This window comes from Dermacentor variabilis, chromosome 4 (assembly GCF_050947875.1).
Source record: "Dermacentor variabilis isolate Ectoservices chromosome 4, ASM5094787v1, whole genome shotgun sequence".
Lineage (NCBI taxonomy): Eukaryota > Metazoa > Arthropoda > Arachnida > Ixodida > Ixodidae > Dermacentor > Dermacentor variabilis.
In genome coordinates this window covers 225,443,142-225,587,320 of record NC_134571.1, presented here as the reverse complement: position 1 = coordinate 225,587,320, position 144,179 = coordinate 225,443,142, and the positions used below count along the sequence as shown (strand labels likewise).

The window sequence follows — 144,179 nt, the reverse complement described above, 5'->3', positions numbered from 1 at the left end:
AATCTTCAGCCCCACTCTTACACTTTCCCTGTTAAGGTCCTCAATCATTTGTTGTAACTCGTCTGCATTGTTGCTGAATAGAACAATGTCATCGGCAAACCGGAAGTTGTTGAGGTATTCGCCGTCGATCTTTACTCCTAAGACTTCCCAGTTTAATAGCTTAAATACTTATTCTAAGCACGCAGTGAATAGCATTCGAGAGATTGTGTCTCCTTGTCTGACTCCTTTCTTTATAGGTATCTTCCTACTTTTCTTGTGTAGAATTAAGGTGGCTGTGGAATCCCTGTAGATATTTTCTAGGGAACTTACGTAAGCGGTCTGTACTCCTTGATTACTGAATGCCTTTATGACTGCTGGTATGTCTACTGAATCAAATGCTTTTTTGTAATCTATGAAAGCAATATGGACAGGTTTATTGTACTCTGCGGATTTCTCGATAACCTGGTTAAGGACATGGATGTGATCCATTGTAGAGTAACCTTTCCTGAAGCCAGCCTGCTCCCTAGGTTGACTAAATTCCAGTGTCGTCCTTTTTCTGTTGGAGATTATTTTGGTAAATATTTTGTATAATACGGGGAGTAAGCTAATGTGCCTATTATTTTTCAGTTATTTAACGTCGCCCGTTATGTGGATTAGTATAATGTTTGCACTCTTCCAGTTTTCTGGGACACTTCCCAGAAAACTGGAAGACACTTCCTATAGAGAGCCGCCAGTTTTCCTAGCATTATGTCTCCTCCGCATTATGTCCGCATTATGTCACAGCGTGTTTACAGGAGGTATTCAGAGACCTGGATTGGGAAGAATTGGGGATAAAAGTTAATGGAGAATACCTTAGTAACTTGCGATTCGCTGATGATATTGCCTTGCGTAGTAACTCAGGGGACCAATTGCAATGCATGCTCACTGACCTGGAGAGGCAAAGCGGAAGAGTGGGTCTAAAAATTAATCTGCAGAAAACTAAAGTAATGCTTAACAGTCTCGGGAGAGAACAGCAATTTACAATAGGCAGCGAGGCACTGGAAGTCGTAAGGGAATACATCTACTCAGGGCAGGTAGTGACGGCGGATCCGGATCATGAGACGGAAATAATCAGAAGAATAAGAATGGGCTGGGGTGCGTTTGGCAGGCATTCCCAAATCATGAACAGCAGGTTGCCATTATCCCTCAAGAGAAAAGTATATAATAGCTGTGTCTTACCAGTACTCACCTACGGGGCAGAAACCTGGAGGCTTACTAAAAGGGTTCTACTCAAATTGAGGACGACACAACGAGCTATGGAAAGAAGAATGATAGGTGTAACGTTAAGGGATAAGAAAACAGCAGATTGGGTGAGGGAACAAACGCGAGTTAATGACATCTTAGTTGAAATCAAGAAAAAGAAATGGGCATGGGCAGGACATGTAATGAGGAGGGAAGATAACCGATGGTCATTAAGGGTTACGGACTGGATCCCAAGGGAAGGGAAGCGTAGCAGGGGGCGGCAGAAAGTTAGGTGGGCGGATGAGATTAAAAAGTTTGCAGGGACGGCATGGCCACAATTAGTACATGACCGGGGTTGTTGGAGAAGTATGGGAGAGGCCTTTGCCTTGCAGTGGGCGTAACGAGGCTGATGATGATGATGATGATGATGATGATGATGTCTCCTCCATCTTTGATTAAATCGACTGTTATTCCATCCTCCGCTGCCGCTTTTCCCCCTTTCATGCCTTGAAGTTTGAAGTTTATTGAATACTTAGTGCAGATACCAAAATATTGATATTTATTACAGAAAAAGGTCCCATAGTGTAAACACTGTAGGGGGACCTTTTATAATGTTAAAAAAAGCACTAATATACTTGACAGCAAAAGGGCAGCGAGTTATAAAAATACGAAAATCCAAATACAAATGCAAATACATAATGATGAAAAGAATAATAGAATGGAAAATATAAAACGGTAGGGATAAGGCTTAAGCTCAAGTAAGAAACGAAGCAAACACTATTGAAACGACAGAACTGAGGTTGTGTTTTAAAAGACATATTCAATAAACTGAGCTATAGGTTAAACATGAAATTGCGAAGCTGATGTTTTAATGACGATATAGAAAAGGCACATTTAATGTTAAAAGGCAATGAATTCCAAAGTTTCATTAAAACAAATGCTACTCTTTGTGAACCATAGTTCGTACCTTAGGGAGTATAAAATTGTTATTTGAGGAAAAGCGCGTAATATTTGAGTTAGTAAGGTGTCGGATAAGAACAAATTTGAGAAGGTTATGGTCTTTAACTGCTTGATAAGCAAATGTGCGGACATTAAATTTGATTAGAATGTAAATATTCAGTATGTGCAGTTCCCGGTACAGATCAGTAACATGTGAACGTCGGTTACTCCAGGTGAGAATGCGAATGGCTTGATTCCGTACATGTTGGAGGGGAGAAAGGTGGCAATGATATGTTTGACCCCAGGAAGCAATGCAATAATTTAGATGACTGTGAATGAATGCATAATATAAGGTGACCAAAGTAGTCAAGTCAAAGTAACGTCTAGCTTTTAGTAATACCCTAATACCATAGGAAGTTTTCCGCTGTAGCTAATTAATATGCAAATGAAATTTTAGGCGGGAATCAAGTTTGATACCAAAAAAGGAACATTGATCTGATTGATGAATAGGATGTATGTTTATAAAGAGGGCATAACTTGCGCGTTATTTATTGACCTGGAATAGAAAATTAAAAACTTAGTTTTCGAGAGATTTATCAAAAGCTTATTTTTAGCACACCATGCACTATAACGTTAATAAGTTCAGCGTTAAGGGTTGTTTAAATGTTTCTTAGAGAATTACTCGAACATAAGACAGTCGTGTTGTCAGCATATGAGATGCATTCTGATGATGTGGTTAGTCTCTGTGGAAGGTCATTAATGTAGAGTAGAAATAAAAGCGGGCCTAGGATTGAGCCTTGCGGAACGCAGATGCTAATAATTTTTGTAGTGGAATAGATTGCTCACGATCAGATAAGTAACTACGGAAAAGATTGAGAGAGTTGCCAATAATGCCATCAGATGCAAGTTTTGAAAAAAAGAATGTCATGATTTAGTGTATCAAAAGCTTCAGTAAAATCTAGAAAAACAGAACCAACGAAGTTACCATTGTCGATTTCTAGTTTACATTTTTCTGTGAAGTAAATGAGGGCTAGGTTAGTCGAATACCCTTGTCTAAACCCAAATTGTTTCGGATGGTATAGGTTAAATTTCGTTAGGTAGCTAGACAGGCGAACATGTATAATTTTTTCAATTACTTTGCTAAAAAAGGGGAGGATGTATATCGGCCTATAATTAGAAATTAAGCATCTGTCACCTTTTTTAAATACCGGGATAACCCTACTGATCTTTAACTCATAGGGAAATACACTGGTTTCAAAAATCAGATTGATTAGGTAAGTGAGCACATCCGCAATATGATCAGCAATCATTTTCAAGTGGTTAGCAGAAATATTATCGATCCCTGCGCTAGAGGACTTTATACTAATAATTGTTCTTCTTACCTCACCCAGGGTAACAGGAAAAAGAAAAAAAATGAGTGACCACAATGATCAAGTTCGCCAGGCGTACTGGCTGGAACGGGTATGAGAGAGGAGTAGTAGTCACTAAATGCATTGGCGATATCTAGTGGGTTAGATATACCAGATCCTTCATGATTATTTATGGCTATAGGTGGGTTAATGGTTTTATTGAGAAAGGAATTGATCAAGCGCCATTGTTTTTTTATATCTGAACCAGTACAGTTAATTTAGTTTTGATAATGGCGCTTTTTTGCATTCTTCATTAGAGTATTAAGTGTGTTGCAATATTGCTTGTAACGGTCAAGTAGATGCACATTAAATGGCTGTCTTTTTGTTTTTTATATAGGTTATCTTTTTTACGCCGGCTATTAAGTAATCGCTTTGTTAACCATTGGTTTCTAGGGGAAGAATAACGTTTATGGCACTGTACACATGTTGTCGATGAAGATACGCAATTGGATATTGTAGAAATGAAAGCGGTGTATGCTGATTCAACATTATTCATTGAAGTGACACAAGACCACTCAGAATTAGATACCATTTCTATGAATTCGTCGCGATCGAACTTTTTTTAACAAAGTTTACACTATTTGTGCGAGGACTGTTCTCAAAGCAAAGTGCAACTGGGAAATGATCTGTAATATTGCTTTGAAGTTTGAATGCGGAGGCGAGATGACGAAGGTTCGAAAGTGCATGGTCAATAAGTGTTCCTAAACCATTATTAGTGCAACGGGTGGGAAGGGAGAGTAGAGATTCAAGACATAACCTTGGAAATAACCTTGGACATAACCTTGGAAACAGCTGACATACTGAGGCCTTTCTGACCTCATCTCTAGGTATAGGAGGAGTTTCTGTATACTGTTCATTATTGTTTTGAATAGAGCGCTCCTGAGTCGTCTGGGTACTGTAAAGGTCAGTATAGAATTCTTCCACTGCTTTTACTATATGTTCCAGATTGCTGATGATATTACCCTGCTTATCTTTTAGCGCATACATCTTGGCTTGTCCTATGCCAAGTTTCCTTCTCACTGATTTCAGGCTGAGTTCATTTTTTACGGCTTCTTCGGTCTTTCTCACGTTATAGTTCCGAATATCACTTATTTTTGCCTTGTTTATCAGTTTTGATAATTCCGCGAATTCTATTTTATCTCTTGAGTTGGACACTTTCATTCTTTGTCGTTTCTTTATTAGGTCTTTTGTTACTTGGGAGAGCTTGCCTACTGGTTGCCTTGATGCCTTGCATACCACTTCAATCGCTGCCTCTGAAGTCAGCCTCGTTACCGTTTCATTAATTTCCTCTATGTCATCATCATGATCTCTTCGGTCTAAGGCTGCATATTTCTTTGCAAGTACCAGCTTAATTTGTCTGCTTTTGCCCTTACTGCCTCTAAGTTGACCTGTTTTTTCTTGAGCAATTTTACTCTTTCTCTCGTTAAATTCAGGTGGATCCTGTCCCTCACTAACCTATGATGACTACATTTTACCTTACCTATTACTTGAACATCCTGTACTATGCTGGGATCGGCAGAAAGTATGAAATGAATTTCATTTCTTGTTTTACCATTAAGGCTTTTACAGGTCCATTTTCTGGTGCTACGTTTCCTGAAAAAAGTTTTCATTATTCTCGGACTATTCCTTTCTGCGAATTCTCCCAGCATCTCGCCTCTAGTGTTTCTAGAATCGACACCGTAGTTGCGAATCGCCTGTTCACCCGCCTGCTTTCTCCCCACTCTTGCATTGAAATCCCCCATTACTACAGTATACCGCGTTTGCACTTTTCTCATCGCTAATTCAACATCTTCAAAAAACTGATCTACTTCCTCATCGTCGTGACTGGACGTTGGAGCGCAGGTTCCTACTACATTTAATCTATACCTTTTATTGAGCTTGATTACGACTACTGCTACCCTCTCGTTGACGGTGTAAAATGCGTCAATGTTGCCCGCTATGTCTTTATGGATTAGGAATCCCACCCCGTATTGCTTATTATCCCGGAGACCTCTATAGCAGAGGACATGGCCGTTATTCAGCAATGTGTAAGCCTCACCAGGTCTTGTAATCTCACTAAGGCCGATAATATCCCAAACAATGTCTGATAGTTCTTCGAAGTGTCCTGCGAAGCTTGCCTCACTCGAGAGGGTTCGGGTGTTAAACGTTGCAAGGGTCAGTTTACATTGGCGGCCTGTCCGGCCCCAGATATTCTTAGCACCCTCTGCTGCGTTGCAAGTCTTACCGCCGCCTTGGTCAGGTGCTCCGCAGCCACTGGGGAGTGAGGGCGTTTTCTTTGAGGAGATCATTTCATTGGGGAGGTTGAGGCCGAATACTGCACCAGGGAGGCCAATTGCTGTTCTTTCTTTATTGTTTGTTTCACGGATTCTCTCCGTGTAGGGGGCAGAGGTAAAGGCAAAATACCTGACAGAGCCTCTACGCCCAACAGTTCAAGGCAGCAAGACATACATACATTCACATACATAGACATTCACATACATATTTGCCGAACATATCTTTAACACACAGCACACAGCAACGAAAAATTCAATTATTCAGAAAACATGTCTCCAAAGCATACGGGATAGATTTCAAAAAAGCAGAAGATACATATGCAATAAGTATTACATAACAATAAAATTGGCTTACATCAGAAGTCAACAAAGAAAAAAACACCATAGTATCACTTGCTCGAAAATAAATAGCATATACAGTAAGTAGATCAGTACATAGAAACAAGTCTTTGTTCAAGCTTTGTGGGCCTTCCTAATTTATTTATTTATTTCTTTCAAAGTACCTTACAGACCCCAAGGGGAGCATTGAGTAAACGGAGTGTCATTGAACAAATGACAAGATAAAACAGGTATATGAGCGCTAAAAAATGAGAGTTTGGTTGTACCTTGATTAGTATAGCCCCATGCGCTCTCCGCATCTTTCGCCGGTGTCAAGCGCCACTCAAAGCCTGCAGATGTAGTGCACTGGAGCATGTCATACGAAGATACACCATCGTTTAAAAAAAAGAAAAAGAATGAGAAAAAAAGAACAAAAAGAAGAAAAGGCAGAAAAAAATAGGGGGCGGATCTGAACTTCCGACTACCGTAACCGAGCATAACACATAGCTCAGTAAGATAATGCCGCAAGCGGCTAGGCTACCTTGCCGCCGCCAAGCACGGCCCAGAGGGCCCTTCATTCGTAAGAGATCCGATCATTTGTCCGTCCTTTCCAGGCTTTTGCTGAACGGTATAGGTTGCACGACATAGTGTCAATTCTCGGTTGCCCTGGGCTCTTGTTTCCGCATCTAACGCATGCACGCGGACTTGAGCGCGCCTAGGTACACGATACATTTTTGCTAAATTAGAACAGCGCTTAACACTTGTGCGCAAAAATAAAAGGAGATAAGTTCTTTCAGCGCTTACCAAGAGGCCCCGAGTGTCGTATGATCCGCTCGTCGCGTATGCTTGTCTCTTGTTGTCCGAACACTCGCATTCCCGGGTGGCTGTTCAGAATATTCAGTCGCACTATCGCGCAGAGATTCGCACAAAGCAGGCGAACTTGACGGCTCTCGGTGGTGTCTTCATCCTTTCGACAGCTTTGGACAGTGATTATAATAGTGCTAATGAGTAGGACCGAATGTGGGGGGGGGGGGGGGAACTGACCTCGTAGTTTTTCTGGGAACGCAGTGAGCCTAAGCACTAGGAAGCCTCATTTAACCTACAGTGGTGCCTTCTTCGATCAGTCAAGGCCGAGTAATCTGAGCTCGGTTAAACCGCACACATAGTTTATAGTTAAACCACACAAACCGGGTAATTTATAAGCTGCACATTAGTGGCCATAAATAATAGACGAAAAAACTTACAAGTGTTTCAAGAAGAAAATTTAAGAGGATCCCAGTGCGGACGACGTGGCGAAGATATGTAATTCCCTGTTATAATGATAAACTAGAAGAAAAGAGATAAAAAAGGAAAAGAAAACAAAGGAAGAAAATCGGGGATTTGAACTCGTTACGCCTGAATGTTCGCCGTAAAGATGGCTCAGTCAGTTAGTCGGTTGGTCCGCCAGGCCCCAGGTAACATTGGAGCGGCAAAGCTCCTGTCCAGAACTTTGTACTTACGTGGAACGAGCCTGATGTAGTCAGTGATGGTTAATTTTTGGTATTCGCAGTGGTTGGAAGGCATACTTTCTTGGAAAAATGGCTGACCGTCGATGAGAGGGAACTCGAGCGGCTCTAGAGACTATAGGAAAAGCTTAAGGAGGTGCGTGGCGAGCGCCGCACGCTTGGCGCCTTCGCGTGGGAAGTTCGCCCGAGTAACCATCCCAAGGAATGCTGCTCGCGAAAGCGAAATACCTGTCTATTTATGATAACCCTAATATGACTATGTTCCACAAGAGAACGGTCCAGAGGGCTGTACTACGGGTGCTATGACTGATAATTTTATATATATATATACATATATATATATATATATATATATATATATATATATATATATATATACACGCATGTATATAATTACGGGATCGATTGCGAGCGCTGTTCACTTATTTCTGCGTGTAGTCGTTAAGGTAATGAGTTTGAGGGAGAAAAGAAAAGGAAAAAAAAATTACTCAAACGTAATTGCAGCGCCGTGGTTCTTAAGCGTACGCGCGGGAAAGAAGCGGAACGAGATAGAAACGTGCGTGGCGATCGTGCGCATGCGAAAAACTGCCTTAGTAAATTTAGAGACTTCAGAAGAAGTTACGTTGACAACAGATAACGCGACGAACAGCACTCGAATACGACAAGAGACATTATTGAGACATAGAAAATTCCCTTGAGCTAAGTACGGTTTCCGCGAGAAATGCTTATAATTATTGAAAATTTTAGAAGTGGGAATATAGACATTCGCCGCGCATACCGAGAGCACCGCTCCCGCACGAGACTACACCAGGCACCTTATTATTGTTTATTATCTTACAAGTAACTTAATGTATTTTCACATTCATATATATATATATATATATATATATATATATATATATATATATATGTATGTATGTGTGTGTGTGTGTGTGTGTGTGTGTGTGTGTGTGTGTGTGTGTGTGTGTGTGTGTGTGTGTGTGTGTGTGTGTGTGTGTGTGTGTGTGTGTGTGTGTGTGTGTGTGTGTGTGTGTGTGTGTGTGTGTGTGTGTGGATGAGACAGTGAATATGAACCGTACATCGTCGCGTATAGCCACTGAAAATAACAGAATGCACCAACAATCACATCTTTGCAAAAAGTCTCTACATGCGCACAGACGACGGCCCCCCCCCCCCCATATCTTCGGCCGGCGGCTCTGTTCACACCTCATCTTTTTCAGCCACTCTGATAACCTACAGCCTCTACGCTTGAAGTGAGATACGTCGAACGCAGCTCATCGCGATACGAGTTCTAGTTCTCGAACGCTGCGTGCCCTATTCGCTAACTATTAAGCACATACAGACGACTCGTAAACACTACAAGTGCAGACCAATAAGGAGGGGAGAAGGGAGCGTCAACACGCAGGGGTGGGGATGAGTTCTGGTAGCCTAGCAGATAACAAAACTGAATGGTGGAAAACGTTGCTTTAAAGGGCCCCTCACCAGGTCTGGCCATATTGAACTGACAGCCGCAAAGCATACAATGCGCACTAACGATCGTGTTTGCAAAGAATTACATTGCTATGCAACGCGGGAAGGTCTGAAATTTCAATCCGAACGCCGCTTACCCTTTCCCTAGCGCCGACCGCACTCCAAGCAGGACAGTGGCGTAGTCGCGTTCCTGCGCCTACGTAGTCGAGTCCGCCCTGTGACGTAGTTCGTGCGGACACGTGACTTGGAGAAATATTCACAACATTTGGTATTTGTGTGATCTGTTGCTTGAATCGACGAATTGAAGCTTAGAGAAACAATAAAACAAGCAAGCGTAATGATTGCGTGTATTGTTTTACTTCGCGCCGAAGCAAGAGAGTTGTACTTCCGCGTCGTCTGCTTGTTGGCACGGTCATGCAGTCATGTGCGCAAGTACCGAAACTATGCCATTTTCTATCGTATTCCAGCGGCTTGCTCATGGTCCGCGAACCGCTTGCTCTGCCTCAGTATTCGTGTAGCCCTGAATTATACCGCTAGTCATGTGTCCTTGTGCACAGCGCGACAAAATCGTGCACTGAGCAAAACGAGACATCACAACAGCTCGCGCGCGACGCCTCAGGGGAAGTGCGCAGCGCCGCACAAAATAAAGCCAGGAGAAAAAATATGAACGCGGTGCCGGTGACGTATCTGTCACGCGATCCTTAAGGTCATGTATGGGAGGGCGTAGGGAAGGAATGTCGCTTGGTGAGGCTAGACGGGGTGAGTGGACAGAGTGTATTGCGATGCAGTGGAGCTGTTGCTACTAGAACTACTAGAAATGCTACTACTAGAGATGCTACTACTGGAGCTAACCCTCGGAGTATCAACGAATGTCACCACGCACACAGCTTCGCGGTGGATGTCGCACATCCTTTCTGCCGCAGCCGTCACGAGTACGGGATCTATCTGCCTGACGACAATTGCTCAATAGACCCACGCATGCTACCTGAAAGCATCAATGTAGCCGGATTCAGGATCATCGTACTATAATAAACGAGAAAATAGGAAACCGAGGGGCACGATTTTTTTTATTAATCATAACATAAGATGCCAACAACAAGGACACGAAAGACATCAAGTCGCCATGGGAAGAGCGCCTGTGGCATCATGGCCCATTTTCCTTTCGAGCGTCTTTTCTACTTCACTCAGGTTGGTAACACATGTTGCTTGTTCACAAACCGTAGTAGCAACAAATTTGTTTTGTTATCCCCCCCCCCGCACTGTGTACCGCATATTTCGTTTCATATAATATACCCTCAAGCCTATGAATGCTTTACAGAGGGTAGTGGGTTACAGGCAAATTCGAGCAGTAAGTCTTACAAAAGAAAAATTACAACATACAAATACAATTTGACGAATAATTCAGCAGAAATACAATAAGTAAAATATACGAAAAGCTATTACAAAAAGAACAAGAAGATATACAAGTACATTGAACATCATTCTAGTAAGTAATGTTGGTCAAGGCATCACGTAACATGAAATGGTGACCACAGTGACCACAGGATGATGATGATGATGTGTGGTGTTTTGTGGCGCAAGGGCCAGGTTTGGCCATAGAGCGCCATGACAAGTGGTAGTGTTAACGATGTGTTATGGAGGATGTGACTTGGCTGTAAAGTGGCCTAAAAATAGTTGCTGTAAAGTGCGTAAAATCGACGTGCTATAAAATTATGGCGATGACTAATGACGAATGCTATGAACATTAAAATCCATCGTAGAAGAATGATGCAAAATCAAAAATATGTAGGATGTTAAAATTACTTGGAGCACTGCTGCCTCGCCAGAGCCCTTGAAAGACAAGGGCCTAGAGGCATGTGCTATAGTAAAGAGATATCGCAGCGGCATCCTCTGAAGAGAGGACCCGCTACGAACATGTGGGGCTAAAAACATGCAAGACAACATCTTTCAGAAAACTTAGGACGGCGTTGGTGTCAAATAAAGGTTCTGGGCCGAGTAGCATTGCGGGATGAAGGGGGATGTGATGCCGGTATGCTAAGGGAAAATGTTTCTTTCTTTCATATTCGGCTTCCCGACACTCCAGGAGGACGTGGAGGACGGTCAGCCTCTCCCCGCATCTACCGCAGTTTGGAGGATCATTTCCAGTCAGTAAATAGTTATGCGTGCCAAATGTGTGTCCTATTCTGAGACGACAGAATAGGACATCTGTTCGGCGTGATATTGTTACAGAGGGCCAGAATCCTAACTGTGGCTTTATCACGTGGAGCTTATTATTTGTTTCCGCGTCCCATAGGCGTTGCCAGTGATTTCGTAGTTTCCTCCGCAAGAAGGGCTTCAGATCTGTGACAGGAACTGCAGCGGTGGGATTAGCAGAATGCCATGCAACTGACGTGGCCATCTGGTCCGCCAGAACATTACCTTCGATGGCCCTATGTCCTGGCACACAGCATATAATCACATGCTGGTTAGATATATATGCGTTACATAAGATGGAATAGAGTTCAATTATAACAGGATTTTTGTGCTTACAGAACGATATCAAAGCCTTCACAACACTTAGGGAGTCCGTATATATAACTGATTTTTTGAGTTTTGATTTCCTAATATGCTTCACGGTCGACAATACTGCGTAGGCCTCAGCCGTAAAGATACTAGTTTCCGGATGCAGTACGTCGGATTCCGAGAAGGATGAACCGACGGCTGCATAGGACACCCCGTCATGCGACTTCGATGCGTCCACTCCATGCAGGAGTGTTTGTGTTGGAGTTCCTGGAAATGCATTTGGATTTCAATGTCTGAAGCGTGCTTTGTAACTTCAACGAAAGATGTGTCGCATTGTATCAGCTGCCACTCCCAAGGAGGTAGCAGCTTGGCTGGATGCATTAGGCGAAGCTCGAGGAGTGGAACATGCATTTCTTCACTAAGCTCCCTCACACGCAGCGAGAAAGGCTGTCTTACGGAGGGACGATTGCGAAAGAGTGTAGCGTATGTCATCTCGTTAATGGTATTATAACACGGATGTTGCGGATTAGCGTGGACTTTCAAAAAATATGTTTGGCTGATGTATGTTCTCTGGATATGAAGTGACCACTCATTCGATTCTGCATATAAACTTTGTATGGGACTCGTTCTGAAAGCGCCCATGGCTAAGCGGATTCCTAGATGGTGGACCGGATCTAGCATCTTTAGCGCGCTCGGGACGGCAGAATGATAGATCACGGCACCATAATCTAATCGTGACCGAATCAGGCTCTTATAGAGATTCATTAGGCACATCCTGTCCCTACCCGACGTAGTCTGCGATAGAAGTTTCAATAGGTTCATTGTTTTCAGACATTTTTCTTTAAGATGTTTTATGTGTGGGATGAAAGTGAGTCTATTGTCAAGTATAACACGTAGAAATTTGTGTTCTTTGTTTACAGGTATCTGTTGTCCACACAGTTCTAAGCAAGGATCCGGAACCAGGCCTCTCTTTCTTGTATAAAGAACACAAGAACTCTTGTGAGGATTGATTTTAAATCCATTTTTCTCTGCCCACTGTGACACCTTGTTCAAACCATGCTGTACCTGTCTCTCGCAAACTGTGAGGTTGCAGGATTTAAAACCTATTTGTATATCGTCTACGTAGATGGAATAGAAAATAGCTGGTGGTAAAGATGCACGAAGCGTGTTCATCTTTACGACAAAGAGCATGCAGCTGAGTACGCCACCCTGGGGTACCCCAGTTTCCTGTATAAATGTACGCGACTGTGCAGGACCTATTTTCACTCGAAATGTACGGTTCTCTAGGTAGCTCTCTATAGTATTTAGCATATTGCCGCGGATACCTAGCGCGGAAAGATCGCGCAGGATTCCGTACCGCTAGGTTGTGTCGTACGCTTTTTCCATATCCAGAAATACAGATAAGAAAGATTGCTTGTGCACGAAGGCATCGCGAATGCTCACTTCGATGCGCACAAGATGGTCGGTTGTAGATCGCCCTTCCCGAAAACCACATTGAAATGGGTCAAGCATTTTACTGGACTCTAGGAGATGCACGAGACGGCGATTGATCATTTTTTCAAATACCTTACAAAGGCAACTTTTCAGGGCTATCGGGCGGTAACTTGCCACTGAGGAAGGATCTTTGCCTTGTTTCAAAACCGGGATCACAATGGCTTCTTTCCATGTAGTCGGGAAGTATCCCGCAGCCCAAATCGTGTTGAAAATTGTGACTAGTGTAACTTGGGTGTCTTTATGTAAGTTTTTGATCATTTCATACATGAAATGATCATTCGTCCCGGAACAGGACGAATTTTTTCTTCAACTATGAGGCTTTTCCTTTGAGGAACCCGTATGGGTTTCCTTTGTAGCAATTGCTACGAACGCGTGGATGTCTTATTTTTCCTTTATTCATTTCATACATGATTCTGTCAAATCCCGGTGCAGAGCTCTTGCATGCGCTCAAGGCAGCTCTCAACTCGGCAATGCTAAAAGGACAGTTGTATGGTTCATTCTGTTGACATTTTCTCATGAGTGGCTTACATTCTTCTATTTGTTTATGTTTCAGAAAGGATTGCGAGTAATGGTTGGCACTTGACACGCTCTCAAAGTGCTCCCCAAGTGAGTCCACCTGATCTTGTAGGGTATCGCCTTCTGTGTTTACCAAAGGGAGTGCATGTGCTTGTCGCCCTCTTATCCTATTGACCCTGTTCCAGGCTTTCGCCTCATCTCTGAACGAGTTAATACTCGATAAAAACTTCTGCCAACTTTCTCGTCTGGCCTGTCGGCGGGTTCGCCTGCCTTCGGATTTTGCTTTTTTAAAGTTAACTAGATTCTCTGCAGTGGGAGAAGCGCGTAGCAACCCCCACGCCTGTTCTGTTTTTTACGAGCGATCCTACAATCGTCGTTCCACCATGGGACACGCCGTTTGCAGGCCAAGCCTTTTACTTCTGATATGCATTTAAATGCGACATCTATTATGAATGCTGTAAAAAACTCGACTGCAGCGTTAATTCCTAACGAAGACAGGTCAGCCCATGAGATACTAGTTAGAGATCGAAATTTCTCCCAATCAGCTGTCTCAATCTTCCACCTAGGAGCGTATGGTGGATATTCGTTTTCTTTATAGGATCTTAGCAGTATAGGGAAGTGGTCGCTACCGTAAGGGTTGTCGGTAACTTCCCATTCAAGTTCAGGCAGTACAGACGGGGAGACTATACTAAGATCTATTGACGAAAAGGATCGGTTTACAAGAGAGTAATATGTGGGTTCTTTCTTATTGAGAAGGCACGCTCCAGAAGAAAAAAGGAACTGTTCAACAAGGCGACCTCGCGCATCTATACGAGAGTCGCCCCACAGGGAGCTGTGCGCATTGAAATCGCCAAGAACAGCATACGGTTCTGGCAATTGATCGATCAAGGAGTGAAATTCATGTTTGTTCAGTTGGTAATGCGGGGGTAAGTAAAGGGAGCAAATGGTGATGAGTTTGTTTAGTAGGACAACTCGAACCGCCACTGCTTCAAGGGGCGTTTGTAGCTGTAAAGGTTGACACGCAATACTTCTATGAGTAAGAATCGCAACACCACCCGATGATGCGATGGCATCATCGCGATCTTTGCGAAACGTAACATACGTACGGAGAAAGTTTGTGTGTTTAGATTTTAAGTGTGTTTCCTGTAAACACAGCACTTTTGGATTATGTTTGTGGATGAGTTCTTGCAAATCATCAAGGTTTTTAAGGAAACCTCTGATGTTCCATTGAATTATTTGTGTATCCATGTTTAAGGTAAATTGGCGCTGTGTTTACGGAAACGGAGTGGATGCCTTATATTACAGAGCCCTTTCGAGGCCCTGTAATAGGTGTTTTGTTCTTTCTGAAGCGTTCGAGCAATTCTCGACGCTCCTTAGGCGTTTGGTGCGCCTTGGGGACAGGTGTAGTGTCCATTGCCTCCTGTGAGACGCCGGACAAGCGCTCTTGCGAGCGAGAGGTTTTCCGAGAGAGTCCTGCCCCGGAAGGCAAGACCCCTGCGCCCACCAGCCCGGAGGTCGATGGGGCTCCCTGAGGGATTTGGCTGCGCTGGCCGCTGCCAGCGCTGGAAGGGGCCTCGGAGGTTGGGGCAGCCTCGGCTGCACCCACCTTCGGGGTGGATGGTCCCTTCTCCTCGGTTGACGGAGCAGCGCTAGCTGCAACCGCCGCGGGGGCAGATGGCGTAACTGCCGACTCACTGCCTGTGGGTTGGACAGCCGCCGGAGGCCGTTGTGACGCTGCCCCCTTACGCGCCACATCGGCAAAGCTGCTCTTAGACAGGTATGACACCCGCCTACGTGCCTCCTTGAAAGATATATTTTCTTTGACTTTGATTGTCACAATCTCTTTTTCTCTTTTCCAGGACGGGCAGACGCGCGAGTATGCGGCGTGCTCGCCATCACAGTTGACACTATGTGGAGTCTTCTGGCATGTTTCGGAGGAATGTTCAGTGTCACTACACTTGGCACATGTCAGCCGGCCTCGACAGTTCTGTGAACTGTGGCCGAACCTTTGGCACTTAAAGCATCTGAGAGCATTGGGCACGTATGGCCTAACACGAAGTTTGATATACCCGGCCTCGATGGACTCGGGGAGGACACTTGAACCGAAAGTGAGTATCAAGTGCTTCGTATTGATCTCTTTACCGTCTCGCCTGATCTTAATTCGCTTAACATTTATGACATTCTGTTCACTGAAGCCCTCCAAGAGTTCAGCCTCCGTGAGCTCTAGCATGTCATCGTCCGAGACAACGCCGCGGGTGGTGTTCATGGTACGGTGCGGTGTTACTGTTATTTGGGTCTCGCCAAATGAGACAAGTTTCGGCAGTTTCTCGTACTGCTTCTTATCGTGGAGCTCCAAGAGAAGATCGCCACTTGTCATTCTCGACGCCTTATATCCTGTTCCAAAAACTTCAGTTAGACTTTAAAACAAGGAACGGTGAAATGTTACGCACTAGTTTGTCTGGGTTTTCTGAGTGGATCACATGATATCTAGAAAAGTTCTGGACTTGTCGTCCGAAAAACTGACAGAGATCTTCGGTGCGCCCTCGTTTGTGAGGGCGATCAGGGAGTTTAGGAAAAGCGTTTTCCATGAGTACAGTAGGGTTTTCGGCCGCGATGCCGACCACCCACCATGGAGCCCAACAGGGGGACGTGACAGGAGTTCCTGCTAGAGAAACCCTGCCAACGCCAGCCGTACATCGCTGCTATAACCAAATACAGCATAACCAAGGCTGGCTAGCTACACAAGGTTAACCCTTGCCGCCGGGAAACTAGGAAGTGAGGAGAAGTGATGAGAAGACAGGAAAGATGAAAAAGGCGAGAGAGAAAGACGAAGATTGGAGAGGAGGACAGGAAAAGGCGACTGCCGATTTCCCCCGGGTGGGTCAGTCCGGGGGTGCCGTCTATGTGAAGCCGAGGCCGAAGAGGTGTGTTGCCTCCGCCGGGGGGCCTTAAAGGTCCAAACACCCAGCTTCGGCTCAACCCCCAGGATGCCCTTTTCCCCAGGCACGGCTAAGCCGCGCACGGCTACACGCGGGAGGGTCCAACCCTCGTGTGCTCGGGGACGTGGTGTCGCAACACACCAAACGCCTGCTGACGCAGACGCCCCTGCGGGGAGACCACAGGATGGTAAGAACTCGAATTAGCCTAGACCTGAGGAGGGAACGGAAGAAACTGGTACATAAGAAGCCGATTAATCAGTTAGCGGTAAGAGGGAAAATAGAGGAATTCCAGATGAAGCTACAGAACAGGTATTCGGCTTTAACTCAGGAAGGGGACCTTAGTGTTCAAGCAATGAAAGACAATCTTGTGGGCATCATTAAGGAGTGTGCAATGCAAGTCGGTGGTAACTCCGTTAGGCAGGATACCAGCAAACTATCGCAGGAGACGAAAGATCTGATCAAGAAACGCCAATGTATGAAAGCATCTAACCCTACAGCTACAATAGAACTGGCAAAACTTTCGAAGTTAATCAACAAGCGTAAGACAGCTGACATAAGGAAGTAGAATATGGATAGAATTGAACATGCTCTCAGGAACGGAGGAAGCCTAAAAACAGTGAAGAAGAAACTAGGAATTGGCAAGAATCAGATGTATGCGTTAAGAGACAAAGTCGGCAATATCATTACTTATATGGATGAGATAGTTCAAGTGGCTGGGGAGTTCTATAGGGATTTATACAGTGCCAGTGGCACCCACGACGATAATGGCAGAGAAAATACTCTAGAGGAATTCGAAATCCCGAGGGTAACGCCGGAAGAAGTAAAGAAAGCCTTGGGAGATATGCAAAGGGGGAAGGCAGCTGGGGAGGATCAGGTAACAGCAGATTAGTTGAAGGATGGTGGGCAGATTGTTATAGACAAACTGGCCACCCTGTATACGCAATGCCTCATGACCTCGAGAGTACCGGAATCTGGGAAGAACGCTAACATAATCCTAATCCATAAGAAAGGGGACGCCAAGGACTTGAAAAATTATAGACCGATCAGCTTACTGTCCGTTGCCTACAAACTATTTACTAAGGTAATCGCAAATAGAATCAGGAACACCTTAGACTTCTGTCAAGCAAAGGACCAGGCAGGATTCCGTAAAGGCTACTCAACAATAGATCATATTCACACTATCAATCAGGTGATACAGAAATGTGCGGAATATAACCAACCCTTATATATAGCTTTCATTGATTACGAGAAAGCGTTTGATTCTGTCGAAACCTCAGCAGTCATGGAGGCATTACGGAATCAGGGTGTAGACGAGCCATATGTAAAAATACTGAAAGATATCTATAGTGGCTCCACAGCCACCGTAGTCCTCCATAAAGCAAGCAACAGAATCCCAATAAAGAAAGGCGTCAGGCAAGGAGATACGATATCTCCAATGCTATTCACAGCGTTTTTACAGCAGGTATTCAGAGACCTGGATTGGGAAGAATTGGGTATAAAAGTTAATGGAGAATACCTTAGTAACTTGCGATTCGCTGATGATATTGCCTTGCTTAGTAACTCAGGGGACCAATTGCAATGCATGCTCACTGACCTGGAGAGGCAAAGCAGAAGAGTGGGTCTAAAAATTAATCTGCAGAAAACTAAAGTACTGCTTAACAGTCTCGGAAGAGAACAGCAATTTACAATAGGCAGCGAGGCACTGGAAGTCGTAAGGGAATACATCTACTTAGGGCAGGTAGTGACGGCGGATCCGGATCATGAGACGGAAATAATCAGAAGAATAAGAATGGGCTGGGGTGCGTTTGGCAGGCATTCTCAGATCATGAACAGCAGGTTGCCATTATCCCTCAAGAGAAAAGTATATAATAGCTGTGTCTTACCAGTACTCACCTACGGGGCAGAAACCTGGAGGCTTAGGAAAAGGGTTCTACTCAAATTGAGGACGACGCAACGAGCTATGGAAAGAAGAATGATAGGTGTAACGTTAAGGGATAAGAAAAGAGCAGATTGGGTGAGGGAACAAACGCGAGTTAATGACATCTTAGTTGAAATCAAGAAAAAGAAATGGGCATGGGCAGGACATGTAATGAGGAGGGAATATAACCGATGGTCATTAAGGGTTACGGACTGGATCCCAAGGGAAGGGAAGCGTAGCAGGGGGCGGCAGAAAGTTAGGTGGGCGGATGAGATTAAGAAGTTTGCAGGGACGGCATGGCCACAATTAGTACATGACCGGGGCTGTTGGAGAAGTATGGGAGAGGCCTTTGCCCTGCAGTGGGCGTAGCCAGGCTGATGATGATGATGATGAACATGAAATATTCGCTGATGAATTCAATGTTTGCGGGAAAGTGGTTCCACTATAGTGATGTCCAAAGTACGAATGTCTGGGAAAATGTATTTGTGCTGCGAGAAGGGATGTGAACTTTGTAAGAATGATCGATATGACGAAATACGTAGCGTGGAGTATGAACGAATACATTTGAATATTTTCATAACACATCACGCAATGATGTGTGGCGAAACATTTTGTGAACTAATGATGAACGAGAAACTTTACGTCGAGCTGCAAGACATGAAAGAGAAAGGCTAGTTTTCATGGCTGTTACCCTGGCAGTTCTGTTATAATTCGAAAGAACAAAACAAGCGGTGGTATTCGGAACTAATTGTGATGCGTTAAGTTTAGGTTATTAGAGTTCCAGACTGATGTAGCGTGTTCTAATTCCGGGCGTAATGATATTTTATAAAGCAATAATTTCAAAGCGTGTGGAGCCTTAAAAAAGTTTCGACTTAAGAACCCAAGAGCGCGGTTAGCATTGTTAACAATAGTAATAATGTGAAGAGCCCAGGTAAGGTCGTATGTAATATGAATTCCTAAATACTTGCACAAAGTTACGTTTTCTAAAGGAAGGTAATTTAAACAGTATACCTGAGATACGTTAGGTGTCCTAGATACATGCATAGGTTTAGACTTGTTAACATTTAATTCCATTTGCCCTAAACTGCACCAGCACCATCAAGGTCCGATGGAAGACGGTTAGTGTCACAATCTGTAGTTATTTCTATAAAGACAACAAAATCAGCGAAGAGACGAATGTCAGAAGTTACTTGTGAAGTAAGGTCGTTAATATATATTAAGAACAATAAAGGACCGAGGACCGATGCTTGGAGCACTCCGGTAGCGACAGAGCACACAGGTAAATTGTAGCCGTTAGCAGTAACGTATTGTGAGCGATGAACAAGAACACATTCGATCAATTTTAAACGATTAGCATCAATATTCAAACGGGTTAGTTTGTGGACTAGAAGTTTGTGACAGACTTTATGGAATGCTTTTGTGAAGTCTGAAAATGTGCAGTGGACGCATGACGAACGATCGAGAATTCGATGCAACTGATGAGTGAAGGATACGAGTTGAGTCTCGCATAAGTATGACTTCCTAAAGTCATGTTGTGCAGGTGAAACAATGTATTATCTTCAAGAAATTCGATGAGGTTTGTGAATACGATATCTTTTAGCAGTTTGCAACACGTGCTCGTAAGTCAGATGGGGCGGTAGTTGGCTGCTATGTTTTTGTTACCAGATTTGTGGTGCGCAACCTATCTCTACCTTCCACTCATAAGGCAAAGCGCCTGTTTTGAGTGATTGTCGAAAAAATTTTGTTAGTATCATAGAACTGTAAGCGGAACTGTATTTTAGGAACTTAGTGTTAATTGAGTGAAAGCCAGGTGAAGAATTGTAGCCGAGTTTGTCGATAAGTTTAGCAACCCCAGGTGTGTGAAATAATACTCGGAACACGGCTAGATCATCATAGTTACGTAACTATGGAAGTTGCTCATTAAGAGTTCCCGAAAAATTTTTGACAAAGACTTCGATAAGGTGAGCTGCTGCAGCAACATATGTAGGAACAGGCTGCCCAGTAGAGTCGTCTAATAAGATTAAGTTATCAGACAGGGGTCTAATTGTTTTCCTAAATTTTTTAATACTCGTTTTAAGAATTGATGGAAGAGTAACAGCAAGAAAAGTACGCTTAACAAGTTTTCACGCTTGAATATACCTCGTGCTCAGCAGCCCAACACCATAGACACTCAGCAACCACGGCGGGAGAAAAGTGCTTCCTTCACACCAAGCAAGAGCAGGCGGACATTCTTCTCCTCAGGCATATACGGGTCGGCGTGGCGGAAGAGACGGCTCATTTCTTCCATAAATATGGAAACGTTCTCGTTAGGTAGCTGCACTCGGGCGTCCAACATAGCTTCGACCCTTTCCTTGCGCACGACGCTCGTAAATGTGCGCAGGAAGCCGCTACGGAACAGGTCCCATGTTGTCATGGTCGACTCCCGGTTCTCAAACCCCGTTCTGGCGGCGTCTTCTAAGGCGAAGTATACATGCCGCAGCTTGTCGTCGGAGTCCCAGCTGTTGAAAGTCGCGATTCGTTGATAGGTCTCCAGCCAGGATTCCGGGTCTTCAGTAGCCGGTCCATGGAAGGTCGGTGGTTCTCGAGGTTGTTGCAGGATAACGGGGGATCTAAAGAATAGATTGTTGCGCCAAAAAAAGAAAATAAAGACTTAATAAATAACCAACTCGCCCAGTAACAAGTTCTACTCACGTAACGGGGGACTCTGGGACAGCCATTGGGGTTGTCTTGGCCACGAACTTCTTTGCCGTCTTAGGTAGAAGTCCGTGCTCTGGGGGCAGTCCTTGCAGTCTGCGGCTAGCACGCTGGTCTTGGGCGATGTCGGTTTTGTCCTCGGGCTTCGGCCTTGGATCGCGGCTCTGTGGGGGCGTTCGGTACATGAACGCACAAGCACCTCCACCAGATGTCACGTGGTAGTGACTGTGAAGAAAGCGGCCAATCTGAGAAAGACGAAACTAGCGTTTTATTGGGCGAACTTGTGCCCTCAAAAACAGGCTACACTCAAAGAATGGCGACAGTGGCAAACACAGTCGGCGATCGTCGAAAATCTGAGCAGCGGGTCCAGCGCGTCGTCTTTTATACAGCAGTCATCGAATGTTCCAGACCAATTGTTGGGACCCACGTGCCTTGCACAAAGTTCTACACCATTTGCGTCACGCGATGAAATCAGATAACACAAGGTTCGGCGACAACAGACAGCGGATAGAAGCATCGATAACTTTCCAGAAACTTCGGATACATGCAGGTGCGTCCCTCGCTGTGCGTTAACATTTGTTAGGCGGCGAAATGTGGTCGCCCGATAAATATAACTACACATGACAATATTTTACAAGTACATGAGGGCATTCATCATATGCGGTACGCAGTGTGCGGGGCACACTGCGTACCTCATATGATGAATACCTTCATGTACTTTGTAAACTGTTTTGTTGTGCGAATGTCGAAATCAACCCGGGCCCGAATGAGCGGCAAAAAGAAGTGCTAACGACGTAAAAAGAACTAAAAGCTCACACGAGTACGCTGGCCAACGGTCAAGCTGAAAGTTCGACCTATGTCGCTACAGCACAGAAATTATTCCAAGAAAAGTTTGTTTCAGTGAAATCGCGCATGTTGAAAGTTCAGGCACAATGTGTAAAAATTTACGATGTGATCAAAAGGCTTAATCTTGCACACGTGACAGTGAAAGACATTGAGCACAAAGGCGATGTTGTTTGCTCACGCCTTAACGACATCAAGGAAAGGGCTGGTCATGATAACCTTATTTCGCGTCATGTCCCGGACAGCGAAAAATCATGGGAACTGAGACAAAAATTGTAAGCCTAATGATGCAACACATCGACCCGAGTGTAACCGAGGATATAATTCAGCGTGCGCCCCGATTGCGTGGTAGCTACGAAAAAAAAACGAGTGCACACCTGTTATTGTTAAGTTCAGTTCTTTTACTTCCCGGCAACAAGTCCTTTCAAAGCGGTCAGAGTTTAAATGCAGTAATAATATGTTTATTAAGATTTCTCACTGTCCACGAGAATTGCCCCGAAAAAAAAAAAGAACTTGCAAACTTGAAAAGTTAGCAAGTTCATTACCAGAGTCGTCAGCCTTTATGATTCGGCATGATAAATTGTAGGTAGACAATGTCTGTTGCATTTATGACCGCGCAACAAATAGCATGCATATGAGGGAAACACATAAAAATTCACTACCCCCTTCGAATGGTAGTATTGTCCGTGATAAGCCATCTGATTGCGGCAACGGACCCACTACTAGTACTCGCATCACGTTCTCGCAAGTAACAAACAGCAGGGGGCAGGAATAATAACGTTTCTTCCGTTTTCAACCTTCTCGTTCTTTTTTACAACGTAAGAAATGTCCCGAAATACCGGAATCGGTTTAACTGTATTGTTTCGTCAATAAATGCAAATTTAGTAATATTAACCGAGGCATGGCTCAACTCAAATGTGGAAAGTACAGAAATGTTTCAGTCCGATAGCACTTATGACGTGTATCGCTGTGATAGAAAAGTAGGCCGGATTGTGGCGCGTTGATAGCAATATGTGAAATTGTTTCGTTCGTTCAAGTAAAAGTTGCGTCCGCTCTTGAAATGGTATGGGTCAGAATGACAAGTAAACGCACCAAGGCGTAAGCTATCGCCGTCCAAACTATGCGTCGCATTAATCAACGAATTGCATGACCTCGGCTCTGTCGTAACCCGGTACCCTTTGTTTTTCTTTTTGGCGATCTAAATTTTCCTAACATTAGCTGCACACTAGTGCAGCTAATGCAGTTCCTTTGCTCCACCCTTATCCAACACAACATGAACGTTACTTGGATTTGTGTGATTGTTTTAAATTTATGCAGTTTGTAACCAAACCTACGAAAACAGCTAATCAATTAAAAATGCCAAAAAAGGGGTAAGGCGTGCAGACACGGGCACAAGAGAAGTGGACAAGGTGAACGCCGCAAGGGAATTTGACATCACGAATGCCGCAAGTGGACAGCAACAACGCCGTGTTGCATTCTGAATCCTTACGAAGTAGCTCAGCTTACTGTCGTTCAAAAATCACTAATGAATCAGCTAATACATTACACTTGGTTTTCACTTCCGTCTAGCCTCATAGAAAAAGGCAACGTGGTATTAACTAAACTTCACGCTTGGATTGTCGCTAAGTCATTAAACTTTAATGCTGCAAAGACGAAAGCAGTTCTATTTCGCCCTCAACATAAAGCACTCAATATAACCAGCAGTAAAAAAATGGGTCATCAGATATACCAATATCGCGCGAAACTAAAATCTTGGCGTCGTTTTTGAAGAACACACGACGTGGACAGTTCAAGTAAATGAAACATTAAATAAACTCTCAAAAACTGTAGGGGTTTTGTGCAAATATTGCCACATCTTGCCTCGGAATATAAAATTGCTGATTTACAAATCCCTGTTATTATCGTACTGCTATTTAATCTAGGGCACTACAACACAAACTAACACTCAGAAACTACATAAACTTCAAAAGAAACCCTTTAACAACATCGTTAATGCAGCATAAGACACACATACGGAACCAATCTTTAAGGCTCCAAATCTATTACCAGTGAATGAGCTTTACCCTATAATGTTAGATAAACGCTACAAATGGAAGGGAGAAATAACAATTCATTTCTTACTAAATTGTCTGGACTATGCCGGCTTGAGCATACCCGTACATTGAGAATACGTGAGCTTTGGAAGTTGCCTAGAACACGTACAAAGTATGGCACTCAGATGTTAAAATACCAGATACCTGTGCTGCTTAATAATCCGGCGTTCCAAATATAACACAATGCCACACCTAATCGTATTATGTGTTTTGCTGTGACGATATATTTTTCCGTGTTTTTGCTTTCGCAACAGAATGTGAAATCTCATGCAGTATTCATGTTCGCATGTGAACCTGTCGTGTGTTCAGGCGTATTTCTTTTTTATTTTATTATTTCGTTTGACGCAATGATTTGTTGTTACGCTTCTTTTAATAGTATTTATGAAAATAGCAGCAGATTTAACACCGTACAAAAAATACACGTGACTTCTGGATACTGTTTGGTTTATTTCTGTTGGCGTGCTGTATTTGTTATGAACCTTGTCTGCCAGTACTCCCCCGCAGGGGCGTCTGCGTAAGCATGCGTTTGGTGTGTTGCGACACCACGTACCCGAGCACATGAGGGTTGGACCCTCCCGCGTGTAGCCGTGCGCGGCTTAGCCCTGTCTGGGCAAAGGGGGATCCTGAAGGCTGAGCCGATGCTGGGTGTTTGTACCTTTAAGACCCCCCGGCGGAGGCAACACACCTCTTCGGCCTCGGCTTCACATAGACGGCACCTCCAGGCTGACCCACCTGGAGGAAATCGGCAGTCGCCTTTTCCTGTCCTTCTCTCCAATCTTTGTATTTCTAACTTTTGCATCTTTCCTATCTTCTCTTCACTTCTTTTATTTCCGTATTTCCTGGCGGTAAGGGCTAACCTGGTGTAATTATCCAACCTTGGGTATATTATAGTAGGTTATCGTGGCGATGCATGGCTGGCGTCTTCCAATCTTGTAGCGTCCCCTTGTTGGGCTCGGTGGTGGTTGGCCACCATCGCCGCCGAATTTTACCATTTTTTATGGCAGAAGCTTTTCCCCCATTACCTGATCGCTCCCTGAAGAGGGGGCGCACCGATGAACAATTCAACTTTTTTATGCAACCGAAAGTGTCCTTTCCTAAATACCACGTTGTCCACAGTCAGCACGAAACGAAGATAGTCCGAATGATATTACCATTTCTTGTAGCCATATCTATCACTGAAGCAATAGGCCCAGGTTATAAAGTAACGAAAATGGGAAGTGGCGATCTTCTACTCGAAGTTCGCGACCAAGCCACAATATGACAAACTCTCAAAACTTGTAGCATTTGGGGACATTCCCGTTTCTGTAGGCCCACACAGGTCCATGAACACAGTGCGCGGTGTCATCTCGGAAGATGACCTTCTCGAACTTACCGAAGGTGAATTATTAGAAGGGTGGCAAGAGCAGAACGTCGTCAACGTACAAAGGATAAAAAATAAGGCGAGATGACAAAGAAATACCAACTAGGCAAATAATCATCACTTTTGGAACTAGCAGCTTACCAGACTCAATAGAAGCATGATACCGCAAACTCCGTGTGAGGCCATAGATTCCTAGCCCAGGCCGATGCTTCAAGTGTCAGTGGTTCGGGTACGGTTCGCAAAGCTGCCGAGGGCGCACTACTTGTGCAAAATTTGCATCATATGAGCACTCGTCCGACACTTGCAACTCCGCCATCCGTTGCGCTAAATGTGAAGGGGATCACCCCGCATGCTCTCGTTCTTGCCCATCCAGGAAAAAAGAAAAACAAATAATCGAAATCAAAGTAAAAATGAACCTATCCTTCCAAGAGGCGTGCAAACGCTTCTCCATCAATAAATCTATTCCATCCTACACCGATGTGGCACACCGGGGGGCAGCGCTACATCCTTCGGCGGCCGCTCAAGTCACACGGAGTGTAATGGCGGTCACGCCATCATTTCCCCCCCCCCCCCGACACGAACAGCCAGCACTGTACCGGCCCCCACAAAGGAGGACCAGCAGACCCTCGGGCCTGTTGGACCCAAGGCCACTGGGCTTGCAGATAGGCCCACCACCCCCTCGAACATGCCCGCTGCGCCTGCACTATCCATCGCCTCAGACGAGGTGATGAATAGAAATACAAATCCGGCGTCTCAGACGCCGAAGGAACGGCGCAGCTCCCTCGAGCGCGTCGGGAAGATAGAGAGATTTCGTTTCACGGGACCTGGAAAGGTCTCGTGAGATAATCTAATCTATATTTCTTAGACACACAGCACAAAACACATACATTATGGATACACAGATAATGAGTGGGCTTGGCAGCACTCCGACAATGCGGTTCACTGACGCCGGACGCCTTTTCGCATTACAGGTGCTCACAGGCTTCTGCTTCACCGTTGGCACCTGCTGTTCTCCTGGTGCCGCCACGGGGCCTGCGGGCACGCCCGGCTTACGGTGTGTTGGCTTGCGAGATACACTTACCTGGCGGAGCATCCTCTATCGTCTGCCCGGGAATGCCAATGCCGACCGACGCTCAGCGCCGCCTCACGTCTACAGTCAGCTGTATGCCTTCGTGCGTGGTGTAGGCTCGCCCTACCCTCAGCGCGCTGGTGTTACAGACGGGCCAACCTCGTCTACCCTCCAGTGCTCCGAAAACGATGCAAGCGCCGTTGACTACTGCGCCGCACCGCCCCTGAACGGAAATTCATCGCATCTATCGTCTTCATACAACTTTGCCTCAGCCGACGCATCGAAACAGACATCAACCTTCACGCATAAAACACGTCACCCCCTTGCTCTCATCAGTGGGCTTGGCAGCACTCCGACAATGCGGTTCACTGACGCCGGACGCCTTTTCGCATTACAGGTGCTCACAGGCTTCTGCTTCACCGTTGGCACCTGCTGTTCTCCTGGTGCCGCCACGGGGCCTGCGGGCACGCCCGGCTTACGGTGTGTTGGCTTGCGAGATACACTTACCTGGCGGAGCATCCTCTATCGTCTGCCCGGGAATGCCAATGCCGACCGACGCTCAGCGCCGCCTCACGTCTACAGTCAGCTGTATGCCTTCGTGCGTGGTGTAGGCTCGCCCTACCCTCAGCGCGCTGGTGTTACAGACGGGCCAACCTCGTCTACCCTCCAGTGCTCCGAAAACGATGCAAGCGCCGTTGACTACTGCGCCGCACCGCCCCTGAACGGAAATTCATCGCATCTATCGTCTTCATACAACTTTGCCTCAGCCGACGCATCGAAACAGACATCAACCTTCACGCATAAAACACGTCACCCCCTTGCTCTCATCAGTGGGCTTGGCAGCACTCCGACAATGCGGTTCACTGACGCCGGACGCCTTTTCGCATTACAGGTAACAACCAATTACGCTATTTATGCGCGTCGTTCCCGCTATGCCGCTTTGCTAGTGCTGCCAAGCCCAGGCTGCTGCATTACCATTGTTCGCGACTGCACGTCTGTCATCTTACAACTTCTTGCTCTCTCTGGCGACATAGAATTAAATCCCGGCCCTAACACCCGTTCCACTTCAACGCAGGCATCCTGTGACATAATGGCTGCATTGGAGGAAATAAACTCAGGTCAGGCATCTCTTCTAAGTGAAATGAAATCAATTCGAAATAAACTATCTCAGAACGACAAAATTTTTGACGACTTTAAAAGGCGACTAACAAAAATTGAAGGTGATGTTTCCGCCATAACTGCACTAAAAACCGAAGTTAATTGCATCAAGACAGTGGTCGATACAAACACTAAAGCCATTTCCGACATTTCATCAAGACTAAACGATTCAGAAGATAGAGCTCGTCGTTCTAACCTTGTGTTTTTTGGGGTATCTGATACTGAGCGTGAAACATGGCAAGAATCGGAGAAGAAAATTGTGGAACTTTGTGCTTCTAACCTTAATATCAAGTTGGATCCCTTCGATATTGAGCGCGCTCATAGAATTGGCAGATACAGCTCTAATAGAAACAGACCCATAATTATCAAATTAGCTCATTTTAAAGTAAAACAACACATTCTTTCAAATGCTAAACAACTTAGAGGGTCCAGCTACAGCATATCGGAAGACTACTCAGCTAACACTCGGCATGCACGTAAACAACTAATCGAGTTCGGCAAGTCGCAACAGAAACCTTTCAAACTCCGGTACGACAAACTAATCGTGGATAACAGAAGTTACAAGTATGATAACACTACAAACAGAGTTATATCAACTTCATAGCTACCATCACGCACTATCGCAAAACCATATAGCATCCCTGTATCATTCGTTTATACTAACATTAGAAGCTTATTGCCCAAACGCGAAGCACTCTGTAGCCTTATCGATTCTGCTGATTGTAAGCTTCTTGTACTAACAGAAACGTGGCTGAATTCTACCGTCGATAACACAGAGCTTAATTCTTTCCTTCCTGATTTTGACATATTTAGGCGGGATCGTGTAGGCAAACGCGGAGGAGGTGTTCTGATAGCTGCCCATCGCAGCCTTTGTTGCTCCATTATCAATATCACTTCACCTCTAGAAATCTTATTCGTATTGTGCAGTTCTTCATACCTACAAACTATTATCGGTGTATGCTATCGACCCCCCGATGCAGATGCTTCCTTCACTATTCACTTCCACGAGGCACTGCAAACAGTTACGAAGTCATTTAATCATGCGCAACTACTCCTCTTAGGTGACTTTAACTTTCCTGATATAACATGGTCCGAACCAGCCATAACACTGTCTAAAAATAACCTTGAATGTAATTTTCTTAACACATGCCTCACCTTTGGTTTGACGCAGCTAGTGTCTACCCCAACGCGGAAAAACGAACAGTGCTCTAACATACTCGACCTTATCTTAACATCCCATCCCGACAGTGTTTCTTCTATAACACATCTACCAGAACTAAGTGATCACTCGGTACTACATGCAGAATTATCCTGGCAGCTACCTCATTGCAAAAAATCAAAAAAGAAAATAACACTCTACGATAAAGGTGATTACATCAGCATCAACAATGCACTAACCGAGTTTTACAACTGGTTCATTATAGATTTCCCGAAGCGCACAGTAGACGCCAACTGGACGCTTTTTAAAAATAAAATGATCGAACTCACTACGACTTACATACCAACCATCATTTTAACAGAGCGACCTTCGTCCCCATGGTTCAACAACACATTAAAACGACTAAACAATAAAAAGAAAAGATTGTTTCGTAAAGCCAAACGTTCCAATACCGCTCCGGCCTGGGAAAAATATTACGTCACTGAAAAGGAGTTTGATTCCTTAGCCGCAACAGCTAAACGAACCTTCTACTCAACTACACTCCCTAACATGCTGCAAAACAATCCCAAACAATTCTGGAAATACATTAACCCAAATAACCGTAAACCATTACTATTATATGATAACGATAATAACCGTGTTCCAGACCATAAAGTATCTGAAGTACTAAACTCTGTCTTCTCTTCCGTGTTCACTTCTGAACCTAACACTGACCTCCCAGACTGTCCTTACCTCAACAACCCAACGATGCCTGACATAACAATCGAAGCACATGGTATCACCAAGCTAATTGAGTCCCTCAAATTAACTTCCTCAGCCGGCATCGACGGCATCAATTCCAAAATGCTTAAGAACACCGCGCACATCTCTAGTGTATTTTTGTGTCATATCTTTCAGCAATCATTATCATCTGGAGTGGTGCCGCAAGACTGGAAAATAGGTAAGATAATTCCAGTACCAAAAAAAGGATCATCATCATCGTGCCACAATTACCGTCCAATTTCCCTCATCAGTGTTTGTTCTAAACTAATGGAGCATATAATTTATTCTCATATTGTAAACTTCCTAACATCCGCTAATTTCTTTAATCCAAATCAACACGGTTTTCAGAAAGGCATGTCCTGCGAGACTCAACTAGCCCTATTCGTTAATGACATCAGCTCACATCTTGATCAAAACATACCCATAGACGCCCTCTTCCTAGATTTCCAAAAAGCTTTCGACAAGGTTCCTCATGAACGGCTCTTTCTAAAACTATCATGTCTTAATCTTAACCCTTGTGTTCTCCAATGGATACGCAACTTTCTCACTAACCGTCAACAGTTCGTTTACGCTAACCAATGCTCGTCTACCTTATCACCCGTTATCTCTGGCGTGCCACAAGGCACAGTCCTGGGACCTCTACTCTTCTTAATATACATTAACGACTTACCTATAGGCTGTTCTTCCAAAATTCGTTTATTTGCCGATGACTGTGTAATCTATCGTCCTATTACTAACGACACTGATTCTCGCGCCCTCCAGTCCGACCTTAACGTCATTGAAACTTGGTGTAACAATTGGCTAATGTCCCTCAACGTCAAAAAAACATCACTACTTACTTTCCATCGTCGCCAATCATTTATGTCAGCTAATTACACTATCGCCGGTTCGGAAATATGTGCTGTGACTTCATATAAATACCTAGGCGTTAACTTGTCCAATAACCTCAGTTGGTCCTCACACATTTGCAACATTAGCAATGATGCCAATCGTGTACTAAGCTACCTGCGCCGTAATCTACGTCTTGTCCCGCACTCAGTAAAACTACTCGCATACTTAACAATCGTTCGACCCAAACTAGAATACGCATGCTCAGTATGGGACCCACACCAATCTAACCTGGCAACAGCACTAGAATCCATACAAAATCGTGCAGCAAGGTTCATTCATTCTGACTACTCTTACCACACTAGCGTTACTAAACTTAAATCATCTCTGAAACTTCCAACCCTCGAGCAGCGCCGCAAAACAGCAAGACTGTGCCTCTTTTACAAATTTTATCACTCACTACTTCATCAGACCGACATCACGCCTGCGCATCGCACTTCATCCCGTCATGGCCATTCAAAGGCTGTTTATCCCCCTCCAGCTCGCACCTCCGCTCATCTTAACTCTTTCTTCATTCAAACAGCGAAAGACTGGAATCATCTACCTTCTGAAGCGGTGCACCACTCCAGTCATTCATCGTTCAAGGCATTTATTGAAAATATTATGTAAATATGCCCACCCCTCATGTAAAACCCCAAATGGGGTATTTGAGGTACCAATAAATAAATAAATAAATAAATAAATAAATAATACAATGGAATGTTAAGGGTTTACTCCACAACCTAGACGACATTAAAGAACTCTTAAATAAGTACAATCCAAAGTTGTTGTGTGTCCAAGAAACACATCTTTATCCTTCACGCACGAACTTTCTCTGGCAGTATGCCGTTTATCGAAAAGACCGCAACGACGCTCTTGCCCCGTCTGGCGGTGTGGCAATTATTGTAGATAAGGGTGTTGCTTGCCGGCAACTACAGCTTAAAACAACTCTAGAGGCAGTTGCAGTCCGTGCGGTACTGTTTAATGAACTGATCACAATTACCTCTGTATATCTTTCCCCGAACTACCAACTTTCAAAAACACAATTTCACACCTTTATCTATGAACTGCCTGAACCTTACATTGTTGTTGGAGATTTTAATGGACACAACACCCTTTGGGGAAGCCGTCGTTGTGATGCCAAAGGACGCTTAGTGGAAAACTTCCTCTTCTCTACAGATGCTTGCTTGCTAAATGAAAAAGATCCTACATTTTACAGTGTCGCAAACAAAACATTTTGATCTATCGATTTGAGCATCGCATCGAGTTCACTCTTGCCGCATCTGGAGTGGAACGTGATTGAGAATCCGTGCGGGAGTGACCATTTCCCCATTGTCATAAAACTAACAAAAGGTGAGGAGTGCTCTCCACATGTCTCCCGGTGGAAAGTCGATTGTGCCGATTGGACACGATACAGGGAGCTGACACATTTGACTTGGAATGACATCTGTAATCTTTCTATCGAAGATGCAGTGACATATTTCACGGTGTTTATAGTTGATGCGGCGTCAATATGTATCCCCATAACAAATGGATCGCCCTGTAAGTGACGTGTTCCATGGTGGAATGACGACTGCAAGAAAGCGCGTAGAAATCAAAATAATGCTTGGAACAACCTTCGAGACTCTCCAACTACAGAGAATTTGATAATTTGCAAGGAAATAATGTCTGAGGGTAGAAGAACGTGGCGCCGTGCCAAAAGGGAATGCTGGCAGAGATATATTTCTAGCATCAACTCTTATACTGACGAACGAAAAGCCTGGAACAGAGTGAATAAAATCAAAGGTCGGCAAACTCATCCTCTACCATTAGTAAACACCCAAGGAAATACTCTTAAGGACCAAGCTGACTCTCTAGGGGTATATTTTGAAAACATTTCTAGGTCATTGCATTACTCCGATTCATTCCTCAGATACCAGCAACAAGCTGAACGACTGCCTCTGGGTCCAAAAGGCAAGAGCAATGAATTCTACAACAGTCCTTTTATTATGGCGGAATTTCAGGCTGCATTACATAGTTGTAATAAATCGGCCCCTGGAACCGATCGAATAGTCTACCAGATGATTGAACACCTACACCCCGAAGCACACAAAACACTCCTCTCTCTTTTTAACGCCATATTCTCTGCCAGCTATATCCCGTCAGCCTGGAAGCAAGCAGTCATAATCCCTATTCTGAAAGAGGGCAAGGACCCGTCTTCGGCCAGTAGCTATAGGACTATAGCCCTAAGAAGCTGCCTATGTAAGTTTTTTGAGAAAATTACTAAACGTCGCCTGGTGCATTTTCTTGAAAGTAACAAGATACTAGATCCCTTGCAGTGTGGCTTCAGGGAACATCGATCCACAACAGATCAACTTGTTAGTATCGATACAAATATCCGGGAAGCCTTTGTGCACAAACAGTTTTTCTTATCAGTATTTTTAGACACGGAGAAAGCATACAATACTATTTGGCTTTTCGGAATTCTTCGTGATCTAGCTGGAATGGGCATCCGAGGCAACTTGCTAAACGTGATCCAAAGTTATCTGTGCAACCGCACATTTCATGTTCCTATTGGTAACGTTCTATCTCGTCTATTTACTCAGGAGACTGGTGTGCCACAAGGTGGAGTGCTGAACTGTACTTTATTCCTTGTAAAAATGAATTCGCTCCATACTATCATACCCCGTACAATGTTTTGTTCCGTTTACGTGGATGATATCCAAATAGGTTACAAGTCATGTAATCTTAAGTATTTGCGAGCGACAAGTGCAGCTTGGCCTGAATAAGTTGTCTAAGTGGGCAGACGAGAATGGCTTTAAAATAAACCCTGAAAAAAGCACATGCATTCTTTTCTCCAATAAGAGAGGGGTAATACCGAAGCCCGTTATTGATCTTAATGGAGAACGGCTTTCTGTTAGTCATGAACATAAATTTCTAGGCCTCATTTTAGACTCCGAACTAACTTTTATCCCACACTTAAAATATTTGAAAATGAAGTGCTTGAAGACAATGAATCTACTGAAGCTCTTGTCCCGCACAACCTGGGGAAGTGACAGAAGATTCCTCTTGAGCTTGTACAAAAGTCTTATACGGTCACGTCTTGACTACGGAGCCATTGTGTATAACTCTGCGACGCCTAGTGCTTTGAAGATGCCCGATTCCGTCCACCACTTGGGTATCCGTCTTGCTACTGGTGCGTTCAGGACTAGCCCCGTAGAAAGCATGTATGCTGAATCTAACGAATGGTCTCTACACCTTCAAAGAACATATTTAGGTCTCTCTTACGCCCTCAAAGTGAAATCAGATTTCCATCATCCATGTCATTCAGTTATTCACGACCTGTCTACGGTTTGGCTTTTCCGTAACCGCCCAGGCACTAGACCTCCTCTGTCCCTTCGGTTGGAAGCATTATCCGAAGAAGCAGGCGCTTCGATTTTAGAGAATGTCATAATGGCAACTGCGCGGCTTCCACCGCCTTGAGAGTGGAGGACTATCGAAGGTGACGTGTCGTTTGCATAAATATCAAAACGAGGACCTGAGGCACACACACGCTCACATTTTCATCAGCTTCAGGAGAAGTATCCTTGTGCTGAATTATACAAGGATGCCTCTAAGTCTCCTTCTGCTGTTGTTTACGCAGACTGGGACCAGCATTTTTAATATCCGGTACATTGAACCCACATACATGCATTTTTACAGCGGAAGCATATGCAATACTTTCTGCAGTAAAGCACATCAAGCAAAAGAATCTGACTAAGGCTATTGCGTTCACAGACTTATTGAGTGTAGTCCTAGCCCTAATGAATGTATGCAAACATAAAAACCCTGTCTTTAATCAATTGTATACATTGCTATTTATTTATTTATTTATTTATTTATTTTCCATACTGCCAGTCCCCATCAGGGACCATAGCAGGTCGACATATAGAAATGAAAGACATGGTAATAAACGTGCACATACAAATTGCGTGTCGACAAGCCAAACAAGGAACGTAAAGGAAGAAGGTGAGAATACATAAAAAAACAAATATAGATATCACATTTCTAGGAGACATGCGCAGAAATAAAGAGAATAGATTATGAAAAGGATAACAGATGGGAACAAAAATAACAGTAAACACCTTCACGATAATCAGAATGGCTTACAAGAGTTGCAAAGCATATTATGTGAATAAGACTGGGTTACTGATTACTAGATGTGGATTCTAACCGTGATGTGAACTGAGATAATGAGTCTGCAGAAATGACTGACGGATCGAGGCGATTCCATTCCCTTATCACGAGGGGGAAATAAGAGTACATGAATGTGTTAATATGGCATGAATATTCTGTTAAAGCGCGTGCATGTTTATGTCTCGATGATCGTGACTGTGAAAAACATATTTTGTCAGGTCAATCTTATATTAGTTGTGAATCAAGTTAAATAAAAATTTGAGCCGTGCTCGCTTCGCCTTTGATGAGAGCGTCGCTAAACCCGGTATAGCCGCAAGGTTAGTGGGTGAATCTGTGCGCTTACACTTGTTGTGAATAAACCGCAGCGCTTTTCGCTGTACTTTTTCGAGTTTCGTTATGTTAGTTACTGAGTGGGGAAACCCCCCCCCCTCAAACTGCGTTAGCGTACTCCAAGACCGGTCTAACGAAAGTAGCATACGCAAGAAGCTTAGTCGACGTTGGTGCGAGGCGGAGACATCTTCGGAGACAAAATAGCTTGCGTAATGCCTTCGAGGTCACGTTGGCACTGTGCGCGTCCCATCTCAGGTCAGAAGTTAGGGTGATGCCTAAGTATTTATGCTGGCGAACTTTCGTTAGCATTGTGCCGTTAATAAAGTACGGAAAGTCGTAATGTTGTTTTTTTCTTGTTACCGTCATGCAAACTGATTTAGTTGTGTTTATCGTCATTTCCGATTTCTTGCACCATTCATTTAGTTGGTCTAGTGAGTTGCTAAGCGAAACATGATCTTCGTAGGTGTTAATTGTTTGGTAGAGGATGCAGTCATCAGCAAACAGTTTGATGTTACAGTCAATATTTCTGGTTATGTCATTAAGGAAAATTAAAAATAACAGCAGCCCCAACACGGATCCTTGGGGGACGCCTGATGTGACAAGCACTTTCTCAGATTCCACATGCTGAAATAGTACGAATTGTGTCCGGTTTGTTAAGAAATCTGTTACCCAGTCTCAAATTTCCCCGTCCCCAATAAAACCTCGCAATTTTGTTAATAATTTACTGTGGCATACGCGATCAAATGCTTTGGAAAGGTCTAATAATATTATGTCAGTCTGGCTACAGTTATTGATGTTAAATGTGAGGTCATGCACAACTTCCGTAAGCTGCGTGACGGTTGACAATCCATGGCGGAATCCGTGCTGGTGTGGCGTTAATAAGTTGTGAGTGTCAAGAAAGTTTGTTAGGTGTTTAATGATGATATGCTCGAGCATCTTGCAAGCGGTGCTAGTAAGAGATATTGGTCGATAATTAGAGGGCAATGAGGTGTGTCTTGTTTTGTGTATTGGGATGATTTTCGAATTTTCTAGTCGTCGGTTAATGATGAATGTGATAGGGATTTTCGAAATATGAGACCCAAGTATTGCCTGCACCACTCTGCGTATCTCTTTAGAAAAATGGTTTGGAATGTCATCTGGTCCGCATGATTTTTTAGGGTCAAGGTCGAGCAACATGTTAAGGATACACGCGTCAGATATGATTAAAGGATCGATGCGTGACGTTGAACTGCTACTGAAGTCTGACAGGTTACCGTCATCTTTTGTGAAGTTCGAGTAAAATTGTTATTGTACGCATTAGCGTTGTTAGTTTTTTCTTCAGGAGCCAAGTCCGATAACGTGTCTTTAGTAGAGCGGAAGTGGTTCCAGGATCGCTGAGGGCTGTTTGGCAGAAAGTTAGGCAGCGTTACATGAAAATTATGTTCTGTAGCTTCTTTGGCTATCTGTCGAAAATGTGCTACTGCGCATTCTAGTTTGTTAGTTTTGGATGGGTATGATCCATGATTTTTAATAGAGTTACGTATCCTTATTACATGACGTTTTGCGTGGATGACTTCCCGAGTTATCTATGGGCTTGTTCTTTGTGGTCGCTTGTTTTTTAACGGAACATAGTTACACAGTAGCAAACCGTATTCTTAAAATGAAGCCAGGCTGTGTTTACATCGACCGACGGGTCGGAGGTTATTTCAGTGAAGGCCTGAAATTCGTGCGCAAGGTGGGTTAGTATGCTGGCGTCATCCGCCTTCTCGAAGTTGGGTACTATAGACATACTACAACGCATTCTTATCGAGCAGTCCAGAGGCAACAAGCATAGCGGTATATTGTGTTCTGAAATGCCTTGAATAATTTCTCTCTGTTGTTGGTGCCCTGAATAATGATCACTGATTAGTATAAGGTCAAGGATATTGTTTGCTGAACCTTGCTTACGCGTCGGTTCTAGGATTATTTGGTGAAGGTTAAATGATAACATTAGGTCAAACAGAATTTCTGAACAAGATGATGTTTGATGCATGGTTACCCAGTCTACGCCTGGAAGGTTAAAGTCTCCCATAAGGATAATTCTAGAGTTAGCATATCGGTGTAGAAACTCATGAATGGAAGAAATGCTCTCATCAACCGAAGAAGGGCTTCTATAGAAGCAACCCACACAAATAGTAGTATTGTTACAAAGAATCCTGCAAAACACGCTTTCAGCACCTGATACATCTGGCAGTAAAACAAATTGAAGGTTTTTCGGTATCACACGAGCCACGCCACCCCCACGGGAACCCCGATCTTTTCGAATGACTGAATAATTCGGTGGAATGATTTCATGGTTGGAAACATCCGGTTAAAGCCACGTTTCCGTGACGGCGACTATATCAGGTTCGCGATCAGTTAACAGGTTTTCGAAAGATTCAATATTGTTTAGTAAGCTTCTTGCATACACAATTATGATTGTTAGTTGTCTTATCGAGCTCTCCTCCGCGTCACTGGTGGGCTGTTTGTTTTGCTTGATTCCGCTTCGTTTTTTTAAGGGGTACTGTGTCATTGGTTTCGTCGTCCCAAACAAAGGCACGACTGTTAATGTACAGTTTGTCAAAGGCGAGGGAGACTTTGTCGTGTTTGTCGCGATTTTTTTTGGCACTGTTCCAAAGTTTCTTTCTAATGTCCCCGTATTTTAGGAGAAAAATCTTCCCCAATGGCAAATTTTGAGCCTTTAAATTTAAAACCTTTTTTCAATATTGCCAATATTGCTATGCTCAGCTTATAGTACTAAACAAACGATCATCCTATGCTGGATACCTGGCCACTGTGGCATAAAAGGCAACGAAGTTGCTCATGAGAAAGCTGTCAGACACGCATCGTAGGGCGGTGATAAAGGGAATTCCCCGTTTATTCCGATGATGTGCAATATATACAGAAGCGCTAGCCACATGACTTTTGTGATAAGTGCGGGATGACAGCCAAATAAGTGTGCTCGTGTTTTATCTGCAGGCTGACGTCACATCTTTCCCTTTTTGCAAGCTAAGTACATTCACAATAACTCAACAACACAGTTCATAGTTAATCATTAACTCCAAGTCGTTTCGGCGTCTTGATTATGCGACCGCAGCGGGTGGTTCTACTATGTCCGGTGGTTTCGCTGGCGTGACCATCCGACGGCTGCTGCACACCGGCATACTTCACTGGCGTTGTAGCCGGTAGTTTGGCGGGCAGTTCGGGAACTTGTGGCTTCGGTGTTACGTCGATCTCTTCTTGATGGTGATCCCGTTGAACCGCCGTTGGAACACTGTCATCGTCTCCCGTCTCTGGCAGTAGGAGGAGATGGCGTCTGTTCCGGCGAACGGCGCCTTTGTCGGTCCCCACCCAGTAGGACCGTGGCGTTTGGGACGGCCACAGGATAGTTCGGGGAGCACCCTTGTCTTTCAGCCACACTCGATTTCCACACTCGATTTCCACACTCGAGTCTGGGCAAAGACCTGGCAGCATGACGCTTGTCAAAGTATCTTTTCTGCCTGTTTCTGTATTCCTCTTCCATTTTCTGCCACGAAGAGCTAACGACACAGGGTTTTAGCAGAGATTGAACGCAAGGTATTCTTGAGCGCAATCGACGGCTCATCAAAAGTTGTGCTGGACTGTAACCTGTGGGACCCGGCGAGTTCCGGTAGTTCAGCAAAGAAATGTAGGGGTCCTCTGCTTTCTTCAAAAGTAGCTTTATCGTTCTTACCATGCGCTCAGCTTCGCCGTTGGCTTGCGGGAAGAGCGGGCTAGTTGTGACGTGCTTGAACCCGTACACGCTTGAAAAATGCTTGAAAGCAAACGAGACAAATTGTGGTCCGTTATCGGATACCACGGTGTTTGGGATGCCGTGCCTGGCGAAGATGCTCTTCAGATGGTTGATAACCGCTTCTGATGACGTATCGCCTTTCAGCAAGGCCAGCTCTGGATATCTGGAATGATAATCCACAACAACAAGATACACGGCGCGTTTTATTTCAAATAAGTCCACGCCGACTTTTTGCCATGGTAGCTCTGTCGTTTCCGAGGGAATCATTGGTTCCGCGAACTGAACACGTTCACTCGCACACACATGGCAATCAGCTACAGCTTTTGCTATCTCTTTGCTGAGCCCCAGCCACCAAACAGATTCCTTTGCTTTTACTCTGCAGCGAACGATACCTTGGTGCCCTTCGTGTAGTCGTTCGATCATTTCCTTCCGCAGACTTCGAGGAACAATAATGCGAGCATCTTTCAGCAACAGGTTCTTGCAAACTGAAATGTTAGCACGGACGGGCCAAAATTGCCTCAAAACGTCTGGGAGCCTTTCTTTTCTTGGCCACCCGTGGTGGCAGGCTTTCAGCAATAACAAGCATTGCTGGTCTTTTTGTTGCTCAGCTCGTATGAGATTAAGCACGCTTTCTGTAGCCGGTAGGCCCTGAACGATTCCATCGACGAAAGCAGATACGTCTGAGTCTGTCAAGGCGCCTAGAGTATGGTTAGTAGCGTTCGCTCGTACTCTTGATAAGGTGTGGGCTGTCGCAATGCTTTTGCCGGGAACGTGCGTTAGTGTGAAGCAGTACCTCATCAAACGCATTCTGAATCTTTGGATGCGAGGCGGCCTAGCGTCCAGAGGATCACGACCGAGCAACGGAAGTAGAGGCTTGTGATCTGTTTCGAACAAAAATTTCATACCTCTTAAAAATTCGTCAAAACGTTCAGCTGCCCACGTCAGAGCTAACGCCTCCTTCTCTATTTGAGAATATTTTTGTTCCGTCTTTGTCAGCGATCTCGAGGCATAAGCAACCGGTCGTCGTTCCCCGGATGGTTGGATCTGAAATAATACAGCACCAAGACCATACGATGAAGCATCAGCCGAGACTATTGTCTCGTAGAGAGGGTGGTACATGGCGAGGCACCTCTCTGAGCTGATGGTTTCCTTGATTTTGCAAAACGCTTGTTCCTGTAGTGGTCCCCACAACCACTCATTGTCCTTGCACAGAAGGCTGCGTAGAGGCGCGCTCATAGACGCTGCATCTGGAAGAAACCTAGCAAGATGGTTCATCATTCCCAGAAGAGAGCGAACTTCCGTTACCTTCTGCGGCCTCGGAAATTCTGTGATAGCCCGCACTTTTTCAGGATGCGGCCGCACGCCACCAGCGCGAAAGATCATGCCAAGGACGGATACTTCTTGCACTGAAAAACAGCATTTTTCTTTGTTCAGCGTCACTCCTTCCCGCTGTAGTCTTCCGAGCACCTTGTGTAAGCGAGAGTCGTGCTCTGACTTATTTGCGCCGAACACAAGACTATCGTCCATGTAGTTCAAAACACCGTCTAATCCTTCCAAGACTTGCGTGAACTTCCTCTGAAAAACTTCTGGTGCCGAGGTTATACCAAACGGTAGTCTGCGATAGCAGTACCTGCCGTATGGTGTTATGAAAGTGGTGAGTGTTTGGCACGACTCCGCAAGTTGGATTTGGTAAAATCCTGAGCTTGCGTCTAGTTTCGAGAACACAGAGGCTTCCTGAAAGCTTCCCATGATCTGCTCTACGGTTGGCAATTGGAGGCGCTCTCTTCTTACGAAGTTATTTAGTTGAGTGAGGTCGACGCAAATCCTGACTGAGCCGGATGGCTTCAAAACCGGCACAATTGGCGCACACCATTCAGTCGGATCCTCGACCTTCCTAATCATGCCTTCCCGCTCAAGCCTGTCAAGTTCCTCCTTAACCGCTTGCTTCATCGGGATTGGAATCCTGCGCGAGGTTGACACTGCGTAGCGGATTGCATTTTCTGTCAACCGTATCGTGTGCTCTCCTGCTATAGATTCGATTCCTTGAAATAGCCCTGGGTACTGTCTCGCGACCTCGTCGGACGTTTCTTGTTCGTCTAAAAATCGAACTACCCCAAGGGCATTTATTGCAGATAGCCCTAGTAAAGGCATGTGCAAGTTTTTTTCGACATACACTGTCTGCTCGCAGCGATTGTTCTTCCATGCGATTTCGGCTTGAAACTTTCCGCACGTGTCAATGCTTGCGTCACTTGGTCCCCTTAGATTTCCTGCTTTCTCAAGATAGCTTGGCATTCCTGGGAAATTTTCCCCCACGACCGTGACTTCTGCTCCAGTATCGACTTTCATTCTTACTTCATGGCCGTTTATCTGTACCGTCACGAAGTTCGCAGACAACTTGCTTTGTCGCGGTGTAACTGTGCCGAGGAATTGGCGCTCGTTATCTGGGCAGCCGTTATCTGGGCAGCCCGGTGCCGTTACCCCGTCAAGTTTTCTTTCTCTGTTTTTAATTCGACAAGCCATTTCGAACTGCCCTAGCTTCTGGCAGTAAAAGCATTTTTGCTGCTTCGCTGGGCAACTAGTTCGCGGGTGCATCGAACCTGCGCAATAAGTGCAGCTTTTTACAGAAGCGGTCTTCTTGCGACGCGCAAGTGTAGCATTCCATTCTCTCTTCTGTTCTGTTTTCTTGTTCTTTACCGCTGCAACATTTGTTTCGGCGCTCGTACCTTCCCGCTGTTTCAAGTCGGCTTGCTGCTGCTTTATCGTTTCGCTTGTTCGGGCCCTTGCTATTGCGGTGGCCAATGTTAGTTTAGGGTCCATTTGAAGCTCTTCCGACAGCGCTTCGTCTAGAAGGCCAACTACAAAGCGATCCCTTATTAAAGGGTCCTTCATGTTATCGAAGTCGCATCGCTCTGCTAACTTGTGGAGGTCGGTTGCAAATTCGTCTACAGTTTCCCCTGGCTGTTGACGACGTCTGTTAAAACGGGCGCTCTCATACACTGTGTTCTTCGTGTGAACAAAATAGGCTTCAAACTTTGCCTTTAAGACCTTGAAAGTCTTCAGGTCTTCGTCTTTTACCGCTAACGAGCGAAGAATCTCTCTTGCCTTCCGGCCCATTGTGTAAAGAAGGGTTCTTACTTGAATTTCTTCCGTTTTCTCGCTGAGACCGGATACGAAGCTGTAGTCTTCGAATTCCTCAATCCAAGAGGGCCAGTCTGCTGCGTTGTGGAAATCAAATGGCTGCGGAGGCTTCATCCCAGCCATTGTTGCTCGTTGCTGGACGCTTGTTGCTGCCGTGCCTTCCGTGAAGACTTGCACCATTTGCAAGCTACTGCTCCGCTCTGTCGGACTGCATACGCCCCTGACTGTCTATTTGGGGAGCGGCCCACCCCACTTCTGACACCATGTCAGACACGCATCGTAGGGCGGTGATAAAGGGAATTCCCCGTTTATTCCGATGATGTGCAATATATACAGATGCGCTAGTCACATTACTTTTATGATAAGTGCGGGATGACAGCCAAAGAAGTGTGCTCGTGTTTTATCTGCAGGCTGACGTCACAAAGCTACTTCGGTAGCTTTTAGTGACACGGACATAAACATACCCATCCGAGCCACAGATCTTAAAGCATACTTGCGTCACAAGCTGAAAATACACTGGCAGCGACAGTGGAATGCTCAGATATCAAATAAACTGCATTTCATAAAACCCAAATTAGGATATTCGGTATCGGAGAGAACATGATGATATCACGAAGTGCTCCGTTGCCGATTAAGAATAGGACACACTTACGGCACTCACTCTTACCTCTTGACTGGGGGGTATCCTCCGACTCGTAGTAAGTGCGGCCAAAATCTCACAGTCCTGCACGTTTTTATTCAATGCCCTGCAATAGAAGCACAGAAAAAAAGGTATTTCATTTCTGCATATCGCGAAAATCTTCCTCTTCATCCGAATTTTTTTCTTAGCAATGAACCGCTTTTTAATCCGAAACTAGTCTTAGAGTTTTTAGCTGAAACAGACACTCTGGAAATCATTTGGCCAGGTAATATTGAGCGCACGCATAACAGTCCTTGTACTCAAAGAAGTTCTTGAAGCTAAAGTGTCAATGTTATGCTCTACTGCATCATGTTTTAACAAAACCCCATTGCCATAGCCCACAGTACTACTTAGTGTCATTATTTTAGCAACAATATATTTTACGCCATTCACAGCGACAGATTTTAGGCCTTTCAACAGCCATTACACATATATCATGATGAATTCACTGTCTACACCATTCACAATGCACCGTTAACATTACATTTGTCATGGCGCTCTTTGGCCATACCTGTCCCTTGCTTCATAACACGCCACACATCATCATGTACTCGGCGGTGCAGACCTCGTCAAGCCTGATAGATAGTTTTTTGTCTGCGCCCAACAAGTGTCTTTGATACTGAAATAAATGATTGATTGATTGATTGATTCATTGATTGATTCATTGATTGCGTGATTAATTTACCATTTATTCCTACATTTAAACATTACTATGACATTATGGCGTGGAACTAAAGGCAAATATAACCATGGCTATACGTCGGCAGATTTCGTCACCATTAACCAAGAAATGTGTGAATACTTAAGATGCTTGCTGCTCTAATTTTGGTACGTGTAGTGTACAATAAAACTCGCATTTCCTCAGGGACATACTCTCTGCTCCCACAAATGGACATGTGCCCCTTCGGCAACAAAAAGACGCCATGGAATAATTGGAATCGAAGCTTTTGTCTTATAAAAAGAAACGCCTTCTACGCATGGCCAAGGCGCAAAATACTTCAGATCACTGAAAGCGTATGACAATGCAGAAGCTGACTCTAAGGGAGCTGTATATGCTGCTAAGAATCGTTTTCAAACCATACACTGCCTGAGCTTTTATCAAGTAGACAAAGAAATCTTGGAACGTAATCAATTCTACCGAAAGTACCGAACTTTGAATGATGAGTCTGGTGAGCCACTACCAGCATCCTAATGTGCCGTATTATTTAGAAATTTTTTGCCCAATTTCCCAGGAAACATCTTTGTGCCTATTGACGTAGTTGTGTGCCTTGAATATTACCCAATGTTTTCCATTATTTTTAGTCTGCTGGAAATGTGAGGTTATTTACTTCCTTAAAGACATCCTTATAATGTGGTACTGATAACGTTAACTCAAAGTTTATCAAACAGACATGCGCATATTCTTTCTTTTTGCACATGATCGTTCAGCAATATCTTGATCAAGGAATTTTCCCGTTGGAATAGAAAATCGGTAAGGTGCTTCCAATCCGTAAGTCAGGTAATAAACACTTCGCTCTCAACTACTGGCTCTTTTAATTAACGCGCATTCCGTGTAACCTTCAGGAACACATATTGTACTCGCACACACCAGAACTTTTTGAATCTCATTATTTTTCACATCAGCCCAACACGGTTTTAGGCGTACATTTTCTTGTGAAACCCAGTTAGTCCTCTTCACTCATCATCTACCTATACTTCACAAACACACCAATATCGACAGCATTTTTTTGGACTTGGCGATGGCCTTCGAAAAAGTTAATCATGCCTTACTCATGTTCAAACTCTCCTCACTGAATCTCGAGGCTTCCTTCGCTTGAATATTTCCTAACAAATCGCCTCCAGTAAGTCCCAATTAACCGTCATAACTCATCTGAAATACTTGACAAGCACACTATATATGACAAACACACTAAGATCGACCGCATTTTCTTAGGAATTCGCGAAGGCCTTCGAAAAAGTTAATCACGCCTCACTCGTGTGTTAATTCACCTTACTGAATCCCGACTGCAACATACTGTCTTGGCTGGAATGTTTTCTAAAAACCGTATACAGTACGTCACTATTAACGGTCATAACGCACCTGAAAAATTTGACAAGGAGGCTATATACGACAAACACACGAATATCGACTGCATTATTTTTTAGAATGCGTGAAGGCCTTCGAAGAAGTTAACCACATCTTACTCATGTTTAAATGCTGCTCACCAAAACCCGACTCTTACATACTTTCTTGGCCCAAATAGTTTCTTAAAGGGGCCTATAGTATGCCACAATTAACGGTCATAAGTCACCTGAAATAAGCGTAACATTGGGAGCGTCACAGGTTCACTTTTAGGCCCACATTTTTTTAAATATATATATTAACAAGTTGCCCAGCTGCCTTTCTTCTCGGCATTTGTGTGCCGACAACTGCGTAATTTACAGAGAAATACGCAAAGATGACGATAAAAATATCTTGGAGACAGACTTAAATAACATTACAATTTGGTGCAATAATTGCCTCATGAATGTAAGTGCTAAAAATGCGAGCTAATGACTTTTTCTCGGCAGTACAATTGATCTCAACATACAAACTTGGTAACATCAAAATCGACCATGCGTCATCATACCGGTACTTGAAGATTACTCTTACCTACAATATCACTTGGAATACTCATATTATTATGATCAATAACAGTGCCAACCGCATATTGGAATATTTAGGATGTAACTTCAACAAAGCCCCATCTCGCCTCAAAATGCTTCAATACAGAACTCGTGCACGCTCGAAGTTAGAATACGCCACTGAAATCTGCAACGCTCATCATACAAATTTAGATTTGGGGTGCTATGCAGGATGCGCCGAGTTTCTCGTTCACCCGAGTTTTACCCGAGTTTGCTAGACGGCAGTCAGTGAACGGAGATAGCGCGGAACGCGCAAAAGCTACAGGCAACAAATTATGTAGACAAAAAGCCGCGTATGACAACATGAGCGCACCCTGCGCGGCACGCTGCTTCCACGTTTCAAGCGCAGAAGGCTGCACAACGAAACGCGCCAGCGCCGCGTATTGTTATCAACGGATTATCGCAACTTAGCGATTCCGTGACTGTCCCGCTGTCTGTCTGCACACTTGCCGTGAGCCGCTTGCCACGCCTTTCCCGGGCGCGTCAAGGGCGTGCCTCCTCTTTCGGCAAGTATCTGTCTATCCTCCATCGAATGCGAACAGGGTACATGCGGCGCATTCTTGCACCTACGCTTTCGCTCAAACGAATACGTTAAATAAAGTACAGCAAATAAAATAACGAACATTTTTATTTCTTTAAGTGTCTGGTTTTCGTTTTGAATGCTAGAAATTTGTGATGACAAACGGAGATTGAGCAAACTATTAAATTTTGCACTTGATGCCGCGAGTGGCGACAGTGAAGCGAAAGCTTAGAAACGGATACATTGAAGCGGGTCGCACGCACGAGGCAGTTCATACGGTGAGAAGTCGCCTAGGGGCGCTACAGTGCTATTCTCAATGATGTCAGTGATCACCACTCTTTCTCTATTAGGGGAATAGAAACGCAGCGCCGCGGTACGGCTGTTCATCGCAGGCGCCTTAAGGCCTCCACTTTACCAACTAAAAACGTAACACTAGTCATAAATACGGGAGCAACGGCTGTCGATGCAAAATGGCGGTCCGTAGTGCCCGTAGTGACGCAGTTTAGTGAAAATGTACCAGTTTATCGTTGTGCGCGAAGCCTCGGTGATGCATTGCGAAGAAGTGCGTGCTTCCCATCGACACAATTCATCGCTTGTCATCGCTTGCCCAGTGAAAGTGCCTCTGAGCGCATGTACGCAGTATTTGAGTGTTTTGTGCGCACCAAGGTGCTTGCGGATTACTTATGCTGGAGCCAGCAGCGATCGCAGAAGGATATCGTAACGACACCGCAGCAATCGCATTTTGGCAGGTGAGAGCTCTTGTGTGCGGTTATGAAATGAGACTTCGAACTCAGGAGGGTGTTGGAACTGTTGAGTGCGCAGTGCTTGTGATGAAGAAATGCCATTGCACTGGGTCTAGAAGAGCGAGCGATTCAAGTTGTGGCTCCGATACATCACCGATGACAGAGCAGCCATCTCAAACGACTGCTGCGATACGCACTCCTCAGCATCGTCATCACCCTCGGCACATCGACGCCTTGCAAGCACCTACAGTGACGTGCCGATAATTATTTACTGTGCGCTACGTCACCACAATGCAGGCAATGAAGCCGTGCTGTGGGGCCCTCTCAGCCCGAGAAGATATATGCATAAGCCAGCGACAGTCAATGCTTTGTTTTTGATAGTAGTGCGCAGTACATCACCGATGAAGGTGTGTTGTGCGTGTTTTATGTCGGTGGTGAATATTGTTGATGCCTCTCAGCTCGTCACCGCGTCGCTGTTGCCGAAAGATAAGTTGGGCGTGGCCCAACCGTGGTGGGTGCGCGCACATACGTGCCTCGCGCGGGGCGTGACCTCTGGCTTTGATTGACATGCGAACTCGTGCTAAACTCGTACATCGCGAAACCCCCTCCGAGTTCAACTCGGGAACATGGCGGCGGCAGCAGCAGCCTGTGTTATTGCAGCCAGCGGCAGCAAGCGTCAGTATGACCGTCTGGACCCGTTCGCGTACATGACCGCCGTGGAGTTTCAGCGTCATTTTGGCCTGTCGAAGACATCAGTGTGCTGGCTGTGTGATGAGCTAGGCGAAGACTCTCGTCTGTGGAGACAGCGTGGCGGGCTTCATTCGCTCACCGTTGAAGAGCAAGTCCTCTGCGCCCTCCGTTTCTACGGGACTGGGAGTTTTCAGGGAAGCGTCGGCGCCGAGCGTTACATTGGACATCATCAAACTACAGTGAGCCTCTGTGTCAGAGATGTCTGATGTGCTTATTGATGCGGCAGTGCGGAAGCGGTGGCTGGCTTTCCCGAAGACTGCGGCTGAGCGGGCATTTATAAAAGAACGCTTCTTACTTCGCGGAAACATTACGAACGTAGTCGGGTATGTCGACGGAACGTACGTAGGAATTAAGGTGCCTTCAATGTCAGCGTTACTGTAATTAGCATTGAAGCAATGTCTAGACGCACCATATTGCCAAATTTGTCACTTCTGTGTAGCCGACTTAAATTTTGTGTTGCCGACGTCACACATGCGGCAGCCTATGATACTGACTTTTTCGCTGGTTGCTGACTTTTTACCGATTGTTCTACTTGTCTATCAGGGTGCCTTCTATATGGCTCACTTTTTGGGGAAGGAGTTTAATGAAGTATAAATAGATAAATGGATATCACAAATTGTGTGAAGTACCCTGTGAATGCTAATCTCACAAAGAACTTGGGGTTTTTTATGAGATTACTTTGTACGTAGCACAAATTACTTAGTATGCATAATGCTGAATTTTGGTCATGCGTCATGTGTCGGCCGCACTATGAAACAGCAAGGCATTGCACAATTCGTTGCAGTGCGAGATGCGGATGTCGCGCCAAGCCTGTTGTGCCTATGCATTTATGGCAAGATGAAAATGCATTGAGAATCTTAGTGTGCTGGCTTGCATGAAGAAAATACTTCAGAGTGTTTGCTTTGTTCACTGTTGGTGCATGTGCCAGTGGTTCTGTGTATTTTCTTTCTTTTTCTTGGGGGGGGGGGGGGTCAGCGTTATTCTGTATGGACAAATCGTATATTTTCGTCTCATAATGGGGCTCTAATTCTTCAGCAGTAGAACAATGCAGATCCAATGCTCTGCAGAACTCGGTGTGCGTGAAGATGTCATGAACCACCAAGGCAAAATTACGTATCGGGAGAAATGTGGTGCAGATGCCAATGAAAAGTGGGTCTTTAACCCACCATGATAAAAATAAAGATTGCAGAGCGAATAGACCTTTTGTACAGCTTAAGAGCAATGATTACACAAACTGTGACATGCTCAAACGTGTAAAAGCTTGCTGCAATGCCAAAGTACGATGAGCGATATGCAGCATATTTTGGCATTGAACATGTCTTGTAAATGCTATTTTTATTGTAAGCCTCAAGCCTCGCTATCACGCCTTTCTCTCCGGCACTCCCTTTACTGAAACGCAGCACTGTCTTTCTATTGGTGTCATGATGATGATGGTAACGGCAGCAGTAAGGCTGGTTAATGCTTGCCCCTTTGATTCTTGCGAGTTTAGTGGTACAGAATATGGCACGTGCATACACCTGTGCAGCAAAATTTTATGCTTGTGGTGATTTGTTGGAGAGCTAATTCGTGTTGGGACATTTCAAAGATGTGTGCCATTGTGGCTTAATAACTAGATCATTGGTGAGGTTGAAGACTCGTTGTATCGGTATAGAAGCTTGAAGCTGAATTGCACCACAACTCGACGGGACACAAAGAAGAGAAATACACAGACCAGAACGCTCTGCTGTGTATGTTACTCTTCTTTGTGTGCCGTCGAATTGTTGCGCGATCAAACTTCAAATAGAGCATTGGGCCTCTTTGGTGCAGGACCGAGGAAGAGAAATACACACAGCAGAACGCTCTGCTGTGTGTGTTAGTCTTCTTTGCGTGCCGTCAAATTGTCGCGCGATCCAACTTCAAATAGAGTATTGTGCCTCTTTGGTGCAGGACCGAGGAAGTGTGAGCTATTCGACACCATGCCAGTGCCTTACCACACAATTATGGAAGTCTGAAGGTTTGCAAACAAAGCTTTGCTTTCAAATCCACCTGCTCATGTAATAAAAGCACTAATTGATAGAACCAACATACAAAAATAATGGTGAAATGAATGGCCTTTGAAAATTTGTATGTTGACACTAACGACATAATAGGTGCTACAGCGAACTCGGCAATTGTACTGGACAGAGCACTTTGTTTCCCATGTGAAGCACATGCTTTCATTACATGCTGTGCAGATAACGAAGCTCAGTTTGTTTTAATGAGGTACACAACATTCACTGTAATCTGTTTTTGATTCTAAAGTGCCAAACACCACCTCTTTTTCAAGGATGTCATGGGAATATTTGGCGAGAACTGTTTACAGCCCCTCATAATGGAAGTGTGGCCAGCCAGCTTTGCTTGGGTGCCTTTATAGATTTATGTTCCTGATCATTGTGTGCTACCAAGCTGCTAAAGTCTATGCAACCAGTGCAAGGCATTACGTGATTCTATAGTCGGATACAACTTTAGGAGGCCGCAGAATCTGCACTTCAACGGCAGGTGAACACAAGCCTGCACCAATGGGCACACACTCTACACTGACGTCGTGCCGCTGGACGCACTAATACCCGCTCATTGGAGAGGGACTATTTCTTTAGCCGTGGAGGCAATCGGCTGCTGCGCTTTGGTCATCTGGGTGGGGCCTCTCCTGTCTTGTGAAGTTGTATCTGACTAGAGGATGCCGCTTTTCATACAACACAAAAGGACAAAGTGTACAATTATTTGGCCTATGAAATGGATACATCACAAGTGAGCTATGCATGGGCTTAAGCTGTGTGAAAATTAGTACATGCAAATATATGACATTGTTAAAGGGTATGTGGTATCGAACTTGCATGTAATGGCACGTTTAAATCGGGGAGTGTTGCATTCATGTGCACAGTCTATAGGTGATAGCATTATTAAGGTCATGCCGTTTCCTGTCGTTTCATTGCGAAATACACACACCGTTCATCTTGTGGCTAATCAACACCCACTGTATTCTTGCACATAGAAAGAACAAACAGCACAATGACGTATATGCTGCATTAGTGTCTTTTTCATTTACACGGACCAGGTTCTTACGTGTTTGCCCATTTTGAATAAACATGAAGTGCATGTTACAAGTGTCCCAATATGCACAGCACAATGTTTACTGCAATAATTTTATTCATGTTCTTGAATAATAAACAAAATAATAAACTGAAAGCTCCTTTATAAGGTGTGTTCTGGGGGCTCGACTGGAAAGCAGTGAGTGCACTGATTCTACTCTTGCAGAGCAGCCCTCTGGACCTTGCCACACTCTCAAGAGCATGTGCCTGGTGTCTGCCTACTGCCACCAGGCGGTTGAGTGCCTCCAGCAGCAGAATGTTCTGCTGCAAAAAAGTGGATTGTTGGAATGAATCAACCGCATATAAACCATTATTTACAAATAAAAATGCTCATTGCACTATTCGTACTAACTGCCCTTAACTGTGGAGGCCTTTAGTGTATGCATAATAAAACAATTTGTCAGGACCACATTGCTTTATTTTTCATAACGGGTTGTTATTTTCAGAGCCAATTGTAATGTTTATTAGTGTGCCAACAGCTGAGGTGTCCTCGAACCTTCACGAGTCTCTACTGTCAGCACCACAAACCTATTTTTGTTCGCTGCAACATCAATGGCGCTCCCTACAATCCCGTCTTATGCGAGCTGATTGCATCCTATGCATACAAACATCATATTTTTGTCCCATTACGTAATTTTCTACCATCTTCGGCTGCAGTTGTCTCTCCTTGACATCCATTCTGTCACGCTTATGTAATCACCTGTTATAAATTGGCAACAAGTGATTGAAGACGTGCATGGCCTGCCCACCGATTCCATTTTTTTTTCTTAATCCCAAGTAGCATATCAGTTGCCACGGTTTACTACTCCACTGTCTTCCTGCCTTAATGCTATCTCCAACAATTTTTGTTACTTCGCTTTCTGCACAGTCCTCGACTTCTCAAGTTTCTTTGTTAACCTCCAGGTTTATGTCCCATATTGCATAACCAGTAGAATGCAGCGATTCTAAACATTTTTCAAGGATATCGGTAACGTGGCGATCACGATTCGGGAATGCCTCCCATGTGCTGTTCAACCCATGAAATTTTTGCATAAGTTTCCTGCTTTATATCAGTACCTGCTATTGATATTTTACCTGGATAAAGATACTCTTCCATAGATTCTGCGGGCTGAATGTCACTGATGAATTTCTGTTATATCACTAAGTTAGTGAAGGTTACCTTTATCTTTTCCATATTTTCGCGGGGCCACGTACATGTAAAAGCACAAACACCCATTGGCTCTCAATGCCTTTTTTAAACTGCTGGACATTTAGTTCGTTATTACGAAAGTGACTTAATCCGTGCACTATTATTATGCTAAATATGAAACAGTAGAAATATACTTATCTGCAGTTTGTCGATGCCTCCGTCACTGTGTTGGTTGCGAAATCCATCGTCGGCACCACCTCCTTGTCGCATCGTAGCTATATCGGCTGTCTTCCTTTTGCACACACGATGCAATATTCGTGACGCTCGCAGTCACGCAGAGTGGAGGAACTCAGCGCACTCACAGAAGCAGCACCGGATAAGTTGTTTGTTCAGGATTGGGTAACACTGAACTTAGTGTCACACATTACTTCCCCCCTCTCCTTTGGCTTCTGGATTGGATTGGCGCGGCTCGCTACGTGGTTGCGCGCTTTTCCGAGCGCAGATTGATGCGCGCCTGGTGTCTGCATTAGGTATTTACACCATTACTTTTCCGAGCGCAGATTGGTGTGCGTCTGGTTTTTGCACTTGGCTTTTATACGATCGCTTGTCGCTGCTTTCCTTTTCTCTGGTTTGATTCGGCGCGGCTAGGTGCAGGCGCGCATATTTGGTGTGCGCCTGCTTTCTTGCGCTGGTCTTTGAACACATCGCTCGCTGCTCGCGCTTATATATAAGAAAACGCTGCGCCGCTGGCGTACCGTGTACGTAAGCGCGCAGCAATGCCGGGAAACATTCATACAAAAGCAAAGGGTCAGAACACTGCGCTTTGTTTTTCATTACTTTGTCATGTATGTACCTTCACACTGGGTAGCGCCGAGCGATCGCTTCTAACAAACGCAGAAATGAGTCTTTGCAGCGAGTGTGGCCAATAATTGACTACCCAACACAGCCATGTGAGGTGCGACTCCAGGCGGAGAGGAGGTGGCGCTTCACTTTCTGCATGCCAATAACTTTCCATTTTTTGCGTGTGAACGCCCGTGATCGGGTCCACAAATTTCATGCTGTCTGGTTTAGTTTCCCATTGCAGATTGAGGCTCAATCCGTTAGCATCCACTAAGTTCGGGATGCAGTTGTATGCGGCCCATTCATCACTGTGGATGGTGGTCCCCGGTTCAACGTTGGCTGCAATAATGGGGCCTAGCGTCGCCGCGTCTCGTCTGTCGACCTTGAATAGTCGGAACTGCCCGGTGGTCACGCAGGTCATGCCGAATACCCATGGTCCAAGGTCTGCAATGCCGCCGTGATTTTGCCGGCTCGGCGGAACCTTGTCGCCCGTCATCAGGCGGCCTCGATTGTGTTTTCGCTTGCCGCGAAGGAGGCATTCATCAATTTGCACAATCCTTCGGGGCCACCGAGTGGGTGTCGCGCCAGCAGCTCGTCCCGCACGACCTCACGAGCTATCACGGGCGTTCACACGCAAAAACTAGCAAGTTAATAAACTGAAGCGCCACCTCCTCTCCGCCGGCTGCAGGGTAACTGCACCGCTGCTGGAGTCGCACCTCACATGGCTGTGGTGGGAGTCAATTAATGGCCACACGCGCTGCAAAGACTCATTTCTGCGTTTGTTAGAAGCGATCGCGCGGTGCTACCCAGTGGTAAGGTACATGACAAAGTAATGGAAAACAAGGCGCAGTTTTCTGGCGCGCTTACATACACGCTACGCCTGCGGCGCAGCACTTCCTTATAAGCGCGAGCAGCGAGCGATGTGTTCGAAGACCAGCGCAAAAAAAAGCAGGCGCACACCAAGTATGCGCGCCTGCACCAAGCCGCACCGAATCAAGCCAGAGAAAAGGAAAGCAGCGACAAGCGATCGTATAAAAGCGCAGTGCACAAACCAGACGCACATCAATCTGCGCTCGAAAAAGCGACTGTATTAAAGCCTAGTGCAGAAACCAGGCGCACATCAATCTGCGCTCAGAAAAGCGCGCGTAAGCACGTAGCGAGCCGCACCAATCCAATCCAGAAGCCAGAGGAAGGGGGGTAGTAATGTGTGACACTGGGCTTCCTCGATTTTCCACTTCTGGCTACCCGCGGGCTGCCAGAGCCAGCCAGAGCGTCTTCGTTTTTCTCGGGTTGCTCCGCCCACCGCGCTACGCACTTCCGCCGGGCGTTCGTTTTGCTCGCGCTGGACGGTTCTGGCTACCCGCGGGCTGCCAGAACCTGCCAGGACGATTTTGGTCTGGCTGCTCTCTGGAAGTTCTCTGGCTAGCAGACGACTAAAACAGGCGATGGGCGCTCGCCGCCATCTTTGCTGGGACTTCACGGATTGCAACGCGGGCGCTTGAGGACTTACATTTACCTCGCTCAGCCAACTGTATACGGTCATCTTCGGATTTCCTTACTTCTAGCGTTATCTCTTTAGGTGCTAGCGCTCCGTTCCGCATCGCGAAGCGGTGTGATACGAGCCGTGGTGAACCGTTTGAAGCTTTTGTGTGTGTGTGTATATGTGTGTGGGGGGTTGTCCCCTGATTGCTTCTTCGCGGAGGTAAACAGAGCGCCGCGCTCTCATGCGTGCATATTAACTGCATCGTGTTCCACGCAAGTTGTTGGCGCTCATTCACACATTGCGGTACATTTTGGGTTCGTCTTTCACTGGTGGTGTTCCTTTTCACATATCTCGCGTATGTATGCGGAGGTATCTCCTTTTTCTGCAGTTAGCGAAGGCTTTGCAGCTAGCCCGTGTTCGCTCCGTCTCTCCGTCGTATGCTTGGGTGGCAGCTCGAAACCGATATGTGTTCGAATTGCAGGCCGTTTATATAAGAATACACTGATTGCACTCGGTACATTAGACACGTACACGTACATTGGCTTATTGCTCTCATGATTGCGACCAATGTTATTTTTTGTGTGAAACGTTTCGCTGGTCACAGGCGACGTGCATTTTCGCGCGCCAGCCGCGTCCTCAGCTCCATAAATGAGAAGCACCATCAGCGACAACAAACTTTCTGAAATCGAAGCCCAAGCAGGTCGGCGCGAAATTTTATGCGTGTGAGACGTACCCGATAACCTGCTTTCTCATGTCTTGTGATGACACAACGCCAACTCATCAATGTCGCCGGTGGTCGACGTGATCGCTGCGAGCAGGGATCCTCCAGCTATCGCTTTCGAGTATACGATCACGATTTCGCGTCTTGTCATCCGCCTCGTCGGAGGCCATCTGTTGCGCTGCGCAAGGCGAGGTTGGCCGAGTACGCGTCCTGCGCCGAGTCGCGCGAAATCGCGCGAAAGTGATCGTATTCCTGAATGCAACAATATATCTTCAAGCTGGCAACGCATAAATGGGCCGACTACGCCGAGCGCGCGTCGGCCTCGACGGGCGCTGCCATGCTGGTAGCATGTTTACATTTGGCCAGCTGTACCGGCGTTCGATTTTGCAAACTTCGGGCAGGTTCGGGTTGTCTTGAGATCCCAGCCCACGTGACTTCCTGTCAGAACCGGAACTAGCTGGCTGCCGTCTGGCTCCCAGCGGGCTGCCAGAACTCTGAAAATCGAAGAGGCCCACTAAGTTCAGTCGACGCCTCCTATAATATACTATGCCTGGAACGTGAGCCGCAAACGCGCTGCCCTTCCCTCGCCTGTACTCTCCTCCTTTTGGTACGGTGGCGAGCGCCTCTTGCGGCCAGCCCTTGTAAACACGCCGGTGGCGCGGTTACCGGGAGCGACGTCGGCAGCCAAGCGGCTGGCGCGTCGTGAGCTTTCGGCGGCGGCGGCTGTGGTTGTCATGGGGACCGGTACGGTGGCGCGCGCCGTTCTGCGGCGCATGGTCGCAACACTCGGCAGAGAGCTCCCTATGGAAAAGAGAGCGACGTTCCAGGCATATAGTTATAGGAGGCGTTGGCAGGCCCCGCACACTCTCAAGTTCAACAAATGGCCACAGAGGGCGAAAAATCAATCGAGGCGCGTTTCAGCGTAAGCGCGCAAGTGGAGCTACTGTAATTTGGTCGATTACTTTAATTAGTGCTTTCTCTGCTAGGGGCGCTGAACATGCTGATTTTTTTAATTTACACAAACCATTGACATGAACAATCGAGGTGTCTAAGGATGTTTTTTTACCTCAGGCAAATAGGCAGTTGATTTTTTTTAAATTTGATTGTTGAAGCTGCTTTTTAGTCATAGCGTCAAGGTTTTTGTACTTGATTAACCACCGACAGCCGACAGCCTATTGGTATCGATGTGTTTCCTGGCCGTTGGCGTTCGAATACTACGGCGGTAAAACATTTTCGAAAGCATGCTGGTTTCGTCTGCGAGTCATTACACAGACTTGCTGTAAAGAGGTCTACTCTTGGCAAAAAATAGTGCCTCATTTTGTTTAGGCGTTGATTATCATAATGAATGCGGCGGAGGTTGACGGAATACGCTTGAAGGTACGTTTTTATGCCGTTGATCTCCATAACACCGTAAGTACGCAAACCGATGTCACAGAACACCCGATGCATCATTGTGTGTTCTCCGTCATCGCTTGTTTGCTGTACGCCTACTAATTCTTCACTTCTTCTTCAAGTGTTGCATCCTCCTTTTGTCCTTGTTCTCTTGTGCTTCACTTACAGTATGTCGTTCCGTCAGCTGTAATGCGCATTTGCAAAACCAATACGTTTGATAAGACGCAGTGGTTATCATAATTTCACTACACATGTATTAAGCTGGCACATGTGGTTCAGATACAGATGCCTGTATGCGGACTTGCACGACGTTGATGCGGAGATTAGGATAATTATGACACCCGTAAGGAAGAGGCAGCTGACGGCCGTAAGCTGTTGCGTTCTTTTCGCCAAATTACCCGGCCTGGTAGTGCTCTAAAGATGCTGTATAAAAGTGACACGCGGTGACAGGGAAGCTATGTTTAGCAGCCGACTGTACGTTTTGTAGCTTAGGTCTTCTTTCTTGTGCGTCTGTGCTACCCTTATTAATGAGCCATTTCTTGACTATGTTCTTGACTATGTAACCGCGTTTGTGTGGATCCGTAGACGTGTGCTTTTTGTTGTACTTGTAAAATGCAAATAAAATATTTTCAAGCTTACTCAATCTTTGGTGTGTGCGTTTATTCCACTCGAGGCCATCGTGCCACCTGGAAACCGCACTCTGTCAGTAGCCGTACACGAAATGCAACAGCTGGAGCGCGGCGGCACAACTCGGGGTAACGGCGGCGTAATAAACGAAAAACCGCTCGGGATGCCCTTAAAAGTCAGTTCAGAGTGTGCCTTAACTCGATATGACTCAGCGCTACATATATTCTGCTGCGCCTTGATCGTGCTCCCGCCAGTTTGGTTGCTGTGTGGCAAACGTAGCGCCTACATACATATGTAGGCGCTACGTTTGCCACACAGCAACCTAACTGGCGGGAGCACGATCGATGCGCATCAGACAGAACCCAGTAGGTAAAGCGACCATACTGTGCAAAACCCCGTTTCCGTTTCCTGTTGTACAGCGCCACCCGTGGTCACATACTTTAGTTCACGACGCCACCGCTACGCTTATTTCCGTAGCACTGTGGAAGGTACAGTTTCCCTTCTCTAAGTTTGTATAGGTGTTCTGTGGCGTTGGTTCAGTGTTACCCAGGATTGTGCCGTGAACAGTAGGTACGCATTGCGATCTGTAAAATCGCCTAAGCGATTCGCAGTCTTTCGGGGTGCACGGAAAGATTGCTCACGGAGGAACAGAACTATCCAAGAAATAGTGGTCATTGTCGAGCCTGATCACCACGTCGCGCACTGCAAGCTCGTTGTACGAGTTTGTTTACACTGGGCCTCTTCGATGTTTAGCCGCCATGCTCGCCCGATGAATGTATGTGATGACGCCACCACAGCGTTCCCTCGTGGTATGATGCGAAGCGTACTAAATTACAAATTAGTCGAATACACATTCAGTGTACATCTTGTAAGCTTGAAAATGCTTTTAAACCACGTCAAACTAACTAATAATATTGTATTAAATGCATTTGTTTTGTAACTCGCTTGTGCGTGTAATGCACTCGGTGGAACGACAAACAAGTGAAAGAAGGCGCGACCATGCACCGACGGTATGATCACGTGAGCCCCAGTTTGTCGACCGCCCAGAAGGCAACGCCCAAGGAATAATAGCCACCCAGAGTGAATCTAGATAAACCAATGAAACTGGAGGCTTGTCGAAAGATAAACTGTGTCTCGGTACCATTTGTGCTTTTATCTTGGGGTGTCGCCAGAGCTCGTGAAGATCCCGAGTTTCGCCAAACTCGGCGCATCCTGCATAGCACCCTTGGCCTCTAGAATCAATCGAGAATAATGCCGCCACGTTCATTCTTTCTACTATCGTACATCAAGTACAACACCAATGAAACAAGTTCTGCCATTTCTTTTATTGCGTCGTATTTTGGCCTTTGCCTAAATAAGGTCTTCCATCATTCATCACTAGGCAGCGAACTCATCACGCCACTGACTTTTCGTTCATCACGGATGGACTATAGGCAAAATGTAGGGGCATCTTTTGCAACACAAATTCATTGTATTTTTCCTTTATACTGCACATATATAATGGTTCGAACCACCTATCTGAAGCCATTCTATAGATTTAGGATTATTCTCTTTTGCGCCATTATATCCTCCACGCCTACACAGGGACAACCCTGCTTAGTCATCTCATATATTTCTCCTCCCCACCCCCTTCTTTTTCTTGTTACATGCGTCGCGGTTTTTCTTTTTCAACCATTTCAAAAATTTGTTTTACGTTTATACTTTGGCAATAATGATGTATAAGGTGCTATGTTTGTTTCTGTCTAGTTCAGTTATTATTGTTTTAGTTGTTTCGTTCTAATACATTTAATTTCACGTTTACAATTTTTCGCTAATACTGTATAATGCTGCGCGTTTGATTGTGTTCTTGTATTTGTTTATATATTCCCACTCAACTCATCTACAATGCCTCGGCTATTGAGGGTAGAGAAAATAAAGAAATAAATAAAAACAAAGGAGAAATTATTTTTACTTACTAATTGAGTGGAAGAAATGATAAATAATGAAAATCAAAGTGGATGAAGATATATATATATTATTACGATATCATAGAGCGAGGCTCATGGGACGAGACGCCGCGAGAACGACGACGAAGTGGGTCTGTGCCCTTGGCGCGAGTGAGTGTCGGCCTGGTGCTCTGGCTCCAGTCCAGTGTAAATAGCCTGTAAATAGCCTCTTTCGTCTGTGTCTTTCTACACGTAACATTCTGGTGGAGGTCAGCGATCCCTGTCCTCACCACGGAACTCCGATGTGGTCGGTACATCGAGCTTGTCACCATGCCTCCCGGTGATGAGCCCGCCTCTGCAACGGCTTCGGCTGGTGCGACTGCTAAAATCATCACGGTTGCCCAACACCGCGACCCTGGTGTGTTCTCTTGCCTGGAGGGACAGGACGTTGACGAATGGATCAAGCTATAGGAACACGCCAGCGCTAATAACTGGTGGGACCCAACCATTATGCTCGCCAATGTAATATTTTATCTTGGCGGCACCCCACACGTGTGGTACCAAACGCATAACGACGACATAAGCAGTTGGGACACTTTCAAAGTAAAGCTACGGGAACTGTTCGGCGACCCCACTGGCCACAACGTTGTCGCGAGAAAGGCTCGAGGGTCTCGTGTTCAGGCATCTAAAAAGCCGTACGTTTCATACATCTTCGACGTCTTGGCTCTATGCCGCAAAGCTGACCGTGCTATGTCTGAATCAGATAAAGTGTCACATGTTCTAAAAGGCATCGCCGACAATGCTTTCAATTTGCTTCTTTTCGGCAACGTCTCGACAATCGACGCCATCATTAAAGAATGCCGTCACGTTGAACAAGCCAAGAGGTGCCGTATCACACACTACATCACGCGGCTACCCAACACCGCTGCTACATCGACATGTGAGGGTCGACCGCCCCAGACCACCACCTGTGACGACATCACCCGTATTGTTCGCCGCGAGCTCGAGGCCACCTGTTCGCCAGCTTTCTCCGCGACGCCTCCCGATCGGCCAGCAACCACAATTGCCATGAATCAGGCCGTAGTCGGACAGGAATTTGAGAACATGGGTCTGAACTCCGTGTGTTCAACATCTCAACCCAGCGTTCCCCGTTCTCTACCGGCCCTCCTCGTCCCCGACAGTCCTTTTCTACCACATCTCGCCGCAACCCGCCCGAATGGCGTACCCCTTATGACAGACCAATCTGCTTCCACTGCTATCGCATCGGCCACGTCGCTCATAACTGCCGCAACCGATGGCCACCGCCTCCTCGGACATACGCCGCCACTTATTCCCGCACCTTTGGACCATCTGTTCCCTATGCCACCCACCATGAACCCACTGCCACTGATGCCCCTGCTCCGAACCTTCGCTACAGCCGCTCGCCCTCACCACGACGCCATCAGTCTCGTACGCCCCAACCACGCCGCTTCTCTTCGCCGCCTATCGCCTCCGGGGCCCAGCCGGAAAACTAGGCACTGCAGCTTCTGGAGGTGAAGCTGCGTTGTCGACGCTGCCCTCAAATCCTCTGCTCACGTTAAATACGAACCAAAACCTTCTTGACGTTGACGTTGATTGCTACCTGTCACGGCACTCATCGATACAGGGGCACATCTTTCTATTATGAGTGCTGCCTTCCGACGACGACTGAACAAGCTCCTCAATCCAGCATAGGCACGCGTCGTTCGCGTTGCGGATGGCGGTACTGTGCCTATCATCGACATGTGTACGGCACGTGTTAGCATCGCCGACCGTCACACTCCTGTCCTCTTCACCGTGATTGCTCACTGCCCCCACGACCTCATTCTCGGCCTCGATTTTCTCGCCGCGCATTTTGCTCTTATTGACTGCTCTGCCAGTCCCCTTCGCCTTGAGTTGCCGATTCTCGCAGGACCTTCTGACACACCCCAGTGCCACCTACGCCCCACCGGCTTTATTCGCCTGCCGCCAAAATCAATGGCCTATATTGAACTCCTGTCTTCCCCACCAGTCCCTGATGGCGAGTACCTCGTCACTCCTCTGCCCAACACTCCACTACAGTGTGACGTTACCGTGCCTCACAGTATACTTACTATTACTGCGAACCGCACTTTCATGCCTATCTTTAACTTTGGATTGGCAAAGCAAATTCTACCGCAAGGTATTTGCCGTGCCAACGTTGATTCTCTCGGCGGCCATCACGTGGCAACTTTATCGACCGATGCTTCTTGCGAGCTTAGCAGGCCCATCGTGCCAGCCTCGGCCGCCGATCCCAAGATACAGAAAATGGTTGCGACGGACCTGTCTTCTGCGCAGGCTGAATACCTTTACATAATGTTATCGTTATACAGAGCTATTTTTGATTTCGACGATCGACCTTTAGGCCAGATGCTCGCGGTCAAGCATCGGATTCTTACTGGCGATGCTACTCCTATTCACCGATGACCGTATCGAGTTTCTGCGTCGGAACGCCAAGTAATTCAAAGTGAAGGGAACAAAATGCTAGACAAAAACATCATTGAGCCTTCTTCGAGTCCCTGGGCGTCACCTGTCGTGTTGGTTAAGAAGGACGGCACGTGGCGCTTCTGTGTAGACTACCGTCATCTGAACAACATTGCTAAGAAGGACGTCTACCCGCTCCCACGTATGGACGACGCCCTTGAATGCCTCCACAGTTCCAGCTATTCCTCTTCTATTGATCTTCGTTCTGGATACTGGCAGATTGCTGTTGACGATATGGACAGAGAAAAAACCGCGTTCATCACACCTGATGGCCTATACCAATGTAAAGTAGTGCCGTTTGGATTACGCAACGCCCCTGCCACCTTTGAGCGTATGATGGACTCCTTGCTCCGAGATTTCAAATGGTCCACATGTCTCTGCTACCTCGATGACGTCATCGTCTTCTCGCCCACGTTGGACACTCACCTTGAGCATATAACAGCTATACTTGATGCATTTCGAAAGGCGAAGCTGCAACTTAACTCGTCCAAATGTCATTTCGGGGGTCGCCAAATTACTGTTCTGGGCCATCTCGTTGACGTTTCCGGAGTACAGCCTGATCCCGACAAAACTCGCGTGTCCGAGACTTTCCGGTTCCGAAGACAGCCGCAGACGTTCGAAGTTTTGTAGGGCTGTGCTCGTACTTTCGTCGTTTTATTCAAGATTTTGCGGCAATTGCTAGACCTCTCACTAATGTTTTGAAGAAAGGCGTACAATTCTGGTGGGGTACTGCAGAATCCGCCGCCTCCTCTCGTCTCGTTACTCTTTTCTCCTCACCACCCATTCTCGGCAACTTCGACCCTGATGCCCCTACAGAACTGCGTACAGATTCCAGTGGTCATGGCGTCGGTGCCATCTTAGCCTAGCTTCAGCGTGGCCAGGATCGCGTTATTGCTTATGCGAGCCGCCTCCTCACACCATCGGAGCGCAACTATTCCATTACGGAACGAGAATGCCTTGCTGTAATCTGGGTGGTTGCGAAGTTCCGTCGTTACCTTTACGGTCGCCCTTTATCCGTAGTCACTGACCATCATGCTCTCTGCTGGCTCTCATCGCTAAGAGATCCTACAGGCCGGCTTGGTCGATGGGCTTTGAGGCTACAAGAATTTTCATATTCCGTGGTCTACAAGTCTGGCCGCCTGCACCAAGACGCTGACAGCTTGTTGCGTTACCCTGTTGACAACCCTGATTCGTCCAATATTACCAGTGCTGCATGCGTATTCTCTGTGTCGCAGCTGCTTCATTTCGCCGATGAGCAACGTCGTGACGCCTACATCAGAGCACTAAACGACCGTTTTGAACACTCTCCGGCCGACGCCACACTACGCCTCTTCGTCCTCCGCGACGGTAATCTGTACCGTCGTAACCTTCATCCGGATGGCTCTGAGTTCCTACTTGCCATACCTAAACACCTCCGCTAAACCGTTCTAGAATAGCTTCACGACGCACAAACGGCAGGACACCTCGGCGTATCTCGAACCTATGACCGTGTACGTCGCCGTTATTTTCTGGCCGGGCCTTGCCCGTTCCGTACGAAGTTACATCGCCGCTTGTGAACTTTGCCAACGACGCAAGAAGCCTTCCCAGCTGCCCGCTGCTTACCTGCAACCGCTCGACATCCCTACCGAGCACTTCCATTGTGTCGGGTTAGACCTTCTCGGCCCATTTCTGGAATCTACATCAGGAAACAAGTGGGTTGCAGTCGTGGCGGACTACGCGAGCCGCTACGCCGTAACCCGCGCTCTTCCGATTAGTTGTGCAACTGATATTGCGTACTTCCTCCTGCATGATATCATTTTGATTCATGGTGCTCCGCACCAATTGCTAACAGACCGTTGCCGTACGTCCTTAGCCAAAGTCATTGACGACATCATAAGTGCCTGCTCAATACAGCATAAATATACCACCTCCTACCACCCTCAAACGAACGGCCTCACTTAGCGTTTGAACCACACCCTTACAGACATGCTATCCAAATACGTTTGGGACGACCGCCGTGACTGGGACCAGGCTCTACCTTACATCACCTTTGTGTACAACTCTTCCCGTGTCGACACTGCTGGCTTTTCTCCTTTTTACCTCTTGTAGGGCCGTGAACCGACGCTACCACTGGACACTGTGCTTTCGTCCACCACAGCATAAACTAGCGCTTATGCCGGTGATGCTATCGCCCATGCTTACCATGCTCGCCAACTTGCGCGCGCTCGTGTACAAGTCTCTCAAGGCAAACAAAAGTAACGCTACGACCTCCGTCACCGTGATGTCAATTTTGTGCCCGGCACCCTCGTGTTGTTTTGGTCACCATCGCGTAAAGTTGGCCTTTGTGAAAAACTGCTTTCCGGCTGCGCGGGCCCATATTGCGTGCTTCGCCAAGAGACCGATGTCACCTACGAAATCGTTCCAGCCACGCCCACTACGTCCTCTGCTGTGACAACCAGTGACATTGTCCACGTCGCCCGACTCAAACCCTACAACTCTCCACGCCCCTTGGATATTTAGGAGCACCGTGACGGTGCTTTTGCCACCGGGGGGTAGTATTACTATATCATCGAGCGACGATCAAGGGACGAGCCGCCGCGAGAACGACGACGAAGTGTGTCTGTGCCTTTGTCACGAGTGAGTGTCGGCCTGGTGCTCTGGCTCCAGACCACTGTAAATAGCCCCTTTCGTCTGTGTCTTTCTATAAGTGACAATATATATATATATATATATATATATATATATATATATTTATATATATATATATATATATAGACTAAAGCGCGCGGGTCTTAGCTGACCGTGGTCCATTTCATGTGAGGCGTGATATGAAGCAGGTCAATTCGCCTATACGATCTGTATTAACATAGGTTCCAACATAGTGGGCCAGTAGCTTTTCACGTAACCCACGTTTTCATGTTGGTTTCCACGGCCACACTAAGTCACCAGGATCATATATCACGTATCGGCGTTGGCACCCGTTGCGTGCCTGCGAGCGCTCTTGGGAAACAAAGGCGAGCAATGAAGCTAGCCGTCGGGTGTCTTCAGCAAGAGAGACGGTCTTCGATACACAAACATTATCCTGGCTTGAAAACGGTGAGACAGTGTCCAGTGTATAACGAGGTGGATGAGCATAAAGAAGAAAAAGGGACTGTAGCGCGTAGTTTCATGCTGTGAGGTAATAAATGCATACACAATGAAACGTAGCACGCTGTCACAGTTTTTATGATCTGACGCGACATTCAAGGACTGCATGTTTGTAAGAGTTCTATCTGTGAGTTATGTAATGCCATTTGTTTGCGGATGATACGGAATGGAAGGTAAAAACTTGAAGGACATAGAAAAGCACTTCTTCAAGCACATCTGCAGTGAACAACCGCCCAAGATCGGTGATGATGACTCTGGGATGTTCGTGTCGGAGAATGATGAAACACTGCAGAAAAACACAAACTTCGGTTGCAGTAGGCGGTGGAATAGCAGCAGTCCCAGCATAGCGTGCCAAGTGGTCGGCACACATGTCTCATCTGATTCCCACCAAATGACTGGGGGAAAAGACCGCGAAGGTCTACGTCGACTTGTTTGAAAGGAGTGCTTGGGGATGGCACTGGATGTAGTCAACCGTTCGTGAGACGCTTCTAACGTTTACACTCGTTGCAGCTGGACATGCACGGGTTTATCGTCTGACGCATTTCAGCTCAGTACAACTTTTCTTAAACGTGGTAGAGCGTTCGCGAAGATCCTAAGTCGCAAGATGGATGGCCATGCATAGCGCGCAAGATTAAAACACGGAGACTCACCGGGACCAGCACGAGATATTCTGAGCTTGTAGTAGAATGTTATTTCTTGTGCAGCACCCATCACGAACGCAGAAACGAGTGGATGGTGCTGATTTCCGTATACCAGCGAGCAGAGGATCTAAAATTCCGTGTCATTGCTGCTCAATCTTGAAGTTATTATTCTCAGGTAATCCTGGCTCCAATGAGGTGATATGGCTATCGCAGTTGTCTCCATCAGTTTCCGTCGATGGAAGCGGCATGCGCAAGAGGCAGTGAGCGTTGGCGAACCGTTACCCGCTTTTATAGGAAACGCAGAAATCATACTCCTGTAAACGAAGTGTACAACGCACAAGCCACCCTGATGGATCACGGAGGGCAACCAACCAGCAGAGAGAATGATGGTCTGTCACCAGGGTGAAGGGGCAACCATAGAGGTATGACCAGAAGCGTCGTACTGCGATAATCAATTCAAGATATTATTGATATGTGACGGTGTAGTTGCGCTCGGGCTTGCTTAGGGAGCGACTCGCATATGCATCGACATGTTCATTGGTGTCCATGCGTTGACTAAGGACATCGCTGATTCCTATACCGCTCGCGTCTGTGTGAACTTCTGTGGGAGCCGCAAGGTTGAAGTACATGAAGCAAGCAGTACATGACGGAGACGCCTTTATGCACTCGTAGTGAGTGCAACGGAATGTTGAAATTAAGCCACATTGGGCAGCAACAACGAAGGAGCCAAGACTACCACGCACACCGGTAACTGAATAACGTAGTGGCAAGAAGAATTGTCTGAAAAAGCGAGGATGCTTCCACAACTGCTTAAGTAAGTGCCGTTCTGTCCATCTTCATATGGTGCTCGTTGATGGTCACGTCCAGTGCACCAAGGCGCCGCCGGCAGTGCAAGACACTTACGCCTGAATGCGCCCACAATGAGTGCAACCGCTCATTGAAATTTAGCCCCGTCGGGCGCCGAGGACGCAGGAACCATTGACGACCACAAACTCGGGACTGATTACCGTGGTGGCAAGAAGAATTGTCCGAAAAAGCGGAGATGCCGCCGCAACTGCTGCCGGAGTAAGAGTCGTAGTGTCCATATTTATATAGTGCTCGCTGAGAGTCATGTGTAGGCAGCACAAACGCAGCAGGCAGTACAAAACGCGCACGCCTGAATGCAGTGGCGTAGCTAGGTCGTCTGGCACCCGGGGCCCATAGGTCTTCTGTCACCCCCCCCCAGGTGTAGCCGGCGGAAAGAGGGGTGTCTTCAGACGTGTATGACACCCCCCCCCCACTCACTGGCCCCTTGCACCCGGGGCCCACGGCCCCCCGGCCCCCCCTGTTGCTACGCCACTGCCTGAATGCACTCACAATCAATGCAACCGCACATTGAAATTGATCCACGTAGGGCGCTGAGTACACAGACACCAAGGACTGCCACGAACACCGGCAACTGATTAACGTCGTAGCAACAAAAATTGTCTGAAAAAGAGGTGATGCCGCCTCAACTGCTGCTGGAGTAAGGGCCGTTGTGTCCATCTTTATATCGTGCTCGTTGATAGTCACGTGTAGTCCGCACAGACGCAGCAGGGAGTACATGACGATGGCGCCTTTTACAATCGCAGTTCGTGCAGCGGAATGTTAAAATTAAGCCACGTCGGGCGCCGAGGACGCAGGAATCGAGGACAAGCACGAACACAGTCAACTGATTAGCGTGGTTTCAAAAAGGATTGTCTGAAAAAGCGGAGATGCCACCGCAACTACTGCTGGAGTAAGTGCCGTTGTGTCTGTCTTTCTATGTTGCTCGTTGAAAGCCACGTGTAGTCCGCACAGACGCAGCAGGCAGTACATAACGATGGCACCTTTTACACTCGCAGTCAGTACAACAGAATGTTAAAATTAGGCCACATCGGGTGCCGAGGACGCAGGAATCAAGGACGACCACGAACACAGGCAACTAAAAGGAGTGGTGGCAAGAAGAGTTGTCAGAAAATGCGGAGATGCCGCCGCAACTGCTGCTGGAGTAAGTCCCGTTGTGTCCATCTTTATATGGTGCTCGTTCATGGTCACGTGTAGGCCGCACAGACGTAGCAGGCAGTACATGACGATGGCGCCTTTATGCACTCGCAGTAAGTTTAACAGAATTTTGAAATTAGGCCACGTCGTGCGCCGAGGACGCAGGAATCAAGGACGACCACGAACACAGGCAACTGATTAACGTGGTGGTACGAAGCATTGTCTGAAAAAGCGGAGATGCCGCAGCAACTGCTGCCGGAGTAAGTGTCGTTGAGTCCGTCTTTAGGTGTAGCTCGTTGAAAATCACGTGTAATGCGCCAAGACGCAGCAGGCAGTACAAAACGCACACGCCTGAATGCGCTCACAGTCAATGCAACCGCACATTGAAATTAAGCCATGTAGGGCGCCGAGGACGCAGGAACCAAGGACGACCACGTATTCGGGCAACTGATTAACGTGGTGGCAAGAAGAATTGTCTGAAAAAGCGGAGATGCCGCCGCAACTGCTGCTTGAGTAATTGCCGTTGTGTCCGTTTTTATGTGTAGCTCTTTGAAAGTCACGTGTATTCCGCACAGACGCAGCAGGCAATACAGGACGAAGGCGCCTGAATGCACTGTCAATGAATTTAACCGCACGTTAAAATTAAGCCACGTCGGGCGCCGAGCACGCAGGAGTCAAGGACGACCACGAACACAGGCAACTGATCGACGTGGTTGCAAGAAGAGTTGTGTGACAATGCGGAGATGCCGCCGCAACTGCTGCTGGTGTAAGTGGCTTTGTGTGCATCTTTATATGGTGCTCGTTGAAAGTCATGCGTAGGGCGCACAGACGCAGCAGGCAGTGCACCACGAAGGCGCCTTTAGGCACACGCAGTAAGTGTAACGGAATATTGAAATTAAACCACGTCGTGCGCCGAGGACGCAGTAATCAAGGACGACCACGAACACAGGCAACTGATTAGCGTGGTGGCAAGAAGAGTTGTCTCAAAATGCGGAGATGCCGCCACAACTGCTGCTGGAGTAAGTGCCATTGTGTCCATCTTTATATGGTGCTCGTTGATAGTCATGTTTAGGCAGCACAGACGGAGCAGGCTGTACAAAACGCGCACGCCTGAATGCGCTCACAATCAATGCAACCGCAAATTGAAATTAAGCCACGTCGGGTGCCGAGGAGGCAGGAAGCAAGGACGACCACGAAGACAGGCAACTGATTAAGGTGTTGGCAAGAAGAGTGTTCTGAAAAAGCGGAGAGGCCGCCGCAACTGCTGCTGGAGTAAGAGCCGTTGTATCCATCTCGGTGTGTCCATATGGTGTTCGTTTTTAGGCACATGTAGTCCGCACAGACGCACCAGACAGTGCAATACGCACACGCCTGAATGCGCGCACAATGAGGGAACAACAGATTAAAATTAAGCGACGTCGCACGCCGAGGAGACAGGAATCAAGGACGACCACGAACACAGGCAACTGATTAACGTGGTGGCAAGAAGAATTGTCTCAAAAAGCGGAGATGCCGCGGCAGCTGCAGCTGGAGTAATTGCCGTTATGTCCATCTTTATATGGTGCTCGTTGATAGTCACGTGCAGTCCGCCCAGATGCCGCTGGCAGTACATAAGGAAGGCGCCTTTATACACTCGCATGAGTGCAAGGTAATGTCGAAATTAAGCGACGTCGGGCGCCGAGGATGCAGGAATCAAGGACGACCACGAACACAGGCAACTAATTAGCGTGGTGGCAAGAAGAGTGTTCAGAAAAAGCGGAGATGCCGTCGCCACTGCTTCTGGTGTAAGTGGCGTTGTGTCCGTCATTATATGTCGCTCGTTGAAAGTCCCGTGTAGTCCGCACAGACGCAGCAGGCAATACAGGACGAAGACGCCTACGTGCGCTCGCAGTGGTTGCAACTGAATGTTGAAATTAAGCCACACCGGGCGGCGCGGACGCAGGAATCAAGGACGACCACGAACACCGGCCACTGATTACCGCGGTGGCAAGAAGAGTTGTCTGAAAAAGTGAAGATGCCGCCGCAAGTGCTGCTGGAGTAAGTACTATTGTGTCCGTCTTTATGTGTAGCTCGTTGAAAGTCACGTGTGTGGATGGATATATGATGTTTTATGGCACAAGGGCCAGGTGTTACCAAAGAGCGACATGCTAGTGTTAATGAGTTCGCAGTGGAGTGATGTGTTCTGTGATCTTAGTGTGACGTGGCTGTAAAAGGCCTAAACGTGTTGATGTATATTCAATAAAATCTACCTTTAGTAATATTATGGGAATGACTATTGACGTGTAGTATGATCATTAGAATGCAGAGCGAAAGAATGATGCAATATATAAAAACTTTGGGCTGCTAAAATTGACAAGAGCACCACTGCCTCACTAGAGCCCTTGAAATCCGAGGGCCCAGAGGCATGTGCTATACGAAGAAAACTATCGTAGCAGCATCCTCTGGAAAGAGGATGCGCTACGAAATTAATGGGCTTGTGACGTGAAGGACAACATCTTTCAAAAAGGCGATGACTGCTTCGGTCTTAAAACGCGGTGTGTCACCAAGAAACATGCCCTGATGCAGGGGAATACAATGGCGGTATGCAAAAGGGAAAAGGTTGCTCTTGTCTCTTTCGGCTTCGCGGCACTCCAGGAAGACATGGAGGACGGTCAGCCGGTCGCCACGTCTACCACAGGTTGGAGGCTCCTTACCGGTCAAGAGAAAGTTATGAGTGCAACATATGTGTCCTATTCTCAGTCTAGTGAACAGGACATCTGTTCTTCGTGTTTTCGTATTGGGTGCCAGAAACCTAACTTTGGCTTATTTAGGTGAAGCTTATTACTCGGTTCAGCGTCCCACAAGCGTTGCCAGTGGCTTCGTAGTTTTTTTCTTAGGAAAGGCTTCATGTCTATGGCAGGGACAGCATCAGAACGAATACCTTGCGATACTGAGCGCGGGCTGTTGCCTCTTGGCCAAACGCAGCGTATTTTCTTGTAAATATACTTGTACATAGCTTTTCGTCTGCGTCTTCCTCCATAACATATCTTGTGGAGGTGGACGTTCCCTGTACCTCGTCACGGAGCTTCGCAGTGGGACGGTACATCGCGCCTTCCTTCATGGCTTCCGGCGACGACAACCCGACTCCGCCGGCTCCGACACCTGCTGCCACCTCGACGACCTACATCACTCTCCCCGCTCCCCGTGATCCTGGCGAATTCTCGGGCAAAAATGTGGAAGACGTCGATGACTGGATCAGCCGGTATGAACACGTCAGCCGCAATAACCGGTGGGACCCTACTATTATGCGCAGGCTGTGCCATGTGCACAGCCTGCGTGCTCGCAGCACGCAGGCTGTGCACTTGGCAATGGCAGCTGCGACGCTGCCCCCCGACGCGCCGCATCAGTATGAGGTGTGCTGTGGAAAAGTGAGCACTTTTTGCGGGCTTCCTTAAACGAAATATTTTCCTTGACTTTGAGGGTGATAATCTGTTTTTCTTTCTTCCAGCTCGGACAGGAGCGTGAGTAGGCTGGATGCTCACCACTACAGTTTACACAGTGAGGTGTACCACTGCATTTGTCGGAGGGGTGGCCCTGCACTCCACACTATGCACAAGTTATTTGACCACGGCAGCTCTGCGAGCCATGGCCGAACCTTTGGCATTGGAAACAACGTCTAGACCTTGGAATATACTGTCGAAGTACACTGCGCCACTGAGGCAGAGAAAGAAGTAGGGTGTGCGCGCGTGATCTCGGGTACTGGGCCTGGCCTGTAGCTTCCATCTCAGACCTCGTTTCACCCTGTAAATAAACATCATTCGTAACATCTTTGGTGGAGGTGCGGAGCAAATCTAGGACGAGCCTGGACGACCCAGCTCTACCAACTGTCCGACGGAGTAGACGCTTGGCCTGTTTACGACAACAAGCAGCGGACATGGCTGATTCCGGAGAAGGCAATGACGACCCCACCTGCGGCGAACCAGACAGCAATCACCGAGGTCAGGCTGTCTACTGGACACCGCTGCGAGAGCCACTCACCTTTTCGGGGAAGGCGAACGAAGACGTCGACGACTGGCTTAAGGACTACAACAGTGAGTCGCCACAAGCACTGGCGCTCTACGAAGCAGCTCGATAACGTTTTTTTTTCTCGCTGTAACTCCACTCCTCTGGTTTGAAAACCACGAGAGCGTTCTGACAAGCTGGGATTATTTTGAAGAATTCACCAAGTGCGTCGGAGACCCGATCTCTAAGAAAAAGTAGGCTGAGCAGACGCTTTCCCGACGAGCTCAATTACCTGGCGAAATATGTGCAACGTACATAGAGGCTCTTCTGAAATTATGCAGATTCGTCAGCGCTACCATGACAGACGAAGACAAAGTAGGACATCTGCTTAAAGGAATCGCTGAAGATGTTTATAATTTTCTTATAAAGAAGGAAGATCTTAGTACTCCGTCTGATCTGAAGAAACACTGCCGGGCGTTTGAAGCGCTGAAAATGAGGATTCGGCCAAAGTTTGGACGCTTGGACAATGTTACACTATTGCAAGTGTGTACGTCCCAACCCACGACAACATCTCCTCGGTGATTCGGCAAGTGGTTAAAGAAGAGCTTGAACGCCTTAAAGTTGTTGACGACGCTCATGTATGCCATCAGTGTGCATTTGATCATCGCTCTCGTGTGCCGCCGGCCACCTGGGCACCTCAGAGTTACCGAGAACCTCGCAGGACCTATGCTGATTGTACGGAGAGCAACAACTTGCCACCACAACCGACAAGTCTGGGACGCCGACAAGATGCACCACAACGATTTCTTCCGCAGGCTCTTCCCTCCTACAACCAGCCTGAGAGTACGTTTCCACCCATGACACCCATGTCACCGGTGTCACCCGCGACAAGCCGCGATTCCCGCGTTTGCTACAGCTGCGGTGTGCCTGGACACATTGCGAGGTATTGCCACCGCCGCCCGCAGCGCGCTCCACGGTTTAATTCCTACACACCCCGCGTGCCCGATGACGAGCCTTGGCCGTATCCCAGTTCCTTCCAGCGGCTCCAGCAGGGACGCGCGAACCGCAGTGACTCCCCCGTTTCCGATCTCAAGCTCACAGCACCACCGACACGACAACGACGCTCTCAATCACATCGTCGTCGCTCGTTATCACCGCCGCCGCTGAGAAACTAGCTGGTGCGACCGACGGGGCTGAGGCCGCAATATGTTCTTCTTCATCATGACCTCCTTGTGTAAAATTGTTTAAAAACAAAGTGTGCGTTTTAGTTGACACTGTGAGTGCTTTTGCTTTAGTTGACACCGGGGCGGCAGTTTCTGTTATGAGGCTGTCCTTCAAAAATTGTTTTATACAAAAAGCTATGTTTTCTTGGGATCGGAACGCAACCTTTCGTGGAGTTGGCGGGGAAATGTTACGCGAACTTGGGCTCTGTTCTGTTTTAGTTACGATAGGGGACCAGACATTTCGAAGTGAATTTACTCTGCTTGAACGTACAACGCATGACATTATTTTAGGAATTGATTTCTTGCGTGAGTGGGGGGCAACTTTAGATTGTGGAAGTGGCGCGATTTCTCTTCCCCGCGACGCGCGAACTTCAAAGACAGATAGCTCCAGTGATGTCCGCGACGTTCTCTCCATGTCACAAGATGTGTGTTTGCCCCCTCAGACTGCAATGAATAAAGGGAAAATGAGACATCCACCCGTTCGTAGCAATCGCTACAAAGGAAACCCATACGGGTTCCTCGAAAGAAAAGCCTCATAGTTGAAGAAAAATTCGTCCTGGTCCGGGACTCGAACCCGGGACCACCGCCTTTCCGGGGCGGTGGTCCCGTATCGGTTTCCTTTGTAGCAATTGCTACGAACGGGTGGATGTCTCATTTTCCCTTTATTCATTGCTTCTCTCCACCTTGCGGGTTTCCGCAGAACTACTATGTCAAACTCAGACTGCAATGTTTGTACCTGTGAATACTTCTCGCCCTCGTAAAGGTTCTTGTTGTGGTTTAGCCGAGCCCGATTATGACAATGCGCTCACGAAAAATGCGATAGTCCCTCGCTCCCTCGTTGTCACTACTGATGGTTGCACTCGTTTGTGGACAGTGAACGTTTCAACCCAATCCATAGCATTGCCGCTAGGACTTAAACTGGCAAGTTTTGATGAAAAAGCTATTATCAGCGTCGGAACGGTCTTAATGTCAACTGCCAAAAAGAAATCCAGCCCCAATTCCAACCATGATAATTCTGCTGACATTAAGCACATGATTAGCAAGTCGCTGTCTTCTAGTGAGCAGTGTCTGCTGGAAGCTGTGCTCGCTCGCTACGGCACAGTGTTTGATTTTGCTCAAGGCCAACGAGCCTCTCGTATGCAATACCGCATCCATACAGGGCAAGCAACGCCAATTCATCAGAACCCCTACCGCATTTCATCTTCAGAGAGAAAAGTCATCGCCGAGCAGGTCGAAGAAATGTTACAGAAAGGAGTGATCCAGAAATCATGTAGCCCTTCGGCTGCTCCTCTGATCCTAGTGAAGAAAAAAGACAACCCATGGAGATTCTGTGTGGCCTATTGCCGCCTAAACACCATCACAATTAAAGACGTGTACAACCTACCACGAATAGATGACGCCGTCGACTGCCTTCACTCCGCGTCGTATTTCTCTTCTGTTGATTTATGGTCAGGATATTGGCAAATTCCCATGCACCCCTCAGACAAGGAGAAGACAGCCTTCGTGACACCTGACGGTCTCTTTGAGTTCATCGTTATGCCCTTTGGCTTATGCAACGCTCAGCGACATTCGAACGATTTATGGATACCGTGCTCCGCGGACTCAAATGGGAAATTTGCATGTGCTGTTTAGACGACGTCATTATCTACGGCCGGACATTTCACGAGCACAATCAGCGCCTGTCGATCGTTCTTGAGTGTATCCAGCAAGCTGGCCTTATTTTAAACTCGAAGAAATGTCATTTCGGTGAGCGTCAAGCCCTCGCATTTCGGTGAGCGTCAAACCCTCGTACAAGGCTTTCTGGTCGACAAAGACGGCATACGAACAGACCCTGAAAAGATAGCAGTGGTTGCCGACTTTCAACAGCCACAAACGGTGAAAGATCTGCGAAGCTTTTTGGGTCTTCGCTCACATTTGCTGTGCTTTATCAAGAATGTTGCACAACTTGCCTCTCCCCTCAGTCTCTGCTTCACAAAGACACCCCATACTTATGGACTGCTGACTGTGAGTCGACGTTTCAACAGCTGAAATTTTTGTTGACTTCAGGACCGGTACTGCGGCATTTTGATCCGGAGGCGTCAACTGAGCTGCACACTGACGCCAGCGGTGCGGGTGTTGGTGCTGTGCTTGTTCAGCTCTGCTATGGCCGTGAGCATGTAATTGCCTACGCTAGTCGGACACTTACAAAAGCTGAAACAAACTACACCGTTACTGATCTCGAGTGCCTAGCAGTCGTATTCGCCATTCAGAAGTTCCTTCCGTATCTACATGGCCGCGCAATCACGATAGTGACTGAACATCATTCACTCTGTTGGCTGGTTGGGCGGCGTGACCCGTCTGGTCGGTTGGCCCGCTGGGCTTTGCGCCTTCAAGAGTACAGCTTTTCCGTTAACTACAAGAGCGGACGCGGTCGCATGGATGCTGATTGCCTATCCCGTCTCCCTTCGCCGCACACTAAAGCTGAGGATGATGACTTCGATGACTACCTAGTTTCCATCTCTTCCGACTTTCTAGACCTGCATACCTTCGAGAGCGAGCAACGTTGCGACCCTACCTTGAAATCCCTACGGGCATCTGCACATGAGCCAGCAGGAACCACACCGTTTACTTTTCGTAATGGTTTGCTGTAAAAAAAAATAACTCGGCTGATGGTCCCCCATTGCTTCTAGTTGCGCCCGAAAACCTGCGCCCTGCTGTCCTTAGTTCAATGCATGACGATATCACGTCCGGGCACCTTGGCTTTGCACGCACACTACACCGACTTAGACAGAGATTTTTCTGGTCCAAGCTATGGAAAAGAACGAAACAGTATGTCGCCAGCTGTACTGTTTGCCAGCGCCACAAACAAACGACGACGGCCCCAGCAGGCTAGTTACAACCAGTTAGGCCCCCGACGTTACCTTTTGAAAAAGTCGGCATCGACTTACTTGGCCCGTTCCCAAAGACGTCAGCTGGCTACCGCTGGATTATAGTATGCGTAGATTATCTTACTCGCTACACGGAAACAGCGGCACTTACATCTGCCACTGCACCAGATGTCTCTTCATTTTTGTTGCATCACGTCATACTCCGTCACGGCGCTCCCCGGGTTGCCATCAGTGACCGTGGACGGCAATTCACCGCCGACGTCGTTGAAGAACATTTACGGCTTTGTGGTTCTGCATATCGTCATTCCACTCCATACCACCCGCAAACCAATGGCCTCACGGAGCGGACGAATCGAACCCTTACCAACATGTTATCAATGTATGTCGCTGCTGACCGCAAGAATTGCGACGCTGCCTCACCTTTTGTAAAGTACGCGTACAATAGTGTCAAGCATGAAGTTACTGGATATGCGCCGTTCTTTTTGCTGTGCGCACGCGCTCCCGAGCGCTTTCTGGACACTATTCTACCTTTATCGTGCCAAGAAGACCCTTCTATCTCCCAAACTCTGTGTCGTGCTGAGGAAGCACCTCGACTGGCGCATCTTAGGACGTTGTCCTCACAAGGCCACAGCAAGATTCGCTATGATGCGCGGCATATCCGCGTCAGCTTTACTCCCGGTGATTATGTTTGGTTGTGGACACCTGTTCGAAAAAAGGGATTGTACCGCAAGTTTCTCGCCACTTACGCCGGATCATTCGTTATACTCGGCCGCTTGAGTGATGTGAGCTATGTCGTCGCCAAAGTGACGGCAAGTAATCAGCGTTCACGTGCGACGCAAGTTGTTCATGTGGCCAGACTCAAGCAGTGCAATCACAGGTCCCTTTAACTCGCTCGGCGAGCTTCATCTGCCCCAGGGGAAAATGTCGCAGCACTGCGCGACTGAGGCAGAGAAAGAAGAAGTAGGGTGCGCGCGCGTGATCTCGGGGTACTCTGCGCCGGCTGGGCCTGGCCTGTAGCTTCCATCTCGGACCTCGTTTCACCCTGTAAATAAACATCATTCGTAACAATATGGTTGGACAGTTAGCCTAATGTATCCTGTTTCAATGGTTTCCCGCAGAACGCTAGATGCAAATGTTAAGACGAGGTGTTTGGTCGGAATTTCTTTGTTGTCCCGTCTAAGGATAGTACGCTTTACATCGGTCACATTTTTATCTTTCCACCCTTCCAGGAGTTCAGCTTCTGTCAAATCCTGAAGGTTTGCCTCTGACACGACTCCGTGTGAGCTATTCATTGATCGGTGGGGTGCAACAGAAACTGGAACGTTACCAAATGTCACCAGACTGCCTAGCTTCTCGTATTGATTTCTCAGAGGGATCTCAAGAAGGAGGTCTCCGCTTGCCATTTTTGTCACATTATAACCTGACCCTAAGGCTTCGGCCAAAGATTTTGAAACTATGAATGGTGAAATGAGTCTGGCCTGTTTTGCAGCATTCTCGTTGTGTACAACATGATATTTCGGGTAGGTCTCTTTTGTGCGGGTCAAACATGAACCTAAGTCTTCGGCGCGGTTCTCTTCTGAGGGTGACGATCAAGTAGGCGGGGAAATGCAGGTGTTCCCGTAGTATTTCAGTTCGTTTTCGGTAGCAATGGCGCCAGCCCACCATGGAGCCCAACATTGATGGGGACGCTGCAGATCTTAACGCGTAAGGCTGCAGGCGCCAACCGTACATTGCCATTATAACCTAATATTGACACGCGTACTTATATTTAACGGGCGACCACGTTTCGCCGCCTAAGAAATGTTATCGCACAGCGCGGGACGCGTCTGCATGTATCCGAAGTTTCTCGAAAGTTATCGATGCTTCTATCCGCTGTCTGTTGTCGCCGAACCTTGTGTTATCTGATTTCATCGCGTGACTCGAATGTTGTAGAACTTTGTGGAAGGCATGCGGGTCCCAACGATTAGTCTGGAACATTCGATGACTGCTGTATAAAAGCCGACGCACTTGACCCGCTGATCAGATTTTCGACGATCGCCGACCGTGTTCGCCGCTATCGTTGTGCTATAAGTGTAGCCTGTTTTTGTGGGCACAGGTTCGCCCAATAAAAGTTAGTTTTGTCTTTTACAGTATTTGCTACTGTGTTTTTCAACGTCACCACTACGTGACATCTGGTGGAGGTGTTTTCGTTCATGTACCGGACGCCCCCAACAAGCCGTGATCCAAGCCCGGACCGCAAAGTGAACCCCAACGTAGTCGCGGAGCATCGAGCAAGCCGCCGTCTTCAACAGCTGCCCCCGGAGCACGGACTTCTACCTGATAAGACCAAGAAGATTGTGGACAAGGCAACCACAATGGCAGCCCCAGCGTCCCCCATCATGCTGCAGCAGCCCAGGGAACCTCGGACGTTCCGCGGATCAACATTCGAGGACCCGGAAGCCTGGCTCGAGACGTATGAGAGGGTCGCTACGTTTAACAGTTGGGACAGCGACGACAAGCTGCGGCATGTCTATTTCGAACTGGAAGACGCCGCCAGGACCTGGTTCGAGAATCGGGAAGCCACCTTAACGACGTGGGACCTGTTCCGAAGCGGCTTCGTGCAAACGTTTACAAGCGTCGTGCGAAAATAGCGAGCCCAAGCACTACTACAAACCAGAGTGCAGCTGCCAAACGAGACGATCGCGATCTTCACGGAAGAGATGGCCCGTTTTTTCCGGCACGCCAACCCGGAAATGTCGGAGCAGAAAAAAGTCCGCTTCCTGATGCGGGGCGTCAATCAAGAACTTTTCGCAGGACTTATTCGTAACCCGTCGAAGCCGGTAGCTGAGTTTTCTGCAGAGGCATCGACGATAGAGAAAACTCTGGATATGCGCACCCGGCAATATAACCGCCAGGGGCTCACGCCGCAGTACGCCATCCAAGGACTGGATTCCGGCGACGTTCAGGAGACCATCAGGGCCATTGTGCGCGAAGAACTGCGCAAAGTCCTGCCTTCGTCACAGCCCCAAGTGGCTTCGATCGCCGACATCATGAAAGAAGAGGTGCACCGATCGCTTGGAGTTCCCGAGCTGCAACCACAATTACCGCAGCCCCAGCCAGAAGCGATGACATACGCCACCGTCGCACGCCGTCAAGGTCCCCCTCCACGACCACGCCAGGGCCCTGCAACGACCCAATTCCGTCGTCCGCCGCCGCCGCCAGCACGCCAACCCGTCGCCCAGCGCACCTACGCGAGGAAGACGGACATTTGGCGAGCCCCCGACCACCGCCCGCTCTGCTGTCACTGCGGAGAAGCCGGTCATGTGTAACGCCGATGCCCATACCGGGAGATGGGACTGCGAGGTTTCGCCTTCAACGCTCCGTGCCCGCAGCAATGTGAACGCCCTCGCGATATCGCCGACTACCTCGCCGCTACTCAGTGGAGCTCTCAACGATCGTCGCGTTCGCCTCACCAGGTTGCTACCTCTCGCCGCAGCGCCGACCATGCACTGGCCATGCCCGGGGCCGGTCAGCGAGCCCATATCAGGAAAACTAAAAGCAGCAACCGATGGAGGTGCGGTTGCTGTTCGTCGAACTGACGAAGATCCTCCGCCGCCGACGAAGACGACAAAGAAACCATCTCGACGACCTAATGACGACACGCCGCTGTCCCGACGAAGTCAGGAAGCCAAGACTACACCGACGAAAGACGGCTTCACGACGCGACGTTCCAGCTTCAGTTCAACACGACGCAGCCGGGATCCGACGCCAAGACCCAACTGCAACGCCAGGCAAAGAACCACCGACCTCGACGTACTTCTCGACGGCCACGCAGTCGCTGCCTTAGTCGACACAGTGGCCGATTACTCCGTAATGAGTGGACACATCGTCGCCCAGTTGAGGAAGGTTAAGACTGCATGGGAGGGCCCCCAAATTCGGACCGCTGGAGGACACCTCATTACGCCAACTGGAATCTGCACGGCAAGATTAACCGTTTATGACCGGACTTACCCTGCCACCTTCGTTATCCTCCAACAGTGTTCACGAGACGTCATTCTCGGCATGGACTTCCTGAACCATCACGGCGCAATCATAGACCTGAAGTCAAAATCGAAAACGCTGTCGGAAGATCAAGCGATACCGCCGGAGAGCTTTCGCAGTCACCACGTCTTGAGTGTTCTCGAAGATCAAGTGAGCATCCCGCCTCGTTCGAGCATTGTTATTTCGGTCGACACCGAAACACCCGCTGACGTAGAAGGCGTCATTGAAGGCGACCAACGTCTACTACTAGACCGTGAAATTTGCGTCGCAAGAGGGATCGCTCGACTGCATGGAGGGAAAACTGAAGTGTTGCTGACAAACTTTAGCCAAGAGTTCAAGCACATCAACATGGGCACGACGATCGCGTACATCGAAGAAAGTCTGGAAACCAGTAATGCGTTTGTCCTCTCGGATTCCGCCGCATCTACCAGGACGACGATGGTTCCCGAACCAGGCTACGACATTAATCCAAGTCTCCCCGTGATTAAGCAACAGCAGCTCAGAAGTCTGCTCCGACGACACAAAGGCTGGTTTTCGACGTCATCGAGGATTCGACAAACACCAGTCGCCAACCATCGCATAATCACCGAGGTGTGCGCTCGACCACCCCGCCGGAGCCCTTACCGAGTTTCGCCGCGAGAACGTGCAGCCATGAGAGAACAAGTCGACGAAATGCTGTGCAACGACATCATCCAAACATCGAAAAGCCCGTGGGCATCCCCTGTTGTCCTGGTAAAGAAAAAGGATGGAACGCTACGTTTCTGCGTCGATTATCGTCGTCTGAACAAGATCACGAAGAAGGACGTATATTCCCTCCCACGAATATACGACGCATTGGATCGGCTCTGCAACGCTAAATACTTCTCGTCGATGGACCTCAAGTCTGGCTATTGGCAAGTAGAAGTCGACGAAAGAGATCGCGAAAAGACGGCCTTCATCACCCCAGACGGCCTCTACGACTTCAAGGTTATGCCATTCGGACTGTGCTCGGCGCCTGCAACGTTCCAGCGGGTCATGGACATGGTGTTAGCAGGATTGAAGTGGCAGACCTGTCCCGTTTATTTGGATGACGTCGCCGTCTCCGCTGGAGATTTCGACGATCACCTCAGGCGGCTTGCGACAGCACTAGAGGCCATCAAGTCGTCAGGGCTTACTCTGAAGCCGGAAAAATGCCGCTTCGCTTACGATGAGCCTCTGTTCCCAGGCCACGTAATCAGCAAATCTGGTGTCCATCCAGGCCAGCAAAAGACAGCTGCCATCGCACAGTTCCCGCAACCCATCAACAAGAAGGCAGTGCGTAGATTCCTTGGCATGGGTGCCAACTACAGGCGCTTTGTCAATAACTTTTCACGCATCGCCGAGCCTTTGACAGGTCTAACTAAATGTGATGTTGACTTCAAGTGGGAAACGCCGCAGGCCGACGCATTTGAAGAACTCAAACGACGCATGCAGTCGCCGCCGGTACTTGCGCACTTCGAAGAGTACGCCGATACAGAAATGCATACTGACGCCAGTAGCCTAGGCCTCGGTGCCGTTCTAGTCCAGAGAAGAAACGGAGTCGAACAGGTGATAGCTTACGCTAGCCGGTCGCTGTCAAAAGCGGAGGGCAACTACTCTACGACCGGAAAGGAATGCGTCGCCATCGTTCGGGCTACAGCTAAATTTCACCCTTATCTTTATGGCAGGTCATTCAAAGTCGTCAGTGACCATCACGCGTTGTGTTGGCTAGCGAATATAAAGGATCCTTCAGGATGACTGGCGCGGTGGAGCCTCAGACTACAAGAATACGACATCACTGTAACCTACAAGTCCGGACGAAAACACTCCGATGCCGATTGCCTATCACGCGCACCTTTTGTCCCGCCGCCGCAAGATGACGAGAATGACGACGCCTTCCTTGGAATTATAAGCGCGGAAGACTTCGCTGAATAGCAACGGGCAGACCCGGAGCTAAAAGGCCTCGTCGAATATTTGGAAGGGCACACCGTCGTTGTCTCCAGGGCATTTAAGCGCGGAATATCTTCCTTCACGCTTCAAAACAATCTACTCGCAAAAAAGAACTTCTCACCAATCCGCCCCAATTAGCTTTTTCTTGTCCCGTCAGGACTTCGTCCCGAAGTATTGCGTGCCCTACATGACGATCCGACCCCTGGACACCTCGGATTTTCCCGGACACTATCGAGGATACAAGAAAAGCATTGTTGGCCCAGCCTGACCGCCGACGTCGCCCGTTATGTAAGAACATGCCGAGAGTGTCAGCGATGCAAGACACCGCCGACAAGGCCAGCCGGATTACTACAGCCAATCGAGCCTCCTTGCCGACCATTCCAGCAGATCGGGATGGACTTGCTGGGACCCTTTCCGACGTCAATAACCGGAAATAAGTGGATCGTCGTGGCGATGGACTACATCACCCGCTTCACTGAAACAAAAGCACTGCCGAAAGGTAGCGCAGCCGAAGTGGCGAAATTCTTTGTCGAAAACATCCTGCTGAGACATGGCGCCCCAGAAGTCCTCATCACCGACAGAGGAACGGCCTTTACAGCGGAGCTCATCCAAGCCATTCTGAAATACAGTCAGACAAGGCACAGGAGGACAACAGCCTACCACCCGCAGACGAATGGTCTTACGGAGCGGCTGAATAAGACCCTCGCCGACATGCTAGCGATGTACGTCGACGTCGAACACAAGACCTGCGATGCCGTCCTGCCGTACGTAACATTCGCTTACACCACGGCGGTGCAAGAAACAACACAGATCACGCCGTTCAAGCTGGTCTACGGCAAGAACCCGTCGACGACGCTCGACGCCATGCTGCTGCACGTCACTGACGAGGAGAACCTTGACGTCGCAACCTACCTCCAGCGCGCCGAAGAAGCCCGACAGCTCGCCCGCCTGCGGATCAAGAACCAGCAGAGGACCGACAGCCGACACTACAACCTTCGACGACGCTTCGTCGGGTACCAGCCCGGCGACCGTGCTTGGGTGTGGACCCCGATACGCCTACGAGGACTCAGTGAAAAACTACTGCGACGTTATTTCGGACCCTACAAAGTCATCCGACGTATTGGCGCACTGGACTATGAGGTCGTGCCAGACGGCATTTCGCATTCACAGCGACGCCACGCACGATCTTCATGAAGTGGTCCACGCGGTGCGTCTTAAAGCCTTTTACGGACGCTGACGAACTTCCTTATTTTGTTGTTTTCTTTGCTAGGAGTGCTTTTCTTTTATTACTTTCGTTTGTTTGCAGCATCGGGTCGATGCTTTTTAAGAGGGGGGCATTGACAAGTATACTTATATTTAACGGGCGATCACGTTTCGCCGCCTAACAAATGTTATCGCACAGCGCGGGAAGCGTCTGCATGCATCCGAAGTTTCTGGAATGTTATCGATGCTTCTATCCGCTGTCTGTTGTCGCCGAACCTTGTGTTATCTGATTTCGTCGTATGACTCGTAGGTTGCAGAACTTTGTGGAAGGCATGCGGGTCCCAACGATTAGCCTGGAACATTCGATGACTGCTGTATAAAAGGCGATGCACTTGACCCGCTGATCAGATTTTCGACAATCGCCGACCGTGTTCGCCGCTATCGTTGTGCTATAAGTGTAGCCTGTTTTTGTGGGCATAGGTTCACCCAATAAAAGTTAGTTTTGTCTTTCAAAGTATTTGCTACTGTGTTCTTCAACGTCACCACCATCTGACAATATTCACGCGCTTATAAGAACTTGTAATCACACAATGAAAACGCTAGGTAGATGGTCAGCAGCAACTGCTATGCGTATTAACGAAAATAAAACAAAAACTGCACTGCCGTCCCATGATTACTGACAGTGCGTAATTTGCTGAATTCCTGTTGCCTGGTCACACACCGCGAGTAACTTGGTGCAATCCTGGCGCCTGGTCACTCAAAGCACGTAACTTGCTGCATTCCGGTCGCCTGGACACTCATAGCATGAAGCTTATTGCACTCCTATCGCGTGGTCACTCATAGCAAGGTACTTGCTGCAAACCTGTTGCTGGTCACTCACTGTGCATAACTTACCCAAATCCTGTCCCGTTGTCACTCACAGTGCGTAACATGCTGCAATCCTATTCCCTATTAACTTTCAGCGCGTAATTTGGTGCATTCTTGCCGCCCGGTCACTCACACTACGTAACAGGGTGCATTCTTGTCACGTATCCTAAGAAGCCAACAAAGACTGGCCCAAAAAGATCGCGTTCTCGTGACGCCTGCGGCAAAAAGGACGTTCCACGTCCGCCGACAGGGCCTGTAAGTGGTAACCGGCTGTTTTCTGTCGCGTGGTTAATCACAACACCTAATTTGCTTGATTCCTGTCGCCAGGTCACTCACAGCACGTAATTTGCTGCATTTCTGTCGCCTATTCTTTCATAGTCCTTTCGCCTGGTTGCTCACCGCTCGTAACTTGCTGAAATCCTGTCGTCTGGTCACACGCAGCGGGTAGCTTGCTGCAATCCAGTCGCGTTATCGCTGACAGTACGTAACAGTTGCAATGCAGTCGCCTGATCGCTGAAAGTACGTATCTTGCTAAAGTCCTGTCACCTGGGCACTCACATCACGCAACATGCTGCAGTCCTGTCGCATGGTAGCCTACAGCGTGTAACTTGCTGCAATCCAGTAGCCTGATCCCTGCATGCACGTACCTTGCTGCAATTTAGTCACCTGATCGCTGACAGCATGTAATTTGCTGCATTCATATTACCTTGCCACTCACAGCACTTAACTTGCTGCAGTCATCTTGCCCTGTCAAAGACATTGTATAACTTGCTGCAATCCTGTCTCCTGGTCACTCACAGCACATACCTTGCTGCATTCCGGTCGCCTGTAAACTCACAGCATGAAACTCGTTGCATTCCTATCGCCTGTCACTCACAGCAAATTACTCGCTGCAGTCCTGTTGCCTGATCACTCACAGTGCGTAACTTGCTGCAATAATATATCCTGGTAACTCTCAGCGCGTATTTGCTGCATTCCTGTCGCCAGGTCACTCACATCACGTAACATGCTGCAGTCCTGTCGCATGGTAGCTTACAGCGTGTAACTTGCTGCAATCCAGTAGCCTGATCCCTGATTGTACATAACATGCTGCAATCTTGTCGCCTGGTCACTCAGAGCTCGTAACTTCCTTCAATCCTGTCGCTCGCTCACTCACAGCGCGTAACTTGCTCCAATCCTGCCTCCTGGTCACTCACAGCACATAACTTACGGCATTCCGGTCGCCTGGAAACTCACAGCATGAAACTCGTTGCATTCCTGTCACCTGTTCCCTCACAGCGAGATACTTGCTGCAACCCTGTTGCCTGGTCACTCACAGTGTGTAACTTGCTGCAATCATGTCCCGTTGTCACTCACAGTGCGTAACGTTCTGCAATCCTATTGCCTGGTACCTCTCAGCACGTGATTTGCTGTATTTCTGCCGCCAGGTCACTCACAGTGCGCAACACGCTCCATTTCTGTCGCGTAGTCACAGCGCGTAATATGCTGCCTTCCAGTCGCCTGGTCACCCGGAGCACAGAGCTTACTTTTGCCGCCAGGTCACTCACAGTGCCCAACTAGCTCCAGTACTGTCGCCTGGTCACTCACCGCACGTAATTTGCTACATTCCTGTCGCCTGGTCGACCACAGTGTGTAACTTGCTGAATGCCCGTCGCCTGCTCAATCACAGTGCGTAACTTCTTGCAATCCTGTCAGGAAGGCAGTCATAGTACGTAACCTCCTGCAGTCCTGCAACCTGGTTGCTCACTGCGCACACTTTACTGCATTCTTGTCGCCTTGTCACTCACAGTCCGTAATTTGGTGCATTCCGGTCGCCTAGTCACTCACGGTACGTAACTTGCTGCCTTCCAGTCGCCCAATCGCGTACAGCAAGTAACTTGCGGCATTCCAGACGCCTGGTCACCCAGAATGCACTACTTCCTGCAATCCAGTCGCCTAATCGATGACAGCACGTAACGTGCTCCATTCCTGTCGCCTGGTAACCAACCACGCGTTACCTGCTGCATTCCAGTCGTCTGATACAGACAGCATGTAACTTGCTTCAGTCCTGTCACCAGGTTGCTCACAATGCGCAACTTGCTGTATTCCTGTCGCCTGGTCATTCAGAGCACCTAACCTCCTGCATTCCTGTCACCTGGGCACTCACAGCACAATAGTTGCCGAGTCCCCGTCAATTGGGCGCTCACGTCTCTTAACTTGCTGCAGTCCTGTCCCATAGTCGCTCACAGTCGGTAACTTGATGCAATCCTATTCCCGGTAACTCTAAACGCGTAATTTGCTGGATTCCTGTAGCCTGGTTGCTCACAGCGCGTGCCTTGCTGCATTCCTGTCGTCTGGTCAATCACAACACGCAAAATACTGCAGTCATGTGGCATGGTCACTCAGAGTGCGTAACTTCTGGCAATCTTGTCACCAAGTCAATCCCGTAGTGTAACTTGCTGTATTCTTCTCACCTAGTAACTCACAGCGCATAACTTGCTGTAATAAAGTCGCCTGATTACTGAAAGCATTTAACTGGCTGCATTCCTGTCGCCTATTCACACACAGCGCATAACTTGCTGCATTCTAGTCGACAGATGCAGACACGACGTAACTTGCTTCAGTCCTGTCGCCTGGTCACTTAGAGCAACTAACATGCTGCACTCCTGTCCCCTGGGCCCTCACAGCACAAGAGCTGCTGCATTCCTGTCCCTTGGGCACTTACATCTCGTAACTTGCTGCATTCCTTTCGACTAATCACTCAACTTGTTGCATTCTTTTCGCCTGGGCCATCACTGCGCGCAACATGCGGAATTCGTATCGCCTGGCCACTCACAGCGTGTAATTTCCGGCATTCCTGCCACCTGGTCCCTCATAGTGCGCACATTCCTAATTTCCTGTTGCCTGGGCCCTCAGACGGCATAAATTGCTGCATTCTCTCCGTCTGGTCACTCACAGCACGCTACTTGCTGCAGTCCTTTTGCCTGGTCTCTCACAGTGCGCAAATGGCTGCAATCCTGTCCCCTCTCACTCACATTGCGTAACTTGCTGCAATGCCGTCCCCTGATTACCCACAGTGCGTAATGTGCTGAATTCCTGTTACCTGGTCACACACAGCGCTTACCTTGCAGCAAACCTGGCGCCTGGTCACTCACAGCACATAACTTTCTGCACTCTGGTCACCTCGACACTCACAGCATGAAACTTATTGCACTCCTATCACGTGATCGCTCACAGCAAGTTACTTGCTGCAATCCTATTGCTGGTCACTCAGTGCACAACTTACTCCAATCCTGTCCTGTTGTTACTCACGGTGCGTAACTTGCTGCAATCCTATTCCACTGGTAAGTTTCCGCGCACAATTTGGTGCATTCCTGTCGCCAGATCACTCACAGTGCGTAACGTGCTGCATTCCTGTCACGTAGTCGCTCACAGCGCGTGAGTTGCTGCGTTCCAGTCGCCTGGTCAATCGCGGCGCCTAATTTGCTGCATTCCTGTCGCCTGGTCGGCCACAGTAACCTGCTGCATTCCTCTCGCCAGGTCACTCACAACGCGTAAATTACTGCATTTCTGTCGCCTATTCTCTCAGAGTGCGCAACTTGCTTTAGTCTTGTCGCCTGGTTGCTCACCGCTCGTAACTTGCTGCAATCCAGTCGCATGATCGCTGACAGTACGTAACAGCTACAATCCAGTCGCCTGATCGCTGAAAGCACGTACCTCGCTACAGTCCTGTCGCCTCGTCACTCAAAACCCGTAACTTGCCGCAGTCATGTTGCTTGGTCACCCACAGTGCGTAACTTGCTGTAGTCCTGTTTCCTGGTTGCTCACCGCTCGTAACTTGCTGCAATCCTGTCTCCTGGTCACTAAGAGCACATAACTCTCTGCATTCTGGTCGTCTGGACACTCACAGCATGACACCTATTCCACTGCTGTCGGCTGGTCACTCACAGCAGGTCACTTGCTGCAATTCTGCTGCTGGTCACTCACAATGCATAACTTGCTGCAACCCTGTCGCGTTGTTACTCACAGAGCGTAACTTTCTGCAATTGTATTCCTTGGTAGCTCTCAGTGCGTAATTTGCTGCATTCCGGTCGCCAGGTCACGCACAGCTCGTAACACGCTGCATTCCTGTCATGTAGTCAGTCATAGCGCGTAACAAGCTGCGTTCCAGTCGCCTGGCCACTGAGAGCGTGTAACTTGCTTCAATACTATCGCCAAGTAACTCAAAGTGCCTAACTTGTTGCATTCCGGTCACCTCGGCACTAACAGCAGCTACATTGCTACAGCCCTGTCACCTGGGCACTCAGAGCACGTAACCTGCTGCAGTCTTGTCACCTGGTTGTTCACACCGCTTACCTTGCTGCATTCTTGTTGCCTGGGCACTCACAGCACGTAACCAACTGGGGACCTGTCGCCTGGTTGCCCACAGTGCGTACCTTGCTGCATTCCTGTCGCCTGCTCACTGACAGTGCGTAATTTGGTGCATTCCTGTCGCCTGGTCACTCACAGCGCACAAGTTGATGCATTTCTGTCGCCTGATCACTCACAGCGCGTAACTTGCTGCAGTCATGTGGCCTGTTCACCCAGAGTGCGTAACTTGCTGTATTCCTCTGACCTGGTCACTCACAGCGCATAATTTGCTGTAGTAAAGTCGCCTGATCGTTGACAGCACGTGAATTGTTGCATTCCTTATTTTACTATAGCGCAAGCTTGACAAGGACAACAGAAGGCACATCTGACACGCACAGCGCTGTGTGTGTCAGATGTGCCTTCTGGTGTCCTTGTCAAGCTTGCGCTATAGCAAAATAAGATATGCCGTACCAACAAGCCCCTATTGCTATCCTCATCGTTGCATTCCTGTCGCCTTTTCACACACAGCGCGTAACTTGCTGCATGCTAGTGGACTGATGCAGACGCCGTGTAACTTGCTGCACTCCTGTCGCCTTGTCAATTAGAGCACCAAAGTTGCTGCATTCTTGTCACTTTGGCACTCACATCTCCTAACTTGCTGCATTCCTTTCGACTAATCACTCACAGCACTCAACTTGCTGCATGCTTTTCACATGCGCCAGCATTGCGCGAAACATGTGGCATTCGTGTGGCCTGGACACTCACAGCGTGTAACTTGCGGCATTCGTGTTACCTGGTCACTCACAGTGCGCACTTGGCTGCATTCCTGTTGCCTGCGCACCCAGAGCGCATAAATTGCTGCATTCCTTTCACCTGGTCACTCACAGCACGTTACTTCCTGCAATCCTGTTGCCTGGTCTCTCACAGTGCGTAAATGGCTCCTGTCCTGTGCCCTTTTCACTCGCAGTACGTAACTTGCTCCAATGCCGTCCCTTGATTACTAACAGTGCGTAATTTGCTGAATTCATGTTGCCTGGTCACACAACGCAAGTAACTTGCTGCAATCCTGGCGCCTGTTCACTCAAAGCACATAACTTCCTGCAATTCGGTCGCCTGGAAACTCACAGCATGAAACATGTGACATTTCTGTCGCCTGGTCTCTCACAGCGAGATGCTTGTTGCGATCATGTTGCCCGGCCACTCACAGTGTGTAACTTACTGCAAGCGTGTCCCATCGTCACACACAGTGCGTAACGTCCTGCAATTCTATTCCCTGGTACCTCTCAACACGTAATTTGCTGCATTCCTGTAGCCTGGTTGCTCACAGGGCGTATCTTGCTGCATTTCTGTCGTCTGGCCACTCAAAATACGTGATTTGGTGCATTCTCGTCGCCTGGTCACTCTCAGCGCGTAAATTGCTGCCTTCCAGTGGCCTAATGGCTGACAGCACGTAGCTTGCTGCATTCCTGACGCCCGGTCACACACAGCGCGTAACTTGTTGCAATCATGTCACCTGGTCACTCAGAATGCGTAACTTGCGGCAATCCTTTAACCATGACACTCACAGTGTGCAAGTTGCTATAATCCTGTCACCTGGTCACTCACAGCACGAAACATGCGGCATTCTTGTCGCCTGGCCACCCACAGCGTGTAACTTGCTGTATTCCTGTTGCCTGGGCACCCAGAGCGCGGAATTTGCTGCAAGCCTGTTCCGATGTCACTCACAGTGCGTAACTTGCTGCAATCATATTGCCTCATAACTGACGGCGCATAAATAGCTGCATTCTAGTCGCCTGGTTTCTCACAGAACATTACTTCCTGCGATCTTTTTTCCTGGTCTCTCACAGTGCGTAAATGGATGCGATCCTATCCCCTTTTCACTCACAGTGCGTATATTGTTGCAATGCCGTTCCCTGGTTACTGACAGTGCGTAATTTGCTGAATTCCTGTTGACTTGTCACACAGCGCATAACTCTGCAATCCTGGCGCCTGGTCACTCAAAGCACACAACTTGCTGCATTCCGGTCGCCTGGCCAATCACAGCATGAAACATATTGCACTCCTATTGCGTGGTCACTCACAGCAAGTTACTTGATATAATCCTGTTGCTGGTCAGTCACAGTGCATAACTTACTCCAATCCTGTCCCGTTGTCACTCACTGTGCGTAACTTGCTGAAGTCCTATTCCCTGGCAAATCTCATCGCGTAATTTGCTGAATTCCTGTCGCCAGGTCACTCAGTGCGTAACATGCTGCATTCCTGTCACGTAGTCACTCATAGCAGAAAGCATGCTGCGTTCCAGCCGCCTGGTCACTCAGAGCATGTAACTTGCTTCAATCCTGTCGCCTTGTTGTTCACAGCTTTTACCTCGGTGCGGTCCTGTCTCCGGGGCACTCAAAGCACGCAACCTGCTGCAGTCCTGTCGCCTCGTTACTCACAGCGCGTACCTTGCTGGATTCCTGTTGCCTGGTCATTGACAGTGCATAATTCGGTGCATTTCTGTCGCCTAGTCACTCACAGTGCATAACTTGCTGCCTTGCAGTCGCCTGGTCGCTGACAGCGCGTAACATGCTGCATTCCTGTCACCTAGTCACTCATAGCGCGCAACATGCTGCGCTACAGTCGCCTGGTAACTCAGAGCTTGTAACTTGCTTCAATCCTGTCGCCAGGCCAGTCACAGCGGGTAACTAGCTGCATTACTACCGCCTGGTAACTTACGGCGCGTAGCTTGCTGCAGTCATGTGGTCTGATCACTCAGAACGCGTAACTTGCGGCAATCTTGTCACCAAGTCACTCCCAGAGTCTAACTTGGTGTATTCCTCTCACCTGGTCACTCACAGTGCATAACTTGCTGCAATAAAGTCGCCTGATCACTGATAGCACGGAACTTGCGGCATTACTGCCGCGTTTTCACACACAGGGAGTAACTTGCTGCATTCTAGTCGACTGATTCAGACACCACGTAGCTTGCTTGAGTGCTGTCGTCTGGTCACTTAAGAGCACCTAACATGCTGCACTCCCGTCACCTGGACCCTCACATCATGAAAGTTGCTGTATTCCTGTCCCTTGGGCACTCACATCTCGTAACTTGCTACATTCCTTTCGACTAATCACTCACTGACTGTACGTGATCATTCGCTGACTGTTCGTAACTTGCTGCAATTCAGTCACCTGATCGCTCACAGCACATAACTTGCTGCATTTCAGTCCCCTGGAAACTCAAAGCATGAAAGTTGTTGCATTCCTATCACGTGGTCACGCTTAGCAAATTACTTGCTGCGATCCTGTTGCCTGATCACTCACAGCAAATTACCACTTGCTGCAATCCTTTTGCCTGATCACTCAAAGTACGGAACTTGCTCCAATCCTATTCCCTGGTAACTCTCAGCGCGTAATTTGCTGCATTCCTGTCGCCACGTCACTCACAGCACCTAACATGCTGCACTCGTGTCACGTAGTCACTCATAGCGCGTAACATGCTGCGTTCCAGTCGCCTGGTCGCTCAGAGCACGTAACTTGCTTCAATCATGTCGCACGTCACTCACAGCGCGTAACTAGCTCCATTCCTGTCACCTGGTCAATCACAGTGCGTAATTTTGTGTATTCCTGTCGCCTGGTCATTCACAGAGCGTAACTCACTGCCTTCCAGTCGCCTGATCGCTGAAAGCGCGTGTCTTGCTACATTTCTGTCGCCTGGACACTCACAACACGTAACTTGCCTATGTCATGTCGCCTGGTCACCCACAGTGAGAAACTTGTTGCATTCCGGTCGCCTGAACACTCACAGCGCGTAGCATGCTGCAGTCCTGTCGCCTGGTAGCTTACAGCGTGTAACTTGCTGCAATCCAGTAGCCTGATCGCTTACTGTACGTACCTCGCTGCAATCCAGTCACCTGATCGCTGACAGCATGTAACTTGCTGCATTCCTGTTACCTTGACACTCACAGTGCATAACTTGCTCCAGTCATGTTGCCCTTCGCACACAGTGTGTAACTTGCTGCAATCCTCTCTCCTGGTCACTCACAGCACATAACTTGCTGCATTCCGGTCGCCTGGAAACTCACAGCATGAAACTTGTTGCATTCCAATCGCCTGGACATTCACAGCAAATTACTTGCTGTAATCCTGTTGCCTGATCACTCACAGTGCGTAATTTGCTCTAATCGTTTACCCAGGTGCCTCCCAGTGCGGAATTTGCGGCGTTCCTGTCGCCAGGTCCCTCACAGTGCGTAACGGTCTGCATTCCTGTCACTTAGTCCCTCATAGCGCATAACTTGCTGCGTTCCAGTCGCCTGGTCACTCAGAGCATGTAACTTGCTTCAATCCTGTTGCCAGGTCACTCACAGTGCGTAACTAGCTGCATTCCTGTCGCCTGGTCACTCACAGTGAGTAACTTGCTGCATTCCTGACGCCTGGTAACTCACAGTGCATACCTTCTCCAATCCAGCCAGCTGGTCACTCACAGCGCCTAACTTCATGCAATCATATCGCCTGGTCACCCTCAACGCGTAACTTGCTGCAATCCAGTCGCCTTATCGTTCACATTACGTGAATTTGTGCAATCCAGTCGCCTGATCCCAGACAACACGTAACTTGCTGCATTCCTGTCACGTGGTCACTCACAGTGCGTAACGTGTTGCATTCCTGTCACCTGGGCACTTACAGCCCCTAAATTGCTGCAGCCCTGTGGCCTGGTTGCTCACAGCACGTACCTTGCTGCAGTCATATCGCCTGGTCACTCACAGTGCGTAATTTGGCGCATTCCTGTCCTGTGGTCGCTCACAGTGCGTAACTTGCTGCCTTCCAGTCGCGTGATCGCTGACAGCGCATAACATGCTTCATTCCTGTCACCTAGTCACTCAGAGCGCGTAACATGCTGCGTTCCTGTCGCCTGGTCACTCAGAGCATGTAACTTGCTTCAATTTAGGCGCCATGCCACTCACAGCGGGTAACTAGCTATATTCCTGTTACCTGGTCACTCGCAGTGCGTAACCTGCTGCATTCCTGTCGCCTGGCAACTTAGGGCACGTAGCCTGCTGCAGTAATGTGGCCTGATCACTCAGAATGCGTTACTTGCGGCAATCTTGTCACCAAGTCACTCCCAGAGTCTAACTTGCTGTATTCCTCTCACCTGGTAACTAACTCACAGCGCATAACTTGCTGCAATAAAGTCGCCTGATCGCTGACAGCACGTAACTTGCGGCATTCCTACCGCCTGTTCACACACAGTGCGTAGCTTGCTGCAGTGTAGTCGACTGATACCGACACCACGTAACTTGCTTCAGTCCTGTCGCCTGGTCACTTAGAGCACCTAACATGCTGCACTCCTGTCATCTGGGCCCTCACAGCACAAAAGTTGCTGCATTCCTGTCCCTTGGACACTTACATCTCGTAACTTGCTGTATTCCTTTCGACTAATCACTCACAGCACTAAACTTGCTGCATTCTTTTCACCTGGGCCATCACTGCGCGAAAGCTGCGGCATTCGTGTCGCCTGGCCACTCACAGCGTGGGGCTTTCGGCATTCCTGTCACCTGGTCACTCATAGCGCGTACTTTGCTGCATTCCTGCTGCCTGGGCAGGCAGAGCGCCCGAATTGCTGCATGTCTGTCGCCTGGTCGCTCACAGTACGTTACTTTCTGCAATCCTCTTGCCTGGTCTCTCACAGTGCTCAAATGGCTGCAATCCTGTCCCCTTGTCGCTCACATTGCGTAACATGCTGCAATGCCGTCCTCTGATTAATCACAGTGCGTAATTTGCGGGATTCATGTTGGCTGGCCACACACCGCGCGTAAATTGCTGCAATCCTGCCGCCTGGCCACTCAAAGCCCCTAACTTGCTTCAATTCGGTCGCCTGGTCGCTTACAGCGCGTAACTTGGTGCAATCCTGTCTCCTGGCCACTCAAAACACATAACTAGCTGCATTCCGGTCGCCTGGAGCCTCACAGCATGAAACTTATTGCACTCCTAATGCCTGGTCACTCAGAGCAAGTTACTTGCTGCAATCCTGTTGCTGGTCAGTCACAGTGCATAACTTACTCCAATCCAGTCCCGTTGTCACTCACTGTGCGTAACTTGCTGAAGTCCTATTCCCTGGAAAATCTCATCGCGTAATTTGCTGAATTCCTGTCGCCAGGTCACTCAGTGCGTAACATGCTGCATTCCTGTCACGTAGTCACTCATAGCAGAAAGCATGCTGCGTTCCAGCCGCCTGGTCACTCAGAGCATGTAACTTGCTTCAATCCTGTCGCCTTGTTGTTCACAGCTTTTACCTCGGTGCGGTCCTGTCTCCGGGGCACTCAAAGCACGCAACCTGCTGCAGTCCTGTCGCCTGGTTACTCACAGCGCGTACCTTGCTGGATTCCTGTTGCCTGGTCATTGACAGTGCATAATTCGGTGCATTTCTGTCGCCTAGTCACTCACAGTGCATAACTTGCTGCCTTGCAGTCGCCTGGTCGCTGACAGCGCGTAACATGCTGCATTCCTGTCACCTAGTCACTCATAGCGCGCAACATGCTGCGCTACAGTCGCCTGGTAACTCAGAGCTTGTAACTTGCTTCAATCCTGTCGCCAGGCCAGTCACAGCGGGTAACTAGCTGCATTACTACCGCCTGGTAACTTACGGCGCGTAGCTTGCTGCAGTCATGTGGCCTGATCACTCAGAACGCGTAACTTGCGGCCATCTTGTCACCAAGCCACTCCCAGAGTCTAACTTGGTGTATTCCTCTCACCTGGTCACTCACAGTGCATAACTTGCTGCAATAAAGTCGCCTGATCACTGATAGCACGGAACTTGCGGCATTACTGCCGCGTTTTCACACACAGGGAGTAACTTGCTGCATTCTAGTCGACTGATTCAGACACCGCGTAGCTTGCTTGAGTGCTGTCGTCTGGTCACTTAGAGCACCTAACATGCTGCACTCCTGTCACCTGGACCCTCACATCATGAAAGTTGCTGTATTCTTGTCCCTTGGGCACTCACATCTCGTAACTTGCTACATTCCTTTCGACTAATCACTCACTGACTGTACGTGATCATTCGCTGACTGTACGTAACTTGCTGCAATTCAGTCACCTGATCGCTCACAGCACATAACTTGCTGCATTTCAGTCCCCTGGAAACTCAAAGCATGAAAGTTGTTGCATTCCTATCACGTGGTCACGCTTAGCAAATTACTTGCTGCGATCCTGTTGCCTGATCACTCACAGCAAATTACCACTTGCTGCAATCCTTTTGCCTGATCACTCAAAGTACGGAACTTGCTCCAATCCTATTCCCTGGTAACTCTCAGCGCGTAATTTGCTGCATTCCTGTCGCCACGTCACTCACAGCACCTAACATGCTGCACTCGTGTCACGTAGTCACTCATAGCGCGTAACATGCTGCGTTCCAGTCGCCTGGTCACTCAGAGCACGTAACTTGCTTCAATCATGTCGCACGTCACTCACAGCGCGTAACTAGCTCCATTCCTGTCACCTGGTCAATCACAGTGCGTAATTTTGTGTATTCCTGTCGCCTGGTCATTCACAGAGCGTAACTCACTGCCTTCCAGTCGCCTGATCGCTGAAAGCGCGTCTTGCTACATTTCTGTCGCCTGGACACTCACAACACGTAACTTGCCTATGTCATGTCGCCTGGTCACCCACAGTGAGAAACTTGTTGCATTCCGGTCGCCTGAACACTCACAGCGCGTAGCATGCTGCAGTCCTGTCGCCTGGTAGCTTACAGCGTGTAACTTGCTGCAATCCAGTAGCCTGATCGCTTACTGTACGTACCTCGCTGCAATCCAGTCACCTGATCGCTGACAGCATGTAACTTGCTGCATTCCTGTTACCTTGACACTCACAGTGCATAACTTGCTCCAGTCATGTTGCCCGGTCGCACACAGTGTGTAACTTGCTGCAATCCTCTCTCCTGGTCACTCACAGCACATAACTTGCTGCATTCCGGTCGCCTGGAAACTCACAGCATGAAACTTGTTGCATTCCAATCGCCTGGACATTCACAGCAAATTACTTGCTGTAATCCTGTTGCCTGATCACTCACAGTGCGTAATTTGCTCTAATCGTTTACCCAGGTGGCTCTCAGTGCGGAATTTGCGGCGTTCCTGTCGCCAGGTCCCTCACAGTGCGTAACGGTCTGCATTCCTGTCACTTAGTCCCTCATAGCGCATAACGTGCTGCGTTCCAGTCGCCTGGTCACTCAGAGCATGTAACTTGCTTCAATCCTGTTGCCAGGTCACTCACAGTGCGTAACTAGCTGCATTCCTGTCGCCTGGTCACTCACAGTGAGTAACTTGCTGCATTCCTGACGCCTGGTAACTCACAGTGCATACCTTCTCCAATCCAGCCAGCTGGTCACTCACAGCGCCTAACTTCATGCAATCATATCGCCTGGTCACCCTCAACGCGTAACTTGCTGCAATCCAGTCGCCTTATCGTTCACATTACGTGAATTTGTGCAATCCAGTCGCCTGATCCCAGACAACACGTAACTTGCTGCATTCCTGTCACGTGGTCACTCACAGTGCGTAACGTGTTGCATTCCTGTCACCTGGGCACTTACAGCCCCTAAATTGCTGCAGCCCTGTGGCCTGGTTGCTCACAGCACGTACCTTGCTGCAGTCATATCGCCTGGTCACTCACAGTGCGTAATTTGGCGCATTCCTGTCCTGTGGTCGCTCACAGTGCGTAACTTGCTGCCTTCCAGTCGCGTGATCGCTGACAGCGCATAACATGCTTCATTCCTGTCACCTAGTCACTCAGAGCGCGTAACATGCTGCGTTCCTGTCGCCTGGTCACTCAGAGCATGTAACTTGCTTCAATTTAGGCGCCATGCCACTCACAGCGGGTAACTAGCTATATTCCTGTTACCTGGTCACTCGCAGTGCGTAACCTGCTGCATTCCTGTCGCCTGGCAACTTACGGCACGTAGCCTGCTGCAGTAATGTGGTCTGATCACTCAGAATGCGTTACTTGCGGCAATCTTGTCACCAAGTCACTCCCAGAGTCTAACTTGCTGTATTCCTCTCACCAGGTAACTAACTCACAGCGCATAACTTGCTGCAATAAAGTCGCCTGATCGCTGACAGCACGTAACTTGCGGCATTCCTACCGCCTGTTCACACACAGTGCGTAGCTTGCTGCAGTGTAGTCGACTGATACCGACACCACGTAACTTGCTTCAGTCCTGTCGCCTGGTCACTTAGAGCACCTAACATGCTGCACTCCTGTCATCTGGGCCCTCACAGCACAAAAGTTGCTGCATTCCTGTCCCTTGGACACTTACATCTCGTAACTTGCTGTATTCCTTTCGACTAATCACTCACAGCACTAAACTTGCTGCATTCTTTTCACCTGGGCCATCACTGCGCGAAAGCTGCGGCATTCGTGTCGCCTGGCCACTCACAGCGTGGGGCTTTCGGCATTCCTGTCACCTGGTCACTCATAGCGCGTACTTTGCTGCATTCCTGCTTCCTGGGCAGGCAGAGCGCCCGAATTGCTGCATGTCTGTCGCCTGGTCGCTCACAGTACGTTACTTTCTGCAATCCTCTTGCCTGGTCTCTCACAGTGCTCAAATGGCTGCAATCCTGTCCCCTTGTCGCTCACATTGCGTAACATGCTGCAATGCCGTCCTCTGATTAATCACAGTGCGTAATTTGCGGGATTCATGTTGGCTGGCCACACACCGCGCGTAAATTGCTGCAATCCTGCCGCCTGGCCACTCAAAGCCCCTAACTTGCTTCAATTCGGTCGCCTGGTCGCTTACAGCGCGTAACTTGGTGCAATCCTGTCTCCTGGCCACTCAAAACACATAACTAGCTGCATTCCGGTCGCCTGGAGCCTCACAGCATGAAACTTATTGCACTCCTAATGCCTGGTCACTCAGAGCAAGTTATTTGCTGCTATCCTGTTACTGGTCACTCGCAGTGCATAGCTTACTCCAATCCTGTCCCATTGTCACTCACCGTGTGTAACTTGCTGCAATCCTATTCCCTGATAACTCTGAGCGCATAATTTGATGCATTCTTGTCCCCAGGTCACTCACAGTGCGTAACATGCTGCATTCCGGTCACGTAGTCGCTCATAGCGCGTAAATTGCTGCATTCATCAAATCATCAAATCAAATCATCAGTTTATTTTTCATCTCAAGGATGAGGGCAGGCTCGGGATAAAAGTGACATCAGTCACTTGAGGGGAACCCGAGCCTCCCTGATACATGGAATGCATTCCAGTCGCCTGGTCACTAAGAGCGCGTACCTTACTTTAATCCTGCCGCCAGGTCACTAACAGCTGGTAACTAGCTGCTTTGCTGTCGCCTGGTCAATCCCGGCACCTAATTTGTTGCATCCTGTCGCCTGGTCGCCCACACTAACTTGCAGCATTCCTGTCGCCTGATCGTTCACATTACGCAACTTGGTGAAATCCAGTCGCGTGATCACTGAAAGCATGTATGTTGCCATATTCTTGTCGCTTGTCACTCAAAACAAGTAACTTTCTGCAGTCATGTCGCCTGGTCACGAACAGTGCGTAACTTGTTGTATTGCAGTTGCCTGGGCACTCAAAGCACGTAAGATGCTGCAGTCCTGTCGTCTGGTAGCTTACAGCGTCCACCTTGCTGCAGTCCAATAGCCTGATCGCTGACTGTACGTAACTTGCTGCATTCCTGTTGCCTTGTCACTCACAGCGCTGAGCTTGCTGCAGTCATGTTGCCCGGTCTAACACAGTGCGTAAACATGCGGCATTTGTGTCGCCTGGACACTCACAGCGTGTAACTTTCGGCATTCCTGTCACCTGGTCACTCACAGTGCGTACTTTGCTGCATTCCTGTTGCCTGGGCCCCCAGAGTGCATAAGTTGCTTCACTCCTGTCGCCTGGCCACTCACAGCACGTCACTTGCTGCAATCCTGTTGCCTGGTCTCTCACAGTGCGTAAATGGCTGCAATCCTGTCCCCTTGTCACTCACAGTGCGTAAAGTGCTGCACAACCGTTCCCTGATTACTGACAATGCGTAAATTGCTGAATTTATGTTGCCTGGTAACACACCGAGCGTAACTTGCTGCAATCCTGACGCCTGGTAGCTCAAAGCACGTAACTTGCTTCAATTCGGTATCCTGGTAACTCACAGCGCGTACCATGCTACAATCCTGTCTCCTGGCCACTCACAGCACATAACTTGCTGCGTTCCGGTCGCCTGGACACTTATCACACTCCTATCCCCTGGTCACTCAGAGCAAGTTACTTGCTGCAATCCAGATGCTGGTCACTCACAGTGCATAACTTACTCGAATTCTGTCCCGTTGTCACTCACAGCGTGTAACTTGCTGCAATTCAACACATGAAACTGATTAGCGTGATGCCAAGAAGAGTTTGAAAAAGCGGAGATGCCGCCACAACTGCTGCAGGAGTAAGAGTCATTGGGTCCATCTTTATATAGTGCTCGTTGATAGTCACGGGTAGCCCACACAGATGCAGCAGACAGTACATGACGAAGACGCCTTTCTGCACTCGCAGCGAGTGCAACGGAATGTTGAAATTAAGCCACGTCGGGCGCCGAGGACGCAGGCATCAAGGACGACCACGAACACAGGCAACCGATTAATGGGGTGGCAAGAAGAATTGTCTGAAAAAGCGGAGATGCCGCCACAACTGTTAGTGGAGTAAATGCCGTTGTGTCTACCTTTATATGGTGCTCGTTGATAGTAAATTGTAGTCCGCACACATGCAGCAGGCAGTACAGGACGCACACGCCTGAATGCGCTCACAATGAGTGCAATCGCACATTGAAATTAAGCCACGTAGGGCTCCGAGGACGCAGGAATCAGGGAGGACCACAAACACAGGATACTGATTAACGTGGTGAAGAAGAATTGTCTGGAAATACGGCGGTGCCTCCGCCACTCCTGCTGCAGTAAACGCCGTTGAGTCCATCTTTATATAGGGTTCGTTGATAGGCACGTCCAGTCCGCACAGACGCAGCACGCAGTGCAAGACGCATACGCCTGAATGCACTCACAATGAGTGCAACGGGATCTTGAAATTAAGCCTCGTCGGGCGCCGAGGAAGCAGGAATCAAGGACGACCATGAACGCAGGCAACTGATTAGAGTGGTGGCAAGAGAAGTCTGAAAAGCGGTGATGCCGCCGCAACTGCTGCCGGAGTAAGTGCTGTTGTGTCCATCTTTATATGGTGCTCGTTGATGTTCACGTGCAGTTCGCGCAGACACTGCCGGCAGTACAGCGTGCACACGCCTGACTGATCTCGCAATGAGCGCAATCGCACGTTGTAATTAAGCCAGGTCGGGCGCCGAGGACACAAGCACCAAGGACGACCACGAACAAAGGAAACTGACTAACGTGGTGACGAAATGTCTGAGAAAGCGAGATGCCGCCACAACTGTTATTTGAGTGAGTGCCGTTCTGTCTACTTTTATATGGGGCTCATTCATAGTAAATTGTATGATGATGATGATGTTTGTGGTTGAATGGCGCAAGGGCCAGGTATGGCCAAATAGCGCCATGCTAGTGGTAATGAATATGTCGTGGTCTGATGGGTTCTGTGAATTTAATGTGACGTGGCTGTAAAGGGGCCTAAAAGAGTTGGTGTAAATTGCATAAAAACTACACGTAATAATATTACGGCAATGACTAATGACGTGTACTATGATCCCTAAAATGCATTAAGAAAGAATAATTCATTATATAAAATACGCGAGATGCTAAAATTGTCTAAGAGCACTACTGCCTCTCCAGAGCTGAAACGAAAAGGCCAAGAGCTATGTGCTATACGAAACAGCTATCACAGCGGCATCCTCTGAAGAGAGGAGACGCTACGAACGTATGGGGCTAATTACATGTAACACAACATCTTCCATGAAGTCTAGGACTACGTTAGTGTCAAAGATCGGTTCTGGGCCGAGTGAGATTACAGGATGAAGGGGAATGTGCTGCCGGTATGCCAACAGAAATTGTTTCTGTCAGATTCGGCTTTCCGACACTCCAGGAGGACGTGGAGGACGGTCAGCCTCTCCCCGCATCTCCCACAAGTTTGGGGCTCATTTTCAGTGAGTAAAAAATTGTGGGTGCCAAATGTGTGTCCTATTCTTAGACGACAGAATAGGACATCTGTTCGGCGTTATTTTGTTGCAGAAGGCCAGAACCCTAATTATGGCTTTATTACGTGCAGCTTATTATTTCTTTCTATGTCCCACCAGCGTTGCCAGTAGTTTCGCACTTTCCTGCGAAAGAAAGGCCTCAGATCTGTGACAAGGACTGCTGCGGCATGATTAACAGAATACGATGCAATTTATCTGGCCATCTGGTCCGCCAAAACTTTACCTTCGATGCCAATATGACCCGGCACCCAGCATATGATGCCATACTGGTTACATATATGCGCTTTATATAGGACGGAATATAGTTCATTGATTACTGGATTTTTGTGCTTAGAAAATGACATTAAGGCCTTCGCAGCACTTAGGGAGTCCGTATATATAACTGATTTCTGGAGTTCTGCTTTGTTTATATGCTTTACAGCCGACAACAGTGCGTAGACCTTAGCCGTAAAGATACTAGTTTCCGGATGCAGTACATCGGCTTCCGAGAAGGATGGACCGACGGCTGCATAGGACACCCCGTCGTGTGACTTCGATGCTTCAGTATAGCACTCCGTGCAGGAGTGTTTTTGCTGGAGTTCCCGGAAATGCATTTGGATTTCAATCTCTGGAGCGTGCTTTGTAACTTGAGTGAAAGATGTATCGCAATGTATCAGCTGCCACTCGCAAGGAGGTAGCAGCTTGGCTGGATGCATTAGGCGAAGCTCAAGCAGTGGAAAATGCATTTCTACACTAAGCTCCCTCACACGAAGCGAGAAAGGTTGTCTTACGGAGGGACGATTGCGAAAGAGTGTAGCATATGTCATATCGTTAACGGTAATAAAACACGGATGTTGAGGATTAAAGTGGACTTTCAGAAAATATGTTTGGGTGATGAATGTTTTCGAAAGTCTAAGTGACCACTCATTCGGTTCTGCATATAAACTTTCAACGGGACTTGTCCTGAAAGCGCCCGTGGCTAAGCGGATACCTAGATGGTAAACAGGGTCTAGCATTTTTAGCGCGCTCGGGATGGCAGAATGATAGATCAAGGCACCATAATCTAATCGTGAAAGAATTAGGCTCTTATAGAGATTCATTAAGCACTTCCTGTCACTACCCCACGTAGTCTGGGATAGAAGTTTCATTAGGTTCATTGTTTTCAGACATTTTTCTTAAATATGTTTAATGTTGGGGACGAAAGGATAACACCTAGAAATTTGTGTTCTTTGTATGCAGGTATCTGTTGTCCAAAAATTTCTAAGCAAGAATCTGGGATCAGGCCTCTCTTTCTTGCAAAAAGAACGCAAGAACTTTTGTTAGGATTGTTCTGAAATCCATTTTTGTCTGCCCACATTGACCCTTTGTTCAGGCCATGCTGTACCTGTCTTTCGCACTCTGCGAGGTTACAAGATTTAAAAGCTATTTGAATGTCGTGCAAGTAGACAGAGTAAAAGATGGCCGGTGGTAATGAAGCACGAAGCGTGTTCATCTTCACGATAAAGAGCGTGCAGCTAAGCACGCCTCCTTTGGGTACACCCGTTTCTTGCGCAAAAGGACGTGAAAGTACTTTGCCAACTTTTACCCGGAAGGTACGATTGGACAGATAGTTTTCTATTAGTTTAACCATATTACCATGGATGCCCATTTCTAACAAGTCTCATAAGATTCCGTAACGCCACGTTGTGTCATACGCCTTTTTCATATCAAGAAATGTCGATAAGAAGAACTGTTTAGGTATAAATGCGTACCGGATATTTCCTTCAACACGTACGAGATGATCGTTTGTGGAGCGCCCTTCTCGGAAGCCGCACTAATAACGATCAAGCATTTTGATCATTTTAAGGAAATGGATCAGTCGCCGATTAATCATTTTTTCAAATGCCTTACAAAGGCAACTTGTGATGGCGATCGGGCGGTAACTTGCTAATGAGGAAGGATATTTGCCTTGTTTCAAAACAGGAACCACAATTGCATCTTTCTATGCAGTTGGAAGGTATCCTGCAGGCCAAATGGTGTTGAAAATTGTGAGTAGTGTAATTTATTTATTTACTCACTCCCGGGTGTTATTGTTACTCACTCCCGGGTCACTCCCGGGTGTTATTGTGTAGGTTTTTGATCATTTCATTCATGATTCTGTCAGTTCCGGGTGCAGAGCTCTTGCATGAGCTGAAGGCAGCTCTCAACTCAGCAATACTAAAAGCGCAGTTGTACGCTTCATTCTGTGGACCTTTTCTTATGAGTGGCTTACAATCTTCTATTTTATATTTCAGAAAAGATTTCGTATATTGTTTCGAACTTGACACGTTCTCAAAGTGCTCCCCAAGTGAGTCTGCCTGATCTTGCAGTGTATCGCCTTGTGTGTTTATCGAAGGGAGGCCCTCTTATCCTATTAACCCTGTTCCAGACTTTGGCCTCATCATTATGCGATTTGATACTTGATAAAAACTGCTGCCAACTCTCTCTTCTGGCCCGTCGGCAGGTTCACCTACCTTGGGATTTTACTTTTTTAAAGTTGATAAGATTCTCCGCAGTGGGGGAGGCGCGTAGCAAAGCCCACGCTTTGTTTCCTTTCTTACGAGCGATCTTACAATCGTCGTTCCACTACGGGACACGCCGTTTACATGCCAAGCCATTTACTTCTGATATGCATTTAGATGCAGCATATATAATGAAAGCTGTAAAATACTGCACAGAAGCATCAATTCCTAAAGAAGACAAGTCATTCCATGAGATACTAGTGAGAGTTAGGAACTTCTCCCAGTCTGCTGTATCGATCTTCCACCTAGGAACCTGTGGTAGATATTCGTTTTCTTTATGTGTTCTTAGCAGTATGGGGAAGTGGTCACTCCCGTAAGGATTCCTGGTAACTTCCCATTCCAGTTCAGGCAGTATACACGGGGAAACTAGGCTGAGGTCAATTGAAGAAAATGTTCTGTTTGCGAGAGAATAATATGTGGGTGTCTTATTATTCAGCAGACACGCACCGGACGAAAAAAGGAATTGTTCAACGAGACGACCTCGCGCATCGATACGAGTCTCCCCATAGGCTGCTGTGCGCATTGAAATCGCCAAGAATAACATAAGGTTGTGTTGTTGATCTATTAAGGACTGAAATTCATGTTTGTTTAGTTGGTAACGCGGGGGTATGTAAAGCGAGCAAACGGTGATAAGTTCGTTTAGTAGGACAACTGGAACGGCCACTGCTTCAAGGGGCGTTTGTAGCTGTAAAGGTTGACGCGCTATACTTCTAAGAGTGACAATGGCAACACCGCCCGATGATGCGACGGCATCATCGCGATCTTTGCGAAAATTTATATACTGCCGGAGAAAGTTTGTGTTTGTTTTTAAGTGTGTTTCCTGTAAACACAGCACTTTTGGATTCTGTTTTTGGATGAGTCCCTGCACATCATCAAGGTTTCTAAGGAGACCTTTGACGTTCTATTGAATAATTTGTGTAACCATGTTGGTAGTAAATCGGTGCTGTGTGTACAGAAAGAGAGGTATTAATTACAGAGATTTCAGAGATTAGATTACAGAGCTCTTTCGAAGACTGTAATCGGGGTTTTACCCTTTCTGAAGCGTTCGAGGGAGCCTCGGCGCTCCTTAGGGAGTTTGGCACGCCGTGGGGATAGGTGTAGTGTCCATTGCCTCTTGTGAGGCGCTGGACACGTGTTCTTGCGAGCGAAAAGTTACCAGGGACAATCCCGCCTTGGAGGGCAAGACCCCTGCGCCCACCAGCCCGGAGGTCGATGGGGCTCCGTGAGGTATTTGGCTGCGCCAGCTGTTGCCAGCGCTGGAAGGGGCCGGGGAGGTTGGGGCAGCCTCGGCTGCGCCAACCTCCGTGGTGGATGGCCCCGTCTGCTTGGTTGGCGCTGCAGCGCTAGCTGCAGCCGCCGGGGGAGGGGGGATGGCGTCAATGCCGCCTGACTGGGTGTGGGTCGGACAGCCAACGGAGACCTTTGTGGCGCTGCCCCCTGACAAGTCATTTCGGCAAAGGTTTTCTTGGCCAGGTAGGATACCCGCCTGCGTGCCTCCTTGAAACTCCTTTACTTTTATTGTTACAATTACCTTTTTTTCCATGATGGGCACGACCGCGAGTACGCGGCGTGCTCCCCATCACAGTTTACACAGTGGAGAGCGCTCTTACAAGTTTCAGTGGCGTGTTCATGGGCACTGCATTTTGCACATGCTTGGCGGCCCCGGCAGCTCTGCGAACTGTGGGCGAAACGCTGGCATTAGAAGCATCTTAGGAGATTTGGCACATATGGTCTGACACGGAGCTTGATGTACCCGGACTCTACAGACTCGGCAGATGACTTGAACCGAATGTTAGTATTAGGTGCTTGGTCGCAATTTCTTAACCATCCCACCTCAGCTTAATTCTCTTGACATTGATAACATTCTGCTCACTGAAGTCCTCCAGGAGCTCAGCCTCTGTCAGCTGGAGCAAATCATCATCCGAGACAACGACGTGGGTGGTGTTGAAAGTACGGTGCATGTGGAGTTACTGTCACGGCAACATCCCCAAATGACACTAGTCTGGGCAATTTTTTATATTGTTTCTGATCATGCAGTTCTAAGAGGAGATCACCACCTGCCATTCTTGATGCCTTGTAGCCTAGACCAAGGACATCGGTTAAAGACTTTCAAACTAGAAATGCGGAAATTGTGCGTGCTTGTTTATCTGAATTTCCCGAGTGAATGACGTGAAATCGTGGGACGTTGGGACTTTGACGTCAAAAGAAGTGAAAAAAATATTCGGTGCGCCCTCTTTTCTGAGGGCGATCTGGGAGGGAGGGAAGGAGCTTGCCATAAAAGAATGTCATTTCCGGCAATAGCGCCAGCCACCCACCGTGGAGCCCTAAAGGGGACGCTACAGGGACTGTAATAACAGGTCCTGCGAACGCCAGCTGTATGTTGTCACTATAACCAAATGTGAGATAACCTAGGTTGGTTTTTCACACAAGGTTAACCCTTGCAGCCTGGAAAAATTGGAATTAAGCGGAAGCTAGGAGAAGACAGGAAAGATGAAAAGAGAGAAAGACGAAGGCTGGAGGAAGAGAGAGACAGGAAAGGGCAACTACCGATTTCCTCCAAGTGGGTCAGCCTTGAGGTGCCGTCTACGTGAAGCAGAGGCCGAAGACGTGTGCTGCCTCCGCCGGAGGGCGTTAACGGTCCAAACACCCGGCATCGACTAAACCCCCAGGATCCCCCTTTCACCGGACACGGCTAAGCCACGCACGGCTACACGTGGGAGGGTCCAACCCTCGTGTGCTCGAGTACGTGGTGTCGCAACACACCAAACGACTGCTGACGCCGACGCCCCTGCGGGGCATAGTATAATTGTAGTCCGGACAGACGCAGCAGGCAGTACAGGACGCACACGCCTGGATGCGCTTACAATATATGCGACGGCACATTGAAATTAAGCCACGTCGCGCGCCGAGGACGCAGGATTAAAGGGCGACCACGCACACAGGCAACTGATTAACGTGGTGGCAAGAAGAGTTGTCTGAAAAGGCTGAGAGGCCACCTCAACTGCTGCTGGAGTAAGTGCCGTTGTGTCCGTCTTTATATGTAGCTCGTTGATTGCCATGCGTAGTCCCCACAGACGCAGCAGGCAGTACAGGATGAACGCGCCTGAATGCACTTTCAATGAGTGCAACCGCATGTTGAAAATAAGCCACGTCGGGCGCCGAGGACGCATGAATCACAGACGACCACGAACACAGGCAACTGATTAACGTGGCGGCAAGAAGTGTTGTCTGAAAAAGCGGAGATGTCGCCGCAACTGCTGCTGGAGTAAGTGCCGTTGTGTATACCTTTTATAGTGCTCGTTGATAGTCAATTGGGGCCCGCACAGACGCAGCAAGCAGTACAGGACGCGCGCGCCAGAGAGCGCTCACAATGAGTGGAACCGCACATTGAAATTAAGCCGCGTCGGACGCCGAGGTCGCACGAATCAAGGACGATTACGCACACAGGTAACTGATTAAGGTGGTTAAGAAGAATTGTCTGAAAAGACGGAGGTGCCGCCGCCACTCCTGCTGGAGTAAATGCCGTTGTGTCCACCTTCATATAGTGCTCGTTGATGGCCACGTCCAGTCCGCACAGACGCAACAGGCAGTGCAAGACTACTACGCCTGAATGCGCTCACAATGAGGGCAACCGCACATCAAAATTCAGCCACGGGGGGCGCCGGGGACGCAGGAATCAAGGACGACCACGAACACAGGCAACTGTTTAACGTAAGAAGAATTGTCTCAAAAAGCGGGGATGCCACCGCAACTGTAGCTGGAGTAAGTGCGTTGTGTCCATCTTTATGTCGTGCTTGTTGATAGTCACGTGCAGTCCGCACAGACCCAGCAGGCAGTACATGACGAAGGCGCCTTTATGCACTCGCAGTGAGTGCCACCGGACGTTGAAATCAAGCCACGTCGGGTGCCGAGGACGCAGAAATCACGGACGACCACGAACCCAGGCAACTGATTGACGTGGTGAAGAGTTGTCTGAGTGCCGTTGTGTTTACCTTTATATGGTGCTCGTTGATAGTAAACTGGGGTCCGCAGAGACGCAGCAGGCAGTACAGAACGCACACGCCAGAATGCGCCCACAGTGGGTGCAACCGCACGTTGAAATTAAGCCACGTCGGGCGCCGAGGCCGCAGGAATCAAAGACGACCACGCACACAGGCAACTGATTACCGTGGTGGCAAGAAGAATTGTCTGAAAAGGCGGAGATGCCACCGCAACTGCTGCTGGAGTAAGTGCCGTTGCGTCCATCTTTACATGGTACTCATTGTCAGGCACGTGCAGTCCGCACAGACGCAGCAGGCAGTGCAAGACGGCTACGCCTGAATGCGCTCACAATCAGTGCAACCGCACATCGAATTTAAAGGGAAGCTGAAACACTTTTAGAAAAAAAATGAGTTCCCTGCGGCATTCTACAGTTTCGATTCCACTGAAGACGAATATCTCGTCTAAAAAGGGCGGGAACAAGCGGAACCGGCTGTTTTTTGCACGAAAACGCGCACCAGCGCCTCAGGGCATCGCGCGAATTCCGCTGTTGCCCCTGATTGGTCGGGACCGCTTTGACGTCATTCACTGGGATCGCCGTTCGGCGCCGTCATTTCAGAGCGTGGCACGCTCTTCTGTTCTGGCTTCACAGCTGAGTTGTAAGCATTATGGAACGTTCTCGCTGTCTCGGCGAGCTTGTATTTTCGCCGTACATGTTCGAATCGACAGCCGACACAGAAAACGATGGCGGCAACGGGGGCAACGACGATGTTGAGTGTGCACCTTCTCGCGCGTCGTAAATATTCGCTGCCACATATGCATTTTCATGTAGCTGCACGTTCCAATGACGGGAGTAAAAGCGTGCTAAACTGTCACTGGGAACTTACTGCTGGAAGAATGCCGAAGCACTAACATCTCATTAGATTGTAAACACGGGTACAATTCCGCGATGCCATGCACCTTTCCGCTGCTTCTCTAAAGTTCCGTGGTTTTTTTGCGTGTTGATACACGATCGCGAACAGAAGTGCCGCGTTTGGTACTTCAAACTCTTGAACATTATCTGCCTGTGTCAAACTGGCTGCTTCAAACTGTTCGATTGGTGATGGTAGTGGAACAAGTTCATCAGGGGCTCGGTTCTCAAGGTGCTCTGCTAGAACCTGAAGGAGTACAAGCCATGGATGTCATGAATTTCAACATATCATGCATATCAGCAAACATGACAACAGTTGGATTACTTAGAGTAATTGAAATACCTTTTTAGTAATTTATGTGATGGATTAGTTGTCTAATGGTTAATAATGTGAATTAGTTGGTGTCAGTAATTTCGTGGCTAAAATAATTAATTATTTGCGTTAAATATGCACCAGTAAGCTGTGTACGGCGCCAGAACGTTGGTAATGTCGTGAGGTGTCATGGAGGCACATGGGGGGGAGGGCATGAAATGTTGCCAAGTGTTACCTTGAAGAAAGGTTGGCGTCCCTTTATACTTTGCTTTTTGCTTCTTGTGTGCATGAAAACTTTTTGGAAGCAATCGTAAAGTAATACCATTACTTTTTTGAAAGCCGTAATTGCTAATGTAATTCAAATCAATGAGCGTAATAAGAAAGTAATGAGTTATGTAATATAATTACTTTCAAATAATAAGTTTGTCATGCGTGATGCATAGCAAGACAAGAAAACATTTTTGTCCAGCAGCTATGCCTGTATTGGGCTAGACCACGTCGAACGCTGACAAGTTCAATACCTCAGAACGTTATTTCATTATTTGAGCCCGTTCGCCTTGCCATGGGCGTGGCTGTGCCGATGCTCGTTTTTGCGGCATTTCGTTGCTGGCAGCAAGATGTGAGTGCGAAATCTACGGAACGAAGTTTTTGCACGACCAGTTCAACTACTCTAACGCGAGCAGGAACATATTACCGTAACGCCTTGTGTCGTGCGATTTGAACACGAATGCTGAAGAGCTAAACCTGCGGGCACCGCGTGGTAGGACGAATAGCAAATATCACTTAATGCGCAAGCGTACTTCCGGCCGGTTATTTTGCCGTACCAAAACAGCGCCGAGCAAGCAGCCGTAGTACAGTGTTGCGTGACAAAACGGAGTGGAAAGACAGTATGAAAACGGCAAGCACTTTGCACGCATGTGCACATTTCCGGCTGTGCGTCCCCCTAGCTTCATCATAGGCCGCTGTAAGGCCGTTTGTTCGACACTCAGGTGATCATCCGTTTAAAACATTGCCCGTGAGCACATTAAAACCCTTACCTCACCCTTTCTCCTCTTGGCGAAGGCCGCTCTTTGAAGTGGCGAGGTGTTTCTCTTGTGGGAGAGTATAGACGGAACAACGCCGGCATTCAGTCGCCCCGATTTGATTGGAATACCGATTGCCCGCATCGTTGTCAAGCTCTGATGATAATCACTGTCGCGGAAATGGTCCGAACACAGCACAGTTGATTCCGTCGGCAAGAAATTATCTCTCTTCACCGCACGGACTCACTGCGCTCCAAGTCTCTTGTTCTTCGGGAACATGTGAAACACCACATCATCTCGCCCGCTTGTGTTCGCACAGCCGAATGCTGCACAGAACGAGGGCATGTTGGGCACCCTTGGCTGTGGGCACTCACGCAGCACAGAAAGGAAGCACAGTTCACGAAAATCACAAACGAAAACAGACGTGAGCGGCGGCAGATCACTCGTAGCGTCGTTTAATAAAGCGCAGGACGGAAAGAAACATGCTAGCACGCCGGTCCGGCAGTACGGTCCCCGGGAATGACGTCACTCTCACCGGTTCTCTCCTCCGGCTGCCTCCTCACCCGGCGCTCCGGAAAGGGACGGGGGCGTGTCCGCGGGGGTGATTTAGAAAGCGATTTCTGCATCTTGTATTGAAAATTGGCCTCGAGCTCCACCACTGGAAAAGATGGCGCCACCGTCGGCGTGACGTGTAATTAGGGATCACGTGGACATAGCGACCGCGTCGGGGGCGCCGAAGCGAGCTGCAAACGAGTTTAAATTCCCTTGCACGCTGCGGTCCTCATTTAGTGGCAAGATTTTCCCGCTTCGAGTGTCTCCTTTACCACGCTTGAAAACACTACAATAGGTAGTGGCTGCCTTTGAAGGCGCGCAACATGGTAGGCTACTGCTCGGTGCCGCAGTGCCGGAAGTACGCAACGGAGCCCATTGCAGCCTTATTCACACGTAGCCGCAGGACAAGATGCTGCGTGAAGCTTGGCTCACGAAACATAAAATCGGCAAACAGTCATCGGCTACAACTCGGGTATGCAGCAAGCACAGACGCGAGGGAGATTTCTGCTACGGTGCCGGGTCTGCGATGTTCGGAAAACGCGCACTGAGACGTTCGCCCGAGTCCGCTGCCCGACTAATATCGTGACGGTTTGGTCTATGAGCTTGTCGATGCTATAGATACTGGCAAGTTCACTGTAGTAGAAAGGGAGCTGTAAGAAGCACATTAAAGAAAGGCATGGCATATGGTCATGTTTTTGTTATGAATTAATGCACTGGATCACAAGAATAAGCAGCGGGAAATCGCACGCTGAGAACATCGATAAACATACAGTGCGACGCAACTCGAGAAATAATATTGAAACGTCCAAGAATTTAGAAGAAAAAAAATTGAATCGTCGCGACGGCCCATCACAGTCCCCGTAGGCGTCGCAGTCTCTACAATGAAATTAATTTTGAACAGCTCTCATAGCGCCCACGCAACAATGGTTGCTTTTATACTGTCAACAGCTCATATTCTGCGGCCTAAAACTCATGGCACGGTGTGAAAACACGCACGTGGCGAAAGGGAAACAGTGCGCCGACAAGCATGCAGACGCGCAGTCGGTCGCTGCGAATCTGTGCGATCGCTGCATTGAGGCTTCATTCTATTACGCTCCATTTGGTTATACAAACACTACAAGAACAAATTTCACAGTTTTATCTCAGCGTTTACCTCCTTTTCTTGCAAGAAGCCGGTTCGGCAGACTCCATTGCGGCGACCGCGCGCAGTGGCGTTCACTGTATACGTATTCGGTAAAGAGATAGCGTCTGTAAACGATTCTGTGCTTTTAGTTTGCCCAAGATTATTATTTAGACAGCAAAAAACTTCTCTCCTTTCGAAAGTACTTACATAAGTGTCCGGGAGAGCTCGCACGTGGTGCTTTCAGTGAGCCCTGACAGCAAAACGTATGAGAAGCGCGCCGCGTGATCCCTCATACTACGCCAGCGAGGCACCTCCGATAGATGGCGACTCCGTAACTCCTCACCGCCAATACAAAGAAAAAATTTCATAACCGTAAATTATTAGGTCTGTTCTTCCCAACCCCAGCAATTCATGGAAATTGAAAACCGTTTCAGCTTACCTTTAAGCCACGTCGGGCGCCGAGGGCGCAGGAATCAAGGACGACCACGAACACAGGCAACTGATTAACATGGTGGCAAGACGAATTGTCTGAAAAGCGGAGGTGCCGTCGTAACTGCTGCTGGAGTAAGTGCGTTGTGTCGATCTCTATGTAGTGCTCGTTGATAGCCACGTGTAGTCGGCACAGACGCAGCAGGCCGTACATGACGAAGGCGCCTTTATGCACTCGCAGTGAGTGCAACGGGATCTTGAAATTAAGCCACGTGGGCACCGAGGACGCAGGAATCAAGGCCGACCACGCACACAGGCAGCTGATTAACGTGGTGGCAAGAAGAATTGTCTGAAAAAGCGGAGATTCCGCCGGAACTGCTGCTGGAGTAAGTGCCGTTGTGTCTACCTTTACATTTCCACGTGGTGGTGACGTTGAAGAACACAGTAGCAATACTGTGAACGACAAAGTTAACTTTTATTGGGCGAACCTGTGCCCACAAGACAGGCTACACTTATAGCACAACGATAGCGGCGAACATGGTCGGCGATCGTAGAAAATCGGATTAGCGGGTCAAGCGCGTCTGCTTTTATACAGCAGTCGTCGAATGTTCCAGACTAATCGTTCGGACCCGCGTGCCTTCCACAAAGTTCTACACCATTCGCGTCACGCGATGAAATCAGATAACACAAGGTTCGGTGACAACAGACAGCCGGGTAGAAGCATCGATAACTTTCTAGAAACTTCGGATACGAGCAGGCGCGTCCCGCGCTGTGCGATTACATTTGTTAGGCGGCGAAACGTGGTCACCCGATAAAGATAGGTACACGTGTCAATACACCCCTCTTAAAAAGCATCGACCCGATGCTGCATACAAACAAAAGTAATAAAGAAAAACACCCCTAACAATAAAATAAAGAAGTTCGTCAGCGTCCGCAAAAGGGTTTCAGACGCACCACGTGGACCACTTCAGATCGCGCGCGGCGCCGCTATGAATGCTAAATTCCGTCTCGCACGACCTCATAGTCCAGTGCGCCAATACGTCGAATGACCTTGTAGGGTCCAAAATAGCGGCGCAATAGTTTCTCACTCAGTCCTCGTCGGCGTATCGGTGTCCAAACCCAAACACGGTTGCCGGGCTGGTACTCGACGAAGCGTCGTCGGAGGTTGTAGTGTCGGCTGTCGGTCCTCTGTTGGTCCTTGATCCGTAGGCGGGCGAGCTGTCGGGCTTCTTCGGCGCGCTGGAGATAGCTAGCGACGTCAAGATTCTCTTCGTCAGTGACGTGGGGCAGCATGGCGTGGAGCGTCGTCGTCGGTTTCCTGCCGTAAACCAGCTTAAACGGCGTGATCTGTGTTGTTTCTTGCACCGCCGTGTTGTAAGCCAAGGTTACATACGGCAGGACCGCGTCCCACGTCTTGTGCTCGACGTCGACGTACATTGCTAGGATGTCGGCGAGGGTCTTGTTCAGGCGCTCCGTGAGACGATTCATCTGCGCATGGTAGGCAGTTGTCCTCCTATGGCTTGCCTGGCTGTACTGCAGAATGGCTTGGGTGAGCTCTGCTGTAAAAGCCCTTCCTCTGTCGGTGATGAGGACTTCTAGGGCACCATGTCGTAGCAGGATGTTCTCGACGAAAAAGTTCGCCACTTCGGCTGCGCTGCCTTTTGGTAGAGCTATAGTTTCAGCAAAGCGGGTGAGATAGTCCGTCGCCACCACGATCCACTTATTCCCGGATGTCGACATCGGAAACGCCCCCAACAAATCCATCCTAATCTGCAGGAATGGTCGGGGAGGAGCTTCGATCGGCTGTAGTAATGCTGCTGGCCTTGTCGGTGGTGTCTTACGTCGTTGAGTCTCGGCATGTCTTGACGTAACGGGTGACGTCGGCGGTCACACGCGGCCAGTAATACCTTTCCTGTATTTGCGACAGCATCCGGGAGAATCCAAGGTGCCCAGCGGTTGGATCGTCGTGTAGGGCGTGCACTATTTCTGGACGCAGCGCTGACGGTACAACGAGAAGGAAGCTGGCGCGGACTGGTGAGAAGTTCTTCTTCACGAGCAGGTTCTTTTGTAGCGTGAACGAAGGCAACCCGCGCTTAAATGCCCTAGGGACAACGTCGGTGTTCCCTTCCAAATACTAGACGAGGCCTTTTAGCTCCGGGTCTGCCCGTTGCTGTTTAGTGAAGTCTTCCGCGCTTATTATCCAAGGAAGGCGTCGTCGTCCTCGTCGTCTTGCGGCGCGGGCTCGATGGGGGCGCGTGATAAGCAGTCGGCGTCGGAGTGTTTTCTTCCGGACTTGTATATTACCGTGACGACATATTCTTGCAGTCGGAGGCTCCACCGCGCCAGCCATCCTGAAGGGTCCTTTAGGTTAGCTAGCCAACACAACGCGTGATGGTCGCTGACGACTTTGAATGGCTTGCCATAGAGGTAAGGGTGGAATTTAGCTGTAGCCCAAATGATGGCGAGGCATTCCTTTTCAGTCGTAGAATAATTGCTTTCCGCTTGTGACAGCGACCGGCTATCATACGATATCACCCGTTCAAGTCCTTGTTTACTCTGGACTAGGACGGCACCGAGGCCTAGGCTACTGGCGTCAGTGTGGATTTCGGTATCGGCGTCCTCGTCGAAGTGTGCAAGTACCGGCGGCGACTGCATGCGTCGTTTGAGTTCTTGAAATGCCTTGGCCTGCGGCGTTTCCCTATTGAACTCAATCACATTTGGTTAGATGTGTTAGCGGCTCCTCGATGCGTGAAAAGCCCTTGAAGACAGTGCGCAAGAATCTGCGCACTGCCTTCTTGTCGGTTGGTTGCGGAAACTTTACGATGGCAGCTGTCTTCTGTGGGTCGAGGCGTATTCCTGATTTGCTGATGACGTGGCCTAGGAACAAAAGCTCATCGTAAGCGAAGCGGCACTTTTCCGGCTTCATAGTGAGCCCTGATGACTTCATGGCCTCTAACACTGTCGCAAGCCGCCTCAGGTGATCTCCGAAATTTCCGGCGAAGACAACGACATCATCCAAGTAAACAAGACACGTCTGCCACTTTAGGCCTGCTAACACCGTGTCTATGACGCGCTGAAACGTTGCAGGCGCCGAGCACAGGCCGAATGGCATGACCTTGAACTCGTAGAGGCCGTCTGGCGTGATGAAGGCAGTCTTATCGCGATCTCTCTCGTCGACTTCTATTTGCCAGTAGCCAGACTTGAGGTCCATCGACGAGAAGTATTTAGCGCTGCAGAGCCGATCCAATGCGTCGTCTATCCGTGGAAGGGGGTACACATCCTTCTTCGTGATCTTGTTCAGTCGACGATAATCGACGTAGAAGCGTAGGGTTCCGTCCTTTTCCTTCACCAGGGCTACAGGAGAGGCCCACGGGCTTTTCGACGGCTGGATGATGTCGTCGCGCAGCATTTCGTCGACTTGTTGCCTAATAGCTTCACGTTCTCGCGTCGAAACTCGGTAAGGGCTCTGGCGGAGTGGTCGAGCGCACTCTTCGGTTATTATGCGATGCTTTGCAACTGGTGTTTGTCGAATCCTCGATGACGTCGAAAAGCAGTCTTTGTATCGTCGGAGAAGGCTTCTGATCTGTTGCTGCTTACCCATAGGAAGACTTGGATTCACGTCGAAATCTGGTTCAGGGACTATGCTCATCGGGGTAGATGCGGCTGAACCCGAGAGGACAAAGGCATTGCTGGTTTCCACAATTTCCTCAATGTATGCGATTGTTGTGCCCTTGTTGATGTGCTTGAACTCTTGGCTGAAGTTGGTTAGCATAACTTTCACTTGCCCTTCGTGGATTCGAGCGATCCCTCTTGCGACGCAAATTTCACGGTCGAGCAGTAGATGTTGGTCGCCCTCGATGACGCCTTCTACGTCAGAGGGTGTTTCGATGCTGACGGAAATAATAATGCTGGAGCGCGGCGGGATGCTCACTTGATCTTCGAGCACACTCAAGGCGTGGTGACTACGAGAGATCTCCGGTGGTATCGCTTGATCTTGCCACAGCGTTATCGATTTCGGCTTCAGGTCTATTACTGCGCCATATTGATTCAGGAATTCCATGCCGAGAATGACGTCTCGTCAACACTGCTGGAGGATAGCGAAGGTTTCAGGGTAAGTCTGGTCATGAACGGTAATTCTTGCCGTGCAGATCCCAGTCGGCGTAATGACGTGTCCTCCAGCGGTCCGAATTTGGGGGCCCTCTCATGCAGCCTTAACCTTCTTCAACTGGTCGGCGACGTGTCCACTCCTAACGGAGTAATCGGCCCCTGTGTCCACTAAGGCAGTGACTGCGTGGCCGTCGAGAACCACGTCGAGGTCGGTGGTTCTTTGTCTGGCGTTGCAGTTGGGTCTTGGCATCGGATCACGGCTGCGTCCTGTTGAACTGAAGCTAAAACGTCGCGTCGTCAAGTCGTCTTTCGTCGGTGTAATCCTGGCTTCGTGACTTCGTCGAGAGGGCGGCGTGTCGTCATTAGGTCGTCGAGATGGTTTCTTCGTCGTCTTCGTCGGCGGCGGAGGATCTTCGTCAGTTCGACGAACAGCAACCGCTCCTCCATCGGTTTCTGCTTTTAGTTTTGCGGGTGTGGGCTCGCAGAGCGGCCCCGGGCTGGGCCGGTGTATGGCCGGCGCTGTGGCGACAGGTAGCGGCCTGGTGACGGCGAACGGTACGGTCGTCGAGGGCTCCATTGAGTAGCGGCGAGGTAGTCGGCGATAACGCGTGGTCGTTCGCCATTCTGCGGCCGCGGCACGTTAAAGGCGAAACCTCGCAGGCCGATCTGCCGGTATGGGCATCGGCGGTACACATGGCCGGCTTCTCCGCTGTGGTAGAAGAGCGGGCGGTGGTCGGGGGCACGCCAAACGTCAGTCTTCCTTGGAATGCCGCGTGGGTAACGGATTGGCGTGCTGGCGGCGGGGGTGGCGGTGGACGACGGAACTGTATCGTCACTGGGCTCGGCCCTGGGCGCGGAGGGGGAACGTGACAGCGGGCTACAGCGGCGTATGTCATTGCTTGCGGCTAAGGCTGCGGCGATTCAGGGCCTACTCCGAGTTTTGTTGGAGCTCCTCGCGCACGGCGCCGGCAATCGAAGACACTTGAGGCTGTGATGAAGGCAACAGCTTCTGTAGTTCGTCCCGCACGACCGCTCGGAAGAGTATCTCGCAGGTCGTCGGTGGCCAGTGACGCAATTCCGGCGTAGTTTGTCGAGCTCGTGCGGCGGTTGAACTGCCGGTTCCGCATTTCCAGTGTCTTCTCGATGCTTGTGGCCTCGCGAAGAAACTCGTCGACGGTCTTCGGTGGGCTCCGTACCATTCCGGTGAAAAGTTCCTCCTTTACACCGCGCATCAGTAGCCGGGCTTTCTTTTCCTCGGACATTTCCGGGTCGGCGTGGCGGAATAGGCGGCTCATTTCTTCTCTAAAGATAGCGGTGGTTTCATTAGGCAGCTGCAATCTGGTTTCTAGTAGTGCTTGGGCTCGTTCTCGGCGTACGACTCTTGTGAAGGTCTGCAGGAAGCCGCTTCGGAACAGGTCCCACATCATTAGGGTGGCTTCTCGGTTCTCGAACCACGCCCTGGCAGCGTCTGCCAATGCGAAGAAGACATGTCGCATTTTGTCGTCGCTGTTCCAGTTGTTAAAAGCAGCGACCCTCGTATATCTCAAGCCAGTTTTCCGGGTCCTCGAACGTAGAACCGCGGAACGTCGAAGGCTCTCAGGGCTGCTGCAGCACGATGGGGGACGCCGGGGCTGCCACTGGGTTGGACTTGGTGGCGATCTTCCTGGTCGTCTCAGGCAAAAGTCCGTTCTCCGGGGGCAGTTGTTGAAGACGGCGGCTTGCTCGATGGTCCGGGACTACGTTGATGTTCTCTTTGAGGTCCGGGCTTGGATCATGGCCTGTCGGGGGCGTCCGGTACATGAACGAAAAGCACCTCCACCAGATGTCACGTGGGGGTGACGATGAAGAACACAGTAGCAATGCTGTGAACGACAAAACTAACTTTTATTGGGCGAACCTGTGCCCACAAGACGCTACACTTATAGCACAACGATAGCTGCGAACACGGTCGGCGATCGTCGAAAATCTGATCAGCGGGTCAAGCGCGTCGGCTTTTATACAGCAGTCGTCGAATGTTCCAGACTAATCGTTCGGACCCGCGTGCCCTCCACAAAGTTCTACACCATTCGCGTCACGCGATGAAATCAGATAACACAAGGTTCGGCACAACAGACAGCCGGGTAGAAGCATCGATAACTTTCCAGAAACTTCGGATACATGCAGGCGCGTCCTGCGCTGTGCGATTACATTTGTTAGACGGCGAAACGTGGTCGCCCGATAAAGATAAGTACACGTGTCAATACTAAGCGCGCGAATATCATCCCAGGTCATATATGTCAGCTCTGCGTATCGCTGCCAGTTAGCTGAGTCAAGTTTCCACTGGGGTACACGTGCAGAACATTCGTCCCGTTTCCTTAATTTTAAAACAATCGGGACATGATCGCTCCCGTATGGGTCCTTATGTACTTTCCACTCTATGTACTGCACGACTGTACTTGAAACAATGGATAAATCTATAGATGAAAATGTCTTGTGCGCAACGCTGTAAAAAGTTGGCTCCTTCTTATGTAGCAAGCATGCACCCGTACTGAAGAGGAATTTTCAATCAGACGCCCTCTGGCATCAAACCTACTGTCGCCCCACAAGGTATGATGGGCATCTAAGTCTCCAACGACAATGTAGGGTTCCGGAAGTTGCGCAATAAAGCTTTCAAATTCAGTTTTGGAGAGTTGACAGTTGGGTCGAATGTATAAGGATGCAATTGTCAGGAGCTTACTAAAAAGCACTGCTCTGACTGCAACTGCCTCTTGGGGCGTTTTAAGCTGGAACTGCCGGCGAGCAGCACTCTTATCTACCATTACTTCCACACCACCCGACGAGGCAAGGGCCTCGTTTCGGTCTTTTCCGAAAATTGCATACAGTCGGAGGAAGTTTGTTTATGAAGGTTTAAGATGTGTTTCTTGGACATACAGCACCTTTCGGGTGTACCTAAGGAAAAGTTCCTTAATATCGTCCAGGTTGCGGAGTAAACCCCTCACATTCCACTGTAATATCTGTGTGTCCATATTATGTATGTTTTGTGCTGTATGTCTAAGAGATATACATTAACTCACGAGGCCTTTCCAGGCCCCGTGATACGGAATTTTTCTTCTCGGTGCGCTCGAGAGAGCTGCGCCGTTGCTTGGGCGTCTCAGACGCCGGAGTTGTGTTCGTTGTGTCCATCACCTCGTCTGAGGCGGTGGATACTGCCGCGGAGTGCGGATTTTCGCGGGACGGGTGGGCCGATCTGCAGGAGCAGTGGCCCTGGGTTTAACAGGCCCGAGGGTCCGCTGTTCCTCCTTTGCGGCGGCTGGAACGGCGCTGGCTGTTCCGGCCGGGGGGGGGGGGGCTGATGGCGTGACCGCTGTCACACTCTGTGTGACTTGGGTGGCCGCCGAGTGATGTAGCGCTGCCCCCCGCGCGCCACATCGGTGTAGGATGGACTAGCTTGCTTCAGCGAGAAGCGCTTGCGCGCCTCTTGGAAAGAAGCGTTCAGTTTGATTTTGATTTCGATGATTTGTTTATCTTTTTTCCAGGATGGGCAAGAACGGGGGTACGCTGGGTGATCCCCGTCGCAGTTAGCACAATGGGTGGTTGAAGTGCAAGTGTCAAATGAGTGCTCGTTCGACGCACATTTTGCACAAGTAGTGCGCCCTCGGAAGCTTTTTGAACCGTGCCCGAACCGCTGACACTTGAAGCATCGGCGCGGGTTAGGAATGTACGGCCTTACACGGAGTTTGCAGTATCCTGTTTCTATTGAGTCTGGTAAGTTGCTAGTTCCAAAAGTTAAGATTAATTGTTTTGTGGGGATTTCCTTGCGGTCCCGCCTAATCGTTTTCTCTGGACCTTTACTACATTTTAATCTTGCCATCCCTCAAGTAGCTCGCTTTCACTAAGATCGAGCAGGTCATCTCCAGAGACGACACCGCGGACAGTGTTCAAAGATCTATGTGGGCCTACTGAAACTGGAATGTCCCCAAAAGCAATTAGTTTTGAAAATTTACTGTACTGTCTTGTCACGAAGTTCAAGAACAAGATCGCCGCTTCCCATTTTAGTTACTTTGTAGCCTGGGCCGATGGAGTTTGCCAATGATTTTGCCACAACAAAAGGAGATATTGTTGGGACTGTCTTGCTTTCATGTTGACTGTGAATAACATGGTATTTTGGGAATTTTCCTTTCTGACACATGAAGAAGTTGAAGGAATCTTCGATGCGCGTCCTCTTGAAGGAGCGATCATGGAGTGGAGGGAAAGTTAATTCCATAAGTATGTCACGGATCTCCTCCGGAGAACACTCTGGCCGAAAGAATGGACTAGGCGACATGGGTACCCACACAGATGCACATTTAATACCACCCACGCGACACGAACAACAGCACACAGCCTAACAAAACACACAAGATACAAAAACTATCAGTACACACGAACCGCTAACACTGCCACTAGCGTTCTATTGAGAGTGGTTGGCGTTCGTGCTCACGTCTGGTTCGGTGCGGATGTGGCGTGGTGTGGGTCCCGTAGCCGGCGTCGGAGTGGCGTTCGACGTTCGAGGGCTGGCGTCGCTGGAGGCGTCGTTGGTTGCGTCGTACACGCTCCCGGTTCGAGCGCCCGTGGAGGTGTGGCCGATGATGTTGGCGTTGGGGCACCACCCGGAAGGGTGGTGACAGCGGTAGAGACACCCCTGGCCGTAGCAGGTGGTGGCGTCCTCCGTGGACTCCCCGGAACGGACTCAGGAACGGCAGGAAGTCTGCGGAGCAAAGCCGTAGAACGCGAGCTCACCGGAGCACTAGCCGGCGTCGCTCTCTTCCGGTCGAACCGTCCCTCACCCGCCGAGTCTCCGCTGCTTTCTTCTCCCCCCGTGTCTCGCCCTTCCTCGCCCTTTTATAGCCTTCTTGTTAGTCCACGTAATCCTTCTCTTCGTCTTCTCTTCTCCACCAATCGTCGCTTTCCATCTCACCGGAAACTTCTCCACCAATCATCTCTTGTCACCTCACTGGCAACTTCTTCTTTATCTTCTTTCGTCTTCGGTTAATCCACGTCATTCTTAACGCCATCCTCGTCGTCTTCTGGAAACCTTTCTTCGTCTACCATTTTATTTCATCTTCCCTCTTATATGTGACAAGGGCCCCCTCTCTCAAGAGTTTTTCCCTGAAAAACTGCTCAAGTCGTCCTCCTCTTCAGGCCATCCAGCCAGCCGACTATCTTCTGGGGCGATTCTGGCCCCAGCACACCACACAGCACAACGTAGATGACCAGCACACACCAAAAGCACACCACTAACACCTCACTGCCGTTGTCCATACGGTGTTCTAAACATGTTAATGTCCACAACTTAACTGCGTTTTCAGAACAATGCAATTGTCCACATGGTGTCCTTAATAAACATGTTAATGTCCAAAACACACTCCTTTGTACAATCGCGTAACAACCAAAACAACATCAACAACACGATGCATCCCTGAGATACATAACACAGCAGCAACAACAAGATACCTCCCAGAGATACCTCAGTTGGCTCGACTCAAGAAGTCCGCTCCAACGTTATCCCTGCCTTTAATATATTCCACCTGAAATGAGTATTCTTGGAGGGCCAAACTCCATCTCATAACTCTACTATTGTTCATCTTGGCCTTGGTTAAGTATTCAAGCGGCTGATGATCCGTTTGAATTCGGAAATGTCTCCCATAAAGATAAATGTGAAACTTCTTTACCGCCCACACCACTGCTAAGCATTCCTTCTCAACAGTGGAATAATTGCGTTCAGAAGCCGATAGTCACTTACTTGCAAAAAATACCGGATGCAGCACGTGATTTTCTTCTTGCAAGAGTACGGCTCCTAAAGCTCTGTCAGATGCATCCGTGCGCAGCACAAACTCCTTATCCAAATTCGGAGCAAGCAGAACGGGCGGTTTTGCCATATGCCATTTTAACATCACGAAAGCGTTTTCATGTTCAGCAGTCCAATTCAATTTATTGCTTGCCCCCTTCTTAGTAAGTTCCACAAGCGGATCGGCTATGTGGGCATAATCGGGAATAAAGTCCCTGTAGTAACCTGTTAAACCCAGGAACGACTGTACTTCTTTTTTTGTCGTCGGTGCCTGGGCTTGCTGTATTTTGACCAGGATGTCGTCCTTTGTCGCTATGCGGCCCATCCCCAGCTTGTGTCCTAGGAAAGAAATGGCTTCAAAGCCCACCTCACATTTTGCTGGTTTTAAGGTCAACCTGGCTTGTTGAATTCTATCTAATAATTTTTCCAGCGTAATTATATGCTCTTCCCACGTATCTGTTGCCACAAGGATGTCGTCAATATAATGTTCTACATTTTGAAGCCCCTCTAACACCTTCCTCATCAGCTTTGTGAATATTGCGGACGCTGTCTTCAAACCAAACGGCATGAATTTAAACTGGAATAAACCTGCCGAGCAAGAAAAAGCAGTCTTCTCTTTAGACGAACCTTCCATTGGTATTTGCCAATACCCTTTAGCGAAGTCAAATTTAGAGAAAAACCTTTTGTGAGCGACCTTAGCGAACACCACGTCCGCTCTTGGTATAGGTTCGGCATCGGCTACTATGACGGCATTTAGCCGGCGAAAATCTACACACAGTCGGTTAGTACCATCGGGTTTTTTGACAACCACGAGAGGCGCACTGTATGCTGACCACGACCTCTCAATCACACCAAGCTCCAACATATCCCGCACCTCATTTTCAATGGACTCTTGAACTACTAGAGGTAGTGGATATTGTTTCACGCTGATTGGTCTATCTGAAAAGAGATCTAGTTTGCAACTTATGACATGCGTTTTTCCCGGCACATCCGAAAAGACATCTCCCTTGGACTGAAGTAGGGCCTTTATCTGTGACCTTCTGTCTTCATTCAAATTGGGGTTTATTATCACCTTATCCCATCCTACAGTTTTCTTTCGACTGCACGTGGGTACCTCGGCAACATCATCTATCTCCTCTGCCACTACCGCACATGCTACCTCGGCGGTGCACCGTACGGGAACTCTTTCTTCGTACTTTTTCAACATGTTTGCATGGAAAACCTTCTTGGTGTTATTTACTAATAACTCATAATCCATGTCGCTTTTCTTCTGTGTCACAAGGTAAGGACCCTTCCACTGCATCAGTAGCTTATTATGATCCGTAGGTAGCAGGATGAGAACCCTGTCGCCCGGCTTCAGATTTCTGTGCGTGGCTTTCTTGTCATAGTAGCCCTTATAGCGTTCGCGCGCCCTTTCCAAGCTTTGATGTGCAAGCCTACATGTCTCCTCCAACTTCTCCCTCAACTCAAGAACATATGTGTTTGTTGTCTTGAGATCTGACGCGATCGCTTTATTGGCCCACAGCTCCTTGAGTATTGTAAGTGGGCCTCTAACGGTTCTCCCATACAGCATCTCGAAGGGCGAGAAACCAAGACTCATTTGTGGCACTTCGCGGTACGCGAACAAAAGAGCTGGGAGATATCTATCCCAATCCTGAGGCCTTTCCTGGCACATTTTCTTAATCATACCTTTGAGGGTACCGTTGAACCGCTCTACAAGGCCATTACACATGGGATGGTAAGGCGTTGTCAGTAGCTGCCTCACTGACAAAAGGCGGTTGACCTCCTTCATCAGCTCCGACGCGAAGTTCGCGCCCCGGTCACTCAAAATTTCCCTCGGGAACCCATAACGCGAGAACATCTCCACAAGACCCTCCGCCACTTGGATACTGTCAATAGTTTTCAATGGAACGGCGTCAGGATAACGAGTGGCCACATCAACCAAGGTAAGCACATATCTATTGCCTCTGGCGGATACTGGAGAGATTGGCCCTACAATGTCAACGGCCACTCTTTGAAATGGCAGATCGATGGCTGGCATCTTGCCCAGAGGTACGGGACCAACTCTACCCTTCGGAACTGTGCGCTGGCACACGTCACATGAGCGAACAAAGCGTTTCACATCACTCTGGACGCCTGGCCAGAAGAACTCCTCGGTGATTCTTGACACCGTCTTTTGGACGCCCTGGTGTGCCGCCATAATGGCGTCATGTCCTAAGCGTAACACTGTCTCTCTCATATCTTTCGGTAGAACCAGCTGTTGGACCCGCCTTCCTGAGCTAAATGTGCATTCCCTGTGCAGAAGACCATTTACCACTAGATATTTGAATGACGAACGGCTCCTCTCCCGTTCCACTTTTTCCCCTATTTTTTCGAAGCAGGTTTTCAAGCTCGGGTCTTCTCTTTGCCTAGTTGCAATTTCACCCGGTGTTATGTTCAGGCACATCGTAACGGGCGTGGAGAGCGGACGCTGCGTTGCTCTGGCTGTCGCTTGAGCTCTTGTCTCCACTGCCGACGAGAAACTGACTGCCCCATCACCCGCCTGAGCTGTCGTGGGCCTTTCCTCCTTTGGGTGTTCTTCAACGTCGAGCATCCTCCACTCGGGATCGGGGTCCTCGACATTTCTTGCCCCCGTAATGTTTCCCAAGATGAGATCGTAGATGGGCTGCTCCACGCATTTTGCCGCTACCTGTCCGGTATAATATGGCGTGGACACGAGAATCCTGGCTTCAGGAAGGTACCTTACTGTGCTATCCACAAGAGTGACGGCTGACGTTTCCCCTGTAAGATCCTCGTCCTTCACCAGGCTTCTCCGAACCAAAACTGTGTTGGCTCCGCTGTCTCTGAGCACCAATACAGGACGGTCCCCTATTTGCCCAACCACCACCGGCATTGCTGCTTTCGAATGGGGTTCTCCACTCACCACCTCATTTCCCAGTGGCGTTTGTTCTCCCTTCGGCTGCGGAACTTCCGGTGGTGTGACAAGTTCTGCCCGAGAGTTGACAACGCATGCAGCTTGGTCTTGCGCTCTATACCGACACTCATCCACAGTGTGTCCTCTCCTTTTACAACCCTGACACACAGCCTGTGTCTTTTGAGCAACGTTACTGGTTCGACAGTCAGCTGCACGGTGTCCCACCTTGCCGCAGAGAAAACACCTTACTGGCGCCTTAGATGCACCGCCATATGTTCTTGGTTTTGCCGCATCTGTCTCTGGGACCTTCTGTGTCTCCTCCCTCCCCTTACTCATATTTCTCAGCCCCTGAGCCTCGAGGAATTGGTCTGCAGTGTCGGCAAACTCTTCCAATGAACACAACTTCCTTTCTTTCAAGAATAGTGACAGCTTTCAGCTGCAACATGCTAAAAATTGCTCTGTGACCAGCTTATCACGAACCCCTTCAAAACTCTTTTCCGTGTTGGACATATCGATCCACCTATCTAAATAGTTGGTCAGCCTGCCGGAAAACTGCTTAGCTCGGGTTTCCTCGGGTTTCGCGGTGCGAAATCTCTGCCGAAAACCTTCTGCCGTAAGCCTGAATCTTTGAAGGAGTGCCTTCTTAACCTTCTCGTAGTCCATGGACTCAGCAGCCGGCATCCTTCCAAACACATTCAGCGCCTCCCCGACTAAGCACATACTCAATGCCGTGGCCCATTCACTACGCTCCCAGCCTTGCCCCAAAGCTATCCGCTCGAATCGTTGCAGATACGCGTCCAAATCATCTCTTTTGTCATCAAAGGGAGCCATCAACTTTCTTGGACAAACTCGGGCCGGTCTAGGAAATTCGGTACCAGCTAACGAACGCTGATCATCGTCCGTGATCCCCTCATAGCCTCCTGCTACATGCGCCTGTTTCCACAAAATGAACTCCTTCTCTCGTTCTATCCTTCTTTTCTCCTGTTCTTCTGCCTCGCGAGCTCTTCTAGCCTCTCGCTCTTCTGCCTCGCGAGCCTCTGCGCGTGCTTGCGCCCTTTCCTCTCTCTGCCTTCTTGCCTCTTCTTTCTCCTCGTCACAGAGACGCATCGCCTCTTCCTTGCTTAGCCCTAGCTTGAGCGCCAGTTCCAGCGTTTTTGCCAAATCCATACTTTCAGCCGTCGAGAGATCGGAAAGATCCGAGACAAAGCAAAAAGAAACAAGGAAATGGATCCTGGCAGGCTCGCCACTTGTCTTTGTCACGGATCTCCTCCGGAGAACACTCTGGCCGAAAGAATGGACTAGGCGACAGGGGTACCCACACAGATGCACATTTAATACCACCCACGCGACACGAACAACAGCACACAGCCTAACAAAACACACAAGATACAAAAACTATCAGTACACACGAACCGCTAACACTGCCACTAGCGTTCTATTGAGAGTGGTTGGCGTTCGTGCTCACGTCTGGTTCGGTGCGGATGTGGCGTGGTGTGGGTCCCGTAGCCGGCGTCGGAGTGGCGTTCGACGTTCGAGGGCTGGCGTCGCTGGAGGCGTCGTTGGTTGCGTCGTACACGCTCCCGGTTCGAGCGCCCGTGGAGGTGTGGCCGATGATGTTGGCGTTGGGGCACCACCCGGAAGGGTGGTGACAGCGGTAGAGACACCCCTGGCCGTAGCAGGTGGTGGCGTCCTCCGTGGACTCCCCGGAACGGACTCAGGAACGGCAGGAAGTCTGCGGAGCAAAGCCGTAGAACGCGAGCTCACCGGAGCACTAGCCGGCGTCGCTCTCTTCCGGTCGAACCGTCCCTCACCCGCCGAGTCTCCGCTGCTTTCTTCTCCCCCCGTGTCTCGCCCTTCCTCGCCCTTTTATAGCCTTCTTGTTAGTCCACGTAATCCTTCTCTTCGTCTTCTCTTCTCCACCAATCGTCGCTTTCCATCTCACCGGAAACTTCTCCACCAATCATCTCTTGTCACCTCACTGGCAACTTCTTCTTTATCTTCTTTCGTCTTCGGTTAATCCACATCATTCTTAACGCCATCCTCGTCGTCTTCTGGAAACCTTTCTTCGTCTACCATTTTATTTCATCTTCCCTCTTATATGTGACAAGGGCCCCCTCTCTCAAGAGTTTTTCCCTGAAAAACTGCTCAAGTCGTCCTCCTCTTCAGGCCATCCAGCCAGCCGACTATCTTCTGGGGCGATTCTGGCCCCAGCACACCACACAGCACAACGTAGATGACCAGCACACACCAAAAGCACACCACTAACACCTCACTGCCGTTGTCCATACGGTGTTCTAAACATGTTAATGTCCACAACTTAACTGCGTTTTCAGAACAATGCAATTGTCCACATGGTGTCCTTAATAAACATGTTAATGTCCAAAACACACTCCTTTGTACAATCGCGTAACAACCAAAACAACATCAACAACACGATGCATCCCTGAGATACATAACACAGCAGCAACAACAAGATACCTCCCAGAGATACCTAGAGCTGCTCAGTTGGCTCGACTCATGAAGTCCGCTCCAACGTTATCCCTGCCTTTAATATATTCCACCTGAAATGAGTATTCTTGGAGGGCCAAACTCCATCTCATAACTCTACTATTGTTCATCTTGGCCTTGGTTAAGTATTCAAGCGGCTGATGATCCGTTTGAATTCGGAAATGTCTCCCATAAAGATAAATGTGAAACTTCTTTACCGCCCACACCACTGCTAAGCATTCCTTCTCAACAGTGGAATAATTGCGTTCAGAAGCCGATAGTCGCTTACTTGCAAAAAATACCGGATGCAGCACGTGATTTTCTTCTTGCAAGGGTACGGCTCCTAAAGCTCTGTCAGATGCATCCGTGCGCAGCACAAACTCCTTATCCAAATTCGGAGCAAGCAGAACGGGCGGTTTTGCCATATGCCATTTTAACATCACGAAAGCGTTTTCATGTTCAGCAGTCCAATTCAATTTATTGCTTGCCCCCTTCTTAGTAAGTTCCACAAGCGGATCGGCTATGTGGGCATAATCGGGAATAAAGTCCCTGTAGTAACCTGTTAAACCCAGGAACGACTGTACTTCTTTTTTTGTCGTCGGTGCCTGGGCTTGCTGTATTTTGACCAGGATGTCGTCCTTTGTCGCTATGCGGCCCATCCCCAGCTTGTGTCCTAGGAAAGAAATGGCTTCAAAGCCCACCTCACATTTTGCTGGTTTTAAGGTCAACCTGGCTTGTTGAATTCTATCTAATAATTTTTCCAGCGTAATTATATGCTCTTCCCACGTATCTGTTGCCACAAGGATGTCGTCAATATAATGTTCTACATTTTGAAGCCCCTCTAACACCTTCCTCATCAGCTTTGTGAATATTGCGGACGCTGTCTTCAAACCAAACGGCATGAATTTAAACTGGAATAAACCTGCCGAGCAAGAAAAAGCAGTCTTCTCTTTAGACGAACCTTCCATTGGTATTTGCCAATACCCTTTAGCGAAGTCAAATTTAGAGAAAAACCTTTTGTGAGCGACCTTAGCGAACACCACGTCCGCTCTTGGTATAGGTTCGGCATCGGCTACTATGACGGCATTTAGCCGGCGAAAATCTACACACAGTCGGTTAGTACCATCGGGTTTTTTGACAACCACGAGAGGCGCACTGTATGCTGACCACGACCTCTCAATCACACCAAGCTCCAACATATCCCGCACCTCATTTTCAATGGACTCTTGAACTACTAGAGGTAGTGGATATTGTTTCACGCTGATTGGTCTATCTGAAAAGAGATCTAGTTTGCAACTTATGACATGCGTTTTTCCCGGCACATCCGAAAAGACATCTCCCTTGGACTGAAGTAGGGCCTTTATCTGTGACCTTCTGTCTTCATTCAAATTGGGGTTTATTATCACCTTATCCCATCCTACAGTTTTCTTTCGACTGCACGTGGGTACCTCGGCAACATCATCTATCTCCTCTGCCACTACCGCACATGCTACCTCGGCGGTGCACCGTACGGGAACTCTTTCTTCGTACTTTTTCAACATGTTTGCATGGAAAACCTTCTTGGTGTTATTTACTAATAACTCATAATCCATGTCGCTTTTCTTCTGTGTCACAAGGTAAGGACCCTTCCACTGCATCAGTAGCTTATTATGATCCGTAGGTAGCAGGATGAGAACCCTGTCGCCCGGCTTCAGATTTCTGTGCGTGGCTTTCTTGTCATAGTAGCCCTTATAGCGTTCGCGCGCCCTTTCCAAGCTTTGATGTGCAAGCCTACATGTCTCCTCCAACTTCTCCCTCAACTCAAGAACATATGTGTTTGTTGTCTTGAGATCTGACGCGATCGCTTTATTGGCCCACAGCTCCTTGAGTATTGTAAGTGGGCCTCTAACGGTTCTCCCATACAGCATCTCGAAGGGCGAGAAACCAAGACTCATTTGTGGCACTTCGCGGTACGCGAACAAAAGAGCTGGGAGATATCTATCCCAATCCTGAGGCCTTTCCTGGCACATTTTCTTAATCATACCTTTGAGGGTACCGTTGAACCGCTCTACAAGGCCATTACACATGGGATGGTAAGGCGTTGTCAGTAGCTGCCTCACTGACAAAAGGCGGTTGACCTCCTTCATCAGCTCCGACGCGAAGTTCGCGCCCCGGTCACTCAAAATTTCCCTCGGGAACCCATAACGCGAGAACATCTCCACAAGACCCTCCGCCACTTGGATACTGTCAATAGTTTTCAATGGAACGGCGTCAGGATAACGAGTGGCCACATCAACCAAGGTAAGCACATATCTATTGCCTCTGGCGGATACTGGAGAGATTGGCCCTACAATGTCAACGGCCACTCTTTGTTTGAAATGGCAGATCGATGGCTGGCATCTTGCCCAGAGGTACGGGACCAACTCTACCCTTCGGAACTGTGCGCTGGCACACGTCACATGAGCGAACAAAGCGTTTCACATCACTCTGGACGCCTGGCCAGAAGAACTCCTCGGTGATTCTTGACACCGTCTTTTGGACGCCCTGGTGTGCCGCCATAATGGCGTCATGTCCTAAGCGTAACACTGTCTCTCTCATATCTTTCGGTAGAACCAGCTGTTGGACCCGCCTTCCTGAGCTAAATGTGCATTCCCTGTGCAGAAGACCATTTACCACTAGATATTTGAATGACGAACGGCTCCTCTCCCGTTCCACTTTTTCCCCTATTTTTTCGAAGCAGGTTTTCAAGCTCGGGTCTTCTCTTTGCCTAGTTGCAATTTCACCCGGTGTTATGTTCAGGCACATCGTAACGGGCGTGGAGAGCGGACGCTGCGTTGCTCTGGCTGTCGCTTGAGCTCTTGTCTCCACTGCCGACGAGAAACTGACTGCCCCATCACCCGCCTGAGCTGTCGTGGGCCTTTCCTCCTTTGGGTGTTCTTCAACGTCGAGCATCCTCCACTCGGGATCGGGGTCCTCGACATTTCTTGCCCCCGTAATGTTTCCCAAGATGAGATCGTAGATGGGCTGCTCCACGCATTTTGCCGCTACCTGTCCGGTATAATATGGCGTGGACACGAGAATCCTGGCTTCAGGAAGGTACCTTACTGTGCTATCCACAAGAGTGACGGCTGACGTTTCCCCTGTAAGATCCTCGTCCTTCACCAGGCTTCTCCGAACCAAAACTGTGTTGGCTCCGCTGTCTCTGAGCACCAATACAGGACGGTCCCCTATTTGCCCAACCACCACCGGCATTGCTGCTTTCGAATGGGGTTCTCCACTCACCACCTCATTTCCCAGTGGCGTTTGTTCTCCCTTCGGCTGCGGAACTTCCGGTGGTGTGACAAGTTCTGCCCGAGAGTTGACAACGCATGCAGCTTGGTCTTGCGCTCTATACCGACACTCATCCACAGTGTGTCCTCTCCTTTTACAACCCTGACACACAGCCTGTGTCTTTTGAGCAACGTTACTGGTTCGACAGTCAGCTGCACGGTGTCCCACCTTGCCGCAGAGAAAACACCTTACTGGCGCCTTAGATGCACCGCCATATGTTCTTGGTTTTGCCGCATCTGTCTCTGGGACCTTCTATGTCTCCTCCCTCCCCTTACTCATATTTCTCAGCCCCTGAGCCTCGAGGAATTGGTCTGCAGTGTCGGCAAACTCTTCCAATGAACACAACTTCCTTTCTTTCAAGAATAGTGACAGCTTTCAGCTGCAACATGCTAAAAATTGCTCTGTGACCAGCTTATCACGAACCCCTTCAAAACTCTTTTCCGTGTTGGACATATCGATCCACCTATCTAAATAGTTGGTCAGCCTGCCGGAAAACTGCTTAGCTCGGGTTTCCTCGGGTTTCGCGGTGCGAAATCTCTGCCGAAAACCTTCTGCCGTAAGCCTGAATCTTTGAAGGAGTGCCTTCTTAACCTTCTCGTAGTCCATGGACTCAGCAGCCGGCATCCTTCCAAACACATTCAGCGCCTCCCCGACTAAGCACATACTCAATGCCGTGGCCCATTCACTACGCTCCCAGCCTTGCCCCAAAGCTATCCGCTCGAATCGTTGCAGATACGCGTCCAAATCATCTCTTTTGTCATCAAAGGGAGCCATCAACTTTCTTGGACAAACTCGGGCCGGTCTAGGAAATTCGGTACCAGCTAACGAACGCTGATCATCGTCCGTGATCCCCTCATAGCCTCCTGCTACATGCGCCTGTTTCCACAAAATGAACTCCTTCTCTCGTTCTATCCTTCTTTTCTCCTGTTCTTCTGCCTCGCGAGCTCTTCTAGCCTCTCGCTCTTCTGCCTCGCGAGCCTCTGCGCGTGCTTGCGCCCTTTCCTCTCTCTGCCTTCTTGCCTCTTCTTTCTCCTCGTCACAGAGACGCATCGCCTCTTCCTTGCTTAGCCCTAGCTTGAGCGCCAGTTCCAGCGTTTTTGCCAAATCCATACTTTCAGCCGTCGAGAGATCGGAAAGATCCGAGACAAAGCAAAAAGAAACAAGGAAATGGATCCTGGCAGGCTCGCCACTTGTCTTTGTCACGGATCTCCTCCGGAGAACACTCTGGCCGAAAGAATGGACTAGGCGACAGGGGTACCCACACAGATGCACATTTAATACCACCCACGCGACACGAACAACAGCACACAACCTAACAAAACACACAAGATACAAAAACTATCAGTACACACGAACCGGTAACACTGCCACTAGCGTTCTATTGAGAGTGGTTGGCGTTCGTGCTCACGTCTGGTTCGGTGCGGATGTGGCGTCCTGTGGGTCCCGTAGCCGGCGTCGGAGTGGCGTTCGACGTTCGAGGGCTGGCGTCGCTGGAGGCGTCGTTGGTTGCGTCGTACACGCTCCCGGTCCGAGCGCCCGTGGAGGTGTGGCCGATGATGTTGGCGTGGGGCACCACCCGGAAGGGTGGTGACAGCGGTAGAGACACCCCTGGCCGTAGCAGGTGGTGGCGTCCTCCGAGGACTCCCCGGAACGGACTCAGGAACGGCAGGAAGTCTGCGGAGCAAAGCCGTAGAACGCGAGCTCACCGGAGCACTAGCCGGCGTCGCTCTCTTCCGGTCGAACCGTCCCTCACCCGCCGAGTCTCCGCTGCTTTCTTCTCCCCCCGTGTCTCGCCCTTCCTCGCCCTTTTATAGCCTTCTTGTTAGTCCACGTAATCCTTCTCTTCGTCTTCTTCTCTTCTCCACCAATCGTCGCTTTCCATCTCACCGGAAACTTCTCCACCAATCATCTCTTGTCACCTCACTGGCAACTTCTTCTTTATCTTCTTTCGTCTTCGGTTAATCCACGTCATTCTTAACGCCATCCTCGTCGTCTTCTGGAAACCTTTCTTCGTCTACCACTTTATTTCATCTTCCCTCTTATATGTGACAAAGTAATAATATTATATTCGGCAGGGATAGCCGCCACCCACCATGGAGCCCACCAGGGGACAACACAGGACGGGAAGTATCGAGTTCTGCGCACGCCAGCGGTACATCTCCGCTATAAACAAATACCTATACCCGAAGCAGGGCATAATGCACAAGGTTAACCCTTGCCGCCAGGAAATACGGATTTAATAACAAGTGAACAGAAGACAGGAAAGAGGAAAGGGTGAGTGAGAAAGACGAAGATGGAGAGGAGGACAGGAAAAGGCGACTGCCGATTTACTCCAGGTGGGTCAGCCTGGAGGTGCCGTCTATGTGAAGCCGAGGCCGAAGAGGTGTGTTGCCTCCACTGGGAGGCCTTAAAGGTGCAAACACCCAGCATTGCTTAACCCCCAGGATCCCCGTTTCCCCAGACATGTCTAAACCGCGCACGGCTACGCGCAGGAGGGTCCAACCCTCATGTGCTCGGGTACGTGGCGTGGCAACACACCAAACGCCTGCTGACGCAGACGCCCCTGCAAGCAACACAGGACGACGCGCATGAATGCACTCTCAATGAGCGCTACCGCACATAGAAATTAAGCAAGGTCGGGCGCCGAGGACGCAGGAATCAAGGACGACCACGTACACAGGCAACTGATTAACGTGGTGGCAAGGAGAGTTTGAAAAAGCGGAGATGCCGCCGCAGCTGTCTGCCGGATTAAGAGCCGTTGAGTGCATCTTTATATAGTTCTCGTTGATAGTCACGTGTAGTCCACACAAACGAAGCAGGCAGCACATGACGAAGACGCCTTTATACACTCGCAGTGACTGCAACGGAATGTTGAAATTAGGCCACGTTGGGCGCCGAGGACGCAGAAACCAAGGACGACCACGAACACGGGCAACCGATTAGCATGGTGGCAAGAAGAGTTGTTTGGAAAAGCGGAGATGCCGCGGCAACTACTGCTGGAGTAAGTTCCGCTGTGTCCGTCTTCATGTGTAGCTCGTTCATTGCCATGTGTAGTCGCAAACACGTAGCAGGCAATACAGGACGAACACTCGTGAATGCACTCTCAATGAGTGCAACCGCACATCGAGATCAAGCCACATCGGGCGCCGAGGACGCAGGAATCACGGACAGTTAGTCAGTTAGTCAGTCAGACGTAGTGGCAAGAAGAGTAATTGTCTCAAAAGGTGCAGATGCCGCCGCAACTGCTGCTGGAGTAAGTGCCGTTGTGTCCACCTTTATATGGTGCTCGGTGATAGTCAATTGTAGTCCGCACAGACACAGCACGCAGTACAAGACGCACACGCTTGAATGCGCTAACAATGAGTGCAACTGCACATCGAAATTAACCCACGTCGGGCGCCGAGGACACAGGAATCAAGGACTACCACGAACACAGGCAACTGACTGATGTGGTGGCAAGAAGAATTGGCTGAAAAAGCGTAGATGCCGCCGCAACTGCTGCTGGAGTAAGTGCCACTGTGTCCATCTTCATATGTAGCTCGTTGATTGCCATGTGTAGTCGCACAGACAAAGCACGCAATAAAGGACGAACGCCCCTGAATGCGCTCACAATAAGTGCAACCGCACATAGAGATCAAGCCACGTCCGGCGCCGAGGACGAAGGAATAAAGGACGACCACGAACACAGGCAGCTGATTAACGTGCTGGAAAGAAGAATTGTCTGAAAAGGCGAAGATGACGCCACAACTGCTGCCGTTGTAAGTGCCGTTGTGTTTACCTTTATATGGTGCTCGTTGATAGTAAATTGTGGTCTGCACAGACGCAGCAGGCAGTACAGGACACACACGCCAGAATGCGCTCAAAATGAGTGCAACCACACATTGAAATTAAGCCGAGTCGGGCGCCGAGGACGCTGGAATCAAGGACGACCAATCACACAGGCAACTGATTAACGTGGTGGCAAGAAGAATTGTCTGAAAAAGCGGAGATGCCGCCGCAACTGCCGCTGGAGTAAGTGCCTTTGAGTGCATCTTTTTATAGTTCTCGTTGATAGTCACGTGTAGTCCGCACAGACGGAGCAGGCAGTACAGGACGCACACGACTGAATGGACACGCACTAAGAGCAACTGTACGTTAAAATTAGGCCTCCTTGGGCGCCGAGGATGCACGAACCAAGGAGGACCACGAACACGGGTAACTGATTAACATGGTGAAGAAGAATTGGCTCAAAAAGCGGAGATGCCGCCGACACTACTGCAGGAGTAAATGCCGTAGTATCTACCTTTATATGGTGCTCGTCCATAGTCACGTGTACTCCGCACAGACGCAGCAGGCAGTGCAAGACGCCTACGCTTGAATGCGCTCACGATGAGTGCAACCGCACATCGAAATTAAGCCACGTCGTGCGCCGAGGACGCAGGAATCAAGGACGACCACGCACACAGACAACTGATTAAAGTGGTGGCAAGAATTGCCTGAAGAAGCGTAGATGCCGCCGCAACTGCTGCTGTAGTAAGTGCCATTGTGTCCATCTTTATATAGTGTTCGTTGATGTATAGTCACGTCCCGTCCGCACAGACGCAGCGGGCAGAGCAAGAAGCCTACGCCTGAATGCGCTCACAATGACTGCAGCGGCACATGGAAATTAAGCCAAGGCGGGCACCGAGGACGCAGGAATCAAGGACGACTACGGACACAGGCAACTGATTAACGCGGTGGCAAGACGAATTGTCTGAAAAAGCGTAGATGCCGCCGCAACTGCTGCTGGAGTAAGTGCCGTTGTGTCCATCCTTATATGGGCGTCTTGCACTGGAGTTTGAGGTTTAGTAGCGGCGCCTGGTGGCGGCGCGGGAAAAGACATCTGGGTCGTACGAGCTTGTGTCGTATTAGCCCTGGCTGTGGCGAAGCACGTTTCTAGGCCGAGTTTTGCGTCGATTCGCACTTTTTTATGCCCTGTTGCGAGTGTGAAAAGGCTCGTCACTTATCCAAGACCACGCCGACCACGCTGCGAGCTCACCTCAGCCTATATTTTAATGAAAACGGGCTCTCCGTGTGCCGTGGGACGTAATGCTGGGAGCAGAAGGAATCGGTGACGCCGATCAGGAGAGACCTAGCCCAGCCTCGAAAAGGCGTCACCTTCATTACTTCTTCGTACTCGGCTGCCATGAACAAGAAGGCCTGAATCCAAACATCAGGTTTTACCGTTTTCCTTCAAGGCCTCACGAAGTGGAGCGTGGGGCGCGCTGCATAGCTGCAGTTCGTCGCGCTGAGTAAGCGAAACTTCGCGCCATGCTGACTGATTCGCCTGCCTTGATGCTTGCTTGATTATCCGCGTTCTAAGTTTCGGTCTTTTGCACCTAGAGTCCCGACAGCAGACCGACATAGCAGCAAGCATGGCTGGTAATTCACGATTCGAGACCCGGCAACAACGAGAATTAACAATTCGACCGATGTGAAGTGGTGAAGTGACCAGGTGTGTGCAAATGAGCACATATGGTCGGGCTCATTCGATGACAATTCACCACTCCACTACGAGCAGCACAGTTTGAGAAAGTTAAATGCGCCCATCCTTGATCTCAAGCCAGCACATTGAGGCAGCGCAGCATGGCAGTATTGATCGCAGCACATCGATGTTCGAGCGCTGTCATTAAAAGCTATATCAAGCGAGCAGCGCACGAGCTCGAGCTGCAGCGCGATTCGCACGTGCGTGTGAGCTCATATGCATTGCATCAATTATTACCAGTTACTAAATGGGACAGATGGCCGCTACTAAAACGCAGGCATAACTACTTCTTTAGCGGCATGCAGTCAACAATGATTACAGGAGGCCCGCCGTTTGGCGGCATGTCGAAAGACCGCTGCCGTCGCGGAGCGTACGATCCTGCGCTCGAGCAGTTCGTACATCGCGGCGCGTACTGTCGTGTGCTCGAGCAGTTCTGTACACATGATGTCTGCTTATCGCTGCTGTGGATTCATTTAGAGCACGTATTTCCTCGCGTTTGTGCACCTGAATCTAGCAGCTAGCGTGCAAAACTTACCTGTAGTTCCACTTCGTACGCGACTCGCTTCACTTGCGATTGAGACCGTGCTAAAACTTCCCCGCCTAATTCTTGAACGGCGTACACGTATTCGGCACTGCATAATTTCTTGCCTTTACGCAGCGTGCCACCCATGAAAAAATCTTCGGCCGTGCTACAACACAACCGAAAGTGGTGGGGCCATAGTGTAAACGTACTTTCCGAAGCAGACGACCGAGCTTAGTACGATCCATTATAGGACAGAGGGCGCTTATTAGCACCTTTTTCACAGTGCCCCCTGGGCAATGCAAGAGCCCCATAGTGCTCGTTGATAGTCACGTCCAGTCCGCACAGACGCAGCAGGCAGCACAGCACACAAACGCCAGAATGCGCACACCATGAGTGCAAACGCACATCAAAATTAGGCCACGTCGGGTGCCGAGGACGCAGGAATCAAGGACGACCACGCACAAAGACAACTAATTAACGTGGTGGCAAGAAGAATTGTCTGAAAAAGCCTGGATGCCGCCGCAACTGCTGCTAGAGTAAGTGCCGTTGTGTCCATCCTTATATAGTGCTCGTTGATAGCCACGTGCAGTCCGCAAAGACGCAGCAGGCAGTACAGGACGCAAACGCCTGAATGCGCACACATTGAGTGCAACCGCACATCAAAATCAAGCCGCGTCGGGCGCCCAGGAGGCAGGAATCAAGTACGACCAAGCACACAGGCAACTGATAATGTGGTGGCAAGAAGAGATGTCTGAAAATTCGTGGATACCGCCGCAACTGCTCCTAAAGTGTGTGCCGTTGTGTCCATCCTCATATAATGTTCGTTGGTAGTCACATGTAGTTCGCAAAGACGCAGCAGGCAGTAGAGGACGCACACGCTTGAATGCGCACACAATGAGTGCAACAGCACATCAAAATTAAGCCACGTCGGGCGTCGAGGACGCAGGAATCAAGGACGACCACGAACAAAGGCAACTGATTAACGTGGTGGCAAGAAGAATAGTCTGAAAAAGCGGAGATGCCGCCGCAACTCCTGCTTGAGTAAGTGCCGTTGTGTCTACCTTTATATGGTGTTCGTTGATAGTCACGTCCACTCGGCACAGACGCAGCCTTCAGTGCAAAACGCCTACGCCAGAATGCGCTCGCAATGAGTGCAACTGCACATTGAAATTAAGCCACGTCGGGCGCCGAGGACGCAGGAATGAAGGACGACCACGCACGCAGGCAACTGATTAACGTGGTGGCAAGAAGAATTGTCTGAAAAAGCGTAGATGCCGCCGCAACTGCTGCTCGAGTAATTGTCGTGGTGTCTAACGTTATACGGTGCGCGTTGATAGTCACGTCCAGTCCGTACAGACGCAGCGGGCAGTGCAAGACGCCTACGCCTGAATGCGCTCAGAATGAGTGCAACTGCACACTGAAATTAAGACACGTTGGGCCCCGAGGACGCAGGAATTAAGGACCACCACGCACACAGTCAACTGATTATAGTGGTGTCAAGAAGAATTGTCTGAAAAAGCGGAGATGCCGCCGCAACTGCTGCTGGAGTAATTGCCGTTGTGTCTACTTTTATATGGTGCTCGTTGAAAGTCATGTGTAGTCCGGAACGACGCAGCGGGCAGTGCAAGACGCCTACGGCTGAATGCGCTCACAATGAGTGCAGCTGCAAATCGAAATTAAACCACGTCGGGTGCCGAGGACGCAGGAATCAAGGACGACCACGAACACAGGCAGCTGATTACGTGGTGGCAAGAAGAATTGTCTGAAAATGCGGATATGCCGCCGCAAGTCCTGCGGGAGTAAGTGCCGTTAAGTCTACCTTTATATGGTGCTCGTTGAAAGTCACGTGTAGTCCGCAATGACGCAGCGGGCAGTACAGTACGCACACGCCAGAATGCGCTCAAAATGAGTGCAACTGCAAACGGAAATTAAGCCACGTCGGGCGCCGAGGACGCAGGAATCAAGGAGGACCACGAACACAGGCAACTTATTAACGTCGTGAAGAAGAATTATCTGAAAAAGCGTAGATGCCGCCGCAACTGCTGCTGGAGTAAGTGCTGTTGTGTCTACCTTTATATGGTGCTCGTTGAAAGACACGTGTAGTCCGCAATGGCGCATCTGGCAGTACAGGACCACTGGCCAGAATGCGCTCAAAATAAGTGCAACTGCACATTCAAATTAAGCCACGTCGGGCGCCGAGGACGCAGGAATCAAGGAGGACCACGAACACAGGCAACTTATTAACGTCGTGAAGAAGAATTATCTGAAAAAGCGTAAATGCCGCCGCAACTGCTGCTGGAGTAAGTGCTGTTGTGTCTACCTTTATATGGTGCTCGTTGAAAGACACGTGTAGTCCGCAATGGCGCATCAGGCAGTACAGGACCACCCGCCAGAATGCGCTCAAAATAAGTGCAACTGCACATTCAAATTAAGCCACGTCGGCCGCCGGGGACGCAGGAATCAAGGATGACCACGCACACAGGCAACTGATTAACGTGGTGGCAAGAAGAGTTGTCTGAAAAAGCGGAGATGACGCCGACTGCTGCTGGAGTAGGTGCAGTAGTCTCCGTCTTTATATGTTGCTCGTTGAAAGTCACGTGTAGTCCGCAATGACGCAGCGGGCAGTGCAAGACGGCTACGCCTGAATGCGCTCACAATGGGTGCAACTGCACATTCAAATTAAGCCACGACGGCCGCCGGCGACGCAGGAATCAAGGACGACCATGCACACAGGCAACTGATTAACGTGGTGGCAAGAAGAGTTGTCTGAAGAAGCGCAGATAACGCCGACTGCTGCTGGAGTAGGTGCAGTTGTGTCCGTCTTTATATGTTGCTCGCTGAACGTCCATGTAGTCCGCATTGACGCAACAGGCAGTAAAGGACGCAAACGCCTGAATGCGCTCAAAATAAGTGCAACTCTACAGTGTAATTAAGCCACGTCGGGCGCCGAGGATGCAGGAATCAAGGACGACCACGCACAGAGGCAACAGATTAACGTGGTGGCAAGAAGAATTGTCTGAAAATGCGGAGATGCCGCCGCAACTGCTGCTTGAGTAAGTGCCGTTGTGTCTACCTTTATATGGTGCTCGTTCAAAGTCACGTGTAGTCGGCAATGACGCAGCGGGCAGTTCAAAACGCCTACGCCTGAATGCGCTCACAATGAGTGCAACTGCACATTGAAATTAAGCCACCTCGGGCGCCGGGGACGCAGGAATCAAGAACGACCACGCACACGGGCAGCTGTTTAACGTGATGGCAAAAGGAATATTCTGAAACAGCGTAGATGCCACCGCAACTGCTGCTGGAGTAAGTGCCGTTGTGCCCATCCTTATATAGTGCTCGTTGATAGTCACGTCCAGTCCGCACAGACGCAGCGGTCTGTACATGACGCACACGCTAGAATGCGCTCACAATGAGTGCAACTGCACATTGAAATTAAGCCACGTTGGACGCCCAGGACGCAGGAATCAAGGACGACCACGTACACAGGCAAGAGATTAACGTGGTGGCAGACGAATATTCTGAAAAAGCGTAGATGCCGCCGCAACTGCTGCTGCAGTAAGTGCCGTTGTGTCAATCCTTACATAGTGCTCGTTCAAAGTCACGTGTAGTCGGCAATGACGCAGCGGGCAGCGCAAGACGCCTACGCCTGAATGCGCTCACATTGAGTGCAACCGCACATCGAAATTAAACCATGTCGGGTGCCGAGGACGCAGGAATCCAGGACGACTACGAACACAGGCAACTGATTAACGTGGTGGCAAGAAGAGTTGTCTGAAAAAGCGGAGATAACGCCGACTGCTGCTGGAGTAGGTGCAGTTGTGTCCGTCTTTATATGCTTCTCGTTGGAAGTCACGTGTAGTCCCCAATGACGCAGCGGGCAGTGCAAGACGCCTACGCCTGAATGCGCACACAATGTGTGGAACCACAAATCGAAATTAAGCCACGTCGGCCGCCGAGGACGCAGGAATCAAGGACGACCACGCACACATTCAAATGTTTAAAGTGCTGGCAAGAAGAATTGTCTGAAAAAGCTAAGATGCCGCCGCAACTGCTGCTGGAGTAATTGCTGTTGTGTCTACCTTTATATGGTGCTCCTTGAAAGTCACGTGTAGTCCGCAATGACGCAGCGGGCAGTGCAAGACTCCTACGCCTGAATGCGCACACAATGAGTGCAACCGCACATCGAAATTAAACCACATCGGGTGCCGAGGACGCAGGAATCAAGGACGACCAAGAACACAGGCAACTGATTAACGTGGTGAAGAAGAATAGTCTGAAAATGCGGAGATGCCGCCGCAACTGCTGCTGGAGTAGGTGCAGTTGGGTCCGTCTTTATATGTTGGTCGTTGAAAGTCACGTGTAGTCCGCAATAACGCAGCGGGCAGTGCAAGACGCCTACGCCTGAATGCGTCCACAATGAGTGCAACTGCACATTGAAATTACGCCACCTCGGGCGCCGGGTACGCAGGAATCAAGAACGACCACGCACACAGGCAACTGATTAACGTGGTGGCAAAAAGAGCTGCCTGAAAAAGCGGACATAAGGCCGACTGCTGCTGGAGTGGGTGCAGTTGTGTCTACCTTTATATGTTGCTCGTTGAAAGTCACGTGTAGTCCGCAATGACGCAGCGGGCAGTGCGAGACGCCTACGGCTGAATGCGCTCACAATGAGTGCAACTGCACATTGAAATTAAGCCACGTCGGCCGCCGAGGACGCAGGAATCAATGACGACCACGCACGCAGGCAACTGATTAACGTGGTGGCAAGAAGAATTGTCTCAAAAAGCGTAGATGCCGCCGCAACTGCTGCTCGAGTAATTGTCGTTGTGTCTACCGTTATACGGTGCTCGTTGATAGTCCCGTCCAGTCCGCAATGACGCAGCGGGCAGTGCAAGACGCCTACGCCTGAATGCGTTCACAATAAGTGCAACTGCACATTGAAATTAAGCCACGTCCGCCGCCGAGGACGCAGGAATCAAGGACGACCACGCACACAGGCAACTGATTAACGTGGTGGCAAAAAGAGCTGCCTGAAAAAGCGGACATAAGGCCGACTGCTGCTGGAGTGGGTGCAGTTGTGTCCGTCTTTATATGCTGCTCGCTGAACGTCCATGTATTGCGCAATGACGCAGCTGGCAGTACAGGACGCACCTGCCAGAATGCGCTCAACATGAGTGCAACTGCAAACGGAAATTAAGCCACGTCGGGCGCCGGGAACGCAGGAATCAAGGACGACCACGCACACAGGCAACTGATTAACGTGGTGGCAAAAAGAGCTGCCTGAAAAAGCGGACATAAGGCTGACTGCTGCTGGAGTAGGTGCAGTTGTGTCTACCTTTATATGTTGCTCGTTGAAAGTCACGTGTAGTCCGCAATGACGCAGCGGGCAGTGCGAGACGCCTACGGCTGAATGCGCTCACAATGAGTGCAACTGCACATTGAAATTAAGCCACGTCGGCCGCCGAGGACGCAGGAATCAATGACGACCACGCACGCAGGCAACTGATTAACGTGGTGGCAAGAAGAATTGTCTCAAAAAGCGTAGATGCCGCCGCAACTGCTGCTCGAGTAATTGTCGTTGTGTCTACCGTTATACGGTGCTCGTTGATAGTCCCGTCCAGTCCGCAATGACGCAGCGGGCAGTGCAAGACGCCTACGCCTGAATGCGTTCACAATAAGTGCAACTGCACATTGAAATTAAGCCACGTCCGCCGCCGAGGACGCAGGAATCAAGGACGACCACGCACACAGGCAACTGATTAACGTGGTGGCAAAAAGAGCTGCCTGAAAAAGCGGACATAAGGCCGACTGCTGCTGGAGTGGGTGCAGTTGTGTCCGTCTTTATATGCTGCTCGCTGAACGTCCATGTATTGCGCAATGACGCAGCTGGCAGTACAGGACGCACCTGCCAGAATGCGCTCAATATGAGTGCAACTGCAAACGGAAATTAAGCCACGTCGGGCGCCGGGAACGCAGGAATCAAGGACGACCACGCACACAGGCAACTGATTAACGTGGTGGCAAGAAGAATTGTCCGAAAAAGCGCAGATGCCGCCGCAACTGCTGCTGGAGTAAGTGCCGTTGAGTCTACCTTTATATGGCGCTCGTTGAAAGTCACGTGTAGTCCGCAATGACGCAGCTGGCAGTACAGGACGCACCCGCCAGAATGCGCTCAAAATAAGTGCAACTGCAAACGGAAATTAAGCCACGTCGGGCGCCGAGGATGCAGGAATCCAGGACGACCACGAACACAGGCAGCTGATTAACGTGGTGGCAAGATGAGTTGTCTGAAAAAGCGGAGATAACGCCGACTGCTGCTGGAGTAGGTGCAGTTGTGTCCGTCTTTATATGTTGCTCACTGAACGTCCATGTATTGCGAAATGACGCAGCTGGCAGTACAGGACGCACCCGCCAGAATGCGCTCAAAATGAGTGCAACTGCAAACGGAAATTAAGCCACGTCGGCCGCCGAGGATGCAGGAATCATGGACGACCACGAACACAGGCAGCTGATTACGTGGTGGCAAGAAGAATTGTCTGAAAAAGCGTAGATGCCGCCGCAACTGCTGCTGGAGTAAGTGCCGTTGTGTCTACCGTTATACGGTGCTCGTTCAAAGTCACGTGTAGTCCGCAATGACGCAGCGGGCAGTGCAAGACGCCTACGCCTGAATGCGCTCACAATGAGTGCAACTGCACATTGAAATCAAGCCACGTCGGCCGCCGGGGACGCAGGAATCAAGGACGACCACGCACACAGGCAACTGATTAACGTGGTGGCAAGAAGAATTGTCTGAAAAAGCGTAGATGCCGCCGCAACTGCTGTTGGAGCAAGTGCCGTTGAGTCTACTTTTATCTGGTGCTCGTTGAAAGTCACGTGTAGTCCGCAATGACGCAGCGGGCAGTGCAAGACGCCTACGCCTGAATGCGGACACAATGAGTGCAACTGCAGACGGAAATTAAGCCACGTCGGGCGCCGAGGACGCAGGAATCAAGGACGACCACGCACACAGGCAGCTGATTAACGTGGTGGCAAAAAGAATTGTCTGAAAAAGCGTAGATGCCGCCGCAACTGCTGCTGGAGTAAGTGCCGTTGAGTCTACCTTTATATGGTGCTCGTTGAAAGTCACGTGTAGTCCGCAATGACGCAGCGGGCAGTGCAAGACGCCTACGCCTGAATGCGGACACAATGAGTGCAACCGTAAATCGAAATTAAACCACGTCGGGTGCCGTGGACGCAGGAATTAAGGACGACCACGAACACAGGCAGCTGATTAACGTGGTGGGAAGAGGAGTTGTCTGAAAATGCGGATATGCCGCCGCAACTGCTGCGGGAGTAGGTGTCGTTGAGTCTACTTTTATCTGGTGCTCGTTGATAGTCACGTCCAGTCCGCAATGACGCAGCGGGCAGTGCAAGACGCCTACGCCTGAATGCGCTCACAATTAGTGCAACTGCACATTGAAATTAAGCCACGTCGGCCGCCGAGGACGCAGGAATCAATGACGACCACGCACGCAGGCAACTGATTAACGTGGTGGCAAGAAAAATTGTCTCAAAAAGCGTGGATGCCGCCGCAACTGCTGCTCGAGTAATTGTCGTTGTGTCTACCGTTATACGGTGCTCGTTGATAGTCACGTCCAGTCCGCAATGACGCAGCGGGCAGTGCAAGACGCCTACGCCTGAATGCGCTCACAATGAGTGCAACTGCACATTGAAATTAAGCCACGTCGGCCGCCTAGGACGCATGAATCAAGGACGACCACGAACACAGGCAGCTGATTACGTGGTGGCAAGAAGAATTGTCTAAAAAAGCGTAGATGCCGCCGCAACTGCTGCTGGAGTAAGTGCCGTTGAGTCTACCTTTATATGGTTCCCGTTGAAAGTCACGTGTAGTCCGCAATGACGCAGCGGGCACTACAGGACGCACACGCCAGAATGCGCTCAAAATGAGTGCAACTGCAAACGGAAATTAAGCCACGTCGGGCGCCGAGGACGCAGGAATCAAGGACGACCACGCACACAGGCAACTGATTAACGTGGTGGCAAGAAGAGCTGCCTGAAAAAGCGGATATAAGGCCGACTGCTGCTGGAGTAGGTGTAGTTCTGTCCGTCTTTATATGCTTCTCGTTGGAAGTCACGTGTAGTCCCCAATGACGCAGCGGGCAGTGGAAGACGCCTACGCCTGAATGCGCACACAATGAGTGGAACCACAAATCGAAATTGAGCCACGTCGGGCGCCGAGGACGCAGGAATCAAGGACGACTACGCACATTCAAATGATTAAAGTGTTGGCAAGAAGAATTGTCTGAAAAAGCTAAGATGCCGCCGCAACTGCTGCTGGAGTAAGTGCCGTTGTGTCTACCTTTATATGGTGCTCGTTGAAAG

At 48.8% G+C, this 144,179-nt stretch overlaps 2 protein-coding genes across 2 annotated transcripts; one reads left to right on the top strand and one right to left on the bottom strand.

Moving 5' to 3' along the window:
- Positions 1-26,394: 26,394 nt before the first annotated feature.
- Positions 26,395-29,648, top strand: LOC142580139 (uncharacterized). Its single transcript, XM_075690971.1, has 2 exons — positions 26,395-27,434; positions 27,618-29,648. The coding sequence occupies exons 1-2, from the start codon at positions 26,406-26,408 to the stop codon at positions 28,302-28,304; spliced, it is 1,716 nt and encodes a 571-aa protein (XP_075547086.1). The 5' UTR covers positions 26,395-26,405; the 3' UTR covers positions 28,305-29,648.
- Positions 29,649-39,539: 9,891 nt separating this feature from the next.
- On the bottom strand, positions 39,540-129,690 carry LOC142578533 (uncharacterized). The gene is made up of 4 exons (XM_075687907.1): positions 129,325-129,690; positions 123,586-123,747; positions 41,116-42,108; positions 39,540-39,623 (listed from the first exon to the last, which is right to left on the bottom strand). Exons 1-4 carry the CDS (start codon positions 129,688-129,690, stop codon positions 39,540-39,542), a joined length of 1,605 nt encoding a protein of 534 aa, XP_075544022.1.
- Between the last annotated feature and the right edge of the window lie 14,489 nt (positions 129,691-144,179).

Bases quoted from the DNA above. Each gene is read 5' to 3' on its own strand.
- LOC142580139 (XM_075690971.1), top strand. From the start codon at position 26,406: ATGCGGTTCACTGACGCCGGACGCCTTTTCGCATTACAGGTGCTCACA. The intron at 27,435-27,617 runs GTAACAACCAAT...ACTTCAACGCAG, and splicing joins GACGCCTTTTCGCATTACAG to GCATCCTGTGACATAATGGC.
- LOC142578533 (XM_075687907.1), bottom strand. From the start codon at position 129,690: ATGCCGGTGGTGGTTGGGCAAATAGGGGACCGTCCTGTATTGGTGCTC. The intron at 123,748-129,324 runs GTCAGTTTCTCG...TATACCGGACAG, and splicing joins CTCAGGCGGGTGATGGGGCA to GTAGCGGCAAAATGCGTGGA. The intron at 39,624-41,115 runs GTACAGATAAAC...TGTTCGAAACAG, and splicing joins TGTCTGCGAACTTCGTGACG to ATCACAAGCCTCTACTTCCG.